Raw genomic sequence first — 121,896 nt, 5'->3', positions numbered from 1 at the left:
ACAACACCTAGATGAGCTGTCCTGTACTACCATACATCGTGTACTAAGTTGTAACCCTAGATTAATCCTACGAGGAGGAATGATCCGGCCAGCGAAAGCTATATTTTTGTATAGCCTAGATGGCCGAGTGGTCTAGGGCGCTGGACTTCATACAGGCGGTGTTGCCATAGATGTCACAGCGGTACGACGGTGGGAACGACAAATTTGACAGTTCTTACATTGTTTGGAATCTTTCAGACCTTTCTTTGTACTTAAATTATACTATTATTGTAAGAACGTAAAATTCTTTGGAGACTTTAATTTTGTATCTTGTCAATGTAGTATTTTTACGTAATTTTTTTTTCTTCTTACCGAAATTATTCACGTTCCATGACACAAAGCACGCATATTCCCAAATGAGATGAGCACGCACTTAACGATAAGTGTATCAATATAAATAATGAATCCTTTTACTAATACGTTTTCCATATAAATGTAGATTTGTTTTGTTGATGCATTAACCCATGCAACATTAGTAAACAATATTGGATATCTTGTTCTAATCATTTTGCCATGAACTTACCTTTCCAACCTTCACCACACCTTTCAAGCTACAATTTACTACGTCTGCACCGAAATGTGAATTAAAATTGCACTTCATAGATCATTTTCGACGTGAACTTTTGATGAATTAACAGACGACATTATTTTTTTAAATAACCGGCTTCATACTAGCTACGTGTGAGATGTCAGAGGGTCGAACCCATATCCCTTAGAACTAAATAAAATATGAATGGCCTCTACTAAGTTTTGTTTACGTACTTTGATAATCATTTCCTTTCGAATCTCCCATTTTCTGTATTAAACGGTTTTTATCCGTTCCAGCGTGTGGTGTTCGTTTCTATTTAAACATATTCAGTTCGTCTTGCTTAATTTATATATACTATTTCTCGTTCAAATCAAGGAGACCGATTAAAACGAGAAGTATAAAACTAAGTAAAAAGATAAAACACATTAAATAACAAAAAATACCCAAGAATGTATGAGCAACCCGAACTCTACATAAAACCTAAAGTTTGGACCATGTGTCAGAAAAGCATTCGCTTTTTTTTTTCAACACACACAAAGTTACCTATAGTCGAGTTTGGGTTAAAACGAAAGATGGAAACTCCAATATTGTGAGCAGGTCTGCTCTGGGGGATAGGTGAAGATGGCAACAATATAACGATCAACGAGTAGCGCGCTATGAAATCTATTTTAACCCACTTTCTCGACTGGAAATATCTAAACTATGTAATGACCATTGCGGTGTTTTCCTACTTTCCTGATATTGCCAATTGTTTCCTTTTTGACTATTAATTTTGGTTAGTGCCAAGAGTTTATCAATTCGGTAATTTTGTCATTGCTCTACATATGCCACATAAGAGTGAAGGTACATTCGATAAACAGAGGGGTCACAATAACAACTGTCTGTTTAAAATCATGCACTAGACAAATATTTGTTTCGACCAAGCATTCAAACACTTAGGCAACAAGATTAAGACTCATTTTAACAAAACTGATGAGAAGAATGTTTGCCAAATACCATATGTTTGTATCTGGATGTTCAATAATTCCTGGAATGGCAGCGGTGTACATGATGTTTCTGAATCCAGTCAGTCTTTCAAGTGTGGATGCAGAGTTGTAGCATAAGATGTTACACAATCGAAGGTCTAAATGCTATTCTACGTGGATGATAATTATGAATTTAGATTTTCAACAGATCTTTTGAATTTTAAATAATCCGCATGATTAATACTACATAGCAAAAACGTATATCGTGGTAAGATTGAAGGTGTTTCTCACAACTATGAAAAGATGTAAGTGATTTAGAAAAAGAGACTGGTAGTGCACTTGTTGTTAAAGGCTGTTTGTACAGTTTCGTTAAATATGGTGAGTTATTTTTCGGTGTTACAAGTATCGTTCTTTATGCCCATACAATATACTAGGCCATTTAATTGAAAGAAAATCTCGTTTCTTAAAATCACAACTAAACGCAATTAATATGAAAATCAAACATGTCTGCAAATTTCAACCTTAAATTTAAAAAAAAAACAAGTTAAACACATATTTAGTGAGCCGTCATTGTCTTATAAAACGTTGTTTAACATATTTGAAACAATCAGTTACTTGTTAATTATGAGAGACAGTTTTAGTCACAAAGTAAATGTGATAGGATACACGTACATATGATAGAAAACATTTTAATTGAGAAAACAATTTTATGGTCGTAATTGCGTTGCAAAGCTTTTACAATTCAATTTGTATTTCTGAAAAAAAGAAACCAAAGTAATTATTTACACACATCTAGCTCAGCATGATGTAACAAACATGTTCAGAAAGGATATAATTGCACGATGTCTCCAATATAATAAATACATTTAAATACCTTATGTCAAGTCAAAACAAAACCAAAATGCCTTGGATACAAGAATAAGCTCTTTTTGTTTACAAGGCTTATATAACTGTTTTCATGTATAGCAAGTCAAATATGAAAAACAAAGAATAAACCCTTAATGGTATTTTACTTAGTTGTAATAGTTTAGTTATAGGATTTTTGAAGGAAAATCAGTCATACATGTATAAGCTAATCTTTTCTTGATGTAAAGACGCATAGTTTAATAGCAAGCATGTTCCATGATGACGCTTTGGCAAGAAACTGAGTTGGAAAGGATTTTATTATTTTTTAATTCTTGCACATGTTTTTTTTTTTTAAATTTTTGTATGTCTCATTTCATTGAGCTGATATTACAACCTCTGCAACATCACCCGAACATTTCATATTTTTTTTTCTATTCCGTAACTTTTTAAACCTAATTTGATCAAATTGCTTCCTTGTATTTTTTCTTCACTTGTAAATTGACTCTCAGGACAGCAAAATAATTAAACATATTTAATCCACAGAAAAAAAAATTGAACAATGAACATTTTACTAAGGAGAACTCAAGGAAACACATATATCTAAAATAATCAATAAATTTGAAAATGTCCTCTCTAAGAAACAAATGACATCTTCGTTAGTCACTCTAGATTACTTCAGCTTCACAAAACTGGTGTAATGTTTAAATCAAATATGTTGACTTAAATAAATAGGGCATGCGTAACTAATTCAGAAGTGTTGATCGTAATAAGATACAATTACTATTTACCGGTAATACTTTTATAATTTGTTTATTTTATTATTGACGAAATAAAGAAAAGGGAGAAGGTACGCTTTCATCCATTCATGACGCATATTATCAAATCGGACGTCAATAATTATAGCGCTTCCAGTTTTATTATTTGTCATTAGATTGTGAGTGGAAACATTGGTGAAGTATGATCGTTGACATTTGGTTTGTGATTTTCAAGCACTATAGTCGCTTTCCTAATATCACGATTTCATTGTTTTGTATATAAATCTACAATTCACTTTATATTTCAACAGACGTTATTGTCTTTGAACAAAGTATAACAGCAATATATGTAAACTTTATTAGTGACAAATGCAGTATGAACAATGTAAATTTAATAACGAAAAGGATAATGACAAACGTGAAGTACAACAGAAACAACAAAACAACTATTGGATTATCACATTATAGAATCTCTTTCACAAATTTCTGTCGATAAAACATCTGCGGACGGAACAATATCACTGTTAATAGATATCTTCTTCTCACGTAGACATCTCGATACACTAAAAAAGTACGATTGACACATCGTCCTGAAATTCTTTCCAAAAACATAATAAACTATGAAATTCACGGAAAAATTCAAACAATACATTACTTGAAAAATATAATCCAAAGTTTTAAGGATTTTCGATGGTTGCTGTGGATTACCAGAAAACGCTTCTACTACAGTCTTTATTTTGATTACATGGGTTGGAGTGTGTAGAATAAGAAAGATGACCGAGACAGCGAACAAAAGCTTTGTAACTTTTAAATAGTGGCTTGTACTCGATGGCCATGTTCGAGCATTAAACCGCTCTCTTAATTGCAATGATCGTTGATGTGAACGCATTGCCTCGAATATTAACAACGCCATACAAAACAATATGGACGACAGAGGTATGACGAATGTTAAAGCTGTATCGATATAGGTCAACACATACAGTACTTCATGGAACGTTTGGATTGGTAAACAATAGTAGTCGTTACCATACTTCGTTACGTGAGTCGTCCAGAGAGGAATGTGGTAGATGCAGAGCGAAAGAACAACAATCATAGATATAATTATAGTGGCATATTTCTTTTTACAGTACACTTCAACCGATGACGGGCGACACATTCTTATATAATTGTCTATAGTTACACAAACGACGCACCATACCGACAAAAAACTGCAAATATAAGACAGAAAAACGGTGACTTGACAAATTACGTTCTTATGAAAAAATCGTATCTGCATAAAGTCTAACCAAACAACAAGTAGATTTATAAGCATACCGTTGTCACAAATAGACCTCATGGTTAAAAACATGTTGCATGAATATTTACGTAGCTGAACGCTAGAAAATATATAGGCAGACATCGTGTTACCCAGAATTCCCATGAAAATAATTACAGGATAGGCATACTTCCTTAAAACATATTCTGCATTGTGCAGCGTTGTCACTTCAACTTCAAACTGTTTGTTATCGATGTGTCCATCATCGATTGAAACTGTCGTGTTTATGAAGTCTGTATAGTATACCTCAGCCATATAAGTATTAGTACTACTCATGTCTACATTATTCAAGGCAATATCTATTTATGACATACCATTAACCATCGACCTGAAATGATAAGGTATTTGAGGAAAATATGATCCTGCCACAATTGTATCCAATCAACTATATCAAATTGCAAACTAAAAAAATTATGTCAGTGTCCTGTAGAAGAGCTAATTGAAGCCCGACAAGTGTTACTTGGTTGATCGACGGTCAGAAATCATACTTATAGCAAATAAATAGACGGAATTATACAATTTGAAAATATTATTCGATAATTATGGTTTTAAGTACTTCTTGTATACAATATTTTTTTGGTTTTATATCTATATGTTAATTGTTGTGTGTGTCTGTTTTCCATGTCTGGTCTTTGTCCTCGGATTATTTTCTTTTGATTTCCGCTAGAATACTGGTTCCCTTGATAACTCTTTTATATATATTTGATTCTAATGCTGCTGATGAGAGGTTACTCATTGAAACACATGTACAGCATATCAAAATTTAATTTACGGGTAGCTTAAATTTATATGATTGGTATTTTTTGTATTTCAATATAAGCTTGTTTTTTCCTATCACAGGATAAAACGCAAATAAAAAAAGGAAAAGCCCCATTTAGAATAACGAAAAACACCTATCGATAGCTATGGTTCATGATGTTTTGTAGGAACTACAAACGGGGTTGAAAATCTAATGATAACAGGAGGTTAGAAAAGCTCTACACTAGTAATTAAAATCCCAACTCTGTTATTATTCTACATATGTTAAGAGCCTTAAGTTTAAGGCTAAATGACAGTTTAGTATTTGTCAACCTCGAAATGCTTGTAGTCTACCTCACATCTTTGTGGTAACATTTCATTTGCATCATACGTTAATGTATTATCGATGTCCTTTACTAACAGTCGAGTCTGTTGGTTTTATGGTTTGGATGATATCATTGAAGTCCATTTTAAATTAGAAAAACAATGACAAACGAAATCGGTCCAGTGATCATTACAGCAATGGTTTACATTTTGGCTTAAATTTGCTGCATTCATAAAAAAAATTTGATCTTTTATGAATAAAAAGTGGACAGCGTTAAAGATATAGTATTCGTAGTTAACTATCATATATTCAAATGCTTCTCATTTCTATATAGAGATTTAATCAAAGGGGTATGTAACTGATGAATTTCCATCATCAAGTTGTTTAAATTTACCATGGCTGTGACAATGTGTTGGTATTTAAAAATGTATGCAACAAGCTCACTTTGCTTTTCTTAAGACACAACAGTAACTAGATAAAACATATAACCAATTTGGCAAAATTTGTGCCACGCTGGTGTCATTTGTTTTAAACCCTTAACATGGAGTAATTAAGGGAAACGAGGTTCTAGCGGTAAACAAAAGAATGTAATCCAGGGACAAAGACCAGGCATGTAAAACAGACATACACATAAAGTAACTAAAATAATACATACAAAGTAACAAAAGCAAATGAGCAACCCGGACTCCACTAAGAACTGGGAGAATGGACAAAGTGCACCGGTAGGGTAAGCGTCCTCTGCTTTTCTAGAAACACCCGCCGAACATGTGTACAAACATAATTTACAACAAAAACAACAAACGAAAAAAAATATGTAGCTATTTTGTCTGGAAACCCCAATATCAAGCTTACAATTGAATGTACGTCACAGCTTCCAATTTATATGGGCACAATGTATTTCATACCTTCACTCATTGTATTGATGTCTGACGATCTGCGCTTGAAAAGCTGAATTCTAGTTATAAGAATAGACTGGCCAATTAGTAGACATGTCATTAGGTAATTATCAATGGAACACTAACGCCACATTTCAGTTTAATTATCGTCCTTCTATCCACGTAGGACGACAGTACTTGAACTTAAGACCTAGATATATTACTGTTATTTTCAATTTCGAACTGTTTGAAAGAGTTATCAAGGAAACCAAGGTTCTAGCGGAAATCAAAAGAAAGTAATCCAGGGACAAATACCAAACATGGAAAACAGACATACGCAACAAAGAAGATTAAGTAACTAAAATAATAATACAAAGTAACAAAAGCAAATGAGCAACTCGGATTCCACTAAAGACTGGGAGCATGGACCAGGTGCACCGGTAGGGTAAGCGTCTTTGCTTTTCTAGAAACACCCACCAAGTTGCTCATAAAAAATTCAAGCCCGGGTAAAAGAGGAAAGGAAAACTATGACACTATGAACAAATCAGTTTCCATGGCGCAGATGGATACACCATAACGAACAAAAGTTCATGATGGCGACCATAAAACTTCTGTAGTGATGACCTCAGTCTTGTAGCAACATATCCCTGTTCCAGAAACTTAACTGTAAGAGTTCTAGTTTGACACAAAAAGTATGCTGCGTAGATACGGCAAGCTCTGTCATAACATATGAGTTGTGGTATGAAAATTCCATACGTATGAGTTGTGATATGAAAGCTCTATACGAAGCTTCGTTTTCTTTTACTATCAAAACATCATTTGAGCATTTCTATGCCTTGCTAAGTTTAGATAGACATTTCTTCCATTCACGTGTCGTACTTAGATCCGTAATATCCCAATTACCGAACTGATAAAATCTAGGCAGTAGTTAAAAGGAAGAGTCTAAAGAGAAAGTCCGGATGACGATGGTAGTATCACTTTATTAGCAACTTTTGTATCTTGATATGAATATGAACAGAATAAAACATTCTGGCTAGACAACGAAGCGGTTACATGTAATTACTTTTTTTGTCATTTCATAAGCAACAACTAGGAATTTTACCAAATCGTAACTTCGTAAATGCTTGATTGATATTTTCAAATTGTTTTGTCATATCACAACTAAAGTATTACGTTTATGTTTTCATCAAGCTGTTTTCAATTTCAATTCTGTAAACATAAATGTAAATTGCTTTTCAATTAGTTACTTTTCAAATAATCAAAAAGGTGTACTCAAAATGTGCGTATAAGTGAAATGTACGGAAAGAAAAAAAACGTATTAAGCCACAAAAAGGTTTCGTAGCACTCTTCTGTTTAAGTATCGTTTACGAAGAATTCATTTTTTCCATGAAAATGTTTGTTTGTCTGTTTGTTTGTTGGGGTTTAACGTCCGAGCAGCAATATTTCAGCTATATTCAGACGATGAACATGAAATTGATGATAAATGAACATGAAATGATGATGAAATGAAGAAGGGGTGGGACACAAGGACAATGGGGTCGACAAAATTTGATTGCCACTGGAAATAGGGAGAGGTGTGTAGGGTCGGGCAATTTAGCCTCCTGTGGCGGAGCCCTATGGTTTCTACTCCGGGAGAATACCACAGTAGGGTTCTTTAGCGTGCGAGGAACGTGGCATCTTTCCCAACACGGTGCACCACTATGGTTTGCGATCAGGTTTTCCGTATTATAGCCCGACAACCCCAGCATGTAACACGCCAGGGGTACCCCATTCCACCACCTGGGGCACACATCCCAGTTACTCTTTGGGCAGAGCGCCCTAGTCCCCGTCTAGGGTTCTGAGCACTATTTAGTTGCCTTTTACGACAAGCTTAGCGCTGCTGCAGGCCTATTCTTTTAACACCCGGACCTGCACGGGTATCCATGAAAATGAATTTCACATTTGAACAACTTAAGAGGTAGACCTAGGGTAAGGGAAATTACTCTTATCAAGCTTTCATTTGAAACAGAATGAAATCAATCCAAATTACTTTGATGTTTACACGAGATTGATGTAAAATGCTGAATACAAACGTTCCAATGATTTGTGTGCAACTTAAATCTAATTACAATTTAATCAAGATTTATTGTCTTAATATTATAAGTACATGTCATTTTCATCGTAAATATATTTCCTAGCTTTGAGAATAGCTTCTAAACATTATTTTCTATTTACTTTTCTAATAAGGATTACAAATTTTCAAACGATATATAAAAGTTGCAAATACTTATACAAGATAAATTTCATGTTGTGACCATATAACCCAATTTTGCAAGGAAATTCTCAAGAAAACTGTGTTCTAATCAAATTAAGGCTACCTAATTGGTTGTCCAAAAGATAGAACAAAATAGAATAAATAGTTAAGTAACACTCCTGATAACAATAATACAAAATGTGATTCATGGTTGGAAAGCCTACATATTTATATTTTTGACATTTTGTTTAAAATGCTTTAGTATAAAGAAAGTGGTACCATCTTTCATGGTTTTCGTGGGTTGTCCAAACCACGAAAATAAGTACCCAACGAGGGGATTTCCATTGATGTGTATACTGAAAACCCCCAAACCATCAATTCAAGAATCCACGAACTTGTGTTTCCACCCAAATCCACAAAAATTGACATCCACGAATAAAGGTACTTTCAGAGTAAACGGAATGTAATATTTGGTTTTTTTATATACCCCTTGTGCTTAGGAGATAAAAAAAATATATATAATTCAAAATTAAGGGAGCTAACTCTGAAAATGACATTGAAATTAAATAATTGTATATTCAATGTAAATTATCTCCTAATAGCTGACAGATTGGAGTGAATAATTACGCATTTCATCCTATTTTCCTAAAACATAACTTAATAACAAAAAATGAAAATGAATAGCCTTTTTGGTATACCACCTGTAACAGTATTTGGCATGATTCTTACAAAGACTGCTTCTTAAGATCCCTTCGATATGATAAATCAGAACTAAAGTTCATTTGATAAAAGACTAAGGACACTGGATTATCCGAAGGTACTTCAGATACCACGGATAATTAAATACATACTAATAGATGCATATTTTTTTTATCTTTTAACCTTACACCTTTTCTTGCTGACCGTAAGCATTTTCATTTTCGTCAATTAATCCGACATTTTTTTAATGGAAAATGGACCTTCATTTCCTTTTATGTTTTCTTTTTGAATTTTAAGTTATACATGAATACTAGAATGGATATCAATCCTTTACAAAAAATGAAGATGTTAATTTTTTGATAAACTGAATTACGTTTTTTATGGGTTTTTTTGCGGTAGGTTCCTAATAGGTGTGACTTTAAATTTCACAGAAGAAGGAACACAAACAAACTTAAACATTATTTCTCTGGCATCAATTATTATCTTAGCTGCATAAGTTCTTCGTTGTTTTCATGATTAAAAACCATTCTGAAGCATTTCGTATTTCTTATTATTAAAAGTCATTCGTTGATTTAAAAAAGGTGCACCCACTCCCCATTATAGCAGCTTGTTTTGAGCCCCTATAATTATAAAACGCATTTTAATTTTAAAAAGGCTGGTCGGCTTTTACTGATAAATTGATAAGAAAAATAATGAAAAACCATGTTATTTAGTCCGATTTGTCAAAAAAAAAGCAAATTAACTTTTCTGATGCAACTTTAGAGAACATTTAACATACTGAACATATTGAAGGCATAGTATCACTGAGGAATTCTTTCGTAAAAAATCTAATTATATGTATTAAGCCATTCCTTACCTTAACACTTGTCCGTATGTCCCTTTAGACAGTGCGAAATTTGCTTATCACTCATAGGATGTAGCTGTTTAGTCTATTGATTAAAAATAAACCTAACACCACTAGAGCAGAGTTGAAATATTAGTAAGCACAGTTAAATGTCAACACAGCATTAAAGACCAAACGTCGGAATTCAACCACAACATGGAGCCAAGACATGGCATTTTGATTGAGTAGAGTAATAACAAGACTTATAGAAATTTCAGGAAGAAACGATTTAAAAACGCAAAATTAATATTTCTAATATTCGTGATCTACGGTCATAAACTTATTTGTCATTAATGACAATTGTGTGTCTTATGGGCGCTTTAATATCACGGGGTTAAATATAAAGCTATTGTAGACAGTAGTGGATTTTTGAACGATAATCAAGATAATGTAAAAAACAAAACTCTCTGAAAGAACTCTATTGAAATAAAAAGCAAAATATTTACATGGTAACCACATGAAGTTGAAACATTAAAACATTTAGGTACTTATAAGATATTGGGGTTTAGTTTCATAACTTGTGTAGACACGACATCATGATAAATTACAAAATATAAAACTTGTGCAATCTTAGTACATAATCTGACGAGAAAAAAATGTTATAACAGGTCCCTGTAAACCGTGCAATTTATATTTACAAATACTTATATTTTTTCCGATTTAGGATGTCAATTATTCACCGCTTGTGTGTGTGTGTGTGTGTGTGTGTGTGTGTGTGTGTGTGTTTAAAACTCTCTCAAATAGATTTGTATCAAAAAGAGATATATCATATTCACAGTGTATTATTTCACGGTTGCTTTTTTGGCTCGCAGAATAATAAGCGACAATAAATCGCTCGTAAAAATATTAGTTGGTTAACAGTACTCGTTTTTAATGTCATCTTATCTATCCTCTGGTTTTGTTTTTTATCTCACAACAAGCTTTACTCAAGCGACCGTCACCATGGCACGTCTGCTAAATATAGCTCATCAAACAACAAAGAATCCTATAGTTGCTGGGGAAAATATGTTGTCACCTCGGCTATTCTATTGTGGACACATGATCGGATTAATTAATATGGAATGTCTATTTTCAATATAATTTTTTTTTCTTCTATTATAGATGTTTCTTCTTTTCCTTAAATTAAGGCTTAATCTTTATCTAGCAGCATGACAAGTGTCTTTCAAGAAACAGAAATTTATGACCTAATCCTTATGACCTTAGTTTTTTGTTGGAATTTTGATGTTAGTGTGTGTGTGTTTAACTTACTTTATAATGGGACGACTTCATTCAGTTCTAACATCGTTGGTAATTTTTCAGATCCTTACATACTAACGGTTTCTTCCCTGAATCAATATTATCCGATGGAGTAGTGTAGTGAATAGAGTCGTCACATTCATAAAAGTATGTATAATATTTATTAGTCGTGACATGTATCGTTAATTTGATCCTCTTTCCTACATAATAACAACTAGATGAGCTGTCCTGTGCTACCATGCATCGTGTGTTGAGTAAAAACCCTAGATTATCATACGAGGAGGAATGACCCGGCCAGTAATTAATCGACTGTTCCCTGTGTAATGAAAATTCGATAATTCACACTGTGAAATAGATTCGGTAATTTCACTCTCGTACTTTTTCCCGTCAAACGTCTTAACGCGAATATCAATCCGCCGATCAAAATATTTATGATATGAGAAAATATCAATTTTTATGGAGTTATCGTGAGTAACTAAAATATAATCACTCGTGCCAAGAGCGCATCAAAATTTAACTCGTGCGCGGTACAAGTTCCTCACTCTTGAAAAATCTCGAGGCATTCTTCGACACTCAAGGTTATATTTTGGTTATTCAATCTTCCACTTGGTTATCCTTTTATTATCCTCGTCTGTTGTCTTTTTTGGTGTTCCCGGCATTGTTATGTCCTTTTGGTGTTCCCGTCATTGTTATGTCCTTTTGGTGTTCCCGTCATTGTTTTGTTCTTTTAATGTTACGGTCTTTTCTCGTTTGTTTACCATCGATATTACTACTTCTTCTTTCTTGGATTGATTTATACTTAAAGGAAAAATGATAAAAAAAACGACGACATACAATATGTATATATTAAATGTGCATGTGGTATGGCAATAATGCTCCTTTGTACCACAAAATTAAATATTAGTTTTAAAAGAATTTACTGTGACAGTACTATTGTTCGTGGGGTACCGATTTGCGTTGTTTTCGTTGGTTAAGTAAAACACGAAATTTATTTCTCAACTAAATGGAAATAAATGCCATTTGTTAGTGTGATAGAATTGTCAAATTCGCGAATTCAAGAATCCACGAACTAATAATTTCCCCCAAACCATATTATTGGACAAGAAAGACGATGCTTTCATTGGGCAAAATTTCCGGGGTTCATAAATTGTGTAGGTAGTACGGTGGTGGATCCAGATCGACAACAACAAAAGTATCAGTGCAAGGCAAAGACTTTATTTATTATCACTAGAATAAAAGTGGCGCATGTCGTGTACATTTGTTGCTGTACAAATATTTATGACTACAGATTTGCATGATTTGATTCCTTGATTACCATGACTACGAATTGTCTTCCTCTTTTCATAATTCATACATGTTACCTTACAGTACAACAGCGTCTCATATTCAATAAACATCATCTCTTTTTAATATACAAAGACATATAGCAATAACAACCTGACAAGATTACAAAACGTTTACACATCACCATATTTGCTAAAAGCCGTCTAGCTATATTGAAAAGCTAATACTTGTTTTCAATGCTCTTAATACTAACAGTTAAAAGCACTTCTTTCGCATTTACTAAAACACTCTCTTGCCTTCATTTAGGTGTACTATAACAACAATAAAAATCTATATTATTTTGACCATATGTTAACTGTATATCTGACCTTAATATAGGAGAGAATCGTGCGATTCGACCACCTGATACACATCTTTAACCAAAGGAATCTACGTTTATGTTGTTGACGTACAATATACATCACCTTATGTCTATGCTGGATTCAAGACTAAACGGTTCCTGTTACTTTACCCTGGCTTGTAAAAAAATGTCTTATCTTTTTCAAATCTTAAATTTCCTCTATGATATTGCGAACATTCGATTCTTGTGGTTAGCTTTTTTGACGTTCTCGTATCATTGTTTTAACACCAGCCTAACAAGAATATACCTTAACGTCAGACGTAACGTCATTATATAGAGTTAAATACACCAGGATTAAGTCTACAGTTGTATAAATCAATTTCTGGATTCTTAATCACCAATAGGTATATCTCAGTTTAATTTGTTAGAAAACTGTTCATCGGCTTTAAACCAGAGATACTTGAACATTCATCATATTGCAAATGCTTAAAGACTTAATATGTGTATAGAGATGCTTATTTCCTTGAAGTCAAGTCAGGATATATATATATTGTTTTTACTATCAAACGGTAATGCACTTCAAGTAATGCACATCTAAATGATATCATGAAAACGAATCTAGTTGTTCATTTTCGTATCTTTTAGCATGTACCTAAATAAAATTAATTTGAAAGTTAAATGTAGGGTATGAACATTTAGGCAGTAGTCAAAGGGAATATAGTATACTATTGGGAATAACAGAATCAATTATTATTTTTTCTTTAACCCTGCTTGAATTATCCGAAAACCAGTGCTATCCAGAGATTTTTCCTAGTCCCTCTATATAATTTTATAAACTATTTTACTTCTTCGTTATATGTCTTAACCGAACAAAAAGTCCAAAAGGGGTTCAGTTTAGACAGATTTCACAGCAGTGGCAGATACAGGATTTTTATTCAACTAAAGGCAAGATATCTTATTTAGAATGTTCAAACAATTATGATTACATAAGAAATATTTCTTTTAAAACCAATGTTGTTTTCTATACAATTTGTGTGCATAGAAATTCACATTCTCTACACGGAATATACAAAAAAAAACGTCTCGTCGAGGAACACAAGATTACGTAGATGAAATATATTATTGCTTGATGTGTTATGTACTTTTTTCACTGAACATAACATTTTTTTTTCTTTTCTAGGAAATTTGAATGCAACACTTTAATTTTTTTTAACAATTTTGATTGCATTTTATAAGGCTATCTTCAAAAACATAATTCCCGAATATTATTATTATTCTATAGTGGGAGTAGGAAACATTTTTTCTTTTACTGTTGATAAATTGGCCAAGTTATATCATGTCCACCTAATTAGGAAAGGAGAAATGAAAAAAAAAAACACCGATCCATCTCACATATATCCAAAAGTCATTTTATATTGATTTGGCGTAAAAACTCTTCGTAATTATATGAAAAGTGTCCATAAATTTTCAATAACGAATTGTTATATCCGCGACTCCTTCCATTAAAAAGAAATTATGGAGATAACTAATGAGGAAATGCCAACGAGGTTGTGGAACCTTTTCGAAGTTTGCCCTTGTTGAGTTCATTGCTTTGTTTTTAATTTAGCTATTTTATAATGATATTTAGGTATATATTAGCGTTTCCTTTGTGCTCATTTAAGCCAGGAAGATTGCAAATTTTTCCTGTTAGCTTTCATGAAAAAATAGAATAACAAGAAATTTACCCTAAAATTCATGTCTATTTGCTTTCATCTCATTAACGTCGTATATTTTTTTATTTCAAAAAAATGTTTTTACCAACAGAGTTTCATACTAGAAATAATTCGATTGATTGATTGATTATTGGGATTTAACGCCCAAGCAGCAATATTTCAGCTATATTCAGGCGATGAAATAATTCGAAACTTTTACCTTAACATTTAAGTATCTACAAACTTATATTTTGATGTTTAGAATTGGTCATCAATACGGTTTGTGTCGAAGGCAGACATAACCACGTCTCTTGTTACTAGTTATTTTTGAGCAACTAGCTCTGAAGAAGTAAGCAGTTATTCGGTCTTCAAAATCCTTTTATACGGTTATATGTTTTTGAATAAAAAAAATAGCATCAATGTTTGATCTATTTTCTTAATCAAGAAAGGAACCAAAAACAACAGAAATCATTAAATTTGGGTCATTAAAAAACTAAATGTCATTAATGCAATAACATACTAATTCGACTTATTGCAAATTAAGTCATTGCGTAAATATGATTTAAGTGATTAGATATATAATTTTCAGTAAGTAATAAGACTTCCACTTAACTCTTGTTTCGAATACTTTTGTTTCATAGTTAAACTATATACTGGACAAAAACAAAGGGGGGAAAACAAAACACAAGTCAAATCTATTTATGTTAAAATCTTTCATTTTTTTTAACACAAAAGTAACATTCTTACCCATTCCCTTCCTTTGTATTACTTTCATGTAAAAAGCCATTTATGATTTCGATGAACACAAACTACACGCAAAAGATTATATTCTGATCCATTATATATTAAACAAATAGCTCGAGTAAACATCAAAACAGACAAACGGACACACGGTCGCATTTCCTTCATAAATAACAAAATATAAGTACTAGTAATTAGCGTTAGTGCAGAAAAAAATGTTACAACAACTACATTGTTGAAATTTTAATTTATTTCATTACTGTAATCAACAGATCACAACAATGTATACAGAAAGAGATTCCATCTGTAGTTTAAACAATAGAGTAAAGTACCGCAAAACAAAGAACAAATGCAGCACGAATAACTCTAACTTGTTGAGTAGCAGTCTTTATAAAAATCAGACAGGAGGTGATCATGCATGTCAAAAATCCACCAAATTTACTTTAATGTCTTATTCAGAATCAGTTACAGACCAAATAACAAGTCATAGTTTTACATTTTGGTGTTGCGCTTTTGAGACAAAATTTATATAGATTGTACATAAAATTAGCACGTTGCAAGAGTTGGTGTTCCTGACTTTGTTTAATTGGGAGATAAATGTATGATTTTTCAAAAGTACAGATCTGAACATTGAAAGGACAACTTTCAAGTAAAAACATAACGTATGTAGATTGAAAAAGCGATGTTTGTTTCATGGGTTTTTCTTCGTCATGAATCATTACAATATGGACAGTGTCTGAATTTTTTATGGACTGGTACTTTATTACTTGGTCAGCGATTACTTAGATCTTCAACTTTAGAAGTATACATTATTATGCGAAAAAACATTTATCAAAATGATCATGATAAATTATATCAATTAAATAAGTATATTGCACATTTTAAAAAATACATACACCATACAATAAAGAAATAAGTATTTACAGAAAAACAGTCCTAGATAATTTGATTCATCATTTGAGACATGTGACCATGACGTAAAACAAAACAATGAAATTGAATAAATAATAACAAATAACAACAACCACTTAAATAATGTTATAAACCTGTGCTTTCACGGGAGATTCAAACTTATCATGCAGTATTTTAAAATTGAGCACGTGTTTTAAAAAATTACAATTAAAGCAAAACTGCATTTACCAAAGCTATTTTTAAATAAATAATAAATAAGAACAGCGTGGCTACATCTTAAATGCAAAACCAAAACTAAATACAAATAAAATGTAAAATAAGACAAAACGAGACTCTTAGAAGAGGGAGCTTAAATTGTCGTTCCGTTCTGCTTGTCCTCATCAGAGGTTAGACACCGGAAGTAAAAAAAGACCGTCAACATCAGACGCGAACAGTCAATTGACATTGAGGGCCCGACATTTTACATGAATGTAAAATGCAACTTAAACTGCATCATCGATAAATATTTTTCGTGGAGAAATTACTTTTTTTCTTTTCTCATTCTAAACTTATTACAATGTATACACGAAATTATACACAAAGAGTTTACAAAGTTACATTATGTACATTATGTATTTTGCTTACATCTAATACGTTTGTATAGTCATTTATATGTACTTTATAAAGAACGTGTAAAAAAATATGGATATTACATAGTTATCAGGTGTTCGGTTAATAAGGTCTCAATCTATCGAGTTTTTTTGTTTTTTAAATAAGTTGACAAATATGACGAATGACAATCACTCTATATAATCTTTATCATACAAAAAAAACAATTATCAAACATATTTTAGAGGTAGCAACATATTTACCTACAAGAAATTGCTTGTGGCACACTTTTACATGTTAAAACCGAACTAATAGAAAAGAATTTTTTTTTCTTTATGGAAAATATGCTTAAAACTCAAGCAATAAAGAAAAAAGGTTAAATATTAATACAACAATGCAACAAAAAAATAATAAGTTAAACAATACAAGAAAAATAAATTTTACTCGAAATGCAAATTTCTCATAGATAAATGGGACATGTCCGAATAAATGAAACAGAAAATATTGTTTTGCCTGTGTAATATTTCCACATTGCACTGAAAGACTAAAACTTTTACTAAGCATGCTGATATTTTGGCGAGTTTGATTGAATGACCATTACCTGATACAAAGGTAGTTACCTGAACAATTAACAGGGTTATTTAAACTTTCTATCATTTCATAGGTATTTTGACCCAATTTTAAAATAAGTTTAAATGGCCCAATTCAGACAATTTACTTCCATCTGCTTCTTCGCAGCGTGCTTGTTAAATACGTCTAGACCAATAAGGGTTGGTCCATTGTTCAGTTAATTACAGAAGGAAGTTTATCAGGTGATTGTCACTTAGTCATCTATTTCTTTTATCACTCGATGATCTTAGATGGGAGATTGCTTTGCAAATACAGTAGCTATGAATTAGTTGATAACTGCCAAATAGACATATGTCCAAACATTCGCACACATCAATAAAAAGACCTATAAAATGTTCTTTTCTAACTAAAACATGCACAAGAATTCATATCAAATTTTTTTTCAGTACAGAGATGGTCATTCATCAATCTACCGTGGCTCAGTATCATTAATTGTTTAAACATCACCAAAGGACGTTGTTTCCGTAACTGGGGTTTCTATGTCAATTTCGAAATCATCACATGGAATTTTGCCTGAGCTAGGCAACGAATTCTTACAAAACTGATATGTTATGGCTGTACAGAATGTATGACTCATAGAGTTACTAGTAGTCCGTATTCTGTCACTGAAATGATACAATAAATGATACGTGAATATTGTAATGAATTAAGCTTTTTGATACTGATTCATATCAAATAACACAAGACAGATGAGTTCAGGTCATTATTATATGACCCTCTTTAACACAAACATCGATGTTCTTGACACATGAAGTTTGCATTTTGTTTTTTTTCACGTTTTGTTTTACATAGCGAATAATTATTGTTACAGTGACTTCCCTACAACCATGACATTCTTTTGCAACCAATTTGCTGAAGCTTTGTCAATCCTTTGTATTGTTCAGCAAATTGGTAACAAAGGAGTGTCATGGTTGAAGGAAAGTCACTGTACAAGTATATAAATCAAACAATGGCGTGAATCTCTAAGCACTGTTTTGCACACTTTACTTTTCTTTGATGTGTGTTTTTTTTTCAAAATTGCAAGCCCAACAAACAAAAGAGTATGTTGACGTCATTGCTTATTTTCTCGATCTTTTAAAATATTTCTGGATTTGTGGAATACAAAATTCCAGCCTTTTTGAAAGATAAAATATAGAATATATAAGAGTAAGTAAATAAGGAATACTAAAGTTCTACTCGAGGAGAAAACTTAAGGGAAATCGAAGCCTGGAGAGACATTTCAAAACCAAATCTGCTTAATCCAGCAAAAACATTTTGAAATTAGGTCATAAAACACTACAGTCATATACTTACAGGTACCATTCTACAGCAAAGAGAAGTGATATCTGACCAGCTGGAATGTTTAGTGATGTCAGAATCATAACTAATGTCACAATACTTGAACTTGGAACTGATGGCAAGGCTAGTGTGGCTACACCCGTAAGTATACTACAATACAAAAGTTATCTATGGAATGATTTTATTTAAGAATTGGCTATGATAAAAATTTTGTCCTTTGAAAAATAACATAAATTTTCCATGTGCATATTGTTTATTGCGCGAAGTGCAAAATTTATATCATAACCAATTCTTATAAATTAATTTTAAAACATATTTTTATCTTTAAACATGAAAAAGTAGCTCTGACTTTAACTGAATAAGGGCGTGTCAATATTGTTTATCCATTGAGATATAACAAAATTATTTTAACCAATCAGATTACAGTATTTATCTCAAATTAATTTATTTTGACATATCACTTAATTATAACTAATTTGTAACTTTGAAGTTTTGTCAAGAGTTCTGTTCGATGATGTGATTTGATTCGGTGTTTGTGTAACAAAAAGAAGTCATATCTTGAAGATTTCTTTTTCATAATCTATCCTAGATCAGAGTAACAACATACAACCTCAAAGTTCTAAGTCGAAAACCATAATACACCTTCGTAAGTGTCATCAAATCAGGTAACGTAATAGAAGGTCGTGTTTTAATCAGATTTTTCGTAGAATAATACCTATCAAAGTGTTCACACCTACCAAATAATTATATAATCTGCAGTTGATAATGATGTTCCCGTAATGTTGGCAATAAAAATGGCGGCAATTGATATGTACATGGCACTTCCATCAGCATTAAGGGTAACACAAAAAGGAATGACAAATCTGCTAACTCTTTTGTCAATTTTATTCTTGTCTTCACATGCACGTAGCATTTCGGGTATAGCAACAGCACTAAAATATACATACAAATAAAAAATGAGGAAAAAGAAATATTGTCTGCTATAAATAAACTATAAAATGAAAAATCTTAATAACACACTGTTATATAGCTTAGTAACATACTCAATTTTTGAGCTCCGTATTCTGTCTTTTAAGCAAAGTTATAACTATGAATTCAGTAGTCAGTCTCAACAAATATATAACACTTTATCAAATATATCATTTATTTTTTCGTCTACCTCGGACGTGATCAACACTTTATGAGCTACTGGGCGAGTGTTTTTAAAAAAAAGCAGAGGACGCTTACCCTTCCGGTGCACCTGGTCCATACTCCCAGTTTTTAGTGGATTCCTGGTTTATCATTTACCTCTGTTTCTTTGTACATATTATTTTGGTTGTTTTGTGTTCTTTTTCGTGTAAGTTTTTTTCCCTATCTATTCTTTGTCCCTGGAATATGTTATTTTGGTTTCCGCTCGAGTCTTGGTTCCCTTTATTGTCATTTGATCAAAACCGAAGGTGTAAGTATGTATATTGTCACATATGACAAGCTTAAATCGATTGTAGATAAAGAGACATTAGAGATGTTTCAAACTTACGTGCTCGTAGCAGCAAACGTCAGCATCCACACTCGTATCATACTAATAAAGAATGTAAATGGATTTCTTCTCGTTAAAACTATAAGCAGTAGCGGTAGAAATATAAATTGATGCACGGCTATTCCTGTAGTAACTGCTAACACAAACATTCCTAATTGTTCAAAAACGGTTGATATGTCTTTAATTCCAGCAATAGAAACCGCTATTAAACTTGATATACCAAGAGGGGTAATCCTAGAAAAGATAGAAAATGGTAATAAAAAATGTTGGATTTTGTGATAAAAAAAAAACAAATTTTAATAATAGTACTGTGACTCAACGTCTCGTTAATACGCAAAAAAAACTTAATATCGTAATAAACGTGATATCCGCTTGGTTTGCTATATTGTATGCATACTTCTTGGATTTTATCTCTTTACTTTTTAGATAAATATAAAGAAAATGGATATGGTACATATGTTAAAGAAACAACAATCCCACCAGGATGAAAAATGTCAGCCCAAGGCCATACAATGGTCTCTAATGAACGACGGGGAACCCCTAATACCACAGGGCAGGCTGCAGCAGGTTAAAGTTCGTTTTGTGGTTACACACTATCTTTCTAGTTATTTTTTTTTACCAATTTACCATATTACTATGTACAACGTGTTAAAACAAACAGCATGTGATAAATAAATCTTAACTTACAAGTTTTTGTTTAAAGTTTTTTTTATTTGTTAGACTTACCATAATACCCATCGTAAAATCTTTAATATAATTTCAGTACCACCTTGGAAAAACTGTATAAACACTTTAGCTTTACTGCTCATTCTACCAGCAGCAATTCCAATAAGTGTGCATATAGTAATTAAACCTGTAAAAGGAGGGCATATTGTCTTTATGATTACACATTTCTTTCTTAAAGCAAATATTGTAGTAATGTTACACAGTAAATTTTAAAAGAAATATTTATACAGGAAAATACCATGAAGATCATTTCTAAATTGACGTATTAAAGATAATACCCATAGGTCTCTGGTTTACTGTTAATAGGGATGTCTTAGCCAGGTTGATGACATTTTAAGCGTAGGTGTTGATAAGAATCAGGGAAAATGGCAAAAATCGATAAGAAACATGAATGTTAAAACCCCACCGATCTGACAATGTAATATCACTCAAGGATACTTTCTGTATTAAAAAGACCATTATTTAATCTCTGCATCACTGGCTTTATTCGGAAATTTTTCAGTAGAATGTTAGAAAAATATGGAAAATATTGTCTTTTTATTCCCTTGATTCTGATGGTGCAAGTAGTTAAATTACACTATCAAAATGATAGGGTATTTCACACAGTAATAACTATGTTTCACCCACTGTCTGATTCTTACAGAGACTGACACTTCAATGCTTACCTAGAACATTGGTACCACTTGTATCAGAAACAGTTTTTGTTATAACTTTGACCACGTGGTTTGTTGTACCGTTAGTAATGTTGACAGACAGTTCTCTTTCAGAAACGGTGTTAACAGTGTGTGACTTTGAAAACGATGCCTTTACCATATTTTCTGGACAAACATTTCTGAAATCGAAAAAGAGTCTTAGGGATACAATCTTCTTCAATATACACACAGAATATGGAAACAATTTTTGTCATGACTTCAAAAATCGCGCATTCATAAACATATACAGATTTTGACTTGCGGATAACTATATAATTTGTATCCATACCTTAATAAATCTGCAAATATATCTTGTGTTTCCATTAGCGCGGTGTTTCTGGCACCTGCAGAATGCACAAAACCCTCTCCTACAATAGAAAGCAGTTTCTATTCATGGACTAATCTGCTAAAAACTGCATTTGTTATGTAAATGAACATCATTATAATGTGTTAAGCTTACATGTAGATATTAAAATTCATAATTAAAGAATTTATAGGTTTTAAAAGATAGTAACAAATTTGGCAACAATTATTATAATGTATACCACTAATTTTATCATTGTGTTGGTTGTGTTGCTGTACCCTCTTTGCTTTTATATACATGTCCAGAGTCAGCAAATTGTTCGATGCCAGTTTTGATCCTTTTGGTCCCTTCGTGTCTATTTTCTCGTGTAAAATGACTTTCGTTTTCATTATTGCCTGACATTGGTCAGTTCGGTAATTTTGTCATTGTCCTTTATGAGTATTAATGTTTTATCAACAAGATTTTACTACTTTGATGGTTGTCATCCAGGTATTTACCCTTATATCGTATCTGCCATTGGAATATAAAGTAAGAACGGTAAAAGATTGTGTTAGTTCCTATAGCAGACATTGTAAATCTTGTATCGCGTGGAAATATTAAAATATTCATCAATTTGTTTTCCTTTTTTCAGTACGTTCAACATGGACAATTTTAATTGTTCACATGTAAGACTCAAAAATTCTAAACTGTTTTTGACGTCATCAAATTCAAAGAATTGATTGGAGTTGCCATGGAAGTTAGGAATATTCTCAGACTTAAGTTTTTTTAAACTTTTGTGGCGGCGGGACCTGGAATCTACCTGGCTTCATAAGCGCAGCAATTACGACCCCTAGAACACATGCAAACACGTTAGTTATAATGATGTAACTGAAAGACACTCCACTCATCCGACCATTCGATTTGGGATCCAAAGAGGCACTTCCTGATAAAAAAAAATATGAAAATTCTGAATGAACCAAAACAAGAAACAAAAATAAACACAACAAAGAAATGTAAATAGTTACTATGTTTGTTTCAGTACTTTTATGTGAAAGTATTCGTTTTATATATTGGAATGAAAGTTAGAATGAATCTGATACAATGAGTTTTTGAAGAATTTTTCGGTTGTTCTTTATTTTGAATTTCGAATAGTTTATTGGAACATTGCATTATTTGTCTCAAAGTGAATTGCGAAACTTATTCTACGTGTAACAGTATATACTCACCCGATATGACGCTGCAGACTATGAGTGGTAATATTAGAAGTTTAAGCAACCGTAGAAACAACTCTCCGGGCATCCCTAATAAAAAGTAAATGGTACATTGTAGATTCAAATAACTATGATTTTCATATTTTTATTTAGGAAAATGTACAAATTATGATATTGTTCATTGTGATATTCGCCAGTTATTTTTGAAAATAAAAGATAATAATATAAATCCGAACTGAAAAACTTTAGGCAGTAGTCAAAAAGAGCTGTCAAAAAGCAAAGTCAAGCAAATGGCAATATCAAGGCACCAGAAAACAAGAGAACCAAGATTCTAGCGGAAATCAAAAGAATATAATTCAAGGACAAAGACCAGACATGGGAAGACAGACACAACAACAAAGTACATAAAATAACTAAAATAATATATACAAAGTAACAAAAGTAAATAAACAATTCGGACTCTACTAAAAACTGGCAGCATGGACCTAGCAAGGTAAGCATCTGCTTCTGGAAACTTCAAACAACTGCAACGGTCCTGACTTTGTACATTTAATCAGTTAGTAGTACAATCTGTGATCATATTAAATCACTGCATACTACAGCGAAACCTGTCAATATCAAACCCCATTTAGACTTAATATTTTGTTGGTAGAGACAGGTGTTCGGTTAACCATAGTGTGAAATACATTTAAATTTATATAAAGAGACTTTCATTAAATATAAAAGTGTCTGGTCTACATACGTGTTCGAAATATTCAGGGATCGGTTTTTTGCTGGTTTCACTGTATTTTGATTTTAATGCCAATGCAAATTATACATACAAGTCATGGACACGGTGTTGTATGGGCATAATCATGTTCCTTATATGGATACTATTATTGATTGCTTAATGTTAAAAGGAAAATGGAACATGTTGAAGTGGTTAGTTTTATATGTTGGATACAGAATTGCTGAATGTGAGAGATTAATTTCCGGATAGGAACATTTAGATATTGAATGTATTTATCTTAACCGATACAGGACTAATCTCCATCACCCACATCTAAGTATAAAAATCATTTGGTAATTTATCTGTCCTTTTTTGTATGAATTAATCTACAAAGCACATGGCATACATTAGACTCATTATTTTCACAAATTCTACATGCGTTAAATTCGTTTTGGAGAAGCTTTTTCGGAAAATTTGTTTTCAGGACAGTAAAAAAACTTCGGTGCTTTAATATTATATGCATATCATAGATATAATGTGTTCACAAAATATTAAAAATGTGAGCACAGTATATCTATTCATGCGCATATAATAATGTTTCTTTTTTCCTTTATGTGTCCTTATGTCGGGGCTCTGTATTCGACTGCTGTAGTGATTAAGAAATTTTATATTTTATATGGAAAAAATATAAAAGTATTACCTATCCATAAGAGAGCATCTTTAGAAGGATTTGCTTCTCTGATTCCAAAACCTAATGAAAATCCGACAAGTATCCCAGCAAATGTTAGGATAAGCATTAAATTATCTCCAATGAATTTCGTTATTTTACTGGCAAGACAGCAAGCGCGTCTTCTTGCCCCATCAAAACTTCCATGGTGCTCCTCTATAGTGAGCGATTCGTGTTCATGTCTAGTATCTTCCATTGTTGTTCTATCGGTAGGTTCGGTTCAAGTCTGATAGCTCTTTGAATTCACTTCCACCGCTACTTTTAAAGTACAACTTTGTAAGATGACAGCTGGACGTATGATACGATGATGTCTTATCTAAAAGATAAAGATAAACATGATATGGAAATAAACCAATCTATATTAGATATATATTTAGGCGAATTAAATGTTATCCGACGCTAAACACTAAATATACAAATCTAAAAGTTTTAATATGCTAATTCGCAACATGTTTGGTTCGACCAACCGTTAGATTGCATCATTCTCAACATGGTCAACATCCTAGTTTTTGCATTGTTGATTGAAAAAATAGATGCAAAAAAATTATTAGATTATAGATTATAGCTTAAACGTTTGTATGTTTTTTTGTTGGCATTTAGCTTAATACATGAAAATATGCGACGAGAACTATCATAACCCGTTTTTCAACGAAAACGAGTTGGTGATATTTAATTAAGTTAACATACATGTACATTTACGTTGAAAATTATGCTCAAAACTTTTTTTTGAAATTGAGACTGGGGAAGATTTAGATTACGATTTGTTTTCTGTTCAGTACAGACATACGCAAATTATTAAGACTGACTGGTGCTCTTGTATTATCTTTTAACATCCCTTTATACTGTATGAACAACCAACAGGATTTCGTGAATCATGTTTGGTTGTTCATATAGTATAAAGGGATGTTAAAAGATAATACAAGAGCCCCGGACCCCCTTATTCTCGTTATGTTTCGTTGGTTATACCGAAAAAAAAAAAAAACAAATAATCACTGGAGCGCCTTTCCTTAGGCCAGTTGCCCCACCCCTTTTCGGAATTTCTGGATCCGCCATTAGTGAATAACAGGGTTCTAAAAAAACTGTAATGAATAACTTTGTTTCCTTTCATTTAAATAAAAGTGCAGATGGCTGGAATGTGGATAACCCGACTTAAATCTTGGTTCCGTTTCCAACGTAAATCTGTATTAACGAATGAAAAACTGACATTACAACCTCAACATTAATGTTCATAAAAATTATCTTTACAGGAGACATTGGCTGAAATCTTTTTATGAGCGTAGTTTAAAATAAGCTCCACACCTTTCAAAGCGAACATTTGACCAATTTACCATATATTAGATCAATGCTGCAAGTTCGATCCGCCATCGAAATCATGCTACTCAAGATAAAACTTTACTGCTTCACTCTTTTTTCTTTTATGCTGCGTCAATACGTCCTAACAGCGTCATTGAACAAATTGTGCCTATATTGATTAAGTATTGTGATTTTTAAAATGGTTTTCGTATTTCGAATTTCCATATCACTTATAAACCATCTTTAGGTCAAGAAAAAAATTGTAACTTGAAACATGGTAGCTTCAGAAAAAATGTACACTTCTTCCTTTAATAACATGAACGACACGCTTCATGGGTGTCTTCTAGCTATTCCAACATTTTAAAAATATATATTCTGGATATTCCTACATGCAGAGAACAATGGATGTTGTTTTAGTAGGTTTTGTTGTTTTAGTAGTAATTGCCTAATTAATTTTACAGGTAAATTTGGGATTCAACATTGGATTTAAACATTTTATTAGCAAAATTATAATGCGTTTGAGAGAAATGTGGGGCTATTTTTGCCAAATTTATAACTTTTTTCATGGTAATAAACTGAAAATGTTGAAATATTGGAAAGAAGAGAGAGACTGAAAATTAAATTCAGTTAATTAATAAACAAACGAAGAAGCCGTCCATGCCTGCACCTTGCTCCAGTACCAAGCCGATGGTAAACGTGTCCCAAGAAAACGCAAATACCGAGAGATCGACTCCAGACTGACAACACTAAAGACTTGTCTACAGAACCAGGAACTCACATCAGTCGTTTGCTTACGCTGCTTCTCATCTTTTGCATCTAGAGAAGACTTGTGAACTTTTGATTAGTGCTTGAGCTGTTGTGCTTTGTATGTTTTATTTATGCATTTATTGTATGATTCTTTCAAACAAATCATGTGTACTTTAACTGTATTTACTGCTTTTTCATTTATTTACAATGTTATCAGTGCTTGAATATTATGTACTTATAAAGTGTGTATTATCAACGACTTATTGTCATCATGAATATTGAATATTTAATAAAATTGTGAAAAAAAAATCTTATTTTATTATTTGTTAAGAAAGAAAACTTTAAATGACACCTAAACACTCGCAAGTCTAAAATTCATAAGAATTTTTACATGAAACCTTTACAGATCCCAAATAAAATTTCATACATACAGCAAAAATGTGACAGGTAACTCCAACACATTTAGAATTCCAATTAAAGTTTTGTTTTTACAGTATACACAAACTTAATCCCTTGTTTATACAACCGTTCTGGCTATTCCTACATAGATTTTATAATGTTTACCTATAAATTTTAGAATGTTGGAATAGCTAGAATAAACCGCTTCATGTATATAGCTTTAGCAATTTAATCCATTAAATGGTCAACAATTGTACTCAAATTACATTTTACTATCTATGGCCATACGAAAGTAACATTTTAAAAAAAAAACGTTATAAGTTAAGAACATTTTTGTACAAATGTTGGCCATTTAGCGGATCTAATTAATGAACCTAACAATGATAAGACAAAAAAATGTACATATGACCACATATTATCTTGAAATAGCCAGCACTGCACGTAGTGACACAGAGCATATGTAGTATATGTCTCATATTGTAGGACCAGGCTACATGTCTACTTAATTGTTATTGAATGTTTCTATAACTGTGGATAGAATCATTATCATATTCTATAGCTCGAATTTGATGTTAATCGAAGTTTGTAATTTGTTCGACTGTCTGGCTTATTAGACTTCCGAGATATTTTAGACATTTGACTTCAGACAGAGAAAAATCACAAGAATGATCAATAAACCTTACCATATTGTTAATTAGTAATGGATAATACCAGACTGTACGAAACATTTGAATAATCAATGGAAAACTCGTTAAAATTTGAAATCGAACTTTTCTAATGTTGTTATAAAATACCTCAGTAATTTGGGGGAAAATATAAAACCGGACCTTACCGTTAACAATCCTGTCTACGATCTATATGTATAAATCCAGTTTGAACGATTTTACCTCTGTGGTGACCTATGAACTTGGTATTGCATCAGCATGTAGATTTATTTATCTTTTTATGAATTGAAAACATGTTACCTATATCATGTACACGATAAGCGTCAATAAAACAGTATTATTTGTTTTCCACATCAATTCAACATGATTGTTTTTGTATGTACACATATTGTAATAAACCCACATTTATCACGCCATATTACACACATAGATGTTTATGCTGTATTGTCCGGTATGAATCGACAGGTGCAGTGCTGACAATTCAAATGGTTTTCTATAGAGCCAAAGTTAATTTGCTTCAAATCAGTTGAAAAAAATATGTGAATATTGAATAAAACATGCTTATGATTACGAGCGGTATGGGGGATGGGGTGGGGCGGTGGGGTAAGGAATTAACCTGGAATCCCGAATAAACATTAAGAAAAATTTGGAAAAAAATGCATTAAATTTACTTCTGTAAATAATACAATATGCTAAATAACGAATTGATTTCTATGGAGTTTTTAATATTATAACATGGAAAACTTTTTTAAATTCAATTCCATACAGGGACTCCTCGGCCACCCCGACTGAACCCGAAAAACAATTTAGTTTGAAAGGCGCGCATAAAACAAAACGAGGAGATATTTAAAAAAAATCAGAAAATTTGATGGATGGACATAATTTAAAATTTCAATTAAAAACACATGTCACAGAACTTCATATTGAGTTAACTGGGCCCTAATATTTGTGAAAATGGTTATAATTGTTTGTGATGTTATGTTTAAAATCGTGGTTACCATACTCCATCTATTAACACCCCCCGTTTAATATATATTTAGATCTATAAGATGTTTTTAAATAATTTTCCGATTTATGATTTTTTTCGCATAGGTTCTACTAAAATATATTTTAGTACAAATATGCCTGAAAAATCAGCGTAATTTACCGATATATCATCCTCCAAAGTCAGAGTTTTAAGTTCACCTTCGCTCCCTCTTTGAGTTGAGGGAGCGAAGGTGGTCTCAAAACCCTGACTTGGAAGAATGCCGATATCTTAACCTTTTGAAAACATAATCAAAACAGGACTGCCGACTAGTGTATGCCTATAAAAGGAAAGCCTGCTCTTCCTTAACGAATCTAGTTAATAAATACATACTAAGAAACGAACAGGTTCGCACATGTATAAATCCCAAAGAGGAGTTGTTCCAAATACAAGATGATTTACATTTGTCATATTGTGTCTTGGGTTTTATATACCGTTATATATCGAAGTTCAAGTATTATTTACCCTATTGCATGCATGTGCAATGAACATGTACTTTGTACATCATTCGTACCTATTGATATCTTTGTTTCTTATTATTTCTTTCTCTGTGAAGATCGTATGTCGTAATTTGTCAAAACTGTTGTTAATAGCATCTTTTTGATCCAACCACGTAAGTTCACTTCAACGAATTAACTACAAGTTCTTGAGTGCGTCAGAAGGAAATGGAGAAGTAATTGCCAATGAAATTCACATTTGTGGTCATTTCAAAAAAGTTGACGTCTTAAATGACGAAACTTGTTTAGTGGCGATAAATCCAGGAATTTGTACAAAGTTCAGGATTTCTATTTCTTAAACTTGATTTAGTGTCATCTATTACAATGTTTCTAGTACATAACTTTCATTCATCAAATTATGGTGCAGGCTTAAATAACATTTAATAAACCCGGTTGAAATTTAACTTCAAATACTAGTAAATACACTCACACAGTTCGATAGTTTTGGTGCTACAAAATAAGAACGGACTAACAAAAACTGCAGGCAACATATGATTTATCACTTACGCCCGCTTAGAAGACATTACCACATGTAAGCGAATCTTCACCAGCAGAGTCTATGGCAGAAAAATTAGCTGAATCGCCGAGGATACACTTTTTCATTCGGCTTTTTATGTACATTTTTCTTATGTCGCTTTTCTTATAGAGTGATTCCAAAGATGCAATATGCTTGCAATGGATTTTTGTCTGTTCCTATTTGGTAACACAAAACTTGATACAGAAATAAAATGTACTATTGTGTCAAGGTCAAAGGTTGTTTGGTGTACAGTGCGAGTTTGCGTTTTAGGCTAGATGGTGGTTCTTTTATTTTTTACATGTTATTTCCCGGGTATTTCTCCATACCTCTAGTTTTACCTCAAATTCACATTTGCACATTTTTTACACGAAGTTTATGGCATTGGCCCAAACTGTAGACAGGATGACATGTAACATATCCTGTCATGCAATACTGATTGTGAATAATTAAGGATGTCGTTCAGAAGTTTTGGAGTTCGTATTTCATACTTATCTTTTCCAAGAAGAGAACTCTTCTTTCTCAAATCAGTCGGACGACGTCGTTACCAAGAAAATGGAAACAATGTAAGCAGTTATATACAAATGTAAAAATGCTTGCTAAATTCTTAGACAGAACAATAAATAATTGTGCAATCTACGTTACTTTTAATACTAATTGATATAACTATTGAATATTTAATGCAAGCTACAAGAGCATATTAAAACATATTTAGTATTCGGAAACTATAAAGTAATTTTGGGGAAATCGGAAGTTTTTATTTGTCGCTTGTTATATTAAAACTTATATAGTACAACAATTGAATATTTGTGACAAGACAACAAATGAATTCAAGCGCATGCTAAATTTTCAATTGCGGGTATGTAGGAATGTTTACGGTAATGAAAATATATACAAGAAATAAAAAATGATAATTGCTTACCGATATCTATCAAATGAATTGTAATATCGATACTTTTCGGTATTGCATCATATTACTTGTGGTTTTCACAAAGCATGCGCAAAGTCAATTTCAGGGCTGCTGCTTTTGAATATTTACAATTATGTTATTAGGTTAATGTATTCTGTGTTTAGATCTCCAGCATATATTGAAGATGAAAAGAAAAGATAACGTATTCTGAAACTACCATGAAAACATGAATGAATTCAATCAAGCTGAAATGTCATCATTTATATAGTTTTCTTGTAAATGTACTCTAAAGTCAGAGACTGGTTCAAAAGTCTTCAAAGTCGCTAATGGTAAAAATATATGGCACATTTCTATCCACACACTTTGTTTTGGTGAAAAAAAATTATTTTTTGGAATGTGCAAGCCAGAATATTTGTTTTCAATTTTCTCTGGACCAGAATATGTATTTCCAAAAACTATTAATTATCCTCCACTCAGAATCAAAAGGTTGTCCCTTAACCTGACTATGATCACCCGTAGTTGTGAAATACACAATCAGATTACACTTAGATGTTAATCATTTTAACACTGTATATATGAACTCCGTGTTTTGTTCTGTATTTTTCTCAAAGAAAGTAAACATGAAAAATATTTTATTTGGTAATGCGGTTTATTTTTTTTCTCGTAAGCGTCAGTCGCATTGCAATGCATAAAACATAGAAAGCGATGCCCTGTACGCCATCTTGTGAATATTGTGGCAGAACTGATACCCACGCCCATTCCGGGCAAATTGAACCTCACAGGTGCATAAAAAATAAAATAATACGAAGATACAGAATTGAATCTTCATACAAGTAGGCTGTCCGGACTTCTGACTTTCCTTTGTTCTTACAATCATTAACTGTATATACTGAGGAATTAAAATGTAGCTTTCGCTGGCCGGGTCATTCCCCTCGTAGGATAAATCTACGGCTGTAACTTAGTACACGGTGTATGGTAGTAGGGGACAGTCTATATTCATTCGATTAGTAAACGAGTACATGTGGATTGCCTATGCCTCTCAGGGACTGTTAAAAATACCAGTGTTGAGTGGAAGCAAATTAATATGGAAAAAAGGAAACTATTTAGGAAAGCAAAATTCAATAAAAATGTATTTATATACCTTTTGATATAGTATAACATTCAAACAACATTTGTGTATATTGTATTTTTATGCTATGCAAAATACTGTTTGAGTTTTTCAGTGCATGAATTTTTGTTTGGTTTTTTTTTTCATACTGGAAAACTATGATAAAAAGTTCTTATTCTTCCATTTCAACACTTAGCAAATACAACTGAAAAAATAAAGTTGAAGAATTTTTCAAACTACTTGGTTGTCTTGTTATGGGGTGGTTTTAACTTTTATTCAAAGTTATATTATAAACCATGTGCAGAATAAGTCTCATATCAAAACTATGCTCAGGTAAAGTGATGCTTTTCTTATCAGTCTTGGAGAAAGGCACCGACCATGTTTATCCTGATTGTGGGGGTGGGGTTGATGTAATGTTGGATAAGATTTTTTTCGCACAAGCGCAAACATTTTTTATTTATATTTATATAGCAGCAACCGAAATCATTATTTTTATTTGAAAATCAGTCTTGTTAAGTACTTTGGAAAATACAGATCCCAGCCTCACCCCACCCCTCGCTAATAATATGGTCGGTGCCTATAAGTTTGCAATTATTAGTTGCGGTAGGTATTATACAGATAGCAGTGATTTACCGAATGTTCCCAGTGTAATTTTTTTTCGATACTTCACACTGTGAAATAAATTCGGCAATATCACTCTCGCGCTTTCTGTCGTCAAAACGTCACAACACGAATATCAATCCGCCGTTCAGAAGACCATTTTGAGGTCAAAAGGTGCATGTTATCAGGGTGAGGGAATGGGATTTCAATTTAGTGAACATTGCTCACAGTTTTTACATGTATATAGTTTTACATTTTCATGAGCGATTAAAAAATAAACAAAACAAAACAAAAAACTAAAAAAGAAACTTAAAACACACACTCGCTGATAAACGACCTTTTGGTCCACCTATGGTTTGAATACTCTTAAAGTGTATGATAAAATAATTGAGATTCTACATTTTCCACGCACAAAAAAAAGTCGTCGATGTTAACTCCGGATGTTTAGGACGACCATTTGAATTTGTATGGGGGGCTTGGTTAGAACTTTTAAAGTTAAATGTTTAAATTAGGAAAATATTTTGACTCGGCCGGACTTTCTTTTTCATACATTTCAAGGTGAGAGAGAAAGATCCTTTCAAACCACTCTAACCGCACATTGTGCTTTTACATATACATGTATATCAATGGACATAAATAATTTGATTCAATGTATGCAAAAAATACACATCTTTACCGTTAATAAATATTTTGATCCGAATAAAATCATTATCAAATGGTCGTTACATTATCATGGCTTATTTATGAAACTGGAAACCATTAACTTTGAATTCTTGAGAAACTCTGGCCCGCCGCATTGTGCTTTTACATGTATATTAATGGATATAAATAATTTGACTCGATGTGTGCAAAAAATACATTTCTTTACCATTAACATGGTGAAAATAAATAAATCTACCCCCCCCCCTTTCCCCGAAAAAAATCACTATCAAATGGTCGTTCCCTTATCATGGCTTTAATGAAACTGACTTGAAAAGCTAAACTTTTGAATTCTTGAGGTACGTGGTCATTTAAAACCACCGTCATCAAGTTCCATGGATTTCGTGAAATGTACATCATTTTTTTTTTGTTTCAGTTAAAATATGACATAATAATGTACATGAAAAACCTACTCACGTTTCTACTTAGTATACACCACAAAACTAAATCCAGTTGGGTAACTAATATCTGGTTTAAAATATTTTGATTTTAAACTTATCAAGAACTTTCTAGATAAATGAAATTTTGGAAGACTTGGATTTAATATAAGGAAACAATGATTACTAAATCAACAGAGACCATGAATTTGCTAGTTCTATACAATGTTCCATTTCATGTCCTGAATAGATGTACCCGGAAAAAAATATAACCGCATTTTGTTTGTGTTTTGTAACCGGAAGTGGACAAAACAAAAATGGCGTCTGTTATTTTGCGGACGACAGGTCGTCTCGCACAAAAAATCAGTCCTTACAGTCCGCTTAGGGTATTTTCATGCAAATAATCTATTAACTTAATCCAAACAGTTCTTATTTTAAATGTTATCCCGAACCAAAATTGTTATGCCTACAGTCACTGTTAAATAGCACTTCTTTTAAGTTTGCCCTTGAGGCTTAACTATGGTGGTACTAAGAAATGTTTCGTCCCTTTTTACTCGATACATGAAGTCTTCCCAGAGGTATGATTCTGAACTCTTAAGTGAACTTAAATTGTTCGTGACCTTGAGAGTTTTTCAGAAGATACGTGCATGCTTAGTCCTGGTTTGCCTTGATTGGCTTGAATCAATGTATGGCTTGATTAATGGCTTGCCATAACTACTTTGTTATTTTGACTTTTTCTTTATCTAACATTGATTAGCATTCATTCTTTATGTTGCTACAGTCATATAGCTCCTTTGAATACCTTGGTAAATAGGAGGTACCATTAAATGCAATGAAACAATCTCACTTAATTTCAAATTCAATTGACCAGTATTTACAGGTGGCATAGAAAATATGGATAAATGCAGGCACTTTGCCAACCCTTGCAAAACATAGCTTGTTACTTTTGGATGGGAACAAAAGAGACATGCTTTTTTTTAAAACCAAAATCTGGTTGAATTTTAGATTCTGGTGAAAAATTATGTTTCTGCTACCAAAAACAACTTTTTCCTTTTTTCTGCTTTTTGTATTTACAAAATGTACATGTAATGATGTAGTCCTAAATTCTGTCAGGTTCCCTTTTTTGTTATGAAATGTTATTCAAAATGTTCATTGTGTATGTGTATATTATTTAGGTAGACGTCAGTTTTGCTCCATTTTTTAGAGTATGCATTGTTGTGAAAAAATGTGCTGTTTTTATGCTCTTGTTGAGTTTTGAGGGCTTGAATCAAAGTTTCTTTTGTAGGTATTGAAATAATTGAGGTTTCTTTCTTCTGGAATCTCTTTACAAATCAGTTGTAATTGTAGTAAATTTTGTATGTTGAATAAAATATGGTTTTAACTTTTATTTTGACAACTGGTATTCGCCCCGTGCAGGTCCGGGTGTTAAAAGAATAGGCCTGCAGCAGCGCTAAGCTTGTCGTAAAAGGCGACTAAATAATGCTCAGAAACCTAGCCGGGGGCTAGGCGCTCTGCCCACAGAGCAACTGGGATGTGTGCCCCAGGTGGTGGAATGGGGTACCCCTGGCATGTTACATGCTGGGGTTGTCAGGCTATAATACAGAAAACCTGACCACAAACCATAGTGGTGCACCGTGTTGGGAAAGATGCCACGTTCCTCGCACGTTAAAGAACCCTGCTGTGGTATTCGATAGGAGTAGGAACCTTTGCGCTCCGCCACAGGAGGCTAAATTGCCCTACCTTACCCATCCCCCATGTTCTAGTGGCAATCAAAATTTGTCGACCCTATTATCTTTGTGACCCATCCTTTTTTTTTCTTCATTTCATGTTCATTTTATCATCCATTTCATGTTCATTGTCTGAATATAGCTGAAATATTGCTGCTCGGACGTTAAACCCCAACAAACAAACAAACAAAAGACAACTGGTATTCACAGAATTAATACTAACTTCCATTGCAAATGTGATTTTGTTTCATTGAAATATACACTGCAAATGAAAATTCTATTACATGCAAAATGTACTACTGAAAAATTTCCAAACAGTCCAGTGATGCAGAGATCAAGAAGTGGTCATTTCAACGGTGTGTGAAAGTTTTTTATCAGTGTTTTTTTTTTTTTTTTAAATGCATGTTTTCATATTTTTCCTATTTTGCCTGACTCTGCTACTTTGATTCATGCTATGGATTTTTTTTTATTTTATAAGATGATGGTTTTGCAATTTCAATCTATATTATATAACTGCTGTTATTTGCTTTTTGAAATAGGTTTTGGCTGCTTCAAACCCAGCATTACCTCAAAATGCCCAAAGCCAACAGAAAAGGAGTTTATCCATCCATGAGTACATGAGCTTTGGACTGTTGGAAAAGGCTGGAGTTCCTATACCCAGATATCGAGTATGTGAAACTACAGAAGAGGTTGCAAAATCTGCAGCAGATTTAGGTATATTCTAAATTTTACCATTAAAAAGTTAAGAAAGCCATAGAATGTAGTTACTGGAGTTAATAGAATTAGAGTGCACTCAAGGATTTGTAACTCCCTGTCACTCAGGTGTTTGATTTTCCCGAAAAATAGTTTGAACAAAGAGTGTGCTTGAGACTTTGGTCATCGGTGTCAGTGATATTATTTGCCTCTGAAATAAGGCTGTTTCCCCTGATGGAAGTTTTCCAGTTAGTATCAAAGAAATGGCTAAAAAATAATCCCAAATACTGCATGTATTAAGAGTGAATAACCAAATATGATTACAAGTGCAAAAAGAACACCTAGATTGAACAAGTGAGCAGAACTTATTCTACACTCAAGTTAAATGTTAATATATTCCTGACATGAGTGATTATATTTTGGCTATTCACAATATCCAATTGATTATCCTATTCATTATGTATGTTTTCTCCATTATTAGTTGCTATTTTCAACATAAATTTTAAATTTTATGAATGGTGGATTAATGTTCGTGTTTTGGCTGGATAAATTTTGAGTGTGATTTTACCAAATTTATTTCACAGTGTGAATTATAGCAAGTTTTTTTGCAGTGAAAATTTGGTAAATCACTGCAAGATATAATAAGTATACAATAATTTAAACTATTTCCCAATTGTAAGTGAAATGGTAAGATATAAATGTATGGTGCTTTTGTTCAAAATAAGGTTTAAGGTTTTGTATGGTACATGTACTTTCAGATTTCCCAGTTAAAAAAAAATTATGCATATTTTCCCCATGAAAAAAGATGAGATAGTTTTGAAAAAAGCAAACTATATCACTGGGTGTTTCACTCATGTCAGATTTCGGAGATTGAGAATAAGTCCATTTAGAGTGCAGTGTGCATTTGTATATAATGACCTTTATGTCTGTTCTTCTCTGTCACACTTGTCATTTTGTACATGTACTGATTTATAAGAAAACCTTTGACCAAATATTTTTTAAAACTCTAACACAATACTGGGAAAATTTTAACATGACCGATTTTCAAGTCAAAACTGAAGACCATGTATTTCTTTTATAATTTGATCAGATTTGGCCTTCTTGGGTGACATGTCTGAAGCAAATACCCACTGTTCCAAAGCACAATTGACTTCAGCTTTCAAAATCCTAGAAAAAAATCCTGACATACCGGTATACTTTCTTACATACAAAACAAGTAACACTAGTTCTTGGTGGTTAGTTTGAAATTTTGAATGGCTACAAATAAACCTGCTTTATCTTGCAGCTGAACAGACAGGATCTACAGATGTGGTTCTAAAAGCACAAGTATTGTCTGGAGGTAGAGGGAAAGGGTCATTTACTAGTGGATTAAAAGGAGGTGTAAAGATCTGCTTTTCGTAAGACTTACTCACATTAGGAACATCTTAGTCAATTACTTTAATTTGCTCATCTGGATCTAAGGTCCACATTGTGTTATCACTTAGTGTCCAGTGCCAGTCATCTTTTTACAGTTTCTTTGATGATTGACTCCTCAGTAACTGTATGGAATATTCTAATAAAACTTGTTTGGTATACTTAATGGGAGTTCTTCTACAATAATTTCACTTGATTCAACAGGATGGCAGCCAAAAGCTATATAAGGTTCTAATTGACATATTTTGAAAATATTTTGAAACTTTATAGGGTTGTTGATCGAAATACTCTCAATAAATGATATACTGATTGACAAAGGCTGCTTTTTCCAGTGTAAACTTTTTATACAAAAAATAAATAACTTGTGTGTAGTCCAGCGGTTACTGTGAGTGATTTAATGTATGGGTGAAATCAAGACAACAAACTTAGTTAAACTTGAGGTAGTCTTGATAGTGCCAAATGTTTTGTGCAATTTGCATTTACTTTTTTTGGAGGGAAGGTATTTTACAGGGCTTATAGTATTTCTAGTTGATCATATAAATTCATTAAAACCATAAGGACAAGTTAAAAGGGCAATAGATGTATCATGTGCTTACAGTGCTGCTCTTTATTGCATGCTCTTTCTGACAGTTTTCTTTTTATATTTCTTTATGTAGAACTGATGAGGCTGCAAAGACATCAGAACAAATGTTAGGTTATAATCTTATTACAAAACAAGCACCATTGGGACGGCCATGTAACCAAGTTATGCTGTCTGAAAGATTGTACTCCAGAAGAGAGTTTTACTTTGCCATTGCCATGGAAAGAGCTTTTGCTGTAAGATATTGTAATGATCTAGAACAGTAAATTCAGAGCAATAGACACACAATTCAATAAAAATAATTGAACTTGTAGACAAAATACACTTTAACAAAAATACAAATATTAATTTAATTCAGAAATACTGCACAAAGTAACATCACTGGAATAATATGCTGTTAAAAACAAATCGCTCAACTCAGATCTCCGCTAACACCTGCGATATAAATGCACAAGTCTGACCTTCAACTTATCTGTTTTTTGGTTTGTTTTTTTTTTTTTTGTCGATTTGGCCAAAAGTAGGCCATTAGACTTATTCTCCACATAGACTTATAGTCTGGAAAATACAGCACATTGTAAATACTTAAAAAGTGCTTATTTTGTATCTAGGGTCCGGTAATGGTTGGCAGTTCTCAAGGTGGTATGAATATAGAAGAAGTAGCCAAAGAAAACCCTGCAGCTATAATAAAGGAACCAATTGATATCTTCCATGGAATTTCAAGGTCACAAGCTGTTAACATGGCAGCACATATGGGATTTGATCCTTCATGTATTGATGAGGTATATTAGTGTGATCTATCAATTTATACAATAAATTTGGACAGTCAGTCTTACAGAATTCTAGAAGAAATCTTGATAAAATAATTTCAATTTTGACATGAATGAATACCAATACTTGATCAGTCTTCATGTCTCATTTATTGGATTTATGCAATAATATCCGAGAGTTGATCATAAATTCACTTCTCCCCAAAAAAAAGTATAGATAAGATAAGTTTGTCTTGATGCATACATGGTTTTCCTTCATAATACAGATTTTACTGTAACGTTTCTCTATTTACCATGTATTTACTTCTAGTTTTGTCAATTTCCACTTTTTTGTTTGCTATTTAAAATCATGTCTGTTGATGGATATTAAATGAAGGCAGAAGTAACAAGGGGGAGGATTTTTCACATACATATGTAGATCATGGTCACTGTTGCTAAAAATTGATTTTAACATGAAAACTGGGTTCTACTGTATAAATAATTATTTGTACTGCTCTTTTCTTTGTAGGCAGCAGATATAATGATGAAACTCTACAATGATATATTTATTAAATATGATGCCACCTTGATTGAAATCAACCCCATGGCAGAAGGAGCAACAGGAAAAGGTTAATATATTGTTTTCATTTTCTCTGTACATGTACTTCAATTTATTTTGTGTAAATAAAAGATAGATAAAGTTCACGGTCAAGACAAAAATGTAAAATACCATCAGTGAACTAACTTCTAAATGAGTTTCTCTCGTCAAAGCAGAAACCAGAATTCTTCAATACTTCCCAAACGTTTTTTTTTCCTGTATTGAGAATTTACTTCTCATTTCACCGACTCTACTTTGTTGTTGGATTTGTTATATATTTTATGTTAATTATTGAAATAAGAAGAAAATAGTAAATACATAAGGCCGAAGGCCAAGTATGATAAATAAGTAGATTCTCATTCCCACCGGCCCAAAGAAATTGACATAAACAAAAAAAAATTGGAGAAGGATTTTCCAAATCAGGATTTTTTGTGTTAATTTCTAGTATTGAGATACCTGAACAAACAGATCTTTTATTTCATGGTGACTTAAACAATTTTTCTTCTCTGGAACTGATGTGGCTATGGATTTAGAACATATCTGTACTTCAAATAGCTAAAATTAGGCTAGCAAGTATCTGGTGAGAAATAAAATATAAAAAATGAAATACTTACACTGCCCCATATTTTTTGTAAAAGTTGGATGAGAACCTACCATTTAAGTTCACTTGACCAAAGAATGAATCTATTATTTCTTGTAAATAGTTGACCTTAAACTATGTAGCTGAATATTGTAGCTGCAGATTTATGCCAAATAGTCACACCAATTTGGCTGCATGAAACAGGATAGAAAAAAAATGAAACATGCTTTCTTAGAATGAAGTTGGAATTCTATTAAAAGCATTCTCCCTCCTTTAAATAGCTTTTATTGGGGCAGAAAATTTAATAACTCAGCTTTGCAATATGTTAGTGTTGGTCAAGTTGAAGTTGTGTAAAATAGTAAATTGATAATGGTTGGAGTATACATGTAAAATATGTAATTTTTCTTTGTTGGGTTAAATTAACAAGTTGGTAGTACCCTAAAGAATTTTTCAGATACACCAAACAAAGGTGAGTAAAGAGACATCTTGTGTTTGCCTCTACAAACCAAATCTATTGCATTTTTTGTTATTATTAATGCAAACACTCTTATTTTTAAGTTGTGTGTCCCCAGTTTGATCAGAGGTTAAAATTATTCAACATAGAATACTATGAAATGTGTAATATTTGTGAACTTCTACTTCTGCCAATTAGGCATTTTCTTTAATACTATATGGTTAAAACAAAAACAGTTCTTCCTGAAAATTTACTTAACATAATTTCTTTTTAATTAACAAGTTGTTTCTTTAAGTCAACATGTCTAAAACTAAATCATTGTATGTTTCCTTTGCTTACATTGGCACTTGCCCAAAGATTGATGGTCATTTTTTAAAAGAACGTTTTTATATTTAAAAAAATGTGTAATAGTTCTTTAAAGCTCATTTGATCTTAAATTTCATGATTTGTAATTTGTTTTTGAGCAAATACAAAATTCCATGTCTTTCTTCCTAATTTCATTGAGGTAGGGTCATAGAGAAACAAGCAATTTTATGGTTGACCTTATTGAGAGACCCAATGTTATATTGCTATTTATGGGAGCTGTTATAGATTGCTAGTTGGGCTGAATTAGCACTGGTATATCTGATATCTGCTTTCAAAAATACTCTCTAGGTAATTGGTAAGTGGAATAGTCAGCTAGTTTGCATGAAAAAGCTATTTTATTTAGCTTGACAAGCCTAAAATAATTGGTTCTGGCAAAGTTTTTATACTATGTAATTAAAAAATATTAGCCAATTATATGAGAAATACATGTAACTATTGAACACGTACCAGTTATCAAAAGACATTGCACTGTTGTTTTATAATGATAAGTCCTGATGTGTGCCTGTATCAAAGCATGTTTTTATACCCCGCCACATGAAGTGGCAAGGTATTTAAGGCATGAATTTTATATTTTTTTTGGTCTATGAGAAAATTACCTCAATCATGTGATGCACACTAAATAGCCCGAGTAGTTTTTTCTTATAATTTAATTTTAGTATAAACAAAAAACAAAAAACACAAGTAAATCAGCTAAGAATTTTGATTACATCACATTCACACAACAAATTTTGTCTATGAGTTGATGGACAAAATATTTGATCCAGTCAGAAAGGATGTTTCATCTGAAATTAAATTCTTATGTGATACCCTTCAAATACTTGCGCATCTGTCCACTGTGTTACCCTGATAGTTTCCAGATGATAACTAATATTTGAATTTTTTAATTTGTACCTTTGTTAAGTACTATAAATTACTGTTGAGTTCAATTTTGCAGCTGAATTCAAATTGCAGTTTTCAAGACTATTTTGAACATTTTGATACCCCCCTTTTTCACCATTATGTGGCTGGGTGTCATTAAATAATATTTCATTTATGCCTTATTTTTACTAGTGTTGTCAAACCTTAAGTTGCATACTTATATCTGAGGTGTAGCTAGGATGTAAATGAAAGTTAAGCATCATTGTCACTATAAAATATGTTTTCACACTTGTCATAAATTAAAAGCCAGCTTTTGTGTTTGTCCTTTCAGTTTATTGCATGGACTGTAAAATCAACTTTGACAGTAATGCTGATTACAGACAGAAAGACATTTTTGCTTTCCAAGATTGGACTCAGGAAGATAAGAGAGAGCAAATGGCCGCTCAACACAACTTGAATTACATAGGATTAGATGGAAATATAGGTTGCCTTGTAAATGGTGCAGGCTTAGCAATGGCTACAATGGACATTATTAAATTACATGGTGGTAGTCCTGCTAACTTTCTTGATGTTGGAGGTGGAGCAACATCAAATCAAGTGATGGAGGCATTCAGATTAATTACATCAGATCCAAATGTAGGGTTATAGGATGTTTTAATGAGAATATATTTATATTGTTTAAACCATTGTTGTTTAGTGATTGGACTGAAGTTTTTTGCATATATCTCCAAAACCCTTTGGTTTAGCCATATTCTGAATTGGTTAAAGTGTTCAGCACAATAGGATCTAATTTTTTGTTTTAATCTGTTGAGTCATGTTGTAGTTATTGCCCTATTTTGGTGTTTTTTTTTTGTTTTTTTTGTTTGGCTATTTTTAGTATTATTACTTTCAAAATTCTTCTCCTATAAAACTATCAGACCTAGTAGAACAAAACTTTGTATCAATATTTCTTTTAAGTAATTCTGCATAAATCTGATGCTGAAAAACATGGCTGCTGTTACTAAGAATAGAACAAAGGGATCAGACAGACGTTTTTCTCATATATCTCCAAGACCATAAGGTTCAGCCAAGTTATTTTATTGCCTAAATGATCCTTATGATAAAGCTACAAAAGTCTGAATTAGGTCAATGTTGTGGTACAACCCCTTGTTAGAGTTATTGCCCTTGAATGGTAAAAAATGACATTTTTTTTTTTACAGTTTTCAGCCAATGTCTTGAAAATTATGATAGAAAGAAACTTTCAGTTGCCAAAATGATCCATATAAGGCCTACAAAAGTCTGCATTGGATCAAATACGTTGGACAACTCCTTGTTGGAGTATTTGCCCTTGAAAGGTGAAAAATAATATTCTTAGCATTTTTTAGCCATTATCTGGAAAACTATAATAGATACTAAGAAACATATGATCTTTATGATAAGACCAATCAAAGTCATGAAAGGCAAAAAATTAACAGAGTGAGCAATTCAGGCTCCTTGGAGCCTCTTGTTTACCACTGTGATGGCTGATTGTATGGTATTCATATAAAACTGAAAATTAATTTGGTAAATTTGTAAATAATTTTTGTCTTTTAAAACAATAATTTGTAAGTGTGATAATCTCAATTATTAAAACTTATATTATGGATGATCTGTGATTAAAATTTAACGAGTTACCATGATACCACAAGATCTGAATTACTATTTTGTAAAAATAGTCCAAATTTCAAATTACCAAATTAATTGCATGCATTAATTTCATTTCTTAGTTTATAGTAATATGATTTATAGGCAAAAAGGAACAGAACTATTTTTACTCAAATAACATTCCACATTTTGTTGATAATGCCCCACTATGTTGTTATATCACTGATATCACAACCAACGGGAATATGCAAGACTTTCTGTAGAACACACTGTGCATCTAGGTTATATAGTCAAACACTTCCTAACTGCATCATTTCTGAACTAGAGGCTCAAGAGAGCCTGAATCGCTCACCTGGTTGACCATTTGCTTATTTGAAAAACTTGAGGAATGAGACAGGCTAAGTTAATATCAACTAAATTGTCAAATGCAAGAAATGCTTTTCATAGCATTTTCATGACTTGAACCAGAATTTTGCTAAAGGCAACAATTTTTGAATTTTTTTCAGAAACCTGTCTTGTGACCCGTAAGTTCCATTTTTAGTGTAGACAGCCATATCTATTCACGGATTAAAAATCACAACAGTTATTTTGAGCACAATACACCAAAGAACTAATATGCTTATTTTCATTCAATGATCTTAATGGTTTTAGAGAAGATTTTCAAAGTTGTACTTGTGAATAAAAAACAACAAAATAACTGTTTCAGGGGTCGTAACTCCTACATTAGTCATTTAATGGTTTTGAAAATTTCAGCATAGGTCCTTCTCATGATGTTTAACAATTTTACCCTGCCAGAAATTTGCTAAAGGCAACGGTTTTTGAGTCATTTGCAAAAAACTGCCATCTGACCCTTATGTTCTATTTTTAGTAACGGTGGCCATGTTTTTTCATGAATCAAAAAACCCAATGGTCAATTTGTGTGGGATACCCTAAGGAACATATATATGCCAACTTTCATTGAATTCTGTGCAATGGATTTTGAGAAAAAGATTTTCAAAGTTGCATATGCGAAAATACAAAAAAAACTGTTTCAGGGGCCGTAACTCCTACATCAGTTGATCAATAGGTTTGAAAATTTTGGCATAGGTCCGTCTCATGATGCTGAACAATATTATCCGATGCCAGAAATTTGCTAAAGGCAATGGTTTTTGAGTTATTTGCAAAAAACTGCCATCTGACCCCTATGTTCTATTTTTAGTAATGGCGTCCATGTTTTTTCATGAATCAACAATCCCATTGGTCATTTTGTGTGGGATACCCTAAGGAACATAAATTTTAACCTTCATTGAATTCTGTGCTATGAATTTTGAGAAGAAGATTTTCAAAGTTGCACATGCAAAAAAAAAATAAAAACTGCTTCAGGGGCAGTAACTCCCACATCAGTTGACCAATCATTTTGAAACTTTTGGCATAGGTCTGTCTCATGATGCTGAACATTATTATCCGTTGCCAGAAATTTGCTAAAGGCAATGGTTTTTGAGTTATTTGCAAAAAAACTGCCATCTTACCCCTATGTTCTATTTTTAGTAATGGCGGCCATGTTTTTTCATGAATCAACAATCCCAACGGCCATTTTGTGTGGGATACCCTAAGGAACATATATGCCAACTTTCATTGAATTCTGTGCAATGGATATTGAGAAGAAGATTTTCAAAGTTGCACATGCGAAAAATGTAAAAAAAAACTTTCAGGAGCCGTAACTCCTACATCAGTTGACCAGTCTTTTTGACAATTTTGGCATAGGTCCAACTCATGATGCTGAACAATATTATCCTATGCCAGAAATTTGCTAAAGGCAAAAATTCCAACGGTCATTTTGTGCAGAACACCCTAAGGAACAATCATGCCAAGTTTAAAACCTGTCAGTCCAGTAGTTTCAGAGGAGAAGATTTATTTAAATTTGTCCATGACGACGGACGCCAAGTGATGGCATATGCTTACACTATTTCAAGCCCTTCATGTTTTAGAGCAACTACATAAATAGGACGTCACTGACACTCTGTCCAGATGATAATTATTTTATTTTCATGACCTATAAATTTATTAAATTTCAGGTACATGCTATATTAGTAAACATATTTGGTGGAATTATGAGATGTGATGTAATAGCCCAAGGCATTGTAGCAGCTGCATCCGAGTTACATCTGAAAATACCCATTGTTGTAAGGTTACAAGGTAAGTGTTACAGACTTAACTAGAGCTACTCCAAAGTATGGAAAATTTGTATTTCATGTGTTTGTATAATTTAATTGAAAGATGCTTCTCACATACTTTCTTGCACACATTACTACTTCTAATTACTATTTTTTTACAAACTAGTTTGCATCTTTTAAAGTAAAAGGTGTAGTAAAATTTTAAGATAACAGTATTTATCATAAAGATAGTAGTGATTTACCAAATGTTCCTTGTGTAAACATTTTCAATAATTCACACTGTGAAATAAATTATGTAATTTTACTCTCGAACTTTCTCCTGCCAAAACTTCACATAGCATTACAACACAAATGTACACAAAATTTAAAATTCATGTCGAAAATAGCAACAAAGAATAGAGGAAATCTAAATAATAAATAGAATAATCAATTGATTATTGTGTATAACCAAAATATAATCAGTCATGCCAAGAAGGCATTGAGATTTAACTTAATTATCTTATTATTATTTCTGTTTAGTAGCATTATAAGAAAATGTAGTTTAAGTGTATATTGAACTTAATAAAACTGGTTTTGTATTGCTCAATTTATCCTCGTACACTTGTTCAATACAATTCAATGCTTCTATTTATGTATATATATGTTTCTGTATATTTATGTATATATGGTCAATGACTAGTTCCATCATAATTTGGCTCTGCCTACTATCTTATATTTCTGTGAACTATCTGTTTAACTGAACATCACTATCAAGAGCCACCAGTGGGGTTGATAGTAAAAAAAAAACGTGTCATATAAGTAAACTCAATAAAATATTATTTGGATTACATTTATTATAAAGACAATAACTATATTGACAAGAAATAAAAATAATATACAAATACTGCACAAATCAAAATGCCTACCAAAGCTTTACTTTTTACCTCGTTTTTAAGACATTACCAGGTTAAATTGGAATAGTGAACAAAAATTAGCAGGTATGGACAAATCTTATTGAATCTAGTTTATTTGAAGGAACCAGAGTTGAAGACGCCAAAGCTTTGATGGGTGCCAGTGATCTGAAAATTATTGCTTGTGATAATCTAGATGAAGCCGCTAAAATGGTAAGGTTAATGGATGTTTTTATTTATCAATAAAAAATTATTAAAAGGGACATCATGTGTATAAGGACCTACAAAATTTCATGAATACAAGTTTTAGAAAAGCTTTTAATTTGAAAGATGTGAAGAGATAGTTTAGCATTTACCTAATAATTAATTTTTTCAAAGAGTTGAAAGTTATTGAGAATATTTCATATTCATTTGGACCTATTATGTGAAATATTGGTTATCACTTTCCCTACACCTGTCATGCATACAATTTTACTTTGGATTTCTATTATTTCTTTATGAATAGACAGTAACTGACTACACACATCTAGGTTAAGTGACTTCCCAAACTCCCATACAATTTTTCCCTCAGCAACTTTTATATCATGTTTCATAATGTCACTGTGTCATATTTAAAACATTAATAACACATTAACATTTTGTGACTTAACCTTGTGACTTTTTATCTTTTATAGGCTGTCAAGTTATCAACAATTGTAGGACTTGCAAAAGAAGTATCAGTCGATGTCAAGTTTGAACTGCCATTATAATAAGATTGTCAAAAATTAGGTTTTAAAATATTTATATGAACTATTTTTGTTACCTTCCTGCTTTTGTTGTTCTGTTGGATATTATCATTTAGAAGAAGTTGTAAATTTCTGAATAACTGAAAAAAGAGATAAAATAAGATTGCCATTCCGATATTTATTTTAGGAGTTGGCAATTGCCATTCCACTATTTATTTTAGGAGTTGGCAATTATGTATTGTGCTTTATAATGTTCTAATGAAATTAAGTAAGAATTTTAAACCTAGAATAACAGGTGTTCAAAAGGCTTGAGATGGTGGTGATTGTTGTAGACTTTCATATGTCTCTTTGAAATCTGTAAGCTTCGATGTTCATCATGAACATTGGAATTTAAGTCAGTCTAATTAAATTGCTCCCCGTTTTACACAAACGGTATCATAAACATAGAGAGAAATCTCATTTCCATTAGACTGAATTCAACTGTTAGGCATCATGCCTTTATACTTATAATTTACAAAGTATTTGTGCTAACTTACTTCTGTTTAGTTTTAAGAATCCACCAACTGTTCTTAGCTAGGATGATATTTTGAAAATACTCCAAAATTGACAATTGTTAATATAACTGCTTTTTTAATGATAATATAAAATTTGCAGATACTTTCAATGATCTTTCTTGATTGCCAAGAATTTGCCTCTCTTTCAAGACCTCACAAAAATCAAAAAGTAGTGTTTAGCATAATATGTAGTGTACAAAAAATGGCTGTCAGTATTGTAAATTATTCTTCTGTCTGTACACAGATCTTGCTTCAATTCCATAGGAAACAAGATATAGTTAAAACAAGTCACAGCACATAGTCATAATACATGTACATTGTCATGTATAAAATTCATTTAATGGAACATTTATGTGTGTAAATCATATTATTGCTAAAAATGAAACTGATTTAAAATCACAATAACTGCATCATGGACCTATTAACATCACTGATGCAAGATTTTTTTTTTTAAATTGTCTTTTCAAACAAAATGGTGAAGTCACAATAATTTCAGGATTTTCAAGCCATGAAATGTGGAAACCTTCATCCAGTAACATTGATGGTAGGAAGTAATTGTCTGAATTCAAATGAATTGCTGCGAACATGAATAAAACAATATTTTGACTTTGCTTTTGTACTTCAGCTGTCTCATTTAATCATAGGGTGGGGATTCCCCCATCCCCCAGAAAATTGTGAAATCTTAAAAAAAAAAATGGTAGTATAATTTTTATATTCACTTGTGTAAATAATAGGAAATTAAATAACACCTTGGATCTGCTAATGCATGATAATTGTATTAATGTTTTATTTATTTATTTATTTTTTTAGAAATCCAAATTTCTCAAAAGAAAACTTTGAATGTAGAAGTTCTTTGTTAAATTGTAAGAACACTTGTCAAGCATGGGGTCAGTTATTTTCAGGAATCGCTATTGTCTGCATATCTGTCTGTCCTCATTTCTTACAACTGCACCTCTTAAATCCTTACCAGGTTTTGATGAAATTAATAGAAATGTAAGACATAATATTGAAATGTGTACGAAGGGAGATAATTACTTGTTTTATATGAATCATCATATCTCTCCAAACATCTTTCAGTCACAACTCAACCACAGAATTATATATTAAGGTTATGCATCATATGAAGAAATGCACAAAGAAACATAATTAGTGTTGAATGTAAAGGACAGTAATCTAATGTGTATGTTTACATCTTAAAAGTAGAGCTCCTCTATAACTAGTCAGTGGAATTTAATGAAATATTAGATGATTAGATATTCGGTAACGAAAGATGATAATTGTGAGATGTATGAGGAAATAATCCAACTAAAGTTATTGATGTTGTATTCTCTATTTTGTACGTAGTATTGTGACCATTTGTGAACTTCCTGCAGTATTTTCAATCAGTAAATCAAATGCCAATAATATTAAAAGAGATGGTAAGAAGAATGTTTTTGTTCAAGCTTTTCAAGGTGGGGAGAGGGGGGTGATGCAATTCCAGTAGATTTTCATATTTAATAAAGTTAAATGAAGCACGGACAAAGAAAACGAAAAACCTTAATTTAAGAATAGAGGAATTTATTGAATAACAAATAAACATAAAAATTAGAGAATGACAGACTTGGCTCTCATTACTGCTCAACATAAGTGATGTCACACAATCTGTTGTAAAAGGACTTAAGTCAATAGTTGATATCAATCTGGGGATTTCTGCCAGTGTTTCTTGAAGCCAGAACAACACACTGAAGATTCAGGGTTTCTAAGTTTTTTGCAACACTTTATTAGATTCTCAACCACATCTTTGCATAATTCATAGTTATACTTGTTTTCTGTAAAAATAGAACTTATTAAAAAAACATTACTAAAAGTTGAAACAAGGTTATACACAAGCTGGTTGATAAAAAGAGAAGTGAACACTTGATTTATTATTCTACATATGAACTACTTGATTCAAGGACGTAAAACGGGAGTTACACTGAGTGAAAGTGGACAGCTTGCTTACAACTTTATGTTTGTGTTCTCTTGTGGAGGTAGAACCTAAGGTAGGGAACATAACTCTTGAAATCAGTGACATTATGAATCATATTCAATTTCATCGAGGCCTATCGAACTTTTATTTGAAATAGAATGAAAAAAATCAATGTTACTTTGATGCTTAAATAAATTTGGTGTAAAATATTTTACATAAACGTTCCAATGATTTAAAAGAGTTATGGTCCTTACCCTAGGTCTACCTCATTAAGATATCTCAGTTTTAAAAAATAAAGTTATTAAACCCATGCTTATCGTACTGACCTTGCAAACAGTACTGAATGTCGCAAGCCTGTTTCTGACAAGGATCTGGCTTTGGCATATTAGTCAGAAACTGACTTTAAAAACTTCAAGCTTTCAGAAAACATACACAAGATAAACCTGAAAATAAAATAAAAACACTGAAATAGTCAACAGGCTAAGCCATAAGTGTTACGCCTTATAGTTCGTAAAACACAAGCACTAGGCGAGAGTTTTTAAATGAAGTGCATTCTATAGTTTTTGTGGCCGAATTTTCTATGCCAAGGGTCTCAAGATCAACAATCTGAAAATCAAGACACTCAATTCGCGCCTAGGTGTCAATCACCAACTCGGAACCACTTATAGCAGATAATCATTCATCACATTGCAATTGAAGACGCAGAAGTATCAGGTTCTAGAATAATTTGGAAATGCTAAACAGACAGTCCAATAAAAGACCCGATATTTAATATTGCCAGACAATAAACATGGTCCAAATTATCATGAAATGCGTATTACAGAAGCTTGTTCCCACTATCAAATATACATATTTGATAGTGGGAGCAAACCCCAGTGCTTGAATTTAGTACGCAGAGGCTAGATTTTCTCATTTAAACTATTAAAGCAAAATATATTGTTATTTAAAGTATCATTCTATTCCAGGTCTTCTTATTTATTTATAGGAAGCTCTGGACTTTGTACTGAATAAAGGTCTTAGTATCGTATTAATTTTCCAATAGACTTCTATAGTGAAGTGCATATTTTTAGGATTTTTTTTTTAAATATGTAAATTGATTCAATAAAACTTTCACTTATGTAGCATTTCTAAGGACATGTGAAAAAATAATTTCCCGCAAAGAAAATAGGGTGAGTCCACGAAGATCGGGCAGAAAAGTAGCCTTGAACTATAAATAGCCATTTTCCCTACTTTCACTTTCGTTTTGCACTCACCAAACCAACCTTTTCAGTGGAACATTTTTATGTTATTATGTTAGATTTCCTTTTAAAAAAAGTTCTTCATCTTACAGTGTGATGTTTGCTCTATTTTATTAGTCATTGTTCATATCTTTTGACAAAACATTAGTTTGTAGAGAGGCAAAAAGAAAATGCACTATATTTTTATAGCATTCATGTTTTGCGTACACCCGCTCAGGGATATGCAATACGATACTGGTACCTAAAGCCGTCTGTAAAATGTCTGAATAAGGCTATTCAATACCTATACAATAGTTTCTCTCCGATGTGGCAGTTGCATATAGTCTAGAATTTTTATTTCCAATTACTCATAGAAAGTTAAAATTACATCAGTACGGAGCTCTGAAAGAGATATGCAATGGGAAATGTAATTGTGCGCACAAAATGCAACAGTTTATTATAAATCGACACAAACAAACAACAAGATGTGCACACATTATATTTTTGTGAACAAAAAACATTTGGTCTATCTAAAATTTTTCCTCTCAACTTATTTAAGTGTGGTTTCCCTAAAACCAGGCAGGGAGCGATTCATAGACTTGCTACAAGTCTCTCTGTAATATATATTTTATTTGATTAAATATCATTACCATCAAATATTCATTCACTATCCAACTGCTGTACAAAGAGACTTGTATAATTTGTAGAGCCTGCGACCATATTCTGGTCACTTATATATAAATAGACCACTTAATCTTGTCACTGTTCTTCCACAGTTCACTCATAAAATTAATTGCTTCTGATAGTTAGGAATGCAGACTTGGTTACACAATGTATGATTGTTTTATCAACCAGATTAGAGTGAATAGGATTTTCCTTTCCATGGGAATGTTGCAATTTTACCAATGTTTTGTTATATGAGTCTGTTAATAATTTAATTGTTTCTTCAAGTTTTTGAACATTTCTGAGGCACTTTCTACATAAAATATCAGTATGTAAATCTTGGCAAATAGAAATATCCAAGTGCCTTTCAATAAGATGACAAAATTCTGTTTTTGTACTACCATTAAATAACTTTCTTCTATACTCTCTTTTTACAACTTTATCACCACATAATACACATACTAATTGTTTTGTTGTTGGTGTATAGTCAATATAAAGACATTTCTTTTCAGGTGTTAAAGAAACATCTGAATCCACAAGCACAAAATATATACTAATTGTTACAAAGCTCAGGAATGTTAGAATAACATGGTCATTATCACCCTTATCATATAACTATCAGTGATGTTTGGGTTTTAAGTACACTTTTATTACCAAAGGTGACAGATTCAATGAAATTTTATTGCTAAACTTTCTGGGCTTAATTATGGACACTGCAGATTATACAAGTATCTCTGTACAGCAGTTGGATAGTGAATGAATATTTGATAGTAATGATATTTAATCAATAAAATATATATTACAGAGAGACTTGTAGCAAGTCTAGGGGATTCATCATATCAAAATAATCAAGGAAACTGTTCATATACAACAATCTTTCCTATGTTCATTTCCTTGGATGTGCTATATATCCTGAAATATTTTTGACTACTTACGGCGTTAAAACTATGAAGGGAAATTTTCCCGTACTTGTCTATAGTAAAATGTAACCAATTTTTTAGTGGTAATATTTCCAGTGGGTAACTTTCAAATATATAGTTCTTGGTAGAGATTCCTCATACTTTGTAAAAAATAATTCCAAATCATCTTCCAAAGATGTTTTCAAATTGCTGAAATTTTTTATCGACAGCACATTTGTCCAGTGTGGTGGACGCGTTTTTCAACAAACGGCCGGCATTCTAATGGAAAAAATTGGGCTCCTCTACTTGCTGACCTACTCCTTCATTCTTATGAGGCTGACTTTATAGCTGATATGATCCGAAAGAAAGAACATCGTTTAGTTAGATCTTTTAATCTCAGTTTCCGCTATATAGATGACGTATTATCGTTAAACAATTCTAGTTTCGGAGATTTGATTCAAAAGAACTCGAGATAAAAGATACAACAGACACTCTGAAGTCAGTCTCATATCTTGATCTACACTTAGAAATCGATGGAAAAGGAAAACTATTGACCAAACTTTACTACAAAAGTGATGACTTTTTTTTCAGAATTGTCAACTTTCCTTTCATCTGTGGTAACATCCCTTCAGCACCTGCGTATGGAGTTTTCATATCACAACTCATGCGTATCAATCTGCACCATGAAAACTGATTTGTTCAACGTGATTTTCCTTTTAACTTTCCTCTACCCGGACGACTTTTTATGAGCAACTCGGCGGGTGTTTCTAGAAAAGCAGAGGACGCTTACTCTACCGGTGCACCTGGTCCATGTTCCCAGTTTTTAGTGGGGTCCGGGTTGCTCATTTACTTTTGTTACTTTGGATGTATTATTTTAGTTGCTTTATCTTCTTTGTTGTATTTGTCTGTTTTCTAAGTCTGGTCTTTGTCCCTGGATTACATTCTTTTGATTTCCGCTAGAATCTTGGTTCCCTTGATTACTATTTCATTTGCACATTTATTTTATTTTCGAATACAGTTCCTATATGAGACCCAATGGAGGATATCCAATAAAAAATATTTAGGATTAAGAAATACATGAATCACTAATCATAAGGGTCCGCCTGGTTTTAAGGCAGAGCTGCACTTCATTAACTATGGAATAAAAATAAAAATCACATGTTAGAGAACTGATGTAGGTCCTTAAATGAGCATACTTTGTAGAACATTTTCATTACACGATGGCTTGGTATTAGTGTGTTAGTTATGAAACCATGTCAACTTTTAAATAAAGAGTAGAACTTATACAAGGTTAGGAACATCAAGCTAGTCTCATTCTGTAAGTATTTCTGTTGTTAGAAATGTTTTATCTGTTTCGAAAAATGTATAATTACTGTCCTAAGTACGATGTTTCGTATGTTTTTATATCTAACTAATGGTTAATTATTTTGGGCTGACAAACAAAATATGACTAATTTAGCATTTGCAGTTTCTACATATTGTTTTCAATGCTCTTTCTATCTCTATTATTTAAACTGTCTGACAACTTTACATTCTGTCAATACATTCATATATTCAAGATGTAGGGTCACCGACATGCAATGTATTAAACGTACACGTACACGTACACGCAGTGTATTAAACGTCATTTTATAATCACATTATTTTGAATCGTCAAACTCAAAATTTAGGGTCACCGACATATTTAAACTTTATCTTTATCACCTTGTATTAAATCTTCAAAACGGATAGTTTGGCCTGACACCTTTTAATAACTTATGTAAGTCATTTTTTTAGAGTCTCGAAGGGTCGCGAAAAAATTGATCAATACTAACTTTAACAGTTGATTTTATTTACAGATGACAGCGAGTCGCATATTCCTCAGATTAAGAATATAAAAATATGCGAGACACCAACTTAGCGGAAAAGTGTATAAAATATTGAAAGGGTGGTAAAAATGGCTATTGATTTACACTTTCTATATTCAAGGGATATAAGTATAAGTGAAAACACAGAGATTTCTATTGATTTATAGTGAAAATCAAAATTATTGTCCTAAAAAATCTTGCGAAATAAAATGCATAGAAATAAACGTAGATTGTCCTTAATTTCGCCGCAGATCGCGTGTATTCATTTTTGCGAAAAATAATAAAACCAGTGCTAGTCCCAAAAATATATATACAAAAAAAAGTTTATTACATGCAGGTTAAAATATTCTGGATAGGATCCAGAATTTTTTAAAGATGGAGTTCTAGACATAAAAAACAGGAATGAAATCAACAAATTTTCCAAAAACGGTTTGTTTTAATTACTCGAATATCCTCAGAATCAGCAACTAAAACATCTTCTAAATACCCGTCTCCTCTTATTGACACTCGTAAACAATTTACTATATGTCGTACTGTATAAGTAATACTTTACGTGAATGTACCGGTACACTAACAGAACTTTATTTAGTCCGTTTTCTATTTATATCGTAAATGTAAATTTTTGGTATTCAGTTAATGTTTGTCAGTCGAAGTAACTAAATCAAATGGCACTGAATGGCAATGAAAAATAAACTGGAGTCGTCTCTCAAGTCATAATATAAATCATCCACTCACCTGCTAGTTTTCTGATAACTAAATACCTAGTGACAAAAAGCAAGGTCAAAATTTCAGTTCTTTTAAATAAGACGTGAAACGTTCCTGGTCTAGACATAACATTTTTTCCGGAAAATTAGCTTTCGTAGTCCTGCTAATATAATTAATAAGGTCATGGCTTTTTTTTTAATTTTTAACCATACTGTATTACTTATTATTTAAAACCTGGGACAAATTTATATTGCCATTTTCATACACATTCCCTTGCGATCACTTGAATAGCCAGGCCGGTGTATTCAAATTTGATTATTCTGGGATTATTTTAGAACAAAATGACAAATCATAGTTCTGTCCCTTTCTAAAAATCTTTTCAGGATGCAAAACTTTGTAAAAACGTTGACCCCACAGGAGTTTCCGCATTCTGCATGTCAGCTGATGTATTATTATTTGAAGACCTTTTTTTAACAATGTTTACTGAATAATAATTTTCTTTTATAAACAAATTATATTGGGTAATAGTTGTATGATTACCCTGCCATTTTATAATGTAAACTATATCCTCAAAACACCTGTTCATTGTATATTTTGTCAGATTTAACGAGGTTGTCCAATGTTTAAAAATGCTACTTCTAGAAACCAGTTTTCTGACGAAATATTCCTTTGTTAATAAATCGGCTATCATCGAAATAATAGAAGGAAAAGAGTTTAATGTAAAAAAGCAATCATGTGTCTTCGTAATATTTTCTGTTTTCTGTTCATTACAATCTTTAATCCTGTGTTTATGCTTACATCAGGAAAAGAAGACATCAATTCATTGACACGATGTTCCAAATTTGATTTTGAAGAAAAACTGTTGGAAAAATTAGTGCGCCTTGAGAATAAAATAGATATGTTCCAAATAAAAATGAATACGTTTGAGGACGAAATAAAAAACGCAATAGCAAAAACAAAGAAGATTACAAAAAGTTCAAAGGAGAGTCTTTTGGCAGTACAAAGTAGGATAACCAACTCGTTTCAAAGCGAACTGGAACGTTTTAAAGATTCTTCGCAGAATTTGATGGAAAGTTTTAAAGGACAAATACAGTCTGTAGAGTCTACGGTGCTCAGAAACGAAGAGAGCTTAAACCAATCGTATGACAGGATAATAGCAACAGCCAATTCATCAGTTAAGGAATTAATTGACAGAAGCTTCCAAAAAGGTAAGCAAATATCTTAGCTTTTAGCTTAGGGAGAAACCAATTGATTTTTTGGGAGACTAGGATAAAATTTTCTATCTTGCTTATTTATTAGCTCACCTGTGAGTAATCCCTTTTGGGATTCGTCGTCGTTGTTTACAATTTTCAAAAATCTCCTCCTTTCAAAAATATCCTCTCTACTGGATAAATTAGAACCCAACTTCGTGTGAATGTTCCCTAGAGCATTATACACAGAATTAGACATGGCCGCCATTACTAAAAATAGAACATAGGGGTCAAACTAAAGTATTTCGCATATATCTCCAAAAGCATTATCAAAATTCTGACTTGGTAAAAGTATTCAACATGATGAGATGTATCTGTGGTCAGTTGTTCATAAAATCTGTGGAGCCATGTTGGAGTTGTTAACCTTTTGCTATTTTTTAATGTTATTACGTTCAAAAATTTTCTCCTCAAAAACTACTGAACAGAATTGATTTGATTGTTTTTATGCATGAGCGTACAGTATTTTTGTCCAAGAAAAAACACGACCGCTTTTACAAAAAATAGAATGTTGCAGTGCAGGCTCTTTAGAGCCGACAGTTTGGAGACAATGTAGGTCCTGGCTGCCTTATTTCAATGCACCTAATATTTAATTGAATATATACCAAAATGTTAGGACTTTGATAAATCCTGCTTTATTTGTTTTCCTTATGGGCCGTCCTGCGTATTTATTTCTTAAAAATTTCTATCTTTAATACCTTTTCGTTTCAAATTTGATCCTAGCTCCCATTAAAATCAATAGATAGTTCCCTCACCAGGATGGACCTGGTCTAGGTTTGGCTATAGTCGCCACACAAGGTGTCCGTCTTCATAAACCTGAATATACTCATCAGATTAACAGCTACTTCAAATTTTACCAACGTCATCCTTAATATATTTGTTTTCAATGTTAATATCGATTATACCGATTGGGCAACAAATACTTAGCAAGCCGTTTTCATATCAATTCCGTATAATATATCAGATATCTTATATAATATTTAAATATTTTTATATAAGATATCTCAATTAATATATCAGATATCTCAAATAATATACGAGATATCTTACATTAAAATATCATATAAGACATCTGATATACTGCATGATATAATATCTAAAATATGAAATACGGCTTGCCAAATATCTGATATATTACATAAAATATCTGATACAGAATATTTATGTATCATGTAAGATATTATATATCTAATATTATACAACTGGTATCTCATATAATACATAAGATATCTCAAATATTATATCATATATTAATTTTTTATACAAGATAGATAATATATTATACCAGATATCTTATTAACAATAAAAGATATCTTTAATAATCTTTAAAAAAAATATACATATTTTGTATAAGGTATCTTATATATTACATAAGATTCTTAAAATGTGGAATAAATATAGAAATGGCTTGTGTTGTTCAATTAGATATCTTATATATTTTGTTTGAGATATCATAAATATAAAATATAAAAATGGTTGCAAAATATCTGATAAATTATATAAGGTATCTTATATAGTATATGGGATATTTTACAAATTATATAAGATATCTTATATTTTACATTAGATATCTCACATAGTTTATAAGATATCTCAAATATTATACAAGATATTGCATATATCAAATATTATATCTTATACTGTTTTTTTACACAAGATATCTCATATATTGTATAAGATATCTTTAATAAATTTAAAAAGGAGATATCTCATATTTTGTATACAAGATGTATAAAATATGGAATAAAAATGAAAAAAAGCTTGCCATATTTAATAAGATATCTTATATAATATATTAGATATCTCATACAGTGTACAAGATATCCCAAATATGTTAGATATCATATGTATTAAATATATCTTATATAAGATATCTTTGATTAACTTTAAAAAGAAATATTTCATGTTTTGTACAAGATATCTGAAATATTATATGATATTTCAAAAATATGGAATAAATATGAAAACGGCTTGCAATACATACATGCCTGTTTATGATTCAAACCCTTTAGAGCCTCTAGTTAACTTTAACATATTGTTGATATAAAAAGAATACAAACCATGATGAATTATATTTCCTACAGTGCATTTAAAATCATGGGAGTGAACAAAATATGCCATGTATAGCACCAAAGTAAATTTTTACTGCAATTACTTTTTCTGTAGATAGTACATAGTTCTTCGTCTGCACACCTTTTTCATACATATTTTATTTTTCAGTTGCCCTTACAGGATGTGTTTCAACATTCAAATTATGGATTTCTGGATTTGCCATCAAGTTTGATGATGTCAGATCGTCAGTGGGTGTTCAGAATTTAACGGAATTCAAAGAAAATGGAATCTTTCCTATCAAAACTGATGGTCTTTACATCATAGATGTTCAAATCTCATCAAAAACACAGAATGGTGAGGTTGGAATTTACATTAATGAAAATCACATGACAAGTATCTATATTGGGTATAACAAAGATTGGGAGACTGGAAGTGGCTCTATAGCAGTCCAACTGAAAGTTGGTGATCAGGTGTCCATAAAAACCATCCAAAACAATTTGATGATATATAATCTTCAGAGATCATGTCTTACTATTGTAAAGGTCTAAAAAAAAATTAGGCCTTTGTAGACAGCAAGCAAATTGTTAATCAAATATGGCTGTTAGCTTTATTGCCCAAGCATGGGATTATTTCATTCATGAATATTCTATACAGTACACAGTGTATATGCACTGATGAAGACATTCAGATTTAGTTTGTTCTGCCCACCTTTTCAAATTTTAATGAGTATTTATTGTAAGTTTTTTTTTTAGATGTACATCATAAAAAGTGAATTGGCATGATTAAGTAGCAATGTGAAAGTAACCATAAACATAACATTAAGATGGAAACCATCTATAAGGAACCTGCAGTAGCCTAGATAAAGTGATTATAATCATTTTGGAGGATAAAATATATACAGAAAATTGAAGCTGATATACCCTCATGCAAATTACCAAATGCTTACACCAAAAGACAATTTATTTACAGCTGGAACACAAACCTGTATTGCAAATCCTTAATTTTACCATGAAATCAAGTTCAATAACCATGGTACACACCACATTGTCTTGAGCTGATCCACCCTAATGCCAAATATCAAAAGCCTACACTGAAAGACAACAGTTCTAGCCCATACACAATTTGTTACTAACAGAGGAGAAATCAAGTTGACCCCTTGACATAGATGCACTCTTTTATCCAACTGATACTGATCAAATCAAAATTGTTTAAACAATAATTTATGGTAAATTTATTGAAGCTGCACAACAATAATATCCATTGCAGGCAATGCCAAGTTTCTGTGATAGATGGATTGTCTCCACAGTATACTGTCCAAAATCATGATCACTGAATCTCTGAAAAAAGAGAGAATTCAAACTTAATTCAATCATTGACATTACGTAGATCTTTCTCTCAGTGTGAAATACATACACATTGTTTAATGAAACTTTGAACGACACTGTTATAAAAACAAAATTTCTTCCCTTTGCTTCATAAAATTCTGGCAGTGGCTCATAAAAAAAGTATCTTCAAGAAACAAATTTTGTTCAAAACAAAAATTTGTTTGAGTGAGACATTCTAAATAATACAATCAAAATTTTCCAGGTTATCCATTCTCATAAAGAACTGCTAAACCATATTTTTGGGACCACACCTTTCATTCATCTTAAAGAAAAATATTCTTTCAGGTTAATTTACACAAATAGTCACAAAGTGCACTTTCCTTGCTTGTGAAAATTGAAATATTCATAATTTTGCATTTATTTGACATTAAGGTTCATCATTACCTTTTGACAAAAATGGACTCGATTTCACCACAAAATTTTCCTTTAACTACAGACAAACATGTGTATCTAGAAAAATTTAAGCTATAGCCCTAGATTTGAGACAGTACATTAATGATATGTTACATAAAATAAAAAACTGATCTGACTTTCAATGTGATTTTTTCCCTATTCACAGAAGATAACAAAAGAAACAAACACCCAAGTTTCACTTGATACAGTCCACTCACTTATACATTTTAAATCACCTATTGTGATAAGTGTCTATTGCCCTTCTATTGAACAGCACATCAATTTGAATAGAGTTCACATTTCACATGTAGGTAACATCTCAAAACATTACATTAACTTAGTCTATTTTGGCATTCTCTGCAGAATTGATTAAAATGCACGGCAAAATCAAGTTACAATTTCAATATTTTAAAACAGAAAATGAATTTTCATTTGAATTATCTAGGTCAATTTATTCCCAAGTGCACAGGTTTGTCTATAGTCAGAGAGAAAACTGTGAAGAAATAAATCCCATATTTGTCAAAGGTGATGAACCTTAAACAATAAAAGTTTAAGTCAGCTAAACTGTCCTGAGTTCACATGTAGTATACCTTCATCACATTGTAAGCATCAAATGACTCCCTATCCACTTTTCCTTTCTGTTTCTGAGTTGGAGCACCAGAGGGGTCTCTCCTGTATATTGTATTCATTACAGTAGCATGTAGTTTGACTCTATCATACTCCTGTGTCATCACACCAGCTGATGTAAACTTGTCCACCATTCTGTCTACAATCATCTGTAACCTAAGAGTAAACCAAAGACTTTTTGTTTAAAAATGGGGAAAGGGTAATGAGGCAAAGTGAGCACAACCTACAAAACAGTGAAATACAAGTCTAAAGTCATAGTTTTAGTTCTTCCAAAACAGAACTGGGTTTCATGATACTCAATTACACGTATGTTTTACAAGGTATAAATTATTTTAATTGTCTATTAGATCTTGTCAATTTTAACCAAGTTACTTGTTTATTAAAATTTTTGCTAACCACTCAAGAATTACTATCAAAAGAATTTGCATGAAAAAGAAGACTGTTTCTCCTTTTACTCAAATTTGCAAAATCTTGCTATTTTGATAATAGCATAATAATGGATTGCTAAACTATAAACAGAATATAGTACAAACTTATCTAGACTTTCTCCAGGTTCAATCTTGGCATACAGAACATCAACATTGCTAGGATCATCATTCATATATTCCAATCCTCTCAAATGTATATTTAATGGTGCTGACTTCAATATTGGTCTTAAAGAAATCAAAGTAAATTAACAAATATTCAAAAATTTTAAATCAAAATACATAGGCATTTACAGTCTATATTAAGTGTAAGTGTTTGTAAGAATCAGGCAAAATGGGAAAAATCATAAACATGTATGTCATAACGCCATGATCTTACAATGTAATATCACTCAAGGATGCTTTCTCTATTTGAAAAGACCATTATTTGATTCATGCATCACTGGCTTTGGTCAGAAATTTTTTAATAGAATGTTAGAAAAATGAGGTTTCTGACCGAGTTATCTGCCTTTTGTGAAATTATAACGCAGTTTACCAACATGATATGGAAAATATTGTCTTTTTTCTCTAATTCTGATGGTGCAAATAGTCAAATTACACTATCCAAGTGATGTTTTTTCCACAACATGTTTCACCCACTGCCTGATTCTTATAGAGACTGACACTTAATGGAAACAAAAGTGAATGAGCAATGCAGACTTCACATTAATCCTCAAGAGAATTCTAATTAAGAAGTCTTCATAGTTCCATCAAATTAAGTATGAAGCATCCAAAATATTTTATTTTGACAAGGAATCATTTAAGTTCAAATGAGCAAATTAAAATTCAGACAGATTTAACTCAGAAAAATGGGTCAAAGACAGAAATGGTTGGTTTGCTGTTTAGTTAAAAAAATATACCAAGTCAGTAAACAGAAGTAGAAGTGTGACAGACCTGAAATTGCATTTTACAATATGGGACCCCATACTGAAGTTGTGTACCAAAAATCTAGTGGCTGTGATTTATAGTTGCTGAGATAAATGTTACAAAAATATTTCCCTGCCCCTGCCTGACATTCACCATTCTATAAACCGATTTGCACGAATGCAACCTCGCCAAAAACCGACGAAACCAAACAAACTTTTCATACAATAAGTATTGAAACCTACATGTAAAAAAAATGTAAACAATTCTGACAACTTACTCTATAAAATCCTCCTTGCATTCCTTCAGCAGTTGCTCTGCATTTTGTGCTTCTTTATCATCCATTAAAGCCATAATGCCAATTGTCAGATGTAACTTTTCAGGTTTCTGGAAAATGGTACCATCAATACCTCTGTCCTAAAACAAAAATATATTTTTTTTGTTAACAAGAAACCTGATTATTTATTAACTGTTATATACATGTAATTCTATGTCAGGGGTGAATCCAGATACTTTGGAAAGGTTGGGTGCCAGCCAAGGTTTTTCAAAAAAACGGGGAGTGCTAAGACATTATTTGCCTTTTTTGTCTGTTTTACACATGAAAATAACAAATTTTCCAATAAGGTGGGGTGAAAACTCCTGCATCCCCCACTAGATCTGCCATTGTATGTTAATCCAGTTTGCAGTACTAGATCTGCCATTGTATGTTAATCCAGTTTGCAGTACTAGATCTGCCATTGTATGTTAATCCAGTTTGCAGTACTAGATCTGCCATTGTATGTTAATCCAGTTTGCAGTACTAGATCTGCCATTGTATGTTAATCCAGTTTGCAGTACTAAGTTAATTCTATAAAACAGTATCCTTAGATAAAACTTAATTAACACTACAACCTATAAAAATCAGTGTGACCAATGGGTTATTGCATGAAGTGAGCTGCCCACACTGAAAACATACATTGTAAATTTTGTTGTGCCTCATGATGAATGAAACTACCTGCAAATATAGCAATGAATACAAAAATCAATCAAAGAACCCAGCTGTATACTGGGAAATGTACTACGTCAATTGGTCACCAGCCTGTTTTATTTGATATCTCAATTTTTGAAAATTTTTTAATTAAAAAATCCTTCCCAAAATGACTGTGTCGTTCAATTTTTTAAATTACATGTTTTCATTGCCGCCCTTAACTGCTTGCCAAACTGTTGTCCATTGATAATTTTGAGCAATTGTGTAAATATCGAAGTGAATTTCCCCTACCCTTAAATACACCCTTTGTCATTTGTTTACAGCTATGTGTAGACAATTATATGCTCATTCATTTGTTGAATTTTGGGTATGTTTAAACTGAGTAATTAATCAAGTGGGGGGATCTTGTGCTTGAAAAGATTTTCGTTGGTTACATAGAAAACACTAGAAATAGCTTAAGTGCCCCCCTTATTTAGAATTCGGCTTAGCCACTATCCAGTGGTGGACCCAGAGTTTAAGGTAAGGGAGGGGGGCAAAAAAATTTCTTGACAGGATCACCCGAATATGCAGGAGGGGGGCATGCCCCCAAGAGAAAATTGAAATATTAAACCTCAAATCTTGCATTCTGAGGGTATCTTCAACAATTTTTAAAAACTGCAATTTTCTAAAGGGGGGATCTTCCACTGCCTCCCTACCCCATCACATTCTCTTAAGACATCAGTTTTGAATTCTGCAAATCTATCCTGCATTTTACTGTTGTTTAATGGTATAGACAGGAAGTGAGTGAATGGCTCCCTCTGGCGAGCACTGTCTACAATGACATCTATCCTAGTTTTAGCTGATATTACACCTTTCCTATCATGGGCATGTATAACTGAAAGAGAATAAAATGTATTCTGAAGCAGTGAGTGTTTGCATGGATTGTTGAACACAGGAACTGACAAATACTTTTCTAAACCAAGTAATGGACATTTTTACTTGCCATATTATAAACTACATGTAGGTTGTCCTTCAGAAAAGTATAGTTATGTTTTCAACATATTGTTTTTGCCTTGTCCATTTGTCTGTCTGTCTGTCTGTAACACTTTTGTAAGCATAACTCCTTGGAAACTACTGCACCAAATTTCATAAAGCTTTGAAGATAGTTAGGACATATGCAGTTTTTGCAATTTTACCAGAATTTATGATCCACTGAATTTTGTGGGTGTTGTACTCCTATGAACTTTGAAACGGAGGGAGACAATTCATTTTTTTGTAAGCAAAAACAATCTTTAAGTTATCTTTTACTTGCCTGAATGTAAATTTACATGTCCTGGACAATATGACAACCTTTAATATCAGATCCTATATAATTACCAATAACAATAAACATGTACAAAGCCAACATACACATATGTATACATTCAATTTTTACCCTTTTACTATGAAAGGTTACATACATGTACACAGACATTTGTAAAGTGTTGCATAATCAGTGAATCAGGCTGCCATTTGATTAAGTTTATATTTTGTTATAAACTATTCTATTGGTGTTAGATAATGGGCTAAACAATTTTATAATTGTAGTTACATCAGTTCATCAAAAAACATATGCAAAGAGTACTATACTAAATACCAAATTTTGTTTGGATCTATAATTTGATTTTTCTTTTTTTGGAACTTGAAAGCAGACGCAACTGTTTACTTGCCTCAAACAGTTGTTTGTTGTAAGATGTTATAATTAGTTATAGAGTACATATTTTATTAGAGATCAAATGTTCATTGTTAACAATGACATCTAAATAAAGTAAGTCTCCCACTGCGATATTCTTAGATCAAGACACTGAATTTTAATCTGAAATGTTTATTTATTTTAGTTCCATTCCATTTAAGGTGTTTTATATAGATCAGTTATTTAAATCAATGTATTTATCATAATTTTGTCAGGGCCTTAAATAGAACTACGGGCTCAAGAGAGCCTGAATTGCTCACCTGGATAACCATTTGCTTATTTGAAAAACTTGAGGAATGAGACAGGCTAAGTTAAAATCAATTAAATTGTCAAATGCAAGAAATGCTTTTCATAGCATTTTCATGACCTGAACCAGAATTTTGCTAAAGGCAACAATTTTTGAATTTTTTTCAAAAACCTGTCTTAAGACCCCTAAGTTCCATTTTTAGCAGCCATATCTATTCACGGATTAAAAATCACAACAGTCAATTTGAGCACAATACACTAAAGAACTATTATGCTTATTTTCACTCAATGATCTTAAATGGTTTTAGAGAAGAAGATTTTCAAAGTTGTACATGTAAAAAAAAAACTGTTTCAGGGGTCGTAACTTCTACATTAGTCTATGAATGGTTTTGAAAATTTCTGCATAGGTCCTTCTCATGATGCTTAACAATTTTACCCAGTGCCAGAAATTTGGTAAAGGCAACGGTTTTTGAGTTATTTGCAAAAAAACTGCCATCTGACCCCTATGTTCTATTTTTAGTAACAGCAGACATGTTTTTTCATGAATCAACAATCTCAACAGTCAATTTGTGCAGAACACCCTCAGGAACAATCATGCCAAGTTTAAAACCTGTCAGTCCAGTAGTTTCAGAGAAGATTTTTTTTAAATTGTCCAGGACGATGACGACTGACGCCAAGAAATGGCATCAGCCAGGTGAGCTAAAAATATCATTTTTGAAAATAACAGATCAAAGTTATCATCTGATACTTTATCTTTTAAATTATATGGACAGAGCGTAAGCAACAACCTATATATGCAGAATGGAAGACCCATACTACAAATGCCTAAAAAGTATTCTAATATAAGTGACGAAATTTGTCTAAACAGCAGTAGACCATTGTACAAGTGTGGAGGTGTTGTTTTGTCTTTTAATGATTTGTATTTATTTAAATTTTTTTTTAAATTACAGCAAACAATTTGAAAACAATAACAGTGACAGTCAGAAAGGACAACCTCATTTGTACAGCTTAAAAGTAATCTGAGAGCACACACTGAGCTCTGTCCATCATAGGCATAGCCTTAACCCTATAATATATAAGTCAGTTAAGTTTAAAAATCAGGAAACTAAAATTATCTTCATCATACCAATAGGACCTTCTTGTCCAGTTTTAGGAATCCTTATTTGTGTCCTTGTCTCAGTCTCCAATCTTCTTTTAGTTTCAGCTTTTTTACCAATTATATGCTTGAAGAAAGCACTAGGGACATCTAATTTCAACTGAAAGCCATTTTCTGTCTCTTCTATTGGAGTTTGTAAGTCACATACTTCATCACAGTAAGCAGATTGCTGAGTAGATTCATCTAAAAAACAACAACAATGTTATTACAATACATGTGCAACAAGAGCAGATTTCAAGGTCCTCCCCATGACTATTATAGACAAATTCCTGAACCCTATACTTGAAATGGATAGAATCTTGAACAAACAAGCAGACAGAAAGAAGAGTTCTTTGGTACATCCCCTGCTTTTGAATTAATTATATAATGAAACCTTACAAAAGGAAATCAAAAACAAATACCTGTATGTCTTAAAATAAAAATGTTCTACATGCTAAGAAAACAGAAAATATATAGTTCTATAAAATTTGAGGTATGAAATTTAGAATCACCATTTTGCCAATTAAACTCCTCCTCTTCATCAGCAGTCACATCTCTTTGTAAGGTTGGATTCTTTCTGTAAAATCTATCTCCAATCTGTATGATTTGTGGCCTTAACACATCCATTTATGTATCTAACAATTTTTCATGCCTCTAAATCATCTGGAATTAAAAGTATACTTTGAATTACTTCATTAAAGACAGCCTTTAATGATTTTTTGAAAATTTAATTTTCACTGGAAAAGATACATATAAAAAGTAGCTTTGACTCCATCAATAACTGATTTCCAAACTAAACATTTATCAAGGAACTCAGGTTTTCTACTTTCCAAACGGAAAATGGAACAGAATAAATAACATACATGTAGATAAGAATTTTATTATGAGATTGCAGTGATTTAACAAATATTTTCTGTGTAATAAATTGCAATAATTGTCATTTGAAATACATGTACAATGTAATTCTGTAACTTCACTCTCAGAACTTCTCCAGTCAATATGCTGGAACACAAATAATAAACCATCAATCATAAATTCAAAAATTAATGTTAAAAAGTAGTAATAAATTATGGAGAAAATCTACATCATAAATGCATTTTTTGTAGGATAGAAATTTGGGTGTCTACCTACAATGTGTATACATAATATCAATAAACAATAACTTTACAATAATTTAATTTATAAGCAAAGCTCAGCACAGTAATCAGTTAACAAGGTTACCCACTTAGAACAAAATTAAAACCAGACAGAAAATTGCACGAGTTGTTCTAAATAGAAAACATTTTTTAAGGGGATGAAGTTTCAGTGACATCCTTTATACATGTACACAATGTAAGTAGTCCAAATTTCCTGCAACCCTCCTCTTTTTTATTTGGATACTGATATGTCGGGTTGGGGTCAGAACGATGTGCCATACAAAAATTTGGAGATTAAAAATCCTTTCTGCTCTGTTCCGTTCCAAAAGTAACAAGCTCCATCTACTCTCTATTACTGTTCAAAATGTCAACAAAGCAGGGTCTCTTGTGGAAAATGATCAAAACTTCAATAAATTATGTAATTTTTGCAGCAAATTTGGTATCAGCATACAGGAAAATGATTCCGGAATCAAACTAGGTAGGTGTGACATGCACAATTTCAACTTGAAAGTCGTTACAAGCAGTTAAAGGGTGGTACTCTGCAGTACAGCTGAATCCCACCTTTTTGTATGGCACATCATTCGGACCCAACCCGACATATCAATATCCAAATAAAAAAGATAAAAAAAACTTTATCAACAAATTAATATCCCCTGATGAACTGTGTAGGTGATAGATTTGGTGTTACTTCATGTTTAAATTTTTTTAAAGGAAGATCGATTTGAAATATGCCAAATGGTTTTGAACAGAATGTACCACAACCATAAAATTACCAAATTTCATTTTTCTGTTGTAATAGGGATTATTTTATATGGGGAATGAATCGACAAGTGTTGTGACAATAGATAATACGGACCAGCAATGTTTCGACCTAATGAATGTCAAGGAAATAATTGTATTCGTAAATAAACAGTTGAGCGCGCTTAGATTTTTTGAATGTTATATAAAATAAAAATAGGATAAGAAAACTTTATTTGATTCGGTTTAAATTAACAGAAATCACAAGTACAAAGGTGCTCTTAACCGAATATACATACATAAAATATGACGTAAAATCACATACACGCAAAACGTTTACAATCACAGAAATAGACAATCACTTACCAGATTACATAGATTAAGCACTAAAATCAAAGCAACATCAAAATTGTAGCACTAAGCATTAAGATAACGAGTTAAAACTACAGAAAAAAATGCTAAGTATAAGCAAAGCATTATAAGCTGCAAAAAGATTTAACTACAGGGCCTTGCTACCACTATCAAATACGCAGCTACCCAATGGAGCTGCATACTTGATAGTTGGAGCAAGCCCATGTGATTTAACACTGATTCTTCCTATGGATCAAGCTGGATCGGACATGCTTAATAAGAGATCTTGACGATATTTTGTGAACATGCTACATGTGTCATATGAACTTTAAAAATATGCAGTAATTTAATGTAATTGTTATGGTTGCTATGGAAACAGTGTTTTATTTGTTGAAATTCCATTTGACTGCCTTTTTAGAGATATACTGGGTAATAAAATGTAATTAATTGATAAGAATATGACTTAATATTCACAAAACTGTACTCATTTCATAAAAGTGGCCCTATATAACATTTTCAACAAATATTCTTACCAAACATACGGATTTTGTTTGTTTCATAGCCCATTAATTGGGGTCAACTAAGTCAACTTTAGAGCCACTCTTGGTGTATTTCACACCCATAAATACACAAAATGCACCAAAACTTATTTCTTGACGAGTAGATATTATAAAACTATACATCAATATATATCATTTAAGAACACAACATTAGTGGGATACATGTATTCAGTACTTTTCCCAAAAAGAGCATAAAAAAATTTCCCATAATCACCCAAATTAAGAGTTATCTCCCTTTTCACCAACCGTCATCAATGTTGTTTCTCATGTGTTAGAGTAATCAAAGGAAAGAGTAAACATTTTGATACTTTGGAAAAGGTTTTTATGGGGCATACTTAAGGATTTCCGATCAAAAATATTTGGGATCTCCTACTTTATCTTGAAATATTTTTGACTGATTATATTGTACCAATTCTGGCGGGAAATTTTCCCGTGACTTTCCTGTAGTAGAACATAACCAAATTTTAAGTTTTAATATATCCAGTGAACCACTTTTATTTGAAATATATTTCCTAGTACAGTTTCTATATGGCCTACAGTAGGGTTTGCAATAAAAAAATATTTGGGATTATGAAATGCACGAATTACCCATTATAAGCCTCTGTTAGGTTTTTAGGCAGAGCTATACTTAACTAAGCATAAAAATGTTGCCAAGCATAAGAAAACTATTTGCAAACTGAGCATCGACACGTGAACCATTCCAGGACTGAATATATGCTTGTAAAATAATGAAAGTTATTTTCAGTCCTGAAATGATCCGGGAGGTCGTTCTGCGTTGTTGTTGTGGCAAATTTGAAAGATTTATTGTCACACATTGTTGTCTGAATTCTCGGTATGTCCAGAATATTTGAATTTCTGAAAGAGTATCCTTTAAATGTATCAAATTTTGCAAACATGCAGGGGCTACATTATTTACAATTTTGAACTTTTCGATTGCCATAGTCCTTAACTACCTGTTTTCTAAGGATAGTACTTGAGCTTTATTAAAATGAGTTTCATACGAGCTAGCATAACCATCGTATGCAGAACGAACTGCGCTAATCATACATCAAAATTCAATTGATTATTATGCCTAAAGTTTAAGTTTTGCTACAAGTAAGTGCAGAGATCTAAATATTAATGGAACAATAGCGTGTACAGCATAATTATACAATGTACCTATGTCATTCATGAATGCGTTAAATAGCAGAGGACCCAATATATAGTGTCGGGGAACGCCTTAATGGATGTCAGCCCAACTGCTCAAGACACTATTAACTTTGATGTTTTCGATTAGATAAATAGGATCGATGAAGTGAAACTGAATTTGCTGAGATTCCAGTGGCTACTAATTTACCCAGAAGAATATCATGAGGCAGGCAATCAAATGCTTTCCGGAGATCCATAAGAATTGTGGCATTATACTGGTTTTTTTTATCAAGGTTCTTCACGCCAGTCTTCTAGTCGTCGAAGTAATGTTGACATCCATGACCCCTTCTAAATTCACATAAAAAGTACACTACCAAAGTAACGTGCAAGCTGTTGTTCATAGATTTTTTTCTAATATTATTGAGAATATTTGCAATACACTAACTGGTCTATAATTTGTTACTGATAAAGGATCATTCTTTTTATAAAATTAGGTCACTTGAGCTTTTTTCAATTTGTCAGGAAAATAACAATAACCAACTGACATATTAATAAAGGTTATTGTTTGGGATGCTATAGCCGTTTTATCAGTGTGTACTTTTTGAAATAAGGCGGACGGTGTCATTTTCTGCATTTTAAGTAACATCTTAGACTGTCTACACAAAGTCTGAATTGTTGAATAATTAAGTCAGAGTCGTTTTGTTCGATTTAGGGAACGACCATGCATTACATTTTTAGGGGGGTTTCATAACAGAAATTTTATTTCCAGCCTGGTGCAAATCAGATTATTTATCTTGGCTAGATTTTATTTTCCATACTCATAAAAGAGTTTATTTTCTTCTATGAAAATTTAAATGTGCATATTCGGGTTACCAGAGTATGTGGTTTAGGTTCTATATCAAAGATATGTGTTACTTTTTATGCTTATTATTAAATGAAGTTCATTCTCTATAATACAAGGCAAATTCTCTACTTTATCCGACAAGTGGCATTCCTAGACCTGAAATATATCCCAAATTTAGCGGGAAATGTTTCGATGGACTTTTTAGGAGACAGATTCGCATATTTGTGTATATGAATGAAATATACAATTGCAATATTCAACTACATATTACCCCAGTAAAGTCATTGACGTGCAAAAGGTATTTAATTTAGCCACTGGAGACTATTAGGGTGTTGTATAAAACTTGTAGAGTATTTAAACAAGTATACTTTTCTAATTCATGAAACTATGGCGAGGATAGCGAGGCAATTTTTTTAAAGGTTTTGCGCAGATCAGAATATTTATTTTCAATTCACTAGCCAATGTCAGAATATTTATTTTCCAACAATTTGCAAAGTCATGCTATTTATTTTATGGTATGATGAGGCCAGATTATTTATTTCCTACATAATCAGAGACAGATTATTTATTTTCAAAATCTGTCAGAACCCTTTTAAGAATCTGATGGTCGTCCCTTCTAATCTAGCGAAATTATGTTTTTGCATCAAACGCAAGAAATATGACAGCTTGTGAATACCTCTGACGGAGGAGTGTAGACAAATTGTAATCCGAGTTCTAATTATAAAGCCTTGAACCATCAGTTTAAAATAAAATTTCCAAACAAGAAGATGGAATCTTACCGCTGAATCAACCAATCACTCCATATTTAATCATTAGTTTCCTCAGGGAGTGTATAATAAAAGTCCCTGGTTTTATTTGCATTTTTACAATTTTACGTAGAATTGTCAACTTAGGTTCTTTCCAGGTTATAAGTATGCTCTATTTAGACTTTTCAGGTAACCCGTTTGGGCGTCGCTGAAAGTTTCACCTTATTTTGTCGAATTCATGCTGTTTAAGCAATATCAAAAGTAAACCAAGATATGTATTTTTTCTTAGAACTTATAATAAATCAGACACTTTGAAACTACAATAGGAAGAAATTATGCATGACAAGCGTCTGAATTGGGAGAAATGAATACCACTCCTCATTCATTCTTCATTCTCTTTATATTCTTTTGATAATGCATGTAATCTTCAGAAAATCAGCCAGCTGAGGTAGTATTTATTAATCAAATCACGTGTCCACGAAGGGCAAATATATCAGCCACAATGATTACATATGAATTAAAAATACAATATCGTGACATGAAGAATACACTATAAAAATAGTAGCCTTCACTCATACGACTAGGTCCAAAAGAGACATGTTGCAGTACAAATATTATTGTTGATACATACATGTGTAACATTACAAACAACATGCAATCGTATTGTATAAGTAAGAGTATAAGCTGTTTTTAGATACAACAAAAGACAAGGCACATATTATTCCATTATCCATGTATAATATTTTAAGCTAAATGCCACAATTTGCTACATAGCGTTGGAGCACTTCTAGACATCTTATTGAAATAAAACGGTTTTAAGGTAACCAATTGAAATAATAATGGTATTTTTTTCTTTATAAAATTCATATAAATACATATTAAAATCTAAATGGTGGATTTCAAGTATTTTTAAGTGTATTCCATTGCAGCATACGGAGAGAAAAAACTATTTATGAGTTTTGGTACAACTTTAGGGTGACTTGTCAAAACAGCACGCTATTTAGCATCAAAATCTACGTGAAATAAATTACTAGGCACTCCTTAACTCCCATAGCAACAAAGCAATTATGGAGGGTGCGTGAAATTTTCTATAAATTTTTCGCGATAGCATTTCCAAAAGTTAGTGCAAAATTAGGAAGAGAAGCCGCACTAACGACTGTTTAACGTTACGGATACCTTTTTAAAAGCACTAAAATACTCTACTACATTAGATGGTGATTTGGTCCTTGTTAGTTTGAATTTCTAAACATGGCAAAAGAATGTTAACAATCTGCATGGTTTTTAAGAACGTGAGGTAGTCAACAACAATACCATATTATTGGATGTATTTGTCGAGTAATTACTACTTGAATGTAGTTTAAGTTAAATTTTTAATTATAAAATGACAATTTCGTCAAATTGGCTATACCTGCATACACACTAACGTAGACATACTAAATTTTCATGGATAATGATAAAATACACAAAATTCTATAAGAATATCAAGAAATCACATGGGTTTACAACGGCACAGCCTAGGCACTTGTTTTTTTTTATATTGAAAGACTAATTCACTATTTCCTGATTTTGTAAAATTAAAAAAGAAAACTTGACATTTTGACAAATGAATATCACCTATTAAAGGTGCATTACTGTAACAGATTATTTGTAGTCTGGGCAAATCAACTTTTCTTTGGCAAGTAAAACAGAATGGATTAATTAGAACTGTAAATGTACCTTTCACACGACATATTTGTATGTTTTATTTAAACAACGTGATAAAGAATTTTACTTTGTTTTCATGTTCGTTACTTAAATTCATTTTTTTTTCTTTTTTCTTGAGGCTTCAGTTGGATTTTGCTTAGCACGGTAGGTATTTGAAAGGATATCATAAAATCATAAAAAAATTTCTTTTAAAAGACAGTATACTATAACTGTATTGAAACTAAATCCAAATTAGGTTGAATAGTTTTGGCATTTTGTTTGTAAAGTGAGATAAATACTTGTTTTTTTCTCTTTTTGAATCCACACCTTGGTGTGATAAAATATTGTATTTGCATAATTCATTGACACGATAAAATGAGGTTCATAAATTATATTTTTTTGGTTGTTTTTGATTTGATTCATATGTACATCGGTAGTTTCGTGGCTCCAGCAGACGGAACTACACTGAACCAAAGTATCGAACATCATAATATTAAACAAATGATTGGAATGAATAATTAATTTACATTTCATCACATAAACCTATAAAGCAACTTCACTTAATAACAACAATAAAAATATGTAGGCTTTTTTCGGTGTGTATCACATATTGCAGAAGAAATACACTCTAATATTTTCATGATTTTTACAAAGACTAATACTTAGGTATTATTCGAAATAAGGTCTATCTGAATCAAAAACAGTTGTTCTTGTTTTATCTATGCTGATGCATATTTGCCATATGTGTACTATTATGATTCTGGTATTAATTATACACATAGCCTAAAGCTTCAGCAGAAAGGGAAAAACGTTCTGTGTAGTTGAAAAAATACAATACATGTAAAAGGCAAATGTTGAGAATAAATAGTTTTTTTCAAATAAGTCAAGAAAAATACTTTAATTCAGTTTATTCAGTGAATTATTTTTTTATTTTTAAATGCTTTAAGAGCAATGGAATCCTACGTCAACTCTTAAAGCTGATGCCAGAAATTTACTGTAGTTATTATGTACGACGTTCGTCATAAATCTGTCCTTTTCTTTGGTGTACAAGTTTTAGTCTTTGGTGTGGCCGGTTTTGAGCTGCTGGGAGAATTTGCAGATGCCACTTTTCGTCTTGGTGGTCCCTACAAAAAACAAATGCCATCTTTAAAAAAGATAGCTAAGGCGGTAAAATTTTGTTAATTTTACTTATAATTTTCTATATTTCATTCAGGAAATAACACATGGCACGCTATTTCAATTTTCGGTACAGTTTTTTTTCGAACGCCACTAAGTATTTTGCCAATCGGGAAACATCAGTGACTTGCGTTTCCATAGAAGAGGGTGTCTTTAAGGTCAATTGATAAAAAAAAAAACTGCGACGGAAAATATTATTAACTTAAAATTTTTATTTTGAGAACAACTCCCGCAATAATTCGACAAATATTGTCTAACAAATATATGGTTAAATTGTACAAGTACAGTAACGTAACTATTCCTACTACATGTACATGTACTAGTATTTGAAGCACGGAAATATTTAGAATTAAGAAAAAAAAACTAACATCAGGCTGATAGCAAAGGTAACAAATAGGAAGTAAATTACTTCATTTTTTAGTATTTTTTTGGCTGCAGATGGATCCGTACTTCTCGTAATTTCCTATAAAACAAATACTCCGTATATATATAAAATTTAAACTACTGTCTTACATCTGGACACTACTTTTATATAAATAGAAACGAAGCGTCAATATATTTAAAAATAGAAGCAAGGCTTCATGTACGTAGAATATCCTTTGCATCACGTGATTATAATAACAAATGAACAAAGAAGACTGTTACACCACGTTATATATACATATATACTTTAAACTAATAGTCTTACTTCTGGACACGATTTTCGTCTCGGTTTTCCATTAGTAACATGCCTTGAAGTACTTGGACGGTCATCGCCTTTACTAAGAACTCTCCACTGCGTCATTCTCTCTTCAAGATTCGTTAGAACCTTTTTACTTGTCTCTAATTCTGGTAATGTTGTATCAAAGAAAAGAAAATTTATGTCTAACACTTTCATCAGATTAAGAACGCTGTCATTTTCTTTTTCCATTTTTCTAAAAATTCTGTACGCTTCGTAAAAGTCTTGTTCCGTAAATTCTTGCTTCTTTCTATATCTATTTTTTAATCTTTTTATTGAGTCCGCCTCCAACATCTTAATTGTCAAATACTTTAAAAATGTCGAATCTATAACTGACAAATCGGATCGATGAATATACATATAGTATCGCTGACACAACATTTCCTTTAGCATCTCAACCGATCTGCCAGACGATTTCCGGTTAAAGAGGCGATTATAATTATTTGTACTAAGAACCAATACTTCAGAATCACGTGTTGCGGTTGATGACTCCAAATATGTCTGCAGACCAAGAATAACTTCCACGGCACCTGAAATTTTGTTTTAGATTCGCATTTTAAAATACGAAGTATGCAAGTTACAAGAGCCACCGAATGATATTGATTTTGTGCTATTTACAAGAATGTCATGAAAGAATAAAAACGAACAAAAGGTAGATAGACAGACAGTAGCATGACAATATTCCCAAACGCAACCCTGTTGTCGAGTGGATGGTCCTGAAGTATAAGGCTGAATTAACACCATTGCTATTTTTCTCAAGATTTCAAAGTAAAAATATGATTTTATAAAAAAGTAACATTATATCGACAAATCAAAAAGTTAGTCATACCAACAACTTCGTTAGCACCCAGGAGACACATCTGGTAGGGCCTATGTAAAGATCGCCTACGCCGTAGACTCTCCGATGGTGTGTAGTTGAGACCATTAGTCCTATAAAAGTAGGAAACAGTTTTGTTCAATTCTAAGGCATCAAGATTTTTTTATATAGTGAAGCTATCAACATGTGGCATTTGATAACCTTGGGTATGATATTAAAACACCAATAACTTAAAATGATACAAGCGTTCATTTAAGTTATATGTATATAACGACAATAAGAAAAAATATCCATTATTCAACCAAGTAAGATACACATCATTCCTTCAATTAAAGGTTGTGGCTGATATCTTAACACAATGATGCTCTAACAATCTAAACAATTGAAGCAGAAACAATGACTTAAAAAATCTTGTAATCTTCTCAATTGTATACGTCAATGTAATCCTTTAAAGGACATTGTAGCTATAATTGCTATGTTTACCAACTGTCGACCTCTCCTACTGAGCTTTCTAGTAATACAAACGCACTATGGACATTAATAAAAGCGTTATCTGAATATTTCCAGAAATAAAATAATGCGTAATTGACCAACTTTTCCTTGTATATTTTGAGTTGCTTCCTGTTTAGGAGTATCATGTGATTCAAAACAACAATCTTATTTATATAATTGCTTTCTGCGATGCATACTTGATGCTGGATGGGATCATTAATAGTAATTAGAGATAGCCGCTCGACTTCAAATCGTTTTTCCGTGTCTTTTAAGGAACTCCATTGATGTAAACAAAATGTCGCAGTTACGTCGTAGTTATGCTATGTATCTTGTGATGATTTATTGTAAACGGAAATACACTAGAAACACAAAAGGCTTGAAAACGATCATATGCTGCAAGTGACATTGATCATATTATGGGAAAGTGCCAATCATTACAGACAAAAAGAAAAAAAATCGATCCAAAGCCTCTTCTACATCAGTTTTAAAAAGAATACAGAGAAAAATAATACTAATAAACAGACTACCTTGGTAAAAGATCTGGTAAAAGACGTTGGAGTTCCTCCCAGATTTCTGGATATTGAGCTTTGTGGGACGCTTGATCAACTATTACTTCGGCTTCGCCGCTAAAACACAAATACACATTCACTAGTAGTTTGCTTTCCTCATATTTAGAACTAAAGTTACATGGTCTATTTTCTAGAATTAAAATTTATACAATTTTGTTCTATTAACTAAAAAACAACTAATGATCATGATAGATGTCATTAGTTTCATTTGAAAATGATGCTATTTATTTCACAGCTTGTTGAAATTTTAAAGATAAACTTTAAAATTTAAAATAGTATTTTAATGCACACCTACCTTAATATAAAGAACACATTGTCAACTGATTGACCTTGTCTGACTATTTGACTACCGTAATGCATAGTTTCTTTCTGTAAAGCTATGGTCATTGATTTCTTCATCTTAGGAAGCCACTGTTTAAATAAAGGATTTTTCTCAACAAATTCAGTCTTTTCATGAAATTCCCTTTCGAGCACATCCCTAACAGATCTATTATAAAGTGCCCTATCTACCACCATCAAATCAGTTTCCTCGTTCGTGACCACACTTGCAGTCCTGACACAGTCCTCTTTAATAAGGGCCACCTCTCCAAAAGCTTGACCTTCACCTGTTTTAGAACGCACATTTACAAATTTTAATAAAGGAAATAACTAGTAGCAAGATAACGGCAAAATGAATGCGAAAGAAAAAAAAATCTTACGCTATCAAAACAAATGATAGCTGGTGTAGTATTTATTTATAAAGGGTTACGTACAAATTAAATCTTTTGAAAGCGTTTATCCCAAGTGAAGTACGCAACCATAAACAGTGACGTTATTGAAGTAATTTGTCCGTAAATCTTTAATTTCACTGCTAAATGAAATCTAAGCAATTATTTATCGTCTATACAAAATTGAGACTTTATGACTTACTTGAGGTCCATACGTGCTGACCAAGTTGGCTTTTGTCCAATTTCGGTTTGCTGAGAACTTTTTCGACATGCTGTCTAATATCTTGTTCGTTTTCCTTGTCTTGTACGACATAAATAGATACGCTTCCCTTTAATATAACGTAAAGTCTGAAAAGAGAAAAGGCAACCCAATACAATAGGAATGGATGTACACAAAGGTAATGATAAAATTACCGGGGTGATGGGCAATTAATGAAAGAAAACCCAATTAACAAATGGCAATATCAAGGGAAGAAAACGGGAAAGTTAGAAATAACTTCAATTGTCCTTCTTGGTTTAAGCATTTTCATTGGGAATGATGGGTTAATCACAGAGCACTAAACCTCCAGTATCAATTAATGTTAATTGTTCCGGTATATATTGCAATACAAACTGGCAGATTATAATTGCCACCAGGCAAACTTGGTAAAATCAGTTGGCTAAACAGTACCGAATATAGAAAAATTACATTGACGATATACAAACGCCTTTTAAAACATTTTATTTCGGATAGTTTCTTGGTGCAGTATTAAAACAACCAGCAATTGACTGAGTTAGAAAAATTCGTACATTTCTTGAACAGTTCTTATATACTCACTTGTCACCTATATCGCCCTGTCTAATGAGAACATTGTCAGCATCTGTCCTCAGGAATATGCAGTGGCGAATAACATCTTTAACGATTTCTAAATTAAAGACAGTCAACAAATAGACATTACATCATGCAGAAACAATATACAACAATGTAGCTCTATAGTCTAAGACCTCAAATCATATAGGATTTTTTTTTCTCAAATTGCAGTTATTGGAATATACATCTCATAAAAAGTTCATACTTAATTTATAATTTCAGACTCTTGATTTCAAATTTTTCATCTCTATTTAAGAGGAATAGCTCTCAGAAATAAGTGTTCATACTTTATTTGATTTTGTCCAGTAGTTTCTGAGGAGAAAATTTTCGAAAGTAATAACATTCAAAATTGCAAAAGACGTCGTAAAGGGCAATAACTTCAACATAGATTAACAGATTTAGACAAAAAATTAACCACAGATAGACATTGTAATATCGTAAACAGTTTTACCTTGTCAGAATTCTAATAAAACTAATGTTTTTGGAGATTTATGCGAAAGAATCTTCTGTCTGACCGTTTTATTTTTTATTTTTAGTAAAAGCGGTCATGTTTTTTGACAGATCAAAAAACTCACATCAGGTAGATATGCATTCATATTTCTAATGGTTCTAATTGGTCCAGTAGTTTCATAGGTTTTGAAAAATTGTGACAAAGACGACGATGGACGCCAAGTGGTCACATGGCCAAGGGTTGTCCATAAAGCATTATTTCGATTACGGATTCAAAATTACAACGAAAGAAATTCGAAGCAGTTTATTTCGTAGTAATTTCACTTTTATAAGCCATCACTTATAAAAAACTGTGTTTATGAAGGCAACCTAATCATATTGGATGGAAAAAGGTTACATCTATCTTCCGTCGAAAAAATTGATTTAAAGCGGTCATTTATTCTTAATTCAAATTATATCCACAATTTTTCTAAAATCGTTCTTTTTGTGGTATATTTTAAAAAGCAAGTGGAACTGCACAGTGACATTTGATTTTAGACTGTATTAATATTGTCTTCACTACGTGGACCCAAAGAAAGACGTCTGTCAACCTCAGTAGATAAAATATACATGCAACATGTATAATTTATGTTTAATTAAATCCATTGATTTATTGGCATGTTTGCATAATTAAAAAAAAATAGCAATGCCTAAACTCTGAAACATAAAGAACGGGCACAAATTAATCATAGACTGTACATACTTTGTTTTGCTGTCCGTGAGCGACATATAATATAACCTTCTGGATTATTTATAGGCACAGTTCGAATATCATAATGATTTTAGTTTACAACTAACTAAAAGATTGAATCAAAAAGACATAATTGAAGGAATGTTGTCTTTTACACAAAAAATACCATGGTGACAATTGTTATAGTCAGTTGTACAAATATTTTTGTCAACTTTTTTTCTAACGTACACTGTGAATTGAAAAATGTCAATAAATGAATATAAATAAATCAAATTTAAAGTTTTTTCTTACTTCAAAACTTCACATTAACATATTTGACAAGCCAAATTAACGATGAATATTTAATCTCAATAAATGTTTTCATTACTAGTTTTTAACATCATTGTAAATACCCGAGAACTTTATATGTATAATATAGTCACGCTTTTACACCGTTGACCTCCAGGGGCGAAGAGTATATGTCTTCCACATGATTCCACGAGCATATATACATAAAACAATTCTAAAATGTAAACCCGTCAAGACTATCCAGATAACAATTATCCATAAAAAGACATTATTACAGTTAAAAGTTATTCATGTTTTCGTACATATCGATTATCCGTTAACGTGTTCAGTCGTTGAAAATGTTATTGAACTCGTGGAATCTGAAGAAAATAAAACATAAATTGTAAAGATGTAGTTCGAGAAAAAGTTGCAATCGAAATGTAATTTGATGTTTGATTCAACCAAATTTGTCACTAGTCACGCATGAGTGTTCTTTTCACGTACCATTTCAACATATAAAAGATTTTAATTTATGAGTGCTCGTGTTCAATTATTTTGATTCTAGTATAGCATTCATTTATATAAATTCACCATTACCTTTCAATCTGATAGTTATTATGTTTCAAAACGAACAAATACGCACTTTAAAAGGAAACATAGCTTACCTGCTTTTAATGTTTTGAAAAGACTAGATTTATTTCGAAACCATGCAATAAGTTCTTGGCATTCAAAATCAGTTCTCAGACTTTCAGGTTTTTCAATGACAGACACTACTTTCTCATAGAATGATGGCATGTTTGCCCAGTAAACTCCGCACTGTATTCTCTTCGGCAAGAGCTAGAGTGTAATGACCGTTTGTTATATATAAAGCTCTTTCACATTCTATGACATGTAATCTACTTTGTTTCTTTTTAGGTATGAATTATCATACGCACGAATCAATAATCAGCAGAATTGAAAAAAGCCAACCGATTGTAATGCCATCTCGAGTTTACAAGACGCAATATTTCCTGAAGAACTGCTTTAATTACAAGGATTCAATGAAACCTAATTCCAGTACAGTGTGAATCTGGAAAATAGCGATAAACACAATAAAGTTTATTGTGTCCCCACCGTGAACAACTCTCAATCACAGAGAATAATAAAATCTACCATAAATCCAGCTTTTAATGGAAGTTCGTATCCGTGATCGCCAAAATGCCACATTAGATTTAACAAATTACTCTTAGGTTCATCGTAGCGAAAGGCTGTAAATGATAGATTTAGAATCTCGAACGATTACATTGATTTAACAATTAAGTCCTAAGATTAAATTCGAACAATTGTTGTTTCCAGCAGTTGGCAACCATATCGTTGGTATATGGCATAAAAATCTCATAAACATTGCAACTAAGAACAAATATATGACTTCAGTGTGATTTGTACGCGATGATAAAAATCCTAGATAATCTGTATTCAAGTTTTAAACTTCTCTCTTTTTTCTCTCGGTTGGAAATCGAATGAATTAATGAAAATAGCTCCCGTTGAAATGATGACTTAAAATATATATCCAAATTGCAACTGATACAAATAGTTAGATTTAGACTTCTTCAGTTGATCATCGGTGGGACGTACTTTCACCTTTTAAAATGTTTATCAAAATGCACTGACTTCAACGGCGGATTAACATTTTTCAATAGAAGTTTCATCTCATATGAAATCATTTATTAATGGCATATTGAAGTCGTCCAGCCATCCACGCAAACCTCCATAAAATATTCACCGAGGCTTGATACTGTGAGTCTCAATGTACAGATATTAGATAGATAAATTTGTTTATGTATATGCCGATGAAGAGGACATGCAACCGAAGCTCGTCGTAATAACTCAGCGAAAAAAAGTACAAAACCACGCATTTAGATTGTAATTTTATTTGAGACATACTTGATTAATATGACACGGTTCATTAGCATATTAAACGAGAGCACATGACTGATGTAAAGGATAAATGATATATGAAGATAACGAAACGCGATCCTATACCATGTGACGTCTTGATGAAAGACAGACTAATGTCTCATTTGTGTAACATTTAATTAGTCTTTGTAAAACGGCATATAATAACCTGCTTGAAAACAATTACGCAAACCAAAAACTCCAACTTAGTATTTCAACCATGCATGGGGTATACTAGACGAATCCAATACATTCTTTATTGTTCGTGTTACAAGTGCAGCCGTCGTAAAAGGCGACTTAATAGTGCCCAGAAATCTGGCCGGAGGCTAGGGCGCTATGCCCAAAGATCAACTGGGGTGTGTGCCCCAGGTGGTGGAATGGCCCACCCTAGCATGCTACATGCTAGGGTCGTCAGGCAATAATGCAAAAAACCTGACCGCAAACAATAGAGATTCAACGTGTCGGGAAAGACGGCACGTTCCTCGCAAGTTAAAGAACTATGCTGTGGTATTCGATAGGAGTAGGAACCTTTCCCCTACCCTTCTCCCTTTTTCTAGTGGCAATCCAATTTCGTTGCCCCTATCATTCTTGTGTTATATCCCATTTATCATTTATTATCCATTTCAGGTTCAGCTCCTGTATATAGCTGAAATATTGCTGCTTTGGCGTTAAACGTCAACAATCAATTAATCATATTACAGGGGCATGGTTATGATCGCTAGCACCGTATTAGACATTTGAAATATAAAAGGGCTTAGGATGTTTTTCATCTTGACTTGAAAGTTTGTCTCGATTGTACACATTAATTTATATCAATTGCTAAATTTTTATTTACATGTATTAACAAATGTGTTCTGGATCTAGGGAATGTTATTAACATGTTCTCCTGATGGAGTAGCTCTCCCCATGCATATCTATCGGCTTCCGTTGACTTAATGTTATTTTAACTCTTTAATATATTTTACATGCCACTTGTTTGGTCTCCAACCTCTTAACCAATCGACTCCCATAACCTACCCCATGTATCCCAACTCCCTTTATAGCTTTTCCTCTTTCCGTTCAATGCAGGGCTCACTCTGGAGCATCATCGCACTTTGAGGCAGGGCGTATGTACATTGATGAAGGTTGTGCTCTAATCACATTTGGTGGTGACTACAATCTGTGTGCCGTGTGCTAGTTAAAATCGATAAAAACATGTGCAACGTCTACTTCATATGCACAAGCCCTGACTTGAAGGATTCGGGCAGCTGATTCCATAGTCTGATGCCGGATGGGAAGAATGAACGTATGTATATTTCAGTCCTTTTGAATCGGATGGTTTTTCGTCTAGTGTTCAGGCTTGCTGTGTGTGGGTATTGTGCTGCATGGATGTCCACCAAGCTGTAGATTATGCGGTACAGCAGCACGAGTTTGGTGTTGTTCTGCTACTCGGTTATTCTATTGTCTTATTTGACGAACCTTGTACTGTTTCCAGTTTGTTGGTTTTAGTAACTGTGTACGGATCCCATACTGGGGAGGCATATTCAAGAATGGCCGTACCAGGGAATTGTAGCACTGTGTTTTGACTTCGCTTGATACGCATCTGAGGTTTCTCCGCAAGAATCCAAACTGTTGTTGGCCTTCCTTGTTGTTTCATCCACATAATCATTCCAGGAGAGGGTTTTCTGATATGGTTACGCCGGGATATTTTCATTTCTTCACAAATGCAAGCAGTTGCGGATTCATGGATGTTGTAGGTGGTAACTATTGGTTCCTGCTTCTTTGTAAGGTGGGTTAAAGCTGTCCATTGAGGTCAATAAACGTAACTTGCAGTAAACATCATTTGATGAGAAAACGCTTCCTTCGTTTTATAAACTAAAACCGTGAATTATGGGATCATATTTTCTAGTCACTCTCTTTCGTAATACATCTTATTAACTGAAATAAAAACAATATCAAGTCCCGAATTAAATCAGTGATTTTTACGTGTAGATTATATGTAAAATATGTATATAAAAGCAAAAGAGGATGACAACTTTTTCGTTTCGTACCACTACAGTATTTATATTCATGGTTTTAATCTCTATCAGGTCCTGTGAGACTGAGCTTATTGATAATTTAAAAGTCTCCAAGGCTATAGTGTGTATCATCATAGTCAGCTCATCTGGTCTAAAGGGCTTGTGAGCTTTTGTTATCACTTGACGTCCGTCGTCGTCGTCCGTCGTTAACTTGTCTGTCAAAATCTTCTCCGCTGAAACCACAGGGGTCAAGTCACCATATATTTAAAAAAAAAATATAAGAGATATAGGAAAATAAATATGACTTTCCTTCTTCAGTTCTACTAAAGTCTACCTACCTACCTACCTACCTACCCAGTCCTTAATATGCCCGAGGGCACATAGAGCAAGGACAAGTAGTCTCCATTCATCTCTGTTTTCGGTGCTTCCTTTTCCGACTCTCCACACCTGTAGTCACGTTTTTTCATCTCTGCTTCTACCGTTCCTTTCCATGTTGTTTTTGGACGTTCCTGTTTTCTCTTCCCTTCTGGTGTCCATCTTAGTGCTACTCTGGCCAAGTCATAAGCAGGTTTTCTTAAAATGTGACCAATGAATCTCCATCTTTTTCTTTTTAAAAGTGTTGCCATGTCCTCAGACCCTATTGATTGGTGTAGCTCTGTTTTAGTGATCTAATGGGGCCAAAATATCCTGATGATCTTTATCAAACATCCGTTATGGAAAGTAGAGAGCTTTCTGGTGTCTCTCAGTCATTCTCCAACATTCAGCTCTATTTAGGAGAACAGAGAGGACACAGCTGCTGTATATCTTGATTTTGGTTGTCCTACTGATATACTGAGGATTTCCAGATGTTCCGGAGTTTAACAACTGTACCTCTTGCCTTTCCTATTCTTGATTGTATATCTTTGTTAGCACCACCGTCACATGTTACAGTGCTTCCTAGATATGTGAATTAGAGCACACTAGATGATTTCCATTTACTTCAGTATCACTTCGATTTTCTTGATGTCGGTCTTTAATCCTATTGAAGAGGATTCTTCAGTTATTTTGTTGCTTTGTCTTGTATGTTTTTCTCTAGATGTAACGGTAAGACAGGATCATTTGCATAATCTAACTTATCTAATACCGGTGTTTCCTTCACTCAGGCTTGATCTCATAACTCAACTACAAAAGTCTGTATTGGGTCACAGTTCCTTGTTAAAGAGTTACTAATGTATTGGCTATGAATGGTGAAAAATTGCGGTTTTTTCTTCTTTTTTGCTTGCAGTTTTCAGCCATTATCGAGAAAACTATAACAGATATAAAAAAAAAACTTTCAGTCAATGAAATGATCTTGATAATAAGGCTTACAAAAGTCACTATTAGGTAATAGTTGTCGGACAACTCCTTGTTAGGGTTATTGTCTTTGAAAAGCAAAATTTGATGTGTGTGTGTGTGTTTTTTTTTTTTGTTTTGTTTTTTTTAATAGTTTTTAGCCAATATCTCGAAAACTATAATAGATAGAAAAAATAAAATTGATAAAATTTATGATAAGGCCTACTAAAGTTTCTATTCCGATCAAAATTGTCGGAAGATTCCTTGTTACAGTTATTGGCCTTAAAAGGCGAAAAATTGTGATTTTACTAGTTAATCCCTGTTTTGTAGAAAACAATAGAAGATTGATGATTAATTTAATTTAAAAAATGTTCAGTATAATAAGATCTATTTCAGAAAAACCTGTTTTTTTTCCTTGGAATGGTATCCCATGAAAATGCACTTTTGACTATTTTTCCATTCCCCCCTGTCATCCAGAAAACAAAAGTTGTTGAATTTAATCGTATATATTTCACTAATTTTTTAATTATAAATACATAATGCCATAAAGAGTTAAGTATGGCAATACTTTCAATGCTGAACAGGTGAGCGATTCAGCCTCTTCTGAGTCTCTTGTTTTTTTAGGCCAGCAGCCTTTTTACAAATGTTTGCTATATATGTGTAATCAAAATATAGTCTTAAATTAATGCTGCATGACGTTATCTTCTTTTTTTCATTCTTATTTCATTGAAATAACAAATAACTTATTCACTATGAGTCTTTCTGCTAATAGAAATAGTCTGATTTTTTCAGGATTGCCGGCATTTTTTTTATAAGCAAACAATTCAATAAAAAATTTAAAATCTTTTTGTCAACATGATGCAACAGCAACAGCACCTGCTGTTAACAAAGTATTAATTGTACAAAGAATGGTGTTTTTTAAATTAACGTGAAAAAAAAATATGTTTCATTATATACATGAGTTCATGAGAAAAGGACCTAGAAACCCCATTGAAATTCATCATATACTCCTACAAAGTAAGCGGTTGGAATTCCTTTCCTCCATTCCCGATTAGTATGGCACTAAGTCAGAAAATAGCTTGCCAGACAACCTCTAGCACTGCTGGATTTTTCGTCATAATACTCAATGTCATATTCAATTTAGTCAAGGATTTTTATAACCATTGTTTTCCGTTTGAAAAATTATACTTTATCAAACAGGAAACAATGTATCAGAACAAGGAGTTAGATTTAAATATCTCTGACGTAAATTTAAAGCGGAATTACCATACGCTTTTAGAAAAAAAACATGATCAAAGGCCTTAGAGGGGTCATAAGGTCTTCAATAACTCTCAATAATGCAGATTGGCATCTAAAAGCCAGACTGCCATATAGTTATCTAAAGCGTGTAAAGGGGCATAACTCATGGTAGTAGATGTTTTTTTTTTTGGGAGGGTCAACAAATAGAACGTGAGTCGTGAAAACAAATGAGACTTACTTTCAAACTATTCAAAATGCCGCCAGTTACGAAGGCTTTTGATTTGATTGTGATTGGAGGAGGTTCTGGAGGTTTGGCATGTGCCAGAAGAGCCACAGAATTTGGCATCAAAGCTGCAATCGTGGAAGAAGCGAGATGGGGAGGAACATGTGTAAGTTTCATGTGGTCCCAGTGAAAGCCAATAAGACGCAATCTCTGCATGCGATTACAGACATGAACATTCATCAATTGGTGTCTGAAATTGTAGCTTTCATACGGGATATTTAAACAGGTGTCACTTATAAACGTACTTTAAACTTTTAAATTTTCCGTTCTGGGAAAACTACCGTATATCATTTACTTCAGAACGCTGGAACAGTTGTACCAATGGTACAATTATATTTTGCTCTTCTTCAACGTTAATTATGATTGCACTTCATTGCTAAAATTAGATTCTGTATCAAAGTCTTATATTAATGGTTGGTTGGCCCTGGGCCGCCCAGTACATGTATCTATCAAGTCTGTTCTTGAATGCTATCACTGTCTAGGGAAGATTGTTCCAAATGTCTATAATACAGTTGGTGAAAAAGTATTTTCTGATGTCTAATTGTGATTGTTTTTTTGCTAGCTTGAGAGAATGACCTCTGGCTGACTCGTTGTTATTGAGTTCAAAATGACCGTTGGTAAACTCTATTGTTGTAAGGTTCGGTAAAAATCTTGGTAACTTTGAGCTATTTCAGTTCTTGGCATTTTTTGAAAATAAAATTTGATGTTCTCTAACAACTTTCAATGGAAAGAGTAGTTTATTTTCTAAAATTCTATGTGCGGAAACAAAAATCTATCTACAGTAGTAAATATGACAAGGATTAAACCATAAGCGCCTATGAAAGTCCTCTAGAAAACCATCCATGTATACACATGTGCATGTATCTCTCATACCAGTTCACATTTTGAGACATTTTTGTTTTCTTTTCTGAGGTTATCATTATGAGTTCTAAATTTATAATGTTTCTTGCCAAAATTATTGTTCTTGGAAATATTAAGTTTCTTTGACTTTATTCAGATATTAACAGATATTGAGATACAATAAATGTTTGGTATTTAAGCCCTAATGATGAGTTCCTAATAAAGTTAAGGTAATTGCCAAATAATTTTTCTAAAATGGGTATTTGATGTAGTAAGATCTTACAAGTATGGGATTTGAATTGTATTTACCCTCCAACACTAAGCATGTTGAATTTTTATATTATATTTGGGTATATGTTGTAGGTAATAATGAGTCCATATAACATGGTTCACAGACTAACGTGTAGGTCACTTTGTACTACCTTTATGTACATCAAATATATTTGATAGGACAGATCGAGCATATTGTGTCTCCAAAATGTACAGTTTGTAGTTATACATTTGCAGCCTTATAATGTCATGAAAGTAAAAATTGTGAAAATTGTTCTTAACTATGGTCTAAGTTTGTATACATGGTGAGATTATTAAAGAAAATACATTTTTTGTATATGAAAAGGTTGATTTAAGGATGACCAAAAATGTTGCTGTATACATCTGATTATAATCAGTTATGAAGATTGCAATCAATTAATCTCATCTGGATGGCACTTCAACCAATTTGAGACTTTTATCGATCATAGTTTCATCACTACTGTTCACATTTGAAAGTTTGCCTCCAGTGAACACAGGTCAGTTAATCCAGATTAAATCTTCCTGTTCATGCGTCCCATTTGTGGATTTGCCCTTTCTCAAAAATAAAAATGCCACGTGTGGCTATGAAAAAAATTTCAGATTATCATGCAAACATGTATATATAAACATAGATATTTGTTGTATGTATTGAAAAGTGTAAAATGTTGACAAAATTCTAATGTTGAGTAGAATGATTTTCCATCACAAAAATGGAGCAATTCATTAAAATTACGTCATTGAAAGTCACATATCTCCTTGGCAAGACTTCACTTTTACCCTACTTTAACATTCACACTAGCACCTGTGATAACTAACCTGGGTTTGCCTCAGATTAACTCCACCTAAGTTTTAGGGGTAATTTTAACCAATGTTCACATTTCTTAGAAAAATTATCCAAAATATCTAATTTGGATTGAACCTGGTTTAAATGTCAAACTGTGAACAGGGCACAAGTTCATCAATTTGGTAACTATTATAACATTTTTGTTTGGCTTTTCAAATTTTGAAATATTTTAAAGAATTAATGTTTGCACTCAACTCTTTGGAAAAATAAAAAAAAAGAAACCATAAAATATAATGCTTAATATTTTGGTTCATTTTGGCTCTAGAGTTTATGAATTAGGTAACCATTACCAAATCCGATTACTATAACAAATTAAGAGATTAAGGGAAAAAATACTCATTAAATAAAAATTATAAAGAAAACAGGTAATCAAAAGTTCCTTCACAATTCTTGAATCTTCAATTCTAAGTGAGATTATGGATACCTGATAGTTTCTCTTTTTTTTTTGCTATTTAGGATAAGTAAAATACTATTTTAATATAGTTATTAATTAATAAATTTCAGGTGAACGTTGGATGTGTACCAAAGAAAGTAATGTTTAATACTGCAATTCATGCAGAATTTATCCATGATCACAAAGACTATGGTTTTGAAGTTGAAGCAAAGGGATTCAATTGGTCGTAAGTGACTCCTTTTAGTTCAGACTAAAATGGTATATTATTTTTTTGGCTAGGTAGAATTCCATCATAACAAGAATTACACAGATTGATTTGGAGAAAATTGCAATTGAGCCCTTGTAGTACATAGAAAAAAAATTTTCACCCATACTAAATTGTTCCTCAATTCAAGTCGTTAAACCAAGCAGATATATTATTTAAGTGATGTACTATTGACCCATACAAATATACATGAATGTTTACCAAATCCTGTTAATTCTTACTAGCAGATTTCTTAAGTGAATCTTGTAAGCCTAGGAAAATATCTCTTAAGTGTAGTCTTGTGAACCTATACAATTATCTTATATTAGTATGTGGGCTGAGATAACCCCCGGTGTACCCCCACTCATCAACCAAAATATGATTTTCAGGTACCCTTATACCTCCCATTTCAGAATATTTTTGTCGCCAAAAAATTCACTGAAGCCTTTTTTTTCTCCTACTTTTTATACCCTGTTGAGGCCAAAATCAATTTTTTGATTATTTTGATTCTATGAACTTCTTCTTTCTTCAAACGAAGTAAACTTACATATGTATGTATCATTATGTAGTCCAATGTCTCAGCTTTACAGTGGTACCAATACTGTTGCAGTAACACTTATGGATTGTCTAGGGGTAGGGGTAATATTTTTACCATTTTTTGAAAAATCTTTCCTGAAAATTAGTTTTTTGTGGTTTATTTATGTAGAAAATAAAATTATCTATTAAATGATACCCAAATTTGGGATGTTTCAGTTGAGCAATAACTTGTAGAATTTATCTTTTACGGAAAATTCGAAAATCCCATTTTTTGCATTTTTGGATAAATTCTGAATATGACAATCGGCAAAATTCATCAAAAGAATCCTAGAATTATAAATTGTGGCAATAATAAACAGAAAATACCAAATGAGCCATTTTTTCCTGAAGCATAAATACTCTGGGGTTTTGACATTGAGAAATATGCCAATTTAAGCGATTTTTCGGTGGGGTAGGGGTACATTATTTTCATTTTACCCCAGTAGGGTAAACTTGGAATATGAGAAACCATGTATTTTTTTTAATATTACTTAAAGATTGGAAGAAAAATCTTAATCAAGCAGACTGTGTAACTGTACAACAACACATTTGTAAAAAAGTTCTTGTTCTGTATGTATTTATCTGTATTTTAAAATTAGTACTCCATATTTTTTTTTCTGATTATAGGAAGATAAAAGCAACAAGAGATGCTTACATCAAAAGACTAAATGGAATTTATGAAAGTAATCTTGAAAAGGTACTAAATATGCACTATGAACTTTGACCTTTATCAATAATTATGTATTTTATTTCTTTCGAAAAAAGTTGGTTATGTTAATTTTGCATGTGATATTATGGATTTGTAGCATGAGCAATTTTAGAAAAAAGTTAAAGTTGAATTGGAGATTTCTATTGATAATTTACCAAATTTAGAGAACTTGTTAAAACCAGCATTTAATTTAAATAATCCTGTGATGTTGACTGGAATTCTTCTTTTTAAATATTCATACATAAGGACAAGTAACTTGCTGGTTGCTTCTGGTATTGCTTGAATATATATATTTTAGTCCCTGGCAAGAATAGTTTTAATGAAAATAATTACAGTAACCAAGTTTTACAAAGATCAATAATAAAAGATGCCAAAACCTATAACAGTTGCTAAGCTTTAAATCAGAGAATACAATGTATGTCACCTATGTATTGGCTTCAATATTTCCATACTTTCATACTAAATAAACAAAGTTATTTCGCCAATTCATGTAAGAGAGAACCCAACCTGCCATTAATTATTCTAATAAATTGACACATTTTCTTGAGTTTTAACCTCTGATTAAAGTTCACGATGTTTTTCTGTTTTATTATAGTGCCATTTTTGAACAAGATTTTGTCTCTAAATCTGTGTTTTTCACATGTAAAATTGGGGTAATACATGATACGGTGTCATTTGTCCCTAATTTAACATTAGAACGAGAGCAAGTCGAATGGTCTCTAAATATGTCATGCCACCTTCCATACACTATTGGGATCTTATCAGAAATACAGTATCCTTCATATGTATTTGCAGTCAAAGGTTGAGAAGATAACAGGCCATGCTGTTTTGACAGAAGATAGATGTGTTGAGGTAGCTGGGCAGAAATACTCAGCTGATCATATACTGATAGCCACTGGAGGAAAGCCAGTGGTACCCACTAATATTCCAGGTAAGTACTGAGAGATGTGTTATATAAGCATGGATATGCCATGAACAAAAAACTAATTGCTGCTGGGAAAACTGCAAAATACCAATTAGAAATTGTCAATGTGTTCAAACAGAAGTACCCTATAGGTAAATCTTTGTTATTTGATGTCAAGGATAGTTTTGAGGTATACATGCACAACTTTAGAAATGAGGAGTACTCTACAGGTAAATCTTTGTTTCTTGATGTCAAGCATAGTTTTGGGTATACATGCACAACTTTAGAAATGAGGAGTACTCTATTGGTAAATCTTTGTTACTTGATGTTTGCTATGATAATAATTTACTGCTTAACAGTTCAGAGGAGGATACAGGAATATTAGAATGTGAGGGTGCACTGACTGACCAAACAGGTAGCATGTACCATCACACTTCAATGATTTTCTTTTTATTAAACAGTTTTTTTTTCTGAAAACAGGTGCACTGGGCCAGGATCCATCTTCTCTCTCTTATGAAAAACAAGGACGGATCCAAAAATTTATAGAAAAGATGGAGGTCTGACCCAGAAGATTATGAAAGGGAGATGGAGGCTATCATTTGCTTTTTTTTGCCAAAACTTTGCACAAAACTCACAATATTTTTCGTAAAAAAAATTGAGAGGGGGGTGCCCTTCCTCGGGAAATTTTTCCAAGAACCACCACTGGGTAATGACATTAATCAGTGGGTAGATGTCAAAACCATAATGTAATCACTCTTTCCTGTTACTGTTAAAAGTATTTGGTGCACAGAACTACAGTGGTTTCTCACATTCATTCAATTTTCTTGTTCTTTAGCAATCATTGTAATATTTTAGTTATTCACTATTTTTCATTAGTTATCCTGTAATAAGTGCCCTTTCTTTTTTGAAAAGTAGAATGTCTAAAAAGGTTATATGTATATATGTACTGTGTGATTTTAATTTGGTATATTGTTGGAATTCTCAGTCTTGAAATTGAGATTTATTTCAATATTTTGTTTTAGGGGCTGAGCATGGAATAACAAGTGATGGATTCTTTGAACTTGAAGACCTTCCAAAGTATGTGTATATAGATACTTATTAATACCATGTTTTCTGAACCCCACTAAAAACGGACATCAACATTTTGTTTGGTTTATTGTCAGACATTATTTCAGAAATTATCTATAAAATGACAATTGCATGGTACATCATTATATAGGTAGTTACTAGTGACTAGAAAATTAATTATAGATTAATATATGGGTTTTTTATGAATGCCCTTGTTATCAACCCGAGATTTAGATATCAGTCCTAAAGAATGATATCAAACGAGGGCTGATAACAAGGGAAAAATTACAGACCAAACACCATCTGGAATGTTTGCAGATCATATCATATTTTTGTTCCTCTGCCATAATGTGGAAGAGGTCATAGATGTACTAGTGACTGTGTGTTCATGTATGTGTGCATCTTCATGGACGTAACTCCTCAGAAACTGCTTAAAAAGATTTTGTTAAAATTTTGTAGGATTATTAGTTACCATTTGTAGTTGATGATATTGCTTTGCAAATTTGAATCAACAAATTTTACAAGAGTTACGGGACTAAATTTGTACACGATACTCTAAAGGCTAAAAACCACTAATTCCACTTCCCATAGGCTTCTATGCTAATTTCACAATATTCAATGGCTTCTCTGGACTTTACCTTAACTTTAACCTGCAGAGGACTATATATCAGCATGATTCTACATGTGTCAGCTCAGAATGGCATGTGGGGTTAGCAGATTTGCAGGGCAGTACTGGTCACCGGAAGTGAAGGATCTATAAATAACATGGGAAATCCCAGTGTTTTCACAAGATAGGGATATATTTAGAAATCATCGTAGAGATTAGGCTTCACATCACAAGAAGCAAAATGCACATATAAAATGTACAGAAATGTTTTTCCTTTCAGAAACTGTTTAAATTTTTAAAATAAAATGAAAACTTTTTTCACAGCACTATGAGGAACAGGGGTAATTTCTGCGTATGACTATTTTTGCGTACGTTCCAAATGCTCATTGGTTGAATTGGTGGTCTGTAACCTAAAGAGTCACTTTTTGTCTTAGAAAAAATAAATAACTATACAGGTATCTTCCTACACACATACTGAATGCATTTGCAAAGTTTCAGTGAAATGTGACAAGCACTTTTTTAAATATTTGATTTTTAAATATAGGGTAACCAAGTTTTGCGAGCAAAAAAGTGAAAATATTCTACCATACTGAAATGCATTAAATATTTGCAAAGAACTTTTTCTGACTTTTCAAATAAAAAATATCAATCACAACTTGTTTTTTAACAATATTAATGAAGAAATAGTTTTAAAAGTAATCATTTTCTGAGAAATTGGTCTATTTCTAAAAATTTATTTCTGACATGCCTCCCCCTTTTTCTTGATCACATGTCAAAAATCCTAAATCTTTAAATTTTCACAAAAGGTGATATATTTGGCTTTAAATTTGTAAATACAGTGTTTTCACATTAAAACATGACCAGTAAAGGGCACCTAAAGCAAAAAAAGTGCTCAATAATGGATTTTCCATGTTGCCATAGGGGAATGCTTATATGGCCTTAACCGCAGTAATGAAAGTGAGTTTTTCCTCATTTCTAACCTAATTTTTGCTCAAATCTACACAAAACTTGATTTCAAGTGCTTATTACTACCATATTTAGGTAAATATAGCCCTCAAAGTTTAATATTTGATATTTTTACTAAAATTTCTACACTTTTTACAAGATAGGACATAAAAATCAGCCAAAAAGACCAATTTTCCATAATTTGGACCTATAACTTAAAAAAATGCATATTTTGAAGGATTTTTGTAGTGTATTCCTCTCATGGCAAAGTTAACAAGATCTTCAAGTAGTTTAAAGCTATTTCAAGAAACTTTTCATTTTGCCATGGCTTCATCTTAAGGCTAAAAACCACTAATTCCACTTCCCATAGGCTTCTATGCTAATTTCACAATATTCAATGGCTTCTCTGGACTTTACCTTAACTTTAACCTGCAGATGACTATATATCAGCATGATTCTACATATGTCAGCTCACAATCCTCAGAATGGCATGTGGGGTTAGCAGACTTGCAGTGCAGTACTGGTCACCGGAAGTGAAGGGTCTATAATTAGCATGGGAAATCCCAGTGTTTTCACAAGATAGGGGTATATTTAAAAATCATTATGGAGATTAGGCTTCACATCACAAGAAGCAAAATGCACCTATAAAATGTACAGAGATGTTTTTCCTTTCAGAAACTGTTTAAATTTTTAAAATAAGATGAGAACTTTTTTCACAGCACTATGAGGAACAGGGGTAATTTCTGCGTAGGACTATTTTTGCGTACGTTCCAAATGCTCATTGGTTGAATTGGTGGTCTGTAACCTAAAGAGTCACTTTTTGTCTTAGAAAAAATAAATAACTATACAGGTATCTTCCTACACACATACTGAATGCATTTGCAAAGTTTCAGTGAAATGTGACAAGCACTTTTTTAAATATTTGATTTTTAAATATAGGGTAACCAAGTTTTGCGAGCAAAAAAGTGAAAATATTCTACCATACTGAAATGCATTAAATATTTGCAAAGAACTTTTTCTGACTTTTCAAATAAAAAATATCAATCACAACTTGTTTTTTAACAATATTAATGAAGAAATAGTTTTAAAAGTAATCATTTTCTGAGAAATTGGTCTATTTCTAAAAATTTATTTCTGACATGCCTCCCCCTTTTTCTTGATCACATGTCAAAAATCCTAAATCTTTAAATTTTCACAAAAGGTGATATATTTGGCTTTAAATTTGTAAATACAGTGTTTTCACATTAAAACATGACCAGTAAAGGGCACCTAAAGCAAAAAAAGTGCTCAATAATGGATTTTCCATGTTGCCATAGGGGAATGCTTATATGGCCTTAACCGCAGTAATGAAAGTGAGTTTTTCCTCATTTCTAACCTAATTTTTGCTCAAATCTACACAAAACTTGATTTCAAGTGCTTATTACTACCATATTTAGGTAAATATAGCCCTCAAAGTTTAATATTTGATATTTTTACTAAAATTTCTACACTTTTTACAAGATAGGACATAAAAATCAGCCAAAAAGACCAATTTTCCATAATTTGGACCTATAACTTAAAAAAATGCATATTTTGAAGGATTTTTGTAGTGTATTCCTCTCATGGCAAAGTTAACAAGATCTTCAAGTAGTTTAAAGCTATTTCAAGAAACTTTTCATTTTGCCATGGCTTCATCTTAAGGCTAAAAACCACTAATTCCACTTCCCATAGGCTTCTATGCTAATTTCACAATATTCAATGGCTTCTCTGGACTTTACCTTAACTTTAACCTGCAGATGACTATATATCAGCATGATTCTACATATGTCAGCTCACAATCCTCAGAATGGCATGTGGGGTTAGCAGACTTGCAGTGCAGTACTGGTCACCGGAAGTGAAGGGTCTATAATTAGCATGGGAAATCCCAGTGTTTTCACAAGATAGGGGTATATTTAAAAATCATTATGGAGATTAGGCTTCACATCACAAGAAGCAAAATGCACCTATAAAATGTACAGAGATGTTTTTCCTTTCAGAAACTGTTTAAATTTTTAAAATAAGATGAGAACTTTTTTCACAGCACTATGAGGAACAGGGGTAATTTCTGCGTAGGACTATTTTTGCGTACGTTCCAAATGCTCATTGGTTGAATTGGTGGTCTGTAACCTAAAGGAACACATTGTGGACTCGCACAGCTGTGTGGATTTTGTTCAAATTTTGTAGGATTGTTAGTCACCATATGCGTTGACTATTGATCATGTTGCACTGCAGTTTTGATTCTACAAAGTGTATAGGAGTTCAGAACTTTTGCATTTCATCTTTTTTTTTGCTACAGCAAGGACATATGGCTACATGTAGCAATCTTGTTTATTCAGAAACAAAATAATCCACATAAAGTAAAAAAAAATTATTTTGATATTGTTACCAGTGGGGATACCAAGTAATGGGTATCCTGTCAACCAGGACATAAGATTTTACAGTACATTGTTTTACCACTGTTATAAATCACCTATAAATAAATCCATGTGTTCCTTCCTTCAGAAAGACAGTAGTGGTAGGCGCAGGATACATTGCTGTAGAATTGGCTGGAATATTCAATTCTCTAGGATCTGATACTTCTATACTTATAAGATATGATGAGGTAATACATGTACTGTGGATAAAATTACTGTGAATGTACTTATATTTGTTGGGTGCCAATTTTTGTGGATGTTGTGGTTGAATCAGACCACAAATTAAATTCCTGACAAAAATACATATTTTCCATCTATTTGTACTGTAGGAAATGCCAAACCACGAATGTAAGAACCCATGAACCAAAGTTTGCAATCCATGAAAATTGATATCCACAAATAAAAGTACTTTCACATTAGATGTTCAGCTCTGCTCCTACTTATATTTTCTTGTAGAAGGAAAGGGAGAGTTGACATTGAAGTTTTAAACATAAAAGTCTGATTGGATAGAGAAGTTTTAAACTTAGAATCTGATTGGATAGTGAAGTTTTAAACTTAGAATCTGATTGGATAATATTGTGTTTCAGCTTATTATTTATTGTCTTTATACACCATTTTTATTTTTGATAAAAACTTTTGTTACCGATTTTTTTTTGGTGAGGCAAAACATATTTCTGATGATTGTGCAGGAAATAATGTCACCACATTATATTATAGAGGTTTCTACATGCAAAAACATCATTTACTGTAGCAAATTTAGAAACTAACCCCAAACCAAATATAGGAAAAAATCATGGCGATGGATACAGTGTTTGTAACAAACAATGTAATTTTTGTCATGATGTTTTACAGGTATTAAGAACATTTGACCCTGTAATCAGTTCAAATGTCACAGCAAATATGGAACATTCTGGTGTGAAGGTTAAGAGAAGAACACAGGTATACAAGCAATACATATGAAAGTAGATAGGTATTAGATACTGGAGTATAAATTATTATAACCAATTACAAGTCAAGCACATGTGTTGACATGTGAAGTTAAAACTGTGTTGTTCAATCTGCATGCCAAAAACCATACCTTTTAACCTTCCACATTATTGGGACACTCCCACAGAAACCATCCCTGTTAACCTTCCACATTAGGGGGACACTCCCACAGAAACCATACCTGTTAACCTTCCACATTATGGGAACACTCCCACAGAAAAAGATGTAAGATTTGTGGGAAGTTTTTGGTTAAAATTACTATATTTTCTCTGAAAAATACTAAATAATTGAATTTTTACATCTAAAATTTGCTTTTACATAAAAATCTCCTATATGAGACAGTGTCAGTGGGGAGAATCTCCCACATGAATTTTTCCAAAAGTTGACAAGTATGGAAAAACTTAAGCTTCAGAAGCTTCGGCACAAATTATAATTTCTATCTGTATTAAGTTCATTCTCTCACAAGGTTAAGTATGGATTTTATTTTATAAACCCATGTTGGTCTCATTTCTGCAAATACTTCTGTATGTAGATGGATTTCATAATACATATTTTTAGATCTGAATGAGTATGATACTATATGTATATAAATTTTGCTTTTGTTCCTTGCTTGAACAAAATGTCATTGCCACCAGGTGAATGCTGTATTGGTAACTGATGGAGGCTCTATTTCTTGATAACAAGACTTTAAGATGATTTTTTTTCAGGTTAAGTCAGTTACAAAGCAGAGTAATGGTTTATTAGATCTGGACCTTAGTACTGGGGATAAGATAACTGGTGTTGACTGTCTTCTCTGGGCCATCGGTAGAGTTCCTCTCTCTCAAAATATTGGCTTAGAGAAATTAGTAAGTCTCCATTTTTATACTCTGCCACACAAAGTGGCAATGTATTTTGTGACACCTTCTGAAAAGTTATGTGTCATATTTGTCTGTCTGTCTGTCTGTCCTTCCTTGACGGTTTTAGGATGATAACTTGAGTATGGATCTATGATTTTTTTTTTAAAAAAAGCACAGTTGTTTAGTATAATGAAGTTCAGGTTAGGTTAAAAAAATCTAACATGTGGTTTTAGAATTAGGCCATTTTGAACATTTTGCCATCCTCCTTTTTACACCATTATCTGTCAGGATACGACTTAGAGTACCATCAATGCCCTATTTTTAATACTGTATAGTTGGCTATTATATGAACTGGTATTTGTATGACCTTCTGACACATAAAATGACCAGAATAGCTGCTTCCTCCAGTCACTGAGAATAAGTGGTTGGGCCTTTTCTTTTTTTTTTGGGGGGGGGGATTTTTAAAATTTTAATTTACCTGTCTACATTAACAAGGATTAAATATTATTACCTTTAAGGTAAAAGAAGAATGTGAAAAATCTAGTTTTATAAGTTGTATGGCTACAGCTGGTATTGAAAATGGGAAGATTTTAGGAATTTTTCATTTTACAGCTTTTTTTTTTAGCTCACCTGGCCAAAGGCCAAGTAAGCTTATGCCATTACTTGGTGTCCGTCGTCGTCATTGTCGTCGTGGACAAATTTAAAAAAAATCTTCTCCTCTGAAACTACTGGACTGACAGGTTTTAAACTTGGCATGATTGTTCCTTAGGGTGTTCTGCACAAAATGACCTTTGGGATTTTTGATCCATGAAAAAACATGGCGACTGTTTTTAAAAATAGAACATAGGGGGTCAGATTGCAGTTTTTTTGCAAATAACGCGAAAACTGTTGCCTTTAGCAAATGTCTGGTAGGGTAAAATTGTTCAGCATCATGAGATGGACCCATGCCAAAATTTTCAAAATGATTGGTCAACTGATGTAGGAGTTACGGTCCCTGAAACAGTTTTTTTTTGGTATTTTCGCATGTGCAACGTTGAAAATCTTCTTCTCAAAATGCATTGCATAGAATTCAATGAAAGTTGGCATTTATGTTCCTTAGGGTATCCCACACAAAATGATCGTTGGGATTGTTGATTTATGAAAAAACATTGCCGCCATTACTAAAAATAGAACATAGGGGTCAGATGGCAGTTTCTTGCAAATAACTCAAAAACCGTTGCCTTTACCAAATTTCTGGCCGGGTAAAATTGTTAAGCATCATGAGAAGGACCTATGCCGAAATTTTCAAAACCATTCATTGAATGATGTAGGAGTTACGACCCCTGAAACAGTGTTTTTATTGTTTTTTTTTCACATGTACAACTTTGAAAATCTTCTCTAAAACCATTTAAGATCATTGAATGAAAATAGGCATAATAGTTCTTTAGTGTATTGTACTCAAAATGACTGTTGTGATTTTTAATCCGTGAATAGATATGGTTGCCTATACTAAAAATGGAACTTAGAGGTCATAAGACAGGTTTTTGAAAAAAAATTGAAAAATTGTTGCCTTTAGCAAAATTCTGGTTCAGGTCATGAAAATGCTATGAAAAGCGTTTCCTGCATTATAACAATTTAGTTGATTTTAACTTAGCCTGTCTCATTCCTCAAGTTTTTCAAATAAGAAAATGGTTAACAAGGTGGGTGATTCAGGCTCTCTTGAGCCTCTAGTTCTTACTTATTTTATTTGTGGGTATGTTTTTTGACAAATCATACAAAAGGTACATACATTGTACCAAGGTCTATAATACATCAAATAGGTTTATTATGATGTCAAAGCAGAACAGAACATGGACTGAAAAGTAAGGTCTTCATTTAATTTTTTTATCACCACTGGAGGTGTATAACTTGCATTTGCAAATTAAATGCATAGCTCTATCGTCATGCATCAGTTATTTTTTTGTCAGTTTATGTATAGGTAATGATTTTGAAAACTACCTTTTTTTCATCAGTGGTTCCGATTGACAACACAATATTTTTTTGTCAGTGTTCAATTCTTTGTAGGGAGTCAAAATGGATTCTGGAAACCATATTATTGTTGATGAATATCAGAATACAACTGCAAACAAGATTTATGCCTTAGGAGATGTGTGTGGTAAATGGCTACTTACTCCAGGTAGGGTAATGGGTTTATAAACAATATCCAAATATTGTATTTATCCTGCAATGAAAAAAAAACAATATAATATTATTTTACGGCTAGTTGAAATAGACTAGTTCCAATTTCAATACAAATTTATGTACGCTAGTGAGTAATTTAAATAGCTCTCTAGGTAGAAATCTGTCCTACTTTATTCCAATGTGCCTGTATTACTACCATAGGGCACCTGATCTATAGGGCACTGTTCTTTAAGTTTGAATAGCTGTCAATTATTATGGTGAATGGCAAACTTAAACATTAAGGTCAACATATTTGAAAGCTATTAAAAATTAAAAGACAGTATCCAAAAGATCACACAGGTATTCTCTGGTAGTTACAGTAACTTTCCCACAACCATGACACACTTTTGTTACCAATCTGCTGAACAATACAAAGGATTGACAAAGCTATTGGGACATTTAAACTTACCAGTTGCTATTGAAAGAGTTGTTGAATACTCACCTATGAATCTTTCCACAGCCAGCTCCTAGTTATTTAAATCTGAAGCAACTACCTGGGCTATTCTATTTTTCATTGGTGAGGGGAGTTCAAATTTAATAAATTATATTTTGTTTTGTATTTTGTTGACAAGGTTGAAAGCCATGATTTAGAATATTTATTTTATCTTAACTACATTGCACAGAAGTCTTATATATTATAAAAATGAGACCTCAATTAATATTTACCCCCTCCGTCATAAAACTGGAATAGGCCTACCTATGTGTATGTGATTCATACTAAAGTTAAGGAGCAAGTGTTATACAAAATGCAAACAGTTTGAGGTTCACGTGAATTACAATTTTTGAAATAGTGCTACAAGTTTATATTATTCAATTTTGAGTATGAGTAAGCTTAAAAGTGAATGAAGTGCTTTATTAATTGTGAAAGATTTCCATTAGAATTATGATGTTCCGGATTAACTGCACTGGTTTTCATAGCTTGGGATTAAGTATCATGTTGATAATAATTTTCATTTTTGTTATAGTTTGGGATTTAGTGCATTGAGTTTGATAGAAGTTATAATTTGGGATTATAAGTGCAATGATTTTCAATGAAATTTAAGATTTTGAATAAGTGTTATTTACATTGAAACTTCTTTGGATTAAGTGCAGTTCATTGAATTTATAGCTTTGGATTTAAATGCTGTTTTCCTGGAAACTTTTGTGGATTATTAAAGCGCAATGATTTTAGTGCATATTTTAAAGTGCAATGATTTTCATTACCACAAAATGTAGTTTGGGATCTTGTGCAATGGTTATTTTCAAATTAAATATTTGGATTAATTGTTTTTTTTTCATTGGAAGCACAGCTTGGGATTACGTACAATGATATACATGTAACTGGAATTATATGGAGAATATTTCTTAGTTTTATTTTCATTGTAATTGTTGTTCTGGATTAAGAGCTATGATTAACAGCTCTGATTTGAGTGTTTTATGTGAAAAATGATTTTATTGGAATTATACTTATGGCTGAAGTGCATTAAAGTTCATCAGAACTATGTATATACTTTTTGTACATGTATATTTTAAATAATATGAAAACGTGCAAGAAATTTATAAGAATCTAACTATTGTTAAAGTAGATACTTTGAAGGAGTATATTTCAATGCATATATTTAAAAAAACAGTATTAAATGAATTCAACTTTGAGAAGGGACAATTCAAATAAACAGTAGCATAACATTGTAACTTCAAATTATTGTTCATTCCATGAAGTGTTACCATTTTACTCTAATTTGCCATTTCATACTTTCTATCCACTTGGGGACCTGTGGGTTTAAAGCTTTTTTTTCTTGGAAAAATATAAACAATATTCTCAACCAATAGTATTCCACACAGTATTTCACAAATTGTATTTTTTTGTGGGGTACCAATTTTCATGGTTTTTGTCGGTTTGGTAAACCATGAAATGTGGTTCCCATTCATTTGTATGTTAGAGATGTCAGATCCATAAATTCTAGAATTTATGAAGTGAAAATTTTCCCTTAAACCACAAAAATTGGCTCCCATGAGTAAAAGTACTTTCACAGCTTCTTAATTAAGGGTTGACATTTAAAATAAAATATTTTAATTTACCAGCTGTCTTCAAGTTGTCTTTTTCATTTGAATATGCAATATTCAACTGGATTTGATGAAAATATTCTGGTTAAGCTGGTTACAGAATTGTTTCATAGCTGAACTTAGAACATATACATCTTTGCTTTATCCTCACTTTTAAACCTCTTTCGGTTTTAGTTGCCATAGCAGCAGGGAGAAAACTTGCCCACCGACTATTTAATAATCAACCAGATCTGAAGCTAGATTATTCTAACATAGCTACTGTGGTGTTCTCACATCCACCAGTTGGAACTGTAGGACTTACACAAGGTAAGGGAAGTTTCTGTTTGAGTTTATCCTCAATAGGCAATTAGTAATCAAGGGAACCAAGGTTATAGCGGTAATCAAAAGAATTTAATCCAGGGACAAAGACCACACATGGAAAACAGACATACACCACAAAGAACATAAAGTAACTAAAATCATACATACAAAGTAACAATAGTAAATGAGCAACTCGGACTCCACTAAAAACTGGGAGCATGGACCAGGTGCACAGGTAGGGTAAGCGTCCTCTGCTTTTCTAGAAACACTCGCCGAGTTGCTCATGAAAAGTTAAGTCCAGGGTAGACAAACGAGGAAAGGAAAACTATGACCTGTTGAATAAATCAGTTCCCATGGTGCTGGTGGACACACCATAACGATCCACGAGCTTATGAAGACGACCATAAAACTTCAGTAGTGATGACTTCAATCTTGTAGCAACATAACCCTGTTCCAGAAGCCTATTTGTTAGAGTTCTAGCGTGATACAAAAAGTCTGCGTAGTTTCGGCAAGCTCTGGCATAACGTATGAGTTGTGATATGAACACTCCATACGCAGGAGCCGAAGGCATGTTGCCACAGATGAAAGGAAAGTTGACAATTCTGAATGAAAAGTCATCATGTTTGTCGTAAAGTTTGGTCAATAGTTTTCCTTTACCATCGATTTCTAAGTGTAGGTCAAGATATGAGGCTGACTTCTCAATGTCTGTAGTATCCTTTATCTCAAGTTCTTTTGGGTAGATGTGATGTAACAAATCCCCGAAATTAGAATTGTTTAAAGATAATACGTCATCTATATAGCGGAAACTGAAATTGAAGGATCTAGCCAAATGATATTCTTTCTTTCTGATCAGATCAGCTATAAAGTCAGCCTCATATGAGTGAAGGAATAGGTCAGCAAGTAAAGGAGCACAATTTGTTCCCATTGGAATGCCAACCGTTTGTTGAAAAACACGTCCACCACACTGGACAAATATGCTGACAAAAATTCCAGCATTTTGTAAACATCTTCCCAGAGTCGTAGAAAGATCATTTTCCAAGTGGATTCATCAAAAGTGGAAGTTGATATGCAAAGTACTAGTTATATTACATTATTATGTTATTGATTTGTTCCAGTAATCATACATGAATTTACATAGGGAGAAACACTTTGGATTAACTCTCTTTAATAAGAAAAAAAACATTCCTTATTATCTGAACATTCTGACTACAAAAAATAAATACCTTTATAAATTGGAATAATAGTGCTGCAATTCTAATATGGAAGATACAATTCCTTGTTTATATTAATAAATTCAGTCCTGCTTTTCTGGGTTTATTGTTTCTGTGACTTAGCACATTAAAAATCTGCTCACATGGTGATCTTGTACTAAGCTGTGGATGTTGAATTGTTCACATTTTCTAATCCTGAAGTACACGAAATATCTTCAAATTGACTTTAAACAACAATTAATTATTGAATCAGTCAATTGATCAATTAATAAGTTCTATACTATTTGTTATGTTTAAAGGTGAAGCAGAAACAAAATATGGCAAAGACAATATAAAGATTTATAAGTCTGAATTTACACCAATGTATTTTGCTGTAACAACCAGAAAGGAAAAATGTCAGATGAAAATGATTTGTGCTCTTCCAGACGAGAAGGTAATGACATTGATACAGTGAAACCTGTATAAACCAAACCCTGCAAAATTTTATATCGGTTAAAATGTATTTTGATCAACTGAGCAAACTTCATACCAAGTATCACATGTGAGGCTAGCAATATACATCTGGCCAACTGTAATAGGTATCAGATAGGTCTGCAGAAATGGGCCAAGGAAGTGAATTCAAAGTAAAAGTAGCCTTTAAATTGATTAACAATTTAAAAAAACTGCAAATTCTGAAACAAAGAAAAAAAAATTAAAAATGTATTTACAGTACCTTGATTTGATACACTCATTTATTATTCTTTTTATGGACAACCATCTACCTTTCTCGCTCCTTTCGGCTATCATCCCATTTTTTTTCAATGACTTAACATATGTATAAGTCATGAGTGCAATGCTTGGTTGTAGACTGTGCCTAATTCATGTTAGTTCAAAAACTGGTTTTACTGTACTTTATAGTGCCTGATCATACATGAAAAATGCATTTAAGCTCTGGAAAAAAGTATCAGAGAATATTTATTGTTTGTTTGTTTGTTGGGGTTTAACGTCCGAGCAGCAATATTTCAGCTATATTCAGACGATGAACATGAAATGGATGATAAAATGAACATGAAATGAAAAAAAGGATGGGACACAAGGACAATAGGGTCGACAAATTTTGATTGCCACTGGAAAAAGGGGGGATAGGTAAGGTCGGGCAATTTAGCCTCCTGTGGCGGAGTGCAAAGGTTCCTACTCCTATCGAATACCACAGCAGGGTTCTTTAACGTGCAAGGAATGTGGCATCTTTCCCAACACGGTGCACCACTATGGTTTGCGGTCAGGTTTTCCGTATTATAGCCTGACAACCCCAGCATGTAACACGCCAGGGGTACTCCATTCAACCACCTGGGGCACACATCCCAGTTGCTCTGTGGGCAGAGCGCCTAGCCCCCGGCTAGGTTTCTGAGCACTATTTAGTCGCCTTATACGACAAGCTTAGCGCTGCTGCAGGCCTATTCTTTTAACACCTGGACCTGCACGGGGCTTTTTTTTCGTCGTCCGTTGTTGTCGTGAACAATTTTTCAAAACTCTTCTCATCTGAAACTACTTAATCAATTGAAACCAAACGTGGTATGAGTGTTCCTTGGGGTATCCTGCATAGAATTGTTGTGGGGATTTTTGATCCGTCGAAAAACATGCCCGCCGTTACTAAAAATAGAGCATAGGAGTCAGACAATTGTTTTTCGACGGGGTAAAAGTGTTCAGCATGATGAGATCTATCTGAGGTAAAATTTTCATTTTAATCTATTAAGCCATGTTGGAGTTATTGCCCTTTTTCAAAGTTTTTTGCTATTTTTTGTTATTTCTTTCAAAAATCTTCTCCGACACTATTTTACCAATTGAAACAAAACTCAATATAAGTGTTCCTTGGGGTATCTTGCATAGAATTGAAGTGGGGTTTTTTGTTCCGTCAAAAAACATGGCCACTATTACTAAAATAGAACATAGGGGTTAGACAGTAGTTTTTCACATATATCTCCAAAACCGTTAGGTTTAGCCAAATTCTTTCTACACGCCACATAACTGTTGTTTTATTGTAATATATGGAAGTATGCTACCAAATATAACAACCTATTTTTGTTTTAGGTTGTAGGTATACATATGATAGGACAGGGAGTTGATGAGATGCTTCAGGGATTCTCTGTGGCAATCAAGATGGGAGCTACGAAGGCTCAGTTTGATGAAACTGTAGCTATACATCCTACTTCAGCGGAAGAATTAGTTACAATGCGATAAATCTATGTCAAAATCAATGTGTCGTCCATTTAAATTCAAAGTATAAATTGCGTCTATATATTTACCATTCAAGGTTCAACTACTGTCATATCGTGCTGTGCCTCATGAATCACTGTATTTACCTATGCTTATCATCATGCCCTAGATATTGGATCTAATTTCAGCTTTGTAGGTATTATCATATGTTTTATATTTGTATATTATTTATAATAAACAGTCATCTGTCTACACACTGGTCATAAATATTCATTGCAACGTTATTGCTGATATTTTCCAGGTAGTCACTGAAAATTTAGAAATGTTACTAACACAATACAAAACTGACTTATGATATTTATTTCAAGAATTTGCATTATAATTACTACTTTGTGTTTTCGAGACTTTATAAAGGTTAAAATAACAAATTGGTCTTTATTTAAAAAAAAATGCATTGATAAGCACACACAAAAGTTGATTATTCTTATCAATGAATGTTCCACTTGTTTGTATGTGAAATGTTATGATGAAACATTAAAATTAGGTATATCGGCATATATTACATTATTATGTATGACAACCGTCTGTTGAAACTATACGTGTTTGTATTATCATATATATTATAGATTTGTTCCGTTAGTATATATATATATATATATATTTACAAATCAAGTATGTATAGAAAATGAATATTTACTCGTATTGAATGAGACATACGAAAATACAGAATGCAGTACTTGGCAATGTTACCTCATAAATTTTTTGGGTACGAAGTGAAATGTATTACAGTATGATTATGTATTTGTAAATGTAATTTGAATTACATATTATTAAACCATGAGTACATTTTATTACATAAAATACTTCCACAATAGAAAGGCAGTATACTGCTTTTGCCGAAGTAATACACATTGATGACATTAACAGTTTTTTATTTACTTCAAAGTTGTGATAGACTGATATTTTAAAAAAAATTGATGAACATTAAATGCATTTTATCATCTGGTTGAATTTTAAAGTCTACACTCTCTGACCTCATAACTTTTAAAGCTTCAATTGTTATCCTTCTGTGAAAAGCTCATACGATCTTATTTTTGTATGTTATAATCATGCTGAATCCAAATAATGTTTCCTATGTCCTTTTGTCTAGACAATGTCAAATTTACTGTGCAAATAGTTATGCTGTAGCTGTACTTAACTTGATTTTTTATCAATAATTAAACTTAATTAAAAATGCCGTTATAATTCCATTGAAAAAAGTTGAAGAATCTAAGCATTAGACTTAAGTCTGCCGTAGTATTAATACTGGTGTAAATCATGACGAATAATGAAGCAGTATATACGGAAGTGTTTTTTAAAAAAAATAAATATCTATTGATATATTGCGCTATAAATTACTCTTTTTTTCAATCTTGTAAACTTAAGGCTAACACATTTTTTAAAATGTGAAAAAAATATTTAATGAATACAGTATTATAACGAATAAGAATAAGAAATTTAAAGTACGTATACTCTGTGAACATATGTACAGTAAGTTAATTTTTTTTAAACTTCTGTTAGAAGAAAGGTGAATTTGGTCAAAAGAAAATATTGCTGTTTGACGTACAGTCAACTAATAACATCTTTTCCTTACTTTTTTTGGCAAACTAAAATGTGGATTTTTCTAAATACAAAACCAAGAACTTGTAAAGAAACATGTGTTTATACAAAATATACAAAACTATACTCCTGTAGATGATTTTAATATCTACAATATGCATAAAGAATATAATTGTAAGTAATTGCAATCCAAACCTGTCGACCCCATATCCTTGTGTCCCATCCCATTTTTCATTTAACCATCATGTCATGTTCATCGCTTGGATATAGCTGAAATATTGCTGCTCGGGTGTTAAACCCCAACAATTAATGAGTCCTTGAATTTTGGTTTTATTTACAACGATAATGCTGTATTTGATCAGATAAACCCTTATCACACAGGTGGTTATATTATGCAGTAAGGCAAAGCATTCTTTTGAAAAATAAACAATTCTTTCAAATATTTAAAAAAATATCTATTACAATGTAACCTAATATGAAAAATACACATTCTTTCTCTGTTATATATTACATGATTAATATTTGTTATCATTATTTTTATGATTATACTGATAAAGTACGGCAATTCATAAAAATATAATTGCTATAGTAACTGATTTATCCATCTCTGATGAAATGGAATAATGGTACATTTTTTTTGTTCAACGGTTAACATATGCAACTAAAGCAGAAATAGTGACCTTTGTTACCCCTTCAATCAACCAATATTATAATTCCACATTTAGGGGATGATACACGCAAATCACATAAAAATGAAATCGATATGTTAAAACAGAAAAGTATATAAATACAAAAAGTAATATATTCAGAAATGGCAAAGTTCATCAAGCATAATTCAATGATCTAAAGAATGAGATCGGGTCCAGCTATAATCCAGTTGTCACTAAGTAAATTGTTGTACTGGAATGTAAAGAATACGAAAATCTATCCAATCCGAGTCAACTTACAGCATACAGTACGTAATTTATATTAAAGGACATCGTGTTGTGTGATTAACTTACCGGACAGTATCCGGTTTTTTATATGCTAAGTCCACAGTTTGTAGATTCTTCTCGCAACACGTAGTATTTTATGGAAGTAGTAAATATTTCCTTACGTTCGATGGACTTCCAAGTCCTACAAGCCAATTGAACCTGTAAATTGCAGATCTTGTGAATTCTTCTAATTTTGTCAGATTTTACGGTGGTGTATACAATATGTAATAGAATGTTTTTACAACAAAACTTTTGGGGGAAATCACCAGAGTATACGTATTTGAACCAGAAACCTTCAAAGTCCGTATCTGTTGATAACGGGTATAATATCAGTAAAAAGCCGATCATATATTTAAGGGTGTGTTTGTTTTGTTGGTTTGTTGGATATTAACGTCCGAGCAGCAATATTTCAGCTATATTCAGACAATGAACATGAAATGGTTGATAAAATGAACATGAAACGAAAAAAAAAGGATGGGTCACAAGGATAATAGGGTCGACAAATTTTGATTGCCACAGGAAAAAGGGAGGGATGGGTAAGGTAGGGCAATTTAGCCTCCTGTGGCGGAGCGCAAAGGTTCCTACTCCTATCGAATACCACAGCAGGGTTCTTTAACGTGCGAGGAACGTGGCATCTTTCCCAACACGGTGCACCACTATGGTTTGCGGTCAGGTTTTCCGTATTATAGTCTGACAACCCCAGCATGTAACACGCCAGGGGAACCCCATTCCACCACCTGGGGCACACATCCCAGTTGCTCTGTGGGCAGAGCGCCTAGCCCCCGGCTAGGTTTCTGAGCACTATATAGTCGCCTTATACGACAAGCTTAGTGCTGCTGCAGGCCTATTCTTTTAACACCCGGACCTGCACGGGGCTTCATTTGGTTATAGGTGATTAATTGACTACGTAATGATATTGTCAGAAATGTACATTTGAGTAACCCACTGATGAATCATTCTTTTGACACGAAAAACACAAAATAAATTTGAAAATGGAACATCCTGTAACAAAATAAGAAAAAGAATAATCAAGGGAACCAAGGTTATAGCGGTAATCAAAGGAATGTAATCCAGGGACAAAGCCCAGATATGGAAAACAGACATACACAACAAAGAACATGAAGTAACTAAAATCATACATACAAAGTAACAAAAGGAAATGAGCAACTCTGACTCCACTAAAAACTGGGAGCATAGACAGGTGCACCGGTAGGGTCACGTTTATGTCAGTTTTATGTTTCTTTGACTGATAAGAAACCTCTGTTGATTCTAACATATTCCATATGATGGATCAAAAACCGGTGACTCCTCCTTATTATTAGGATATGGAATAATGGTTGAATTAGTAAGAAAGTTATCAGATGTTGATTGTGTAATCCGTACTCTTTCAATACTATGTTTTTCACTATCAGGAAAAATACTTTACAGAATTGCGGTCAACTATAAGTCACGAACCTCTTTAAAATGGCTTTTGATGTTCAGTCTGTAATCTTCCTGGATCATTCTTTCATGAAGATGTTTTCATCAATAGTTCATGTTTTTCTTAAGTTTGTCTTTCTCTTTAGTTTACGTGCCTTGTATGCGAGTCTGTTTTGTATGTTAGTGAGGTCCTCATTTATGAATATTACTTCAAATAATGCGTTAAACGAAAGTTCTGAATTCATTTGAGTATTCGCTTCTTTAAAGCTGGGTTTTTAAGACGGATAATAATTTGAGGGAGAGTTAAGCCATGCTTGTCCTTGCGGTCCGCATAGCTTACTTGATGCGACATCCTCAAACTACCCTCTTTGTAATAACCATTTGTGTGTTTGTTTGTTGGGGTTTAACGTCCGAGCAGCAATATTTCAGGTATTTTCAGACGATGAACATGAAATTGATAAAATGAACATGAAATGATGATGAAATGAAAAAGGGATAGAACACAAGGACAATGGGGTCGACAAGTTTTGATTGTCACTGGAAATAGGGAGAGATGGGTAGGGTCGTACAATTTAGCCTCCTGTGGCGGAGCCCTATGGTTCCTACTCCGGGAGAATACCACAGTAGGGTTCTTTAACGTGCGAGGAACGTGGCATCTTTCCCAACACGGTGCACCACTATGGTTTGCAGTCAGGTTTTCCGTATTATAGCCTGACAACCCTACCATGTAACACGCAAGGGGTACCCATTCCACCACCTGGGGCACACATCCCAGTTGCTCTGTGGGCAGAGCGTCCTAGCCCCCGGCTAGGGTTATGAACACTATTTAGTCGCCTTTTATGACAAGCTTAGCGCTGCTGCAGGCCTATTCTTTTAACACTCGGACCTGCACGGGGTGTAATGATCATCATTTGTCTTAATCAACTACCATATCTGTTGTATTTTTAGGGCTAGGCTTGGGAAGCGATTATGCCATTTGATAATGTTATTCGACTAACGATGGATTTTAATGGAGGCCGCTTGATATACTAGTGTACACATTGTATTGTGTTGAAAATTGCGCTTTTAAATTTATTCAGGCTCAGGAGGAGATGGTTTGCAATCATGGTGAAGTCTACTGTTAGAGTCGATAAATACATGAGTATGTCTTAAATAGTGACATTAGTTAAAGGTGCGTCCGATTTCGGTATCGCTGGTTGTCGATATGCATGAAAGACTTACTCTCAAATTCAATGTCACCCTTGTCACCACTTTCATGATCCATAAAATTCCAAATTTTTATACTATTTCACACCTCTAATGCTAGCAAAAAGAATTGACAACCTCATTATAGGCTGTACCTATGTAAAAATGTTCATATTTTTTTTATTTTCCACCGACCTGAAAGCTCTTTATTTTAGTATGCGCATTGTTTTGTCTTTAAACGTTTAATACATTGCTGTACTGATAAAAACCTCATAAAACAAATCTTTGTTGTGACATGGACATGATTTCTTATTTGAGCTGTCCGTTGGGTGAGATTTTTTAACTTCAATTTATGTTGTACGAACAGTAGGCCAAAAAGATTTACACTTGTAATTATGCTACAACACATCCGCTGAATACCATTGATTTTCTCTATAGCTACATGAATCATATTGCGAAGTATATAGTTCTAAAAAGATAATAGATTAGTTTGGCAAAAATAAGTCCAAGTGCGGAGCGTATAAGAGCAATACTATAAAAATCATTTTACAAAACAATCATTCAACTGCAAAACAATATGTAATGACTAAAATCATATTTACGGTTATCAATCAGCAAAAGGCGACGATGAGCTCAGGGAAAGAATGAAACAAACACAAAACAAAACAGAACAAGACCAAAAATTAAGACAAATAAGCAAACAAAAAAAAAAGAAAAATGTTCAACACTAAGAAACCGATTTAAAAAAGTGAAATTGCGGTTCGTGAACCGTAGTTATATAACTGCTTCAAAGACACTGAACTTGAAATTATTCTTAAATACAGTCGAGAAGAAAGGTCTATTATACAATAATTACAAAAACCCTAAACCGTGATGAAAATACCGTATTTGTAACTGTAGGTGGAATAAATTTGAATTGTAAGTCTCAATTCATTTATACGTTGGTATTCAGATAAGACAGTCCTTAGTTAAGTATTTATGTCTACTCAACTGAATGGTTTCGCAATGTATATAATGTGAAAATACATATTTGAATTGTAGAGCTAAAGTGAAGTTATACTTAGTTTATCAGATAAGACGATCTCAAATTGAGTTATGTTCTACTTAAATGGCAGGAAATGTAGAATGTATAAAATCATAAGCACCCAGATCTTGTTTGAAAGTACTCGATTTTAAAAGTCAATTGGTGACAAGAGTATTTATTATGCATGACAAGAATTTTTTCAACAGGCGCTTTATTGTGACTGATACATAATATCAATATTGGTATTGAATGGAGCACTGATATCTACTGTTAAAAGTGCTGATATAATTCTAATCTTTCTAAATATCATGAGGTAAACAATAACGTTCTTCTTCGCAGTTCCTATCATCTCTGATCTGCCCCCACCCTCGACTATCTTGCGGGGAGGGCATAATCTTCATCTTGCTTCATGAATGTAAAAATACTCATGCCTTAATATGGCCCTAGTCACCGAAACGGCATTAAAACAGCAATCAATCAATCACTTGTTTGCATATACTTGCGTTTAGTCAATATTCATCAGGATATCTTGTTCATATGTCAATCACCACTTTATTGTACAGCCAATCTGCATGTTGTCCGCCGAAATAAACTGAAACGACTTCCCAAGGAATCTCTGTTATTTCGGTCATCTAAAGTAGCCTTCTTTGGCGTTTTGTCGTTACATGATCCTCAAAACACGCTTTGATACTTTCCTCGATTATAGAATTTATTGTCTAAAACCAGCCTTTCTTTCCCAACGTTTGTTTTGTTTTCGTCATTCAAAAATGTCCCATATTGTGGGCAGCATTTACTACTTTCAACTTAAGTGGGACGGTTATTTGATGAAACTGAATACTAGTCCTTCTGCTACGTATAATTTAGTTCTGATATGATAATACCGTATAATTTTTATATCTTGCTCGTCTTGTATATGTTCTAGTTTTATAGCATGTTCGTTATGAATAATAGCTTTGTCTCTGATACGTCACTTTCTTTTTCTGCCAACAGATGTCTTGACAAAAAAAACCAACGTATCATCTTCATTATTTCCCGGCTCTGCCACCAATGCCAGAACAGAAGATACAATAGAAGAAATTGTCGTTACAGAAGACATGGTAAAAAAAAACATCTCAACAAAGTAAACGAAAATAAATCGCAAAGTGCAGATGTTTGTTTGTTTGTTGGGGTTTAACGTCCGAGCAGCAATATTTCAGCTATATTCAGACGATGAACATGAAATTGTGGATAAATTGAACATGATGCAGTTCATCCAAAACTAATAAAAGAGACAGTAGATAGCATTACCAAACCAGTAACAAACATATTCAAAATGTCTTTAGAAACTGGCGAACTGCCTGAAGTTTGAAAAAACCGCCAACATCACACCGATACACAAGAAGGGTCCAAAACATCAAGCTTCCAACTATAGACCAATAAGCTTAACCTAAATCATCTGTAAAACCTTGGAGAGAACAGTAAGGAACCAATTGGTAGAATATATGGAAACAAGCGAACTTTTCACCAAGCACCAACATGGTGTCAGAAAAGGTAGATCCTTTGTCATTCAACTTGTAGAAGTTATGGAAAAATGGACAGAACAGCTGGAGCTGGATAAACTAAATGCTATAGATGGTATACACCTCGATTTTCAGAGGGCTTTTGAGACAGTTTCGCACTGTCGTCTAATTCACAAACTAATAAGTTATGGTGTTTTTCGGAAACTATTAAAATGGATACAAAATCTGTCATACTCAATGGTGAACACTCAGAATGGACTCAGGTCACAAGTGGCATTCCACAGGAGAGTGTGCTCGGTCCTATCCTGTTTACAATCTACATTAATGACTTCCCAGATGCAATCGAAAATGTGGCAAAGCTATTTGCAGACGATACAAAAGTCTACGGAAAAGTGAATACAAACGACGATCAGAACAGCTTGCAAAGGGATATTGATACCTTAATGAACTGGTCAGATAAATGGCTTCTCAAATTCAACAAATCAAAATGTAAACATCTCAACCTAGGTCAAGATAAGGGAGCACAATACACCATGAACCAAGAAATAATTGAAACTACTACACAAGAAAAAGACATTGGCATAACTATAGACAGTAATTTAAATGTCAAGGATTAACTTACAAGTTAAAATGTTGTTTGTTGTTTGTTGGGGTTTAACGTCCGAGCAGCAATATTTCAGCTATATTCAGACAATGAACATGAAATGGATGATAAAATGAACATGATATGATAAAAAAGGGATGGGTCACAAGGATAATAGGGTCGACAAATTTTGATTGCCACTGGAAAAAAGGGGGGGATGGGTAAGATCGGGCAATTTAGCCTCCTGTGGCGGAGCGCAAAGGTTCCTACTCCTATCGAATACCACAGCAGGGTTCTTTAACGTGCGAGGAACGTGGCATTTTTCCCAACACGGTGCACCACTATGGTTTGCGGTCAGGTTTTCCGTATTATAGCCTGACAACCCCAGCATGTAACATGCCAGGGGTACCCCATTCCACCACCTGGGGTACACATCCCAGTTGCTCTGTGGGCAGAGCAACCTAGCCCCCGGCTAGGTTTCTGAGCACTATTTAGTCGCCTTTTACGACAAGCTTAGCGCTGCTGCAGGCCTATTCTTTTGACACCCGGACCTGCACGGGGCTTAGTGTTAAGTAGTACTCCAGCTAAGGATCATGCAAAATGTGATTCATGGGTAAAAAGCCTACATATTTTTATTTTTGATTTTTTGTTTGAAATGTCATAGTAAACAGAAATTAACATGTGGTTTTGCATATACCCCGTGCTCTTAGGAGATAAAAAATAAATAGAAAGCACTGTGGATTTTAAAATTAAGGGAGATAACTCTGTAAATTGCACTAAAATACAGTAGAATCTACTGGATTTTCAATGTGGATTATCTCCTAAGAGCAGGCAGACTTGAATGAATAATTACACATCTCATAGTATAGACGCCCCGTCTGGATGTCAAACGAATAGGCCTGCAGCAGCGCTATGCTTGTCGTAAAAGGCGACTAAATAGTGCTCAGAACCTTAGCCGGGGGCTAGTGAATTTGTTTTTCGTTTAATCTTACTGTATGACCTTGAGATTTCTGATTTTCAAGGTGGGCTATTCGTGCTCCCTAGAGTTTTTGTTTGGTATGTTTAATTCCGAATGTTAATTTTGTGTTCTTAACGCTATCACAGGGTGTTTGTGCATGTTCGATCCCTTTTCTGTAAACAAAGGTTCTGTTCCATCATAACATATTATTAGTTATTTTTCTTGTGTCTGTGTAACGATATTACATTGTCATAAACAGTGTCAACACCCGTGCAGGTCTGGGTGTCAAAAGAATAGGCCTGCAGCAGCGCTAAGCTTGTCGTAAAAGGCGACTAAACAGTGCTCAGAACCTTAGCCGGGGGCTAGTGAATTTGTTTTTCGTTTAATCTTACTGTATGACCTTGAGATTTCTGATTTTCAAGGTGGGCTATTCGTGCTCCCTAGAGTTTTTGTTTGGTATGTTAAATTCCGAATGTTAATTTTGTGTTCTTAACGCTATCACAGGGTGTTTGTGCATGTTCGATCCCTTTTCTGTAAACAAAGGTTCTGTTCCATCATAACATGTTATTAGTTATTTTTCTTGTGTCTGTGTAACGATATTACATTGTCATAAACAGTGTCAACACCCGTGCAGGTCTGGGTGTCAAAAGAATAGGCTGCAGCAGCGCTAAGCTTGTCGTAAAAGGCGACTAAATAGTGCTCAGAACCCTAGCCGGGGGCTAGGCGCTCTGCCCTCAGAGCAACTGTTTGTTTGTTTGTTTGTTGGGGTTTAACGTCCGAGCAGCAATATTTCAGCTATATTCAGACAATGAACATGAAATGGATGATAAAATGAACATGAAATGATAAAAAAAGGATGGGTCACAAGGATAATAGGGTCGACAAATTTTGATTGCCACTAGAAAAAGGAGGGATGGGTAAGATCGGGCAATTTAGCCTCCTGTGGCGGAGCGCAAAGGTTCCTACTCCTATCCAATACCACAGCAGGGTTCTTTAACGTGCAAGGAACGTGGCATCTTTCCTAACACGGTGCACCACTATGGTTTGCGGTCAGGTTTTCCGTATTATAGCCTGACAACCCCAGCATGTAAAACGCCAGGGGTACCCCATTCCACCACCTGGGGCACACATCCCAGTTGCTCTGTGGGCAGAGCGCCTAGCCCTCGGGTAGGTTTCTGAGCACCATTTAGTCGCCTTTTACGACAAGCTTAGCGCTGCTGCAGGCCTATTCTTTTAACACCCGGACCTGCACGGGACCAGAGCAACTGGGTTGTGTGCCCCAGGTGGTGGCTATAATGCGGAAAACCTGACCGCAAACCATAGTTTGTTTGTTTGTTTGTTGCCTGAAATATTGCTGCTTGGACGTTAAACCCCAACAAACAAACATAGTATTGACCCATAAAACAACCTAATTACAAAAATAAAAATATGTAGCCTCTTTTGGGGTGTATCACATTTTTCAGATTTTGCATGATTTTCATAAAGACAGCTACTTAACAAGATAGGTAGAGCTTAAGCTGTAAAACTGAACGCGTTAGATGACAATCGTACAGTTGCAACACCATGGACAACAATATAAGCATCTAATGGACATAACTTTGATATGCGACTGTATTTTCAACAATCTTTTTTATAAGCTCGTAAAGTTTTAATACTAAATAATGTGAACTAAAATTGTTGGTATATTTTTTTCTGTTTATTTAAAAACAAATCTCAATGCCTATGGTGTACACCTGAAATTTATATGCTTCAAAGATTATTTTAGTTCGCAAAAGATTAATGTCACATCTTCAAGGGCAAAAAATATAAATCATTCCTTAAACAGTTTATTCAGCAAACTTTTATTTCAAACCTATTTAAATGTAACTACCACTAACATTCCTTTTGCACATACGTAGTTTGTTGCAGTATTTTACCTAGTATTTAAATATTCCCTCATTGCTAAAATACTATTTTTTTGATAACCTTGAAGAGGAAAGCAAGTATAACCTTGAAGTGGAAAGAAAGTAACTTTGTGTTCGTCTAGACAATTTTATTTTGAAACAAAGTATCTTTATATCAATATATGAAGAAAGCCAACGCGACTGACTTTTTTAACTTCAATTTAAAAGATAATATATTTGACAATTACAGAGAGAGTCGTCCATTTTTGGAAAAAAAAAACAATTAAAAATACGTGCAATATCTAATAAATAAAAAAAATATTCAAATAACGCATTTTCCAAACATGATGGATGTTTAATGTAGTGAAGTGATCCAATAATCCGAATATTTACAAGGAAGTATAATCGTGATGACAGATTCCTGAAAACAGAAAATAAGATTCTTAAAAGCTTTTTATTTTTTTTTTTTACAAAAGTTTCTAGCAGGAAATTAAAAATTTTAATTGTGGATCTACGACGGAAACAGTCAAGCTCTATGTACTAATTGGTATGCTTTTTTGTTGCAAACCATGGTTTATTCCATTTATATCAGGTTGGATTCAGTCGCTGTTCGATTGGTAAGGTTTACCGATTCAGCTTATCTCATGCGATCCACATATTTGATTTAGTTCAAGGAGTGTTCGAGTTCAATGTTCTCTATTGCTACATTTGGCATTATTAACACAGGACAGATAATTCTTATTAGATAGTTGGTCTTACTTTGTAATTTAATTATTAAAGAAAAAAACAGCTAACAAGAATAACTACTGGTTTTATGTGAAAGTCAGTTTAAATCAAGTGCAATGAAAATGATCATCTAATTAGAATGGAGAAATTAAACCATAATGACGAAGTTGAATAGACTTATTCAAATAGCCCCGTGCAGGTCCGGGTGTCAAAAGAATAGGACTGCAGCAGCGCTAAGCTTGTCGTAAAAGGCGACTTAATAGTGCTCAGGAACCTAGCCAGGGACTAGGCGCTCTGCCCACACAGCAACTGGGATGTGTGCCCCAGGTGGTGGAATGGGGTACCCCTGGCGTGTTACATGCTGGGGTTGTCAGGCTATAATACGGAAAACCTGACCGCAAACCATAGTGGTGCACCGTGTTGGGAAAGATGCCACATTCATCGCACGTTCAAGAACCCTGCTGTGGTATTCGATAGGAGTAGGAACCTTTGCGCTCCGCCACAGGAGGCTAAATCACCCGACCCTACCCATCCCCCTTTTTCTAGTGGCAATCAAAATTTGTCGACCCTATAATCCTTGTGTCCCATCCTTTTTTCTTTTTTCTCCTGTCTTCTGTTTTTTTTTTTCTTTTCTTTTCAACTCATCATCATTTCATGTTCATTTTATCATCCATTTCATGTTCATCGTCTGAATATAGCTGAAATATTGCTGCTCGGACGTTAAACCCCAAAAATCAATCAATCAATCAATCAATTTATATTGTGATATGCAAGGAATATTTGCAGGGTCAAGAAGACTTCAGAATCAGAAACCCTATGATTATTTGTTACTTCTATGTACGATAGCCACTATACAATATTAAAATCGTTCATTTTATTAAATGTTTGCTGTATGGTACTTTTGTATGTTCTAGAAATTAATAGAAATTGAAGTCTTTCGAGACAACACTCCTAAAAACACATGTACATCGATCTAAGTGCTTCGTTGTCTCTACAAAGGTCCTTTATCATAGGCTATTTCTGTAAGGGAATGATTATGACAACTGCTGATATTCAATCAAAATATTATTGTAATGTTAACCTCTTTGTCTCTTTATAGTATGCAATTGTTAACGCGATATCATAAATGGGTTTATACATCTGCAACTGACAAGGCAAGGTTATTTTAATGCTTTAAAAATGAAGTAATGACAGTTTGTTTGTTTTGTTTGTTTGTTGGGGTTTAACGTCCGAGCAGCAATATTTCAGCTATATTCAGACAATGAACAAGCTTAGCGCTGCTGCAGGCCTATTCTTTTAAACACCCGGACCTGCACGGGGATAGTAACCATGCACGGATACTGTAATACATATTTTCAGTACAAGACTTGTACAATATATGTGTGGATTAAGCATGGAACTGCATTATAGCCTATAAGTACTCGATAATACGATAAGAATGTATACGTAGATTAAACAAAGAATGGTGTGTAATTGATTCTTAATACATTAATTGTACATTGAATATCAAACTTTTTTAAAGCATCGGGGAAACACAACACAGAAAAATATAACACTTTCAAGTTAATTTTACCCATAGTCACTTTCAACAAGCAGATGTCTCTTTTTTCACGTCACTTTTTATTACTAACAGACGTGTAAATTGAGGTTGTAAATGTAATTTAAATACATGTTTGCATTAAGAAACTTGATTAACAGATATGGGTTAATTTTATTCCCCCGAGTGTTGATACTGTTGACTTTTAAATATCATTCCAAGCTTGGCTCTAGATAAAGATCTAAAACACTTGAACGAGTTTTCTACATTATTTCTGAATCTTGTATTTTATCGCCATTTGTCTTAACAATATTCTTTAATTTATCTACAAGTAACCTTGTAAGTTTTGAACCATAGAGAAACTTGCAATACGTATGCCTGTATATAACGATAGAGGACACCTCTCTTTAGTTTTGAATACTAATACAAAGGCGACAGCATTTAAATAGTTTTGTTTGTTTGTTTATTTGTTTGTTGGGGTTTAACGTCCCAGCAGCAATATTTCAGCTATATTCAGACGATGAAAATGAAATGGATGATAAAACGAACATGAAATGAAAGAAAAGGATGGGACAAATAGGATAATAGGGTCAACAAATTTGATTGCCAATGGAAAAAGAGGGGATGGGTAAGGTCGGGCAATTTAGCCTCCTGTGGCGGAGTGCAAAGGTTCCTACTCCTCTCCTATCGAATACCACAGCAGGGTTCTTTAACGTCCGAGGAACATGACATCTTTCCCAACACGGCGCACCAATATGGCTTGCGGTCAGGTTTTCCGTCGGTACATATTCAGCGCAACAAACATACAAGATATGAACATGCCTTTAAATTTAGATATGACAGGATTAAACCAATTTCATGGAAGTATGAGTCGAAAGACTGAAACTTCCATGAAATGAAGTTGTATGATTGATTGATTGTTGGGATTTAACACCCGGGAAGCAATATTGCAGCTATATTCAGGCGATGAACATGAAATGGATGATAAAATGAATATAAATGAGCTGATGATGAAACAGAAAAAGGGATTGGACACAAGGATAATAGAGTCGACAAATTTTGATTGCCACTAGAAAAAGGGTGGGATGGGTAAGGTCAGGGAATTTTGCCTCCTGTGGCGGAGCGCAAAGGTTCCCACTCCTATCGAATACCACAGCAGGGTTCTTTAACGTGCGAGGAACGTAACATCTTACCCAACACGGTGCACCACTATGGTTTGCGGTCAGGTTTTCCGTGTTATAGCCTGACAAACCCAGCATGTAATATGCCAGGGGTAATCCATTCCACCACCTGGGACACACATCCCAACATCCGGACCTGCACGGGGCTGGTAATATAGTAGATTCACAATAGTTGTATTAAGTTAATTCATAAGCAATAAACTATCATAGTTAATGGAACATTTATTCATGACCTTGGTGAAATGTTCCCTTAAGTTTACATCTAGTTTTCATGTAACCAATAATAAACCATTCGTTACTGGTAATGTGAATTTCTGTCATTATGTCTTCTAGATTACAGGATTTATGGCCTTTTCCCAGACTGAATGCAAAACGGATATTTTTTTTAAACAGGATATAATCATGCATTTATATCTTATGTAAAATGCATTTATATAAATAGCCCTCCATTTCCTTGGATGCTTTCTACGACGAAAAAAAAAAGTTAATACCAATCACAACTTTTGACAATGTTGGAATCTGCATGTCAAAAAATATTGAATAAGTTGACACCGACATTTAGTTTGCAATATCATACACGTGTTTATAATTTGTTTTACAGTACCAGCTATTTCATGACACAGACTGTGGCATTAACTCTGCTATCGACAATGCGTGTGACATTTGGTCACCGATTATATTGGGTTATAAAAATTAAAATAAACAATGTGTGAAACGGGCGGCTAGTAGTTGTTGAAATATGAGTTATTTTGCCATTTTAATTTTTTTTTATTTTCTATATGATTCGATGGTATGCTCTTGCTATGTGAATTGAGTTTTGATACCGTGGGTAAAAGGTATTTTTTACAATTACCTTGACTGGATAAAATATTAGGTGAAAAAAATAAAGATAAATCACGACCTTAAGTGCAAAACTCTTCTTTTTCTATTTTCATATCCGAGTTATTGCTTTGTTACAAAAACTGAGTTAATGAAGGGAATGAACTAACAACTGTCATCTGCTTTTATTCAACAAAAACTATTCTTGGTAAGTACAAGATTACAACTAT

The 121,896-nt window shown here is 32.9% G+C and overlaps 8 protein-coding genes across 18 annotated transcripts; 3 read left to right on the top strand and 5 right to left on the bottom strand.

The window, feature by feature from the left end:
• Positions 1–3,496: 3,496 nt before the first annotated feature.
• On the bottom strand, positions 3,497–4,772 carry LOC148625394 (uncharacterized). The gene has a single exon (XM_088568897.1). The coding sequence runs from the start codon at positions 4,723–4,725 to the stop codon at positions 3,592–3,594; it is 1,134 nt and encodes a 377-aa protein (XP_088425023.1). The 5' UTR covers positions 4,726–4,772; the 3' UTR covers positions 3,497–3,591.
• Positions 4,773–12,633: 7,861 nt separating this feature from the next.
• Positions 12,634–33,765, bottom strand: LOC148625393 (excitatory amino acid transporter 2-like). 3 transcript variants are annotated; one of them, XM_088568883.1, is made up of 11 exons: positions 33,640–33,765; positions 24,740–25,082; positions 23,346–23,420; positions 22,940–23,062; positions 22,126–22,204; positions 21,810–21,976; positions 21,145–21,271; positions 20,419–20,652; positions 19,640–19,834; positions 18,918–19,052; positions 12,634–18,229 (listed from the first exon to the last, which is right to left on the bottom strand). In XM_088568883.1, exons 2-11 carry the CDS (start codon positions 24,960–24,962, stop codon positions 18,061–18,063), a joined length of 1,527 nt encoding a protein of 508 aa, XP_088425009.1. In that variant the 5' UTR covers positions 24,963–25,082; positions 33,640–33,765; the 3' UTR covers positions 12,634–18,060. The 3 variants fall into 3 exon arrangements, with proteins under 3 accessions (XP_088425009.1, XP_088425010.1, XP_088425008.1); XM_088568884.1 differs by lacking the exon at positions 33,640–33,765 and adding an exon at positions 30,828–30,857; XM_088568882.1 differs by lacking the exon at positions 33,640–33,765 and adding an exon at positions 28,038–28,141.
• On the top strand, positions 30,335–48,170 carry LOC148625392 (succinate--CoA ligase [ADP-forming] subunit beta, mitochondrial-like). Of its 4 annotated transcripts, none has more exons than XM_088568885.1 (11): positions 30,335–30,471; positions 35,866–36,040; positions 37,305–37,416; positions 38,089–38,248; positions 38,621–38,791; positions 39,288–39,387; positions 40,391–40,405; positions 41,946–42,250; positions 45,292–45,412; positions 46,405–46,493; positions 46,955–48,170. In XM_088568885.1, exons 1-11 carry the CDS (start codon positions 30,361–30,363, stop codon positions 47,027–47,029), a joined length of 1,434 nt encoding a protein of 477 aa, XP_088425011.1. In that variant the 5' UTR covers positions 30,335–30,360; the 3' UTR covers positions 47,030–48,170. The 4 variants fall into 4 exon arrangements, with proteins under 4 accessions (XP_088425011.1, XP_088425012.1, XP_088425013.1 ...); XM_088568887.1 differs by lacking the exon at positions 30,335–30,471 and adding an exon at positions 33,905–33,985; XM_088568886.1 differs by lacking the exon at positions 40,391–40,405 and having other exon boundaries at positions 30,336–30,471.
• Positions 48,171–48,296: 126 nt separating this feature from the next.
• LOC148625391 (cx9C motif-containing protein 4-like) lies at positions 48,297–56,259 on the bottom strand. Of its 3 annotated transcripts, none has more exons than XM_088568896.1 (3): positions 56,143–56,259; positions 49,834–49,950; positions 48,297–49,367 (listed from the first exon to the last, which is right to left on the bottom strand). In XM_088568896.1, the coding sequence occupies exons 2-3, from the start codon at positions 49,889–49,891 to the stop codon at positions 49,234–49,236; spliced, it is 192 nt and encodes a 63-aa protein (XP_088425022.1). In that variant the 5' UTR covers positions 49,892–49,950; positions 56,143–56,259; the 3' UTR covers positions 48,297–49,233. The 3 variants fall into 3 exon arrangements, with proteins under 3 accessions (XP_088425022.1, XP_088425020.1, XP_088425021.1); XM_088568894.1 differs by lacking the exon at positions 56,143–56,259 and adding an exon at positions 54,869–55,011; XM_088568895.1 differs by lacking the exon at positions 56,143–56,259 and adding an exon at positions 54,621–54,728.
• LOC148625390 (uncharacterized) lies at positions 53,487–58,824 on the top strand. 3 transcript variants are annotated; one of them, XM_088568892.1, is made up of 3 exons: positions 53,487–53,604; positions 55,642–56,046; positions 58,306–58,824. In XM_088568892.1, the coding sequence occupies exons 2-3, from the start codon at positions 55,737–55,739 to the stop codon at positions 58,683–58,685; spliced, it is 690 nt and encodes a 229-aa protein (XP_088425018.1). In that variant the 5' UTR covers positions 53,487–53,604; positions 55,642–55,736; the 3' UTR covers positions 58,686–58,824. The 3 variants fall into 3 exon arrangements, with proteins under 3 accessions (XP_088425018.1, XP_088425019.1, XP_088425017.1); XM_088568893.1 differs by lacking the exon at positions 53,487–53,604 and adding an exon at positions 55,266–55,284; XM_088568891.1 differs by lacking the exon at positions 53,487–53,604 and having other exon boundaries at positions 55,436–56,046.
• A 529-nt stretch (positions 58,825–59,353) lies between these two features.
• Positions 59,354–67,896, bottom strand: LOC148625389 (activating signal cointegrator 1 complex subunit 1-like). Its single transcript, XM_088568890.1, has 8 exons — positions 67,839–67,896; positions 66,442–66,592; positions 65,921–66,133; positions 63,533–63,711; positions 62,151–62,287; positions 61,076–61,195; positions 60,506–60,698; positions 59,354–59,474 (listed from the first exon to the last, which is right to left on the bottom strand). The coding sequence occupies exons 2-8, from the start codon at positions 66,554–66,556 to the stop codon at positions 59,358–59,360; spliced, it is 1,074 nt and encodes a 357-aa protein (XP_088425016.1). The 5' UTR covers positions 66,557–66,592; positions 67,839–67,896; the 3' UTR covers positions 59,354–59,357.
• A 6,112-nt stretch (positions 67,897–74,008) lies between these two features.
• Positions 74,009–81,683, bottom strand: LOC148625388 (uncharacterized). Its single transcript, XM_088568881.1, has 8 exons — positions 80,557–81,683; positions 78,412–78,499; positions 77,797–77,942; positions 77,183–77,492; positions 76,846–76,944; positions 75,839–75,939; positions 74,980–75,539; positions 74,009–74,239 (listed from the first exon to the last, which is right to left on the bottom strand). Exons 1-8 carry the CDS (start codon positions 80,684–80,686, stop codon positions 74,135–74,137), a joined length of 1,539 nt encoding a protein of 512 aa, XP_088425007.1. The 5' UTR covers positions 80,687–81,683; the 3' UTR covers positions 74,009–74,134.
• Positions 81,684–86,439: 4,756 nt separating this feature from the next.
• LOC148625387 (glutathione reductase, mitochondrial-like) lies at positions 86,440–106,531 on the top strand. Of its 2 annotated transcripts, none has more exons than XM_088568880.1 (12): positions 86,440–86,762; positions 89,136–89,251; positions 90,473–90,542; positions 91,350–91,485; positions 92,481–92,535; positions 96,599–96,698; positions 97,363–97,449; positions 98,205–98,342; positions 100,377–100,488; positions 102,750–102,881; positions 104,386–104,519; positions 106,154–106,531. In XM_088568880.1, exons 1-12 carry the CDS (start codon positions 86,601–86,603, stop codon positions 106,301–106,303), a joined length of 1,392 nt encoding a protein of 463 aa, XP_088425006.1. In that variant the 5' UTR covers positions 86,440–86,600; the 3' UTR covers positions 106,304–106,531. The 2 variants fall into 2 exon arrangements, with proteins under 2 accessions (XP_088425006.1, XP_088425005.1); XM_088568879.1 differs by having other exon boundaries at positions 86,445–86,762; positions 98,205–98,346; positions 100,381–100,488.
• Positions 106,532–121,896: the final 15,365 nt, after the last annotated feature.

The sequence above is a fragment of the Perna viridis genome, chromosome 2, assembly GCF_037379345.1.
Source record: "Perna viridis isolate PV_CMFRI_1.1 ecotype Kerala chromosome 2, ASM3737934v1, whole genome shotgun sequence".
Classification (NCBI taxonomy): domain Eukaryota; kingdom Metazoa; phylum Mollusca; class Bivalvia; order Mytilida; family Mytilidae; genus Perna; species Perna viridis.
Note: the sequence above shows the minus strand (reverse complement) of the source record. Positions and strands in the feature narration are given on the sequence as shown.

What these genes read in the sequence shown, in the direction of transcription:
- LOC148625394 (XM_088568897.1), bottom strand. Translation starts at nt 4,725, where the DNA reads ATGAGTAGTACTAATACTTATATGGCTGAGGTATACTATACAGACTTC.
- LOC148625393 (XM_088568883.1), bottom strand. Translation starts at nt 24,962, where the DNA reads ATGGAAGATACTAGACATGAACACGAATCGCTCACTATAGAGGAGCAC. An exon ending in AGTCTGCAGCGTCATATCGG is followed by an intron (nt 23,063 to 23,345) that starts GTGAGTATATAC and finishes TTTTTTTATCAG; the next exon opens with GAAGTGCCTCTTTGGATCCC. An exon ending in TGCTGCGCTTATGAAGCCAG is followed by an intron (nt 22,205 to 22,939) that starts GTAGATTCCAGG and finishes TTTCTATTGTAG; the next exon opens with GAGAGGGTTTTGTGCATTCT.
- LOC148625392 (XM_088568885.1), top strand. Translation starts at nt 30,361, where the DNA reads ATGTCGTTCAGAAGTTTTGGAGTTCGTATTTCATACTTATCTTTTCCA. An exon ending in ATCCTTCATGTATTGATGAG is followed by an intron (nt 38,792 to 39,287) that starts GTATATTAGTGT and finishes TTTTCTTTGTAG; the next exon opens with GCAGCAGATATAATGATGAA. An exon ending in TAGATGAAGCCGCTAAAATG is followed by an intron (nt 46,494 to 46,954) that starts GTAAGGTTAATG and finishes TATCTTTTATAG; the next exon opens with GCTGTCAAGTTATCAACAAT.
- LOC148625391 (XM_088568896.1), bottom strand. Translation starts at nt 49,891, where the DNA reads ATGCCAAAGCCAGATCCTTGTCAGAAACAGGCTTGCGACATTCAGTAC. An exon ending in CATTCAGTACTGTTTGCAAG is followed by an intron (nt 49,368 to 49,833) that starts GTCAGTACGATA and finishes CTATTTTTACAG; the next exon opens with AAAACAAGTATAACTATGAA.
- LOC148625390 (XM_088568891.1), top strand. Translation starts at nt 55,572, where the DNA reads ATGTGTCTTCGTAATATTTTCTGTTTTCTGTTCATTACAATCTTTAAT. An exon ending in TGACAGAAGCTTCCAAAAAG is followed by an intron (nt 56,047 to 58,305) that starts GTAAGCAAATAT and finishes TTTATTTTTCAG; the next exon opens with TTGCCCTTACAGGATGTGTT.
- LOC148625389 (XM_088568890.1), bottom strand. Translation starts at nt 66,556, where the DNA reads ATGGATGTGTTAAGGCCACAAATCATACAGATTGGAGATAGATTTTAC. An exon ending in CCTGGAGAAAGTCTAGATAA is followed by an intron (nt 60,699 to 61,075) that starts GTTTGTACTATA and finishes GTTTACTCTTAG; the next exon opens with GTTACAGATGATTGTAGACA. An exon ending in ATGCTTACAATGTGATGAAG is followed by an intron (nt 59,475 to 60,505) that starts GTATACTACATG and finishes CTCTTTTTTCAG; the next exon opens with AGATTCAGTGATCATGATTT.
- LOC148625388 (XM_088568881.1), bottom strand. Translation starts at nt 80,686, where the DNA reads ATGCCATCATTCTATGAGAAAGTAGTGTCTGTCATTGAAAAACCTGAA. An exon ending in TTTCAAAACATTAAAAGCAG is followed by an intron (nt 78,500 to 80,556) that starts GTAAGCTATGTT and finishes TCTTTAATTTAG; the next exon opens with AAATCGTTAAAGATGTTATT. An exon ending in TCAGCACGTATGGACCTCAA is followed by an intron (nt 77,493 to 77,796) that starts GTAAGTCATAAA and finishes GTTCTAAAACAG; the next exon opens with GTGAAGGTCAAGCTTTTGGA.
- LOC148625387 (XM_088568880.1), top strand. Translation starts at nt 86,601, where the DNA reads ATGAGACTTACTTTCAAACTATTCAAAATGCCGCCAGTTACGAAGGCT. An exon ending in GCAAAGGGATTCAATTGGTC is followed by an intron (nt 89,252 to 90,472) that starts GTAAGTGACTCC and finishes TTCTGATTATAG; the next exon opens with GAAGATAAAAGCAACAAGAG. An exon ending in TACTTATAAGATATGATGAG is followed by an intron (nt 96,699 to 97,362) that starts GTAATACATGTA and finishes GATGTTTTACAG; the next exon opens with GTATTAAGAACATTTGACCC.